General features: G+C 44.3%; 2 protein-coding genes and 2 non-coding genes across 5 annotated transcripts; 3 read left to right on the top strand and 1 right to left on the bottom strand.

The window, feature by feature from the left end:
* Positions 1-60,144: 60,144 nt before the first annotated feature.
* Positions 60,145-122,070, bottom strand: USP12 (ubiquitin specific peptidase 12). Of its 2 annotated transcripts, XM_075919239.1 has the most exons (9): positions 121,759-122,069; positions 114,543-114,623; positions 104,592-104,805; positions 102,387-102,616; positions 84,708-84,784; positions 84,336-84,419; positions 75,499-75,696; positions 69,061-69,139; positions 60,145-62,931 (listed from the first exon to the last, which is right to left on the bottom strand). In XM_075919239.1, the coding sequence occupies exons 1-9, from the start codon at positions 121,804-121,806 to the stop codon at positions 62,830-62,832; spliced, it is 1,113 nt and encodes a 370-aa protein (XP_075775354.1). In that variant the 5' UTR covers positions 121,807-122,069; the 3' UTR covers positions 60,145-62,829. The 2 variants fall into 2 exon arrangements, with proteins under 2 accessions (XP_075775354.1, XP_075775355.1); XM_075919240.1 differs by lacking the exon at positions 75,499-75,696 and having other exon boundaries at positions 121,759-122,070.
* A 10,073-nt stretch (positions 122,071-132,143) lies between these two features.
* On the top strand, positions 132,144-137,289 carry RPL21 (ribosomal protein L21). The gene is made up of 6 exons (XM_075919238.1): positions 132,144-132,221; positions 132,978-133,056; positions 134,639-134,700; positions 135,837-135,949; positions 136,472-136,622; positions 137,165-137,289. Exons 2-6 carry the CDS (start codon positions 132,990-132,992, stop codon positions 137,252-137,254), a joined length of 483 nt encoding a protein of 160 aa, XP_075775353.1. The 5' UTR covers positions 132,144-132,221; positions 132,978-132,989; the 3' UTR covers positions 137,255-137,289.
* On the top strand, positions 135,328-135,404 carry LOC112544013 (small nucleolar RNA SNORD102). The gene has a single exon (XR_003087311.1). It is a non-coding gene; the product is annotated as a small nucleolar RNA SNORD102 (small nucleolar RNA).
* LOC112544014 (small nucleolar RNA SNORA27) lies at positions 136,002-136,132 on the top strand. Its single transcript, XR_003087312.1, has one exon. It is a non-coding gene; the product is annotated as a small nucleolar RNA SNORA27 (small nucleolar RNA).
* Positions 137,290-144,179: the final 6,890 nt, after the last annotated feature.

Genomic DNA, 144,179 nt, shown 5'->3' with positions numbered 1-144,179 from the left:
AGACTGTCCCCAGAGAGTGACTTACCTCCATCAAGACAGCCCCAACAGTGGCCCTCCCCATGCCAAACTGGTGTCCAACCGAGCAGTAGCTGTCGGGGGTGGCCAGCTTCCACAGGGCAATAGTGACCCGCTTCTCCAGAGGGATGGCGGGCCACAAGTGGGTGCCCTGGCATTGTAGGGCAGGGGCAAGCCAGGCACACAGCTCCTGGAACGTGAACTTCTGCATACGGAAGTTTTGGAGCCAAGCCTCGTCATCCCATTGCTCCATAACAAGACGGTCCCACCAGTCTGAACTCATGTCCAGCCTCCAAACTCTCCTCTCCAGGAGTAAGTTAGGTGGCAAAGGCAGTAGGGCTGCAGTCCGAGTGAGGGGCTCAAAGCTGGGTTCTGAATCCAGATCTGCCACGAACATCATGAAGGTTTCATGGTGTTGCAGCAGAACTTGAAGCACTACAGAGTGGGGCCATCGCCTTCCCAGGGGCAGCTCCAGCTCCATGGCCAAAAAACAATTCGAAGCACAAAAAACAACCAGGAAAAAAAATACTGTGGTGTCCCAGAAAGCAGGGCACTCAAAGCAAGCACTTTGGTTAATTAACTAATTGGTTAATTTAAAATAATGTCTTTGTTTCAGTGAGAGTAAATATATAGCAATCTGGAATGATTATTTTATGAAGGTTTAAGAATATATTTAAAATATAAACTCAGCTTAGAAATACTAAAAACAGAGAAAGGTGGCATCATGTATTCCATAATATTTAATCTTGTAAACAGAACAGCTAATTTGCCCTTACTTGCAAATAAATCTGACAAACTTCAAGATATATCAAAAAACCTGTGACTGTCATTTTTCATTCCCCAATTTAGTGCTTTAATTAGGTACCGTCTGCCGGTCCAGCCTTCACAATCTGGCATGCAGTGGAACACATAAATCAATTTTAGAAGAGAGCGGTTTTTGAAAGATCATTTGCTACATTTGGGTTCAGGGATTTGGCTGGAATGGGTGAGTGGAGAGGAGATGGGGTGGGGCCTGAGCAGAGTGTGGGGAGTGGGGTAAGGGCAGGGCCACCCTCTGGGAGTTTGCTCCCTCAAGCAACAGCTTCACCACCACCCCCTGCCTCCTCCCATGGCTATAATACAGCATCCAGATACTAAATGAATAGGCTTGTTAGATATTTCTTTGACAGATTAGGAGATCACATGATCAGTAATTGGTTCTCATGTCTCTTCAGTAGTATTTGGTAATGTGTGAGAGAAAGCTGTTCTGAGTCCATTAAATCAGTTGGAGCACTTCAGCTTTAGTATATTATTTGTGGGCTTTTCTAGTTTTCTTAGTATCTAGTGGTCCTTTCTGGCTGTAGCAAACAATCAACAAGCCCATTATTACTTTATCGTCACAAGAGTTCATAAATATCACACCTATCAAATCAATGTGCTTCCATTCCAACTTGGCCACTTCTGCTAGTTTCAGATTTTATTATGTAATAAAAATTATAATAATTACGTTACCAAAGCTGCCCCTTCCCTAGGCACTCAGGTTACTGCCCAACAATCACAGTAACACTGTGCAATCGTATATAATAAAAACACATAAAACAATAAAAACAAAGCATAATTACCTCCATTAAGGAAAGTTGTTTGACAGCAATGAGTGTGGGCTGAGGAGAAGGCATTCAATAACAGACAAAGAAGCTTATATTTTAGAAGATCTTGGAAAGGAAAAAAAATGTTGTTTAATGGAAGGGAGATAGGGATGAAACAGATGGTAACAGGGCATAAATTCCACCAGCCAATAACTGCTTGCCAGCTGGCCTGGGACATAAATGGGATCTCTAGAAATTGGGAGGTGTCATTGCAGAAACAGTCATCAGCATGAGGTTCAAGTCAGAGGCCTCACCTATAGCCACACCTGATATAGTAACTGTGTTTAAAAGGGGCTTAAACAAGATTTTTAAATTCTTTGTTACATTAGTTAGACAGGGCATTGCTGAGATGAACAGAAACCATATTTCTCTCTTTTTAATAAGGCATAAAATGTATTCTGATATTTGTAAACAATAAATCAATAGTGGCCATTCATGTTACCATAAAGCCTGTGAGTAAGCGACCAGGGAACTTTGTGAACAGTGGCAGCTAACAGGAAGTTTCATGAGAGAGTTCTCCAGGTGAAGAAGGAACGATTACAGGACCCTTGAGGTAAGTGGCTGTGTGTTTGTGTTTGGGGGTTACTTGCTGGTTGCCTGAAAGAAACTGTGTGCTGAGCTTGTGTTTGTCTGTCTGTTTGTCTGTGTTTTGTTTGTTTGAAGGACTGTGTGCTGTGGCTGGCAGTTGGAAGCTGTAAGCTTCTTAATGAGATTTGATTGGTCAAAGCCTCTGTTGATTGGTCAAGCCTTACCCAGCGGTGGGGCTATTAGGAAGGCCAGGGCTTTATAAAGCCCATGAGTAACCAGGCAGCTTCGTGAACAGGGAGTTTCATGAGGGAGTTTAGAAGGGGAGTCAGAAGGAAGCAAGGTGCACTTGCCATTCCTTAAAATGTTTAAACTACATTGAACCCAAAGCTTCCTGATTTACATAAAAAACCTTAGCAAACACCTAATTAGCTGTAGGAGAGAAAGCAGGCAGAAGGCTGGCAGCAGAATGGGGCTATCCTGTTTATTGCACCCAATGTAGCATGTATGATTACTTGCCCTATGGACAGGTGGCGTATGTGTGCATTTGGTGCAAGGAGCTCCTGGCCCTCAGAGACCGTGTACGGCTGAATTGGAGGAGCTAAAGGAGGCCAAGTGATATGTAGATGAGGCTTTCTGCGACACTGTAGAACTGTCCCACCTCCTGGTCAGACAGACCCTGTACTCTTAAGGAGGATGCAAGGCTCAGGGAAGGAGAACATTCAACTGGAGCAGAGGGACTTGATCCCATAGTTGGGATCCTCCTTCCAGAGGATGTTATGGTAACCTCTCGCACTGAGGATACATCTCGAGGGGAGGGAATTCCAGTCGTTAGGAAAAGGCAGGTGTTAGTAATTGGGGATTTGATCATTAGAAACATAGATAGCTGGGTTTGTGATGACCAGGAGAACTGTATGGTGACTTGCCTGCCTGGTGCAAAGGTTGCGGATCTTTCAAGACATCTAGATAGACTTATGTGTAGTGCTGGGGAGGAGCCAGTGGTTGTGATACATATAGGTACCACTAACATAGGGAAGAGTAGGAGAGAGGTTCTGGAGGCCAAATTTTGGCTATTAGGAAAGAGATTGAAATCCAGGACCTTTATGGTAGCGTTCTCTGAAATGCTTCAGTTCCATGTGGAGGACCAGGTAGGCAGGCAACGCTTCAGAATCTCAATGTGTGGATGAGATGATGGTGTAGACAGGAGGGGTTTAGATTTATTAGGAACTGGGGAAACTTTTGGGCTAGGGGGAGCCTATACAGGAAGGATGGGCTCAACCTAAACCAAAATGGAACCAGACTGCTGGCAATTAACATTAAAAAGGTTGTAGAGCAGTTTTTAAACTTAGGGCTGGGGGAAAGCCAACAGGTGCAGAGGAGCACATGGATCAGACAGAGACATTTATTAGGGGAGGTTCCATAAATAGAGATGCTCCATGTTCTAGTCAGGAGGAGAGGATGGAAGTATGGGTTGGGTTGGCTCAGATGAGAGACAATCAAATGAAAAAGAGTCTAACAGATCAGGAAATGGCAGGCAGATGAATAGTGACAAATTATTAAAGTGCTTATACACAAATGCTAGAAGTCTAAATAGTAAAATGGAGTGCTTAGGTTTAAAGGAGGATGTTGATATAATAGACATCATGGAAACTTGGTGGAATGAGGACAATCAATGGGACACAGTCATACCAGGGTACAAAATATATTGTAAGGACAGAACAGGTCATGCTGGTGGGAGAGTAGTACTATATGTGAAAGAAAATGTAGAAACAAATTAAGTAAAAATCTTAAATGAGCCAAAATATTCCATAAAATCTCTATGGATAGTAATTCCATGTGCAAATAATAAGAATATAGCGGTAGGGATATATTATCAACCACCTGATCAGGATAGTAATAGTGACTATAAAATGCTAAGGGAGATTAGAGAGCCTATCAAATTAAAAAACTCGATAATAGTGGAGGATTTCAACTATTCTCATATTGACTGGGTACACATCACCTCAGGACAGGATGCAGAGATAAAATTTCTTAATACCTTAAATGACTACTTCTTGGAGCAGCTGGTTCTGGAAACCACAAGAGGAGAGGCTATTCTTGATTTAGTCCTAAGTGGAGCACAGGATCTGGTTCAAGAGGTAAATATAACTGGACCACTTGGAAATAGTGACCATAATGTAATAAAATTTAACATTCCTGTGGTGGAAAAAACACCTCAGCAGCCCAACACTATGGCATTTAATTTCAGAAGGGGGAACTACACAAAAATTATGAAGTTAGTTAAACAGAAATGAAAAGGTACAGTGACAAAAGTAAAATCTCTGCAAGCTGCATGGAAACGTTCCCAAGACACCATAATAGAGGCCCAACTTAAATGTATACCCCAAATTAAAAAACACAGTAAGAGAACCAAAAAAGTGTCACTGTGGCTTAACAATCAGGTAAAAGAAGCAGTGACAGATAAAAAGATATCTAAAAATAGAAGGCAAATCCTAGTGAGGAAAATAGAAAGGAGCATAAACTTTGTCAAATTAAGTGTAAACATATAATAAGAAAAGCCAAAAAGGAGTTTGAAGAACAGCTAGCCAAAAACTCAAAAAGTAATAGTAAAATGTTTTTTAAGTATATCAGAAGCAGGAAGCCTGTTAAACAACCAGTGGCCCCTAGAAGATCGAGATGCTAAAGGAGCACTCAAAGACAATAAGGTCATTGCAGAGAAACTAAATGAATTCTTTGCTTTGGTCTTCATGGCTGAGGATGTTAGCGAGATTCCCAAACTGGAGCCATTTTTTTAGGTGACAAATATGAGATATTGTTCCAGATTGAGGTGTCATTAGAGGACATTTTGGAACAAATTGATAAACTTAACAGTAACAAGTCACCGGGGCCAGATGACATTCACCCAAGAGTTCTGAAAGAACTCAAATGGGAAATTGTGGAACTATTAACTATGGTTTGTAATCTATCCTTTAAATAAGCATCCGTACCTAATGATTAGAAGATAGCTAATGTGACGCCAATATTTAAAAAGGGCTCTAGAGGTGATCCTGGCAATTATAGACCAGTAAGTCTAACATCAGTGCCGGGCAAATTAGCTGAAACTATAGTAAAGAATAAAATTGTCATACACATGGATGAATATAATTTGTTGGGGGAAAGTCAACATGGTTTCTGTAAGGGGAAATCAAGCTTTGCTAATCTGCTAGAATTCTTTGAGGGGTTCAACAAACATGTGGACTAGGGGGATCCAGTAGATACAGTGTACTTAGATTTCCAGGAAGCCTTTGAAAAAGGTCTTTAAGTGAAGTAAGTTGTCATGAGATAAGAGGGAAGGTTCTTTCATGGATCGAGAACTGGTTAAAAGACAGGAAACAAAGGGTAGGAATAAATGGTAAATTTTCCAAATGGAGAGAGGTAACTAGAAGGGTCTGTCCTGGGACCCATCCTACTCAACTTATTTATAAATGATCTAGAGAAAGGGGTAAAATTTGCAGATGATACCAAACTGTTCAATACAGTTAAGACCAAATCAGACTGTGAAGAGCTTCAAAAAGAACTCACCAAACTAAGTGACTGGGTAACAAAATGGCAAATGAAATTTAATGTGGATAAATGTAAAATAATGCACATTGGAAGAAATAATCCCAACTATATGCACAATATGATGGGGACTAATTTGGCTACAACTACTCAAGAGAAAGAACTTGGAGTCATTGTGGATAGTTCTCTGAAAACATCTACTCAGCGTATTGAACACTGCATAGATATATGTTTGCCTCATCTCAAAAAAGGTGTAGTGGCATTGGAAAAGGTTCAGAACAGGGCAATAAAAATGATTAGGAGTTTCGAACGAGTCCTATATGAAGAGAGATTTAAAAAACATGGACTTTTCAGCTTAGAAAAGAGGAGACTAAGGGGGGAATTGATAGAATTCTATAACTGGTATGGAAAAATGAATAAGGAAAAGTTATTTACTTATTCCCACAATATAAGAAGTAGGGGTCACCAAAAGAAATTAATAGGCAGCAGGTTTAAAACAAACAAAAGGAAGTTTTTCTTCACTAAGTGCACAATCAACCTGTGGAACTCCTTGCCAGAAGATGTGGTGAAGGCTAGAACTTTAACAGGGTTCAAAAAAGAGTTAGATTGATTCATGGAGGTTAGGTCCATCAATGGCTATTAGCCAGGATGGGTAGAAATAGTATCCTGAGCCTCTTTTTCTCTGGAGGTGGGTGACAGAGGAGGGATCATATGAGGATTACCTGTTGTAATCCCTCCCTCTGGGGCATCAGGTATTGGCCACTGTCGGCAGACAGGATACTGGGCTAGATGGACCTTTTTTCTGACCTATTATGACCGTTTTTATGTTCTTATGTACCATGCAAATCCATTTAGATTCTGTGGGGAAGGGTCAAATCCAATCCTGGAATAGGTTGGGACAACTGCACTGAAATCTCCATTGAATTTGCTTATAGGAATATACAATACTGCTATGAATGGACTTTGAAAACCATGATTGTCTGGGTGTTGAGTTCCAGCCTATAATATTGTGACAAAAACAGCAGTCCTATCAGGAGTCTATTTGCCACTGATAAGTAGTTGATTTAATGTCACACGTTCATGTAATTTCTTTTGAATGATTTGCTGCATAATATATTTTACCTCTGATTGGCAGAAGGAAACATCACAAAATTGAGGTTTTGTGCAGTCCCTGCCCAGGAATGGAATCTAGTTCCTCTCGCGAGTCATTTTTAAAGCAATCTAAAGTCCATGGGCCTGATTCCATGCTGCCTTGCACTTTGTGTAGTCACCTACACCTCTGCAAAATGAGTGTAAAGATCTAGTTGCTCTATCAGAGTGATACCACTTTGCCCACTTGCAAATGAGTAAACAAGATGCAAGGCATTGCAGAATCAGGTGCTATGTTCCGTAAAGTTTGGTTTTAGCTAGTTGAACCAAGAACTTTCCACCTTTCCTTCCGTCTACCAAAAGAAAAAAATTATCTGTTTTACACAAGGATGGAATTATACCTGAAGCCTTGTAGAGAAAAAGGGTGTCCTGGTGCCTCACTAGATTTATACTGAGACAAAACACTGTCCACACTGTAGTTACTATCATGGTGGACCACGCGTTTATGACAGCTGCCCCCACACAATTAATGCACATCTTTAGAGACCTCTCCCCTCCCCCCACGTTAGACATGATTCAACCATGCTTTAAACATCGTGGTGTATGGGGTGTTCATGGAGGGGTAGCACCTCTGGTCGGAGGACACGCCGTACTCCCTTGGAAGTAGTTCGTCCACCTTTGGTCCCCACTTGACACTCAGCTCTCACCTGTGGCTCCAGGTAGCTGTAGCGTGCACAGCGGCCACACCACGGGCAACGGCTTCGACTGGTCGGCTGAACCAGGTGAGGGTAGCCGATGGGCTCTGAACCATCGGTGAGTCTTGGGCTTGTCACCCAATGCACGTGAAGACTGGTTTCGGTGGACTGCGCGGAGGAATCACCATGTGGTCAACAGGCAGAAAGGCGATTTCCAGCAATGCTTTGTGGACAGCATAGAGCACGGCAAAACACGTAGAACGCCCTGGTCATCCACTGCATCCAGCTTCCATTCCAGATGTCTTGACTATGTCTTGCCACTGGAGCAATAGAGCTTGGACGAGAGAGTGAGGTTGACGATGCTCAACTCTCCCTCACTTTAATCAAATTTACTCACGTCACCCATTCCTTTACCCTAAGTCCTGCGGCGATGGGCTAGCTGCAAAACAGCAGGTGTGGATACACTGGCGGCCGCAGTGGCGAACCTGCACGCAGGCGGCTCAGGCTATAGGGTCATCTTCCACTGATCTGAAGCAGCAGTGGTTTTCGGCAGCCACCTGGGTGACTGAGCAGTCCTTTTTAGGAAAGCGCTGCTTACCTCCGTAGTCTGAGGAAGGGGCTAGAAAAGGTGCCCTAAAAAATGCCTGCTTCACCAATCCTGACCAGCTTACCGTGGCTGGTGGGAATCCCGCTTATGCGGTCGAAATACAAAGAAAACCAGTAACACTCCACTCATTCTTGGAGCATGGAACATACGTACCCTCATGGATCATACGAATGCCAACAGACTCGAAAGGAGAACTGCCCTGATTGCCAAGGAGCTTGCTTGCTACAAGATCAATATAGCTGCTTTGAGTGAGACCCGGCTGGCAGAGGAAGGACAGCTGACTGAAACTGGAGCAGGTTACACCTTCTTCTGGAGTGGGCGAAGAATAGACGAACACCATGAGTTGGTGAAGACCTGGAAGAGCTGATTGCTACAATACCAAAGTCAGACAAGCTGATCATCTTAGGCGACTTCAACGCCAGAGTTGGTACTGATCATGATTCCTGGAAGGGAGTCATCGGTAGATATGGCATTGGTAGCTGTAATAGCAATGGACATCTGCTCTTGAGGACATGTGCAACAAATGATCTCCTGATAACTAATACCGTGTTCCGCCCTTCCAGAGGTAACAGAACAACTTGGATGCACCCCCGCTCAAAGCACTGGCATCTAATTGACTATATAATAGTCCGTAGGAAAGACCGACAGGATGTCCGTGTGACCTAGGCTATATGTGGTGCCGACTGCTGGACGGACCACAGACTGCTCATCTCAAAGATGAACCTTAGGATTCGGCTCCCCAGACATCCACAAGGCATTATGGTCCCAAAGGCCCTAAACGTCTCCAGACTGAAAGACAGCGGCGTCCAACAATCACTTGTTGATGCCCTGGCATTTAAGCTGGAAGCCACTGGAACTGACACTGATATAGAGCCCAGCTGGGCAGCTTTCAAACAGCTGGTGTACTCCATTGCCTCCGAGTTAATTGGCGTCACCACAAGAAAGCACCAGGACTGGTTCGACCAAAACTGTGGAGAAATCAAGGCATTGCTGGATGAAAAACATCATCTCCATCGTGCCTACAGCAGTGACCCTAAGTCTGTAGCAAAAAAAGTTGCCTTCACCAAGATACATCAGACTGTACAGATGAAGCTACATGAGATGCAGGACACATGGCTGAGCCAAAAAGCCGATGAGATCCAGGCCTTTGCTGACAGACACGATATGAAGAACTTCTACAATGCTCTTCAGGCTGTGTATGGCCCAGTCACATCTGGTTCAGCCCCTCTCTTGAGCGCAGATGGTAGTACTTTGCTCACTGATAAGGAGAAGATCCTTAATCGCTGGGCAGAGCACTTTGCTGATGTCCTTAACAGGCCCTCTTCTATCAACGAGGAGGCAATAAACCGCCTGCCTCAGGTGGAGATCAACGAAAGCCTGGCTGATCCTCCAACAGTACTGGAAACTCAAAAGGCCACTGAAGTGCTCTCCAACAGTAAGGGTATGTCTAGACTACAGGCTTACGTCGACATAAGTTTTGTCGACAGAATCTGTTGACAAAACTTATGTCGACATAGAGCGTCTAGACTACATCCAGTTCTGTCAACAAAGCAAGCCGCTTTGTCGACATAACAGTGTGGACACAAAGGACAGTGTAGATGCAATAATGCCTTCTATTGACAGAACTCTGTCGACAAAAGGCGTTATTCCTTGTAGAATGAGGTTTACATACGTCAACAAAACTGCTGAGTTTTGTCGACATTATGTCAACATAACTCAAAGGCAGTGTGGACGCAAGTATAGTTTTGTCGACAAAAGTCCACTTTTGTCAACAAAACCCTGTAGTCTAGACACACCCTAAAGTTTCTGGAGCTGATTCCATTCCAGCTGAAATGTATAAATCTGGTGGACCCAAGTTAATTAAGAGGCTTACTGAAATGTTCTGTGAGATGTGGAAACAGAAACATGTTCCGCAAGACTTCAAAGATGCGTCTATTATTCATCTATACAAGCGCAAGGGATATGGCCACTCTTGTGACAACTACAGAGGAATCACTCTGCTCTGTGTTGCAGGAAAGGTCCTCGCCAGAATACTTTTAAGCAGACTCACACAGCACCTTGACCAAGGTCTCTTGCCGGAAAGTCAGTGTGGCTTCAGGAAAGGACAAGGTACTACTGACATGATATTTGCCGCCAGACAACTACAAGAAAAGTGTCAAGAACAGAATGTCCAGCTCTTTGTGGATCTAACTAAAGCATTTGACTCTGTCAGTCGTGAGGGCCTCTGGAAGATTATGGCCAAATTTGGATGCCCAGATACCTTCATTGAAATGGTGAAGCAGTTCCATGATGGCATGCTTGCCAGAGTCCAAGATCGTGGCAATTATTCAGAGCCATTCGCAGTCACAAACGGTGTGAAACAGGGATGCGTCCTGGCCCCCAGTCTCTTCAGCCTTATGTTCTCTGCCGTGCTGATTGATGCCTTTAGAGAAAATAATGTCGGGATCGACTTGCACTACCGTTTTGATGGAAGGCTATTTAACTTGAGGAGGCTTCAGAACAGAACCAAGGTCCAGGTCGAGACGATTCGTGACTTTCTATTTGCGGATGACTGCGCCCTCAACTCAGGTACGCAAGAAGGCATGCAACATTGCATGAATCTATTTTCCTCAGCGTGCATGAGCTTCAGCCTCACGATCTCCACCAAAAAAACCAAGGATCTGCATCAGCCCACTCCTGGCTGTGACTACACTGAGCCATCCATCACTGTCAATGGCCAGAAGCTCGACAACGTGGACAGGTTTACATATCTTGGCAGCACTCTATCGAAGGCAGCCAACATCGACGAGGAGGTGAATACTAGAATCACCAGAGCCAGTGCAGCTTTTGGAAGGCTTCAACTTAATGTTTGGAATCGAAGAGGCATTAAGACTGAGACCAAGCTAAAAGTCTACTCGGCGGTCATCTTGCTCATCCTCCTCTATGCTTGTGAGACCTGGACTGTATATAGTCGTCATGCGAAAAAGATGAATCACTTCCACCTGAACTGTCTACAGAAACTGCTGAAGATAAGATGGCAGCATAAAGTTCCAGATACTGATGTTCTTCTACAGGCTAATGAGACAAGCATTCACACCATGCTTTGCAAGGCACAACTCAGATGGGCTGGCCATGTTGTGCGCATGTCCAATGATTGATTGCCCAAGAAGATGCTCTATGGTGAATTACAACACGGCAAGCGATCTCTTGGAGGTCAAAAGAAGAGATTTAAAGACACCCTTAAGGCCTCTCTTAAGAACTGTAACATAGATCCTGGAAATTGGGAGAGTATTGCTGATGATCGTTCTGCCTGGTGCAGACGAATATATGATGGTGCAATAGCCCACAAACAAAAGAGACTGCGTTATGCTGCAGAGAAACGTCTTCTTCGCAAGTCCAGGGCTGGTATCTTCTCTTCCTCCGGTCGGCAGTCCGATCTTTCATGTCCTCACTGTAACCGTCAATTTCGGGCTCGGATTGGACAAATCAGCCATCTCCGAACCCACCCGCAACTAAACTGATGACACTGGGTGGTCCTCATCGACCTCGATGGACGAACAGCAGCATGCTTTAAACCGGTTCCAAGGTGTCTGGCAACAGTGCAAAAATCATAAAAGAGTAGAAACATAGCTCATTCCTGACTATACTGCAAGACCAAATTGTGTTGCAAACCAGGTCCCCTGGGAGGTGTGCTAGTGCGGACATACCTAAAGGAAAGTGAGGCTGGTAGCCAAACTTCATTACAATTACTGCAGTGTTGTCTAAATCATGTTGTTATGCTTGAAAAGACTCTTTTTCTTGTTAGTCTCTACTCTCAGGCAAAGAAAAAAACCCTGTGCTGATGTTTTTCATACCTGGGGATTGCTTGAGGAAAGCTTGGTTAAATTCTCATTTTCCATTTTGAGATCTTTGTATTTGTGTATTTTCAAGGTCGACAGGTATAGCCCTATGATATACACAGGCATCTTGTCTATACAAGTCTCAGATACATGTGGAAAAGAAAAGGGACTGTCTCCAGTGAAGATATTTGCCAGATGTCTTTTTTTGCACCAGAGAACCAGCTGTTTTTAATGTTTTAAACTTGCCCTAGACTCAGGAAATCCTGATAATTCAGAGAAGTTATCTATTAACTTATCAGTGCCTCTACAGCAAGATAACAATAGCAAACAGATAGGAGCCTTAGAAATGCCATTTTCAACGAGCTAGCTAGGTATTGATGCATCAAAAGACTTGCAAGATGTATAGAGAAAAGGCTTCTTCTGACAGAGCTGTTCTTTAATTAAGACAATTCAATCTGCATTAACAACCATATAACACCAGATAACAGTGGTGCAAAATAGAAGTGACAAATGTTCTCATTTACCAGAATATTTTTAATTGCATTGTGTGCAAGAAAAAGACCAAGAACAAATATTTATTCAAAGACACCGCCTTCCCCTGTGTTTGCTCAGTGTCTACCATGCTGTGGATACTACTGGAGACAGATACTAAATAATAATGTATCCCAAAGCCTCCAGAAAGTAGCTATGCAACAAACAACTTTAGAATCCTAAATCGCTATATGCTCAACTCCTCTCCTGCATCTAGTTTAAGCTCCTTATTTTTACTTTCAAGATTTTGCACAACTCTGACCCCACCTATATCTCTTCACTTAGTCCCACTTCTCCCTGGCTGCCCAGAGATCCCCCAGTCATCCCCATTCAGCTTCATGCCTCTTTCTGGCTACTCCTACCCAAGGAGGAGCTTCCCTTTTTCTTTCTATTAAGTAGTAATATTTGACCATTATGAGTTCATATTATTATGTACATAATGCGCCCTGAAACAGCTTTCTGGGGAGGCTAGTGAATGACAGGAAGGGCTACAGTCCCCCAACGTTCTCTCATCCAAACTGTTGGAAGTAGGATGCTGCCTTTGGAAGCTTACAATCTATAGTATGTTGGGGTACAACTTGATGAGAAGCAGGAGAGGACATCAGACAAAAGGGAAGGAGGGAATTGTCTGCAACATAAAAGTTAGCTGGAGGCTTGTTTTTACCAGGTGCTAGGTATCATGTTAGTTTCCATTTAGTATTTGAAACATTTAAAAACACATGTCCTATACTCAAATGTTTATGCTTAATATCCTCATCTGAAGGCAGGGCTGGCCTTACCATGAGGCGAACTGAGGTGGCCACCTCAGGTGCCAGACTGCGGGAGGGCACTAGGACCCAGAGTGTAGAAAATGGTGTCTGCTGCTGGTGCATATGGATTCTCTCTGCTCCAGGGGCACAGAGATGGTGGAGTGCCATGAGAGGAGTAGACCAGGAAGAAGGCAGAATTGAGACCTTTCAAAGTTTTGGCCCAAGCAAGGAGGTACGGGGGCATCATTTGAGCTCCCCGCCTCAGGTGCCAAAATGTTGTGGTCCAGCCCTCTCTGAAGGTTTTGTACATCTGTCCAGTGCAATGGTCCAGTGAACACTTTTTCTGTAAAATAAATTGGCAACAGCAAAGCCCATAGTCTCTCCCTCTGCCTTGTTCATATTCTGTCTACTTTGCAATTTGTTAGTGACCAAAATTCATTACTAACAGAGACCTATGTGGCATTAGCTAATGATGTCTGGTTTGGGATGCCAGCACTGAGGAACAGAGTAGCTCTGTGTGCAATGATCAATAATACTTGGCCATCTGAGTGTTGCAGAGCATCCATCAAGAGATGTGTTGGGTGCATAATATTGCATTATTTCTTGTAGAAGGCTAAAATATTCTGACTTTGTGAGATCCTCACATTCTCCCCATAGGAGCAGATTAAGATTGTTTCGATAAATTGTGTGAGAAGCATCTTCTAAATTGTTCATTTCCTGGTTTCCTTAAGTTGTTGTTGTTTTATGTGAACATATTTACAGGCAGTCCCCGGGTTACGTACAAGATAGGGACTGTAGGTTTGTTCTTAAGTTGAATCTGTATGTAAGTCGGAACTGGCGTCCAGATTCAGCCGCTGCTGAAACTGACCGCCAGTTCTGACTTACATACAGATTCAACTTAAGAACCCCAAGTCAGCTGCTGCTGAAACTGATCAGCAGCTGATTCCAGGAAGCCCGGGGCAGAGCAACTGTGCCTCGGGCTTCCTGTAGTCAGCGCTGGTCAGTTTCAGCAGCGGCTGACTTGGGGACGTCTGGGGCAGAGCAGCTGGGGGGCTGCTGGGTTGCTCCAGTAGCACCGCTCCTCAGCGCTACTGGACCAACCCAGCAGCACCCCAGCTGCTCTGCCCCAGGAGTCCTGATTCAGCCGCTGCTGAAACTGACCATCAGCGGCTGAATCAGGACGCCTGGGGCAGAGCAGTTGGGGTGCTGCCGGGTTGGTCCAGTAGTGCCCAGAGTGGCGCTGCGGGACCAACCGGCAGCGCCCCAGCTGCTCTGCCCTAGGGTCCACAACAAAAGCCTGGTCTGCTGGGGGGGTCACACTAGCTGCGCCCCCCCCCCCCAGCAGACCAGGGACACAGGGAGCAAAGCGGCAGCGGGAGGGGGAGGGGGCCTCGCCTCTGAGGCTTTGCTCTGGCGCCGGACCGCTTTGCTCCCGGTGCCCCTGGTTTGCTGGAGGCGGTCCCCAGCAGACCAGGGGCACTGGGAGCAGCTTTTCTCACCCTGGAGCTCGAGGTGGCTGACCGCTGCCTGTGAGCTCCGGGGCAAGAAAGCCCCGTTCGTAAGTGCGGATCCGACGTAAGTCGGGGACTGCCTGTATTTGGGAATTCAATGTTTAAGTTTAGTGTTTGAAAGTCTGACATTCTGGAAGAGTACAGAGAACAGAAGGCCCTGCAATCTTAATAGTCAATTAATAGTATTATTATTGTTTTTATTATTAGTAGTAGTAGTAGTATTAATTGTATTGTTAGTGACATCACTGATCATGTCTCTTCCCAATTCTCTTTGGAATTTGTAAGCCCACTATTGCAATGAGTGTGCTTGCTGGCAATCACAGCAGAGAATTCAAAGTCGGATTGGGCTTGAATACTGAACTAGTATCTCACCTCTAAAAGTGATCCCATCGGATCAAACCAGGAACATACCGAAGGCAGCCTGGGGAACTCCGTGGCTGTTGCGTGCACTGTGCCTGTTCTACAGATGGATAAAGGGTTTCAGTCTCCATGGCCACTCTTTTCACTCTTGAATATTTTAAAAACTTTTATGCAAGCAAAACAGTGCAACTTTTTCAAAATAATTTGTCTTAATGGTTTTGAAAGATCTTTATGTCTGTGTATTTGGATTACAATGCAGTTATAATAAAACAACGTGAATCAAAACAAAAGAGTACTGCACAGGGAACTTTTTTTTCTACTGTTATCAAGAACCGTCCGTTGTGAGGGTGATTGCTGTATCTACACAACTATAAAAAGAAAATAATAATCAAACTAGCAAAATTAGATCGCCTGTTCCTTTTATTTAAATATTTACTCTTCCCTTTCGATTCTCTGCATGAAGTATTTCCAGGTGACCCTGTATGGGTCAATAAATAATATATCATCCTAAAATGAAAAAAAAATGTAACTATGTCACAGGCGCCTTCCAGTCTCAGTCTGGCTATAGTTTATCTCTTACCTTCAACTGGCAGTTTGAAAACATTACAATGATCAGATAAACAGAAATGAATAAGCACTTCGACGGTTCAATATCTCATTCTGCAAGTGCCAATAAAAAGCTCATAATTTTTAAAATGGCATATTTATGCATTGTACATACAGATGAAGGGGAGTTTACATTAGCAAACAGTTTAGCAGCATGTACTTCAGGTGACCTCACGGAGGTGGCATACCACCTACTTTCAGTTTACATGCCTCCAGGTTAGAGAGATTCCTCTAATTGCTGTTCACCTTACTACAGGACTTAGAATAGGTTGGGATTCATTGATGCAGAATGAAAATCCAGACTGGCTGAGCACAATGACAGTGCAGTCAATGGATTTCATAAAAAATTCTTCTGCAGACTTCTAAGTGCTTCTGAAAGGAAGCCTCACAACTCCTGCTTTGCTGAGATATACATGGTCCAATGGCAGAGCCAACATGAGACTCCAAGTCTCCTGACCTCTCTGTATAAGATCTTCATTTGACCCTCAGTCTTCTTTACTTGACTTGCAATCACATTGCAGTTTTATAAGGAAAAGCGCATAGTACATTTAACTGGAGTGTAATCAGTTGCATTCTCTCAGTAATCAGTTCAATGCCTCATTGGTGTAGGCCCAAGGGCACAGCTCTGCTTGGAGTTGTGACTGCTTTTGACAGCAGTCAATTCCATTCATTTCCATTAACAGCTGTACTGGATAAAAGATATAGGACCTGATCCTGTGAAGTGTTGAATACCGAGCTTTCATCCACATGTAGAATTTGAAGGGCACATCACCTGCCGGGAAGTGTTTAGCCTTCTCCAGGATTGGTCTCTAACTGTACTAGGCCAGATTCTCTCCTGCTGTAACTCCATTGACTTCAGCAGAGTTACACCAATGGAGCATCTGAGCTATATTGTCTGCAGTATGCTAATTGCCTCATCAAAATAAATCTAATGCTTATTGAGGGTCTGTAATTGGCATGACAAATTCTTGTGTATTTGATTTTGTAAGGCATTTGTCAGCTTGAAGAGAATGACAAATCTGATAGATGGTAAAAACTGTAACCTGCTACCAGGCCTACAGTAAGACTGGTAAAGGGTTACAGGTTTTTCCATGTCTGAGCCACCAGTTCAGATCTGCTTTGGTACAGTAGTGACAGGAGGTGAATCCAAGGTCTAATGAAGTCAATTGGAAAACTCTCCTTGACTTCAGTGGGATTTAGGGATCAGACTCTAAACATGCTACCATCTCATGGCTATTCAGTGACTATTCCCCCTCCACATACAGTGAGTTCATAAAGTGAGCAGACCATAATGTGCAGGGGGCCACATCACACAAATCCCTGTCACAACAGAGGAGCCAGGACTTCGAAGGGCAGGAAGACTGACTGCTCTCTCACACCATGAGGTGAACTGATGGGATCGCCTGCAGAAACTTGCATTGAAACTGCCCGTGCAGAACCTAACAAGCCTTGTGTCTGAAGGCCTGTATTTTACCCCAGAACAAGCAGGGCCGACTTATCCATTAGGCACAGTAGGCACAGTGCCTAGGGCCCACAATACTTTTAGGGGCCCATGAAAATGTTTTAATTTCTTTTAAAATCAGAAGGAAAAAAATGAACTTTTAGGGTCAAAGAAAATGTTTTAATTTTTTTCTCACATCAGAAAAAAATGAAACTTTTAGGGCCCATGAAAATCTATTACATTTTGCCTAAAACAGAAAAAAAATGTTGAAGTATTTAAAGTTATATCAAAAATAATTTTTTATATTTTTTTATGGAGGAAGGGGCCCACGAAGGCAAAAGTGGCTAGGGCCCACGAAAGTCATAATGTGGCCCTGAGCCCATTGTAGACAGTGGCAGTGTGAATTTCCTCAGACCATGTCTCAGCCTTGATCTGAAGGAGTTAATCTGTAGCAGCAGACAGTTCAGTCTCCATACACATTTGTTCTTAGCTTCTCTTGTGAGGTTGCCAGAACAGGTGCTGATAAGGGTCATCTGTGTTAGTGGTTTGTGTGATGAGTCTGGTCACTGCCTAGCCTGTAGTTTAACATCCTTGGGCGTGTGCTCTTTATTTGTGCCTTATGCACAGGTACGTGGTCAATGCCTAACAAATAGATAATAAAAATAAGATGACCACTTGTTTAGCAGCAACCAGACTGAGCAACCTACACATTTCATATAGGTCCCGCTCCAGCTGTGTCAAATCAAGACTGCCTGAAGTTAAAATGGTAAATGTATGGTTTTTGTTGTGAAAATAGAAAGGAACTCAAGGTTTGGGTTCTGGTTTAAAATGCTGTGTACATTTCTCCTAAGGAGGTGTGCAAAAAATTCTGGAAATAAGGCCTTGTCTAAACACAAAGTTACACCAGTTGAATTAAAGGTATAAAATTAAATTAAGCCGATTTTATTAAAATGGTTCAACCCTTCTCCAGCCATTTTAAAATTGACTTCAAATTTGCTTTACGTTAATTTAAGAAAGAAATCAATTTAAGTTAAATGAATATGGGTCAAGTGGATTTAAGCATATCCATATAGCAGTTTTCCACTGGCAGTAAAATCAGTCTTTAAATAAATTTTTGTCAGATGTGCAATTTTATATGTAAATAACGCCTAAGATTCAGTTTTAAAATTGTATTAGGAACTGACTTCACAATCCGCTAGATGGCAGTATTAGACCATAAGAACACCATTTTCTGCCCTGATATTGGTAAGGAGGAAGCAAAGCTAGTGCATGTTTAGATAAATCAATGCACAAAACCTAAGATTAAATACATGGCTGAGTATTAAAATGGCTGACCCAAAAAGCTGTAATTTACAAAACCTGAGCAATCAAACTGTCCTGTCGGTACTGTAGTGCAGCGATGGGAACCATGAATCTTGAGTGGCCTGCATGAGTGGCCCTTCACCTCAGTGGGCTGTAGCAGCTTGTGGCCCACTGGGGTTCCACCTGTGGTCCTGCAGCCCCCATGTGCCCCCTCTCCCACTTCCCTCATGCACAGGGACACAGAGTCCCACTCTTAGCTGCTCCGCTCCCTCCCTCAGCACTTCTGGAGTGTGTAAACTGCCTGATTTGTGCTTGGTCCCCACTCCTCCCCCTCTTCCCAGAGCTTAAACAGCTGATTTGAGGAGGAGGAGTGGGGTCAAGCATGAATCAGGCAATTAATGGCACACCAAAAGTGCTGTGAGGGAGAAGGAGGAGGAGGAGGAGGAGCACGTAAATGCAGGGCTCCAGTATGTGAGAGGCACGTAGGGGAGGGGGCCAGCCAGGGGGTTCATGGGCACAGGTAGAACCCCAGTGGGTTGCATGTGGTCTGTGGACCGCAGGTTGCCCACTACTGCTATAGTGTAATGAATTAGGGCACAATTCACTATAGGGCAGCGTTTCCCAATCTATGGGTCGGGATCCAAATATGGTTCATCATTACATTTCAAAAGGGTCACCAGGTGTCTCCCCAGGTGGCTCTGCCCCCTCTTCTCCCCCCATTTTTGAATTGCCCTGGGTCACCAAGTCTTCCTGAATTGTCAAAATGGGTCCCCATCTGGAAAAGGTTGGGAACCACTGCTATAGGGCAAAAGATGCAGGCAAGTGTCAATAATTATTTGAGAGCTTAATAAAGGAGCTAAATAGGTTTCAATTGATCCATAGAGACTTGTCTCCATGGGCCTGGTTTTTAAACTGGCTCCCCTTGTGGACCAACTCCTGCCTGGCACCCCACATTGCTGCCTCTGATACAGAGGCAGCAGCACGCAGTGGCAGGGGGCTCCTCAGGAGCGGAGATGGAGCACAAGTCAAGTAACTGATAAGAATTCATAAGGTTAATCAACTATTCAATTAACTGTTATTTAATATCCCTATTACAAATGCACTCGAGTAAATGCAGTTTTGTACTGAGATAAAGGTGCCTGGGGCGCTGCGTCTGGGCGGTCCCGCCGCCCGCATCCTCCGCGGCTTTGCTCCGCATCTACCTGGTCTGCTGGGGTGTCCCGTCCCCCCCAGCAGACCAGGGAGACGCGGAGCAGCTTTTCTTGCCCCGGAGGACGCGGGCGGCGGGACCGCGGCGCGTCTGGACTGTCCTGCCACCCGCGTCCTCCGGGGCGAGAAAAGCCCCGTTCGTAAGTACGGATCCAACATAAGTCGAATCCGCATAACTCGGGGACTGCCTGTACTTGTCTGTGAAAATGAAATCAGAGCCAGTAAGCACATTGAGAAATAGGCTGAAATTGTAAGAGATCTGGATGATACTGTGCATTTGTTTCTAGAGGACTCAGAAGCAGATGAGTGAGCAGGGACAATGGTGGGTCCTCGGAAAAGTCAACATACATTTGGCGGGGCAGATTTACTAACAGATTTGGGATAGGAGCGTGATAGGAGTCAGATGGTGTCACCTCTGTTGACCAGCCAGTAGAGGGAGGTCAGACACACACTTTGCCAGTAGGTTAGATGCTATTGACCACAAAGGAACAGCTCCTGGGTTCTTTTCCAGTTTGGGGTGTGTGCTGTGGTGATCAAGATCATGTTACATTTTTACCCCCAGCCAAGCCTGACCCAGTCTGCCCCAGTCACATATAGCCTGTCCTTCTCAGCTCCCTCCAACTCTGCTGGCTCATTCCTGCCCACTGCCACCCAAACTCATCGGCTACGTCTAGACTGGCATGATTTTCCGCAAATGCTTTTAACGGAAAAGTTTTCCGTTAAAAGCATTTGCGGAAAAGAGCATCTAGATTGGCACGGACGCTTTTCCGCAAAAGCACTTTCGCGATCGGGGCTTTTTTGAGCAAAACAAATCTGAGCTGCCTACACTGGCCCTATGGCGCAAAAGCTTTGCGCAAAAGGACTTTTGCCCGAACGGGAGCAGCATAGTATTTCCGAAAGAAGCACTGATTTCAGACAGTAGGAAGTCAGTGTTCTTGCGGAAATTCAAGCGGCCAGTGTAGACAGCTAGCAAGTTTTTCCACAAAAGCAGCTGCTTTTGCGGAAAAACTTGCCAGTCTAGATGCAGCCATCATGTCTCTGTAATATAGTCCAGCTATTTCCTTCCCCTCCGCACTGCCTCTGTGCCTGCAATGGCAGCCTTGAAAGAACCTTTCTACTCTCCGTTCTAGTAACAGCAACACAGTGGCATCCACCAGCTGGAGGAACAAGCCTGGGAAAGTTTTTTCAACCCTCAACAGGGCATGCTTTATTACTCTGGAGGAAGGGCGCATGCTCTGTCTGGCCAGCAGGCAGGAGCTGTGTGGAGATGGAACATGCTCAGTATAGAGGGAATCTTTGGAGAATTTATCTGCGCCGTTTCAATTAGACTCTTCTGGCAAACTGTGATTTTCAGGGGCCTGTAATTTGGACATATAGGGGGGACACCAAAGCAACCCTCTCTCCCTGCCAACTGTGAAGTCCTTGCTCCAAAGCGTGGAGGCCTTAAAGCACCTCAGTGAAATAACTATGAGAACTTTTCTGACATGGATGTAACAACATATTTCCCCCCAATTTAGTGCTTAGAAATGGCTGAATTGTTTTTGCCAAAAGCTTTTTTAAAAAATCATCTTGAGGCAGACACCCAGCATGGGAAATCTGAGCCCAAATGGTTAAAATTTGGCAAAGTTATAAGCAACTGAACATGGAGTCTTTTAATGGAAAGTGTTTAGCAATCTTAAAAATAGGTATAAAATAGATATTAAGATGGCTTATGCCTAGTGTGAGTCACCTTAGAACAGTTGTCCTTCCTCCCACAGGGCTACAAAAGCCATCCCTCCATTTTTTTAATTTGTTCACTGCCTTATGGTTTCATCGTGTGTCTGTGTAGGTGTGGGAGAAAATACTAAAGGAAAATGAAGGCAAAGAAGTGAGATTCCATTTAGTTTTGAAAGTGATGTTGTTGTCTGTCACCATTCCTATTGCTCATCGGAGTGTGCGCCATGGGCCAACATAATGATTCTGGAGAGTCCTGTGACATAATAACATTGAAGGAAACTCAGGCCAGCAATTAGACTCTATTTCTTGTATGTCTTTCTGACTGAACACTAAATTATCTTTGCAACAGAAGAAAGCAAGAGAGCCATTGCTTCAGGCTGTTTATAGGTTATTTTATGCTAATGAAATAGTATCTATTTAAAGTGAAATTCACCGAACAATGAAATTATTCGAGGCAGGGCTGATTGTACCTCTTGAACCTGAGGTTGTCTCATACTTCCCATTATGAGACCCTATATTTGATTGTTTATCATTTTGCCGAAGATCAGTCATTTGGGCTGAAATGTTCCATGCAGAGGGTGCCTTTGTGCCATCCCCATTAAAATCTGCCCAAGTTTGAATAGTTGAAATTTGCCCGTGCTCTGTAGAGACTTCTTGGAGCTCAGCCGCTAAAATCTCTGAGGATTCCACCTTCATTGAGCATGCTCCAGCCTCTCACAGCTCCTACATGTGACTGGACTGTGTGTGTACCATTCCCACAGTGCTGGGCACTGACACTGAGAATAGGAAAACTCTGTCCTGTGCTTTTAACTGCTGCTGGCACTCAAGCAGTATGGTGGAAGATGCCACCTGACTCCAGTGCAGAGGAGACAAGAGCTAGAGAGGAACAGACTGGAACAAAAGAGTCAAGCGAGAATAGAACTGTAGGAGAGGAAAGAGGAAATTTTAACTGGGAGTTAGTGAGGGAAGGGGACTAGAAGATGGGGGCAGCTGACACTGGAAGAGTGGTTTTGGCTTGGTTTGGTAAAGAGACTGGGACTGAGTGCAAGGAACGTGGAGAGGAGACTGAGACAGCGACCTAGGGTTGGTGGAGGTGAAGTTGTGACTGGTCAAGGAGACTGGGATTGTTTGGGCAAGGGACTGGGAGCCAGTGAGGGAAACCCAGGATGGGAATTGAGATAGAAACTTGAAAGAGGAAACAGTAGGGTGGGAAAGAGGGGCAAGGTGAGATTGATCTGATTAGGATGCAAGGGCAGAACTGGGAATGGCTGGGCAAAGAGACTGAAAGTAGGAGCCAGTGGGGCTACTAGCATAGGCAGCCTTAATTCTGGCATTTTCCTAACTTTTGAGTGCTTGACTTTGAACCTTCATGTTATTTTAACATAGTTTTTGACTGTAATTTCTATATAAACCTGTACAACAAATGTACCATAGTGCTATCCTGCAGCAGTTCCTGTAAGGCATTCCTGAGTGTGTTGATTTGAATGCTCTTTAGTATGACCTAGCTTACTTGGGGATAAGATGTACTCTTTGCTAATGAAATGCATGCAGGAGTGCTTGGAGTCCACATCTTCTCATTATAAATGCTTCAAGCTGTTCTCTATGAGTAGAGAAGACATACTAGTTGGAATTTTCAAAGAAAGGATGCAGAGAATGCTGTAGTGGTTATTATAAAGTGTACAGAAAGTATATTAAAATAGCATTTGAGTGCACAAAAACTCCACTCTCTAGCTGATTTTGTTTGTGTGGGCAGGTATTTTGTCTGCACATTGGTTTGTTGAAGAAAAGAATGCACTGAGCTAATTTTGAATCCAATCCTCAGTGCTAAACCGTACCCTGAATATTATTCAAATTGCTACATAGAAAATGGGATATTTGTAATTAGAAAATATGAGCGTATGTTCTGTTAGCATCTGTGTGTGACTGAGAGAGTCTAGCCATTGGCAACGGTTTTGCCTTTTTCCACACTGTCAAATGTTTTGCTTCTTTCTCCATGAAATGAACAGAATGAGTCAAGGCCACAACTTTGTGAACATGTTGAGTTTCCTACCAGTCAAAACTAGTAAAATACATGGGAGTTAACTGCCTATCTACATCTTTAGATACCAAAATTACCTTAAAAAATCTGGCCAATGGGACTTTTAGCACAAGCACAGTTTTTTCTGTATCAATTATTGCTGTTCAAAAGACCAGCATTTGACCTCTGCTGGCTGTTTTGCCATTGAATAAAAATTGGTTTCAATGCTTACATTATAATACTTTGCAAAGTTATAGCACCTTTATTCCTAAGAGTGCTGAGGACTTCATAAAATAATTAAGCATCTCATCACCGATGAAGACAATGAAGCAAACTAGCAAATGAACTTAAGGTCACAAAGTAAGTCAGTAATACCACCTCCCAACTGACAGGAGCTATATCAACACACTAGTGTGTATTACGCACACATTATTAATATGATATACATCTACTATATATGGGTATGTCTACACTACCACGCTAGTTCGAACTAGCGGGGTAATGTAGGCATACCGCAATTGCAAATGAAGCCCGGGATTTGAATTTCCCGGGCTTCATTTGCATAAGTGGGGCGCCGCCATTTTTAAATCCCCGCTCGTTCGAACCCTGTGCCGCGCGGCTACACGCAGCACGAACTACCATTACTCCTCATTCCATGAGGAGTAACGGTAGTTCGAACTAGGAAGCCTAGTTCGAACTACCTAGTTCGTGCCGCGTGTAGTCGCGCGGCATGGGGTTCGAACGAGCGGGGATTTAAAAATGGCGGCGCCCCACTTATGCAAATGAAGCCCGGGAAATTCAAATCCCGGGCTTCATTTGCAATTGCGGTATGCCTACATTACCCCGCTAGTTCGAACTAGCGGGGTAGTGTAGACATACCCTATTTGAGGGAGTTTGTCTGTGAGTGAACGAGCGAGTCTGTCAGTCTGTTCCTGTGTGTGTTCAAAAACTCATTCTAAATGGCAAGAGATAGGTCCACCAAATTTGGTATGCCATTCCCTCTTATCATAACTTAAAGGAAGGCCAGGATTTGGTCTTGCCTGGATAATGGGATGTGCATGGAATATGATTATTTTCTATAATACAGAAAGCGGGGAGTGCTAGCAGGGACTGTTATACTGTGTTATGACCTCAGGGGGGCAGCAAGAGGGCAGAGATGGGGATCGGGACAAATATTGGGTTAGGAAGAAACAGGAGGGAAGGTAAGCTTCCTGGGAAGTGCAGCCCCTGCCACAGCCAGACCCCAGAATCCCCAACCAGGCAGTGCAACTCCTGCACCCACCACACCATGAGATCCTTGCCCTGAGCCCCTCCTTACCCCAAACCCCTGACTTCTGCACCCCCTACACCTCTGCCCTGAGCCCCCTCACCCTACAACTTCAATTCCTACGCCCTTCCACATGAAACCCCCTGCCCTGAGCCCTTGCCCCCCCATATCCCTAAGCCCCTGCCCTGAGCCCTTGCCCCCCCCATATCCCTAAGCCCCTGCCCTGACTCCTGTTCCCCCCCACACACACATACTGCCAGCCCCCTACCCTGAAGGACCGGAGCAATGCAGGGTACATCTAGTTTTTTCCAAAGTTAACACCTGAATACATTATTCTCTTCTCACAATTCTGTGAACCCACAATAGGTGTTACACAATACTCTGCAAAACTGAAGTCAGCTTTGGCAATAGGAAGTCTGTCAAAAACAAGATATGCGAAAGGAGTATCCTAGCACAGGCTGGGATATATCTAAACCCCAAACTGGTTTGAAATGTGATAGCCTAAAAGAGAGCTGTGGAAATGTACACCATAGCAGCAGAAAAACAAGTTAAATAGCTGATTGTACATTACCCAATACTAAAATTTACCAGACTGATTTCAATTATGATATAATATAATTAGGCTTGAGGGTGTATTTTGATGCACATCGTCTGTCTAATGTGAATATGCTGCAAGATTAATGGCTTCACAAAAGGAGAGAATGGCTCCTTTTCCTATTGTACTGCTGTATCTTTAGCAATACATTTTGCTAAGTTTGGTTATTTGATCTCTTAAATATTTTTAACTAGCAGATTTTCCCGGCATTGCATATGGAAAAATATAACCCCAACTACACATAAAAAAATGATGGGGGCTAAAATAGCTGTTACCACTCAAGATCTTGGAATCATTGTGGATAGTTCCCTGAAAACATCTGCTCAGTGTACAGTGGCAGTCTAAAAAGCTAGCAGAAGATTAGGACTCATTCGGAAAGGAATAGATAATAAATTAAAAATAATTTTGCTTCTATAAAAAGTACAGACAGGGCAACAGAAATTATTAGGGGTAAGAAACAACTTCCATCTGAGGAGAGATTAATAAGGCTGGGACTTTTCAGCTTGGAAAAGAAATTATTAAAGGATGGGAGGATATGTTAGAGGTCTAGAAAATCATGAATGGTATGGAAAAATAAAATAAGGAAGAAATAAATAACATTTCACTAACATAATACAAGAAACTCACCCACTGAAATGTATAGGCAGAAAATTTAAAACAAAGAAAAGAAATTATTTTTCATGGGCAACCTGTGGAATACTTTGTCAGGAGATGGTGGGGAAGGCCCAAACTATAACAGGTTGAGATATAACAGAATTCCAATATGAACAAAATAAGTTCAAGGAGAATAGGTATGTCAATGGCTACTAACCAGAGTTGGGAATTGGTGACAGGGGATGGATCACTTGACGATTGCCTCATGTCTTCTGAAGCACCTGGCATTGGCCGCCGTTGGAAGACAGGATACTGGGCTGGATGGATCATTGGTCTGACCAAGTGTGGCCATTCTGATGTTCTTATACAGAATCCAAATGTATCTGCCCCTGCTTTAATCACTGGACCAGATACTACTACCAGAGTTGAGATAGAGGCCAAAAGTCCTGACAGCCTCTCTCTTTCTCTCTCTCTCTCTCCCTCCCTCCACAGAGTTAGAAACAAAGGAAGATTATATATTAAAAATGTAAGACTAACCAGTATCCCTTAAGTGACTTGCCACAAGATGTCAGAATAAGTTAGTACTAGAGCTGAGTGGATATATTATTTATTTAATGTTATTTCTTTTATATACAGTGCTCCTGTCAACTAATTGCTAAGTTATTTTTTTTAAAAACCCAGTTTTCCAGTGCCTTAGTAGCCCTTAGAAAGAGATGATCTGTGTGTATGAGGGGGAAAGTTGATGGGATTTGTCCCTCTTCCTCACCCCACCCCACCCCACCACGTTTGCTACTTGACTTGCTGAGTAACACTGCTAAAGCCACTGTCTTCAGTCTTCCCCCATATTCTCAGTCTCCCCTCTCCTGACATGACATGCACAGATCGCATCCCCTACCAAAAGCTGAAATGACACTACTAGTTCTAGATTTATCCTATTTTTCTGGCTCATCTTGATTCTGCCTCTTTCAACATTCACTCAATTATGCCACTTTTGAGGATTATTCTTGATTTGTGATTGTCTGTTTTCCATTTAGGTATATGAGATGCAAACCAATTCTAGGCACATCCCATTTTCCTGGCACAACCAAACCCTTAGATTGCATTAAGCTGTGGTAAGAGGAAGCTGTATACTGAATGTGATGGTCCTACCTCTTACCATTTAGGAGAAGTTCTTGATCAAAGAGACAAACAAACTCTCAGTCTTTTCTTTTCCAAACTAAACAAACCCAATTTTTTCAGTCTTCCCTCACAGGTCAGGTTTTCTAGAACTTTAATCATTTTTATTGCTCTTCTCTGGACCTTCTCTAGTTTCTCCACATCTCTCCTGAAATGTGATACCCAGAACTGGACACAACACTCCAGCTGAGTCCTAATCAGTGCAGAGTACAGGGGAAGAATGACTTCTCATCTAATGTGTCCAATAAGTTCTTGGAATGTACTGGGCACAGCTTTTTGCACCAGAAGGTGGAGAAAATTAACCAGGGGGGAGAGCTATTTTAGACTTGATTCTGACCTAAATGGAAGGAAATGTGTGGCATGAAGGCAATTTGGATGAAACTGACCATGAAATGATAAATTTCATTATTCTAAGTAAACGGCAAGAGTGAGAATGGCAGAATAGGGATAAAGAACTTCAAAAAAGTGGACTTTAAACAAACTCAGAGAACTAGTAAGGCTGATCCTTAAAATTTAAAAATGTAATTTAATTTAAAAATTTAAAAATTAAATTTAATTAAATTTTATCCTATAAGAATAAAAATCTAAGGGAAAAGAGAGCTCAGGAGAACAGGGAGTTTCTCACAGAAACAATGTTAAAGACATAACAGCAAACAATACCAATAAGAAGGAAAGACAGGAGGAACAGTAAGAGGCCAATATAGTTCAGTCATGTACTTTTTAATGATCTGAAGACCAAAAAGAAAACCTAAAAAAGTGAAAACATGGAGAAATTGCTAAGGAGGAAAAGAATAGCACAAGCATGTAGGGAGAGAATTAGAAAGGCTAGAGACATGACAGTAAGGAGAGATTCTTTAAATACATTAGGAGCAAGAGACAGCTGAAGGAAAAATGTAGGTCCCCTACTTAGCAGGGAAAAACAGATAATAATGGCTGTCAGTAAAAAGACTGAAGTGTTTAATGCATACTTCAGTCTTCACTAAAAAAGTTAATTGTGAACAGATACATAATACAATTAACATTAACTCGGGGGAAAGAATAAAAGTCTAGGTTATATGCTGAAGAGTATTTACATAAGATGTATTCAAGATGGCAGTGTTGAGTGAAATTCAACCTACATAAAGCATTAACTGAAGCAATCTCAGAACCACCAGTAATTATTTTCAAAAGCTCAGAGAGGATGGGTGAGGTCCTAGAGGACTGAAGAAGTGAAAACATAGTATATATCTCTAAAAAAGGGAACAAAGAAAACCAGAGGAATTACAGCCCAGTCAGACTGACACTGATACTTTGATGCCTAGATAGATCCTGCAATATGTTATTAAATTATCATTTTGCAAGCCCCCAGTGGACAGATGGAGAGGTAATAAGTAATAAACAGCACTGATATGTCAAGAACAAATTGTGCCAAACTAACTTAATTTCCTGCTTTGATAGTTTGCCACTCTGATGTGCAAGCAAAAGACATGAGATATCTTGATTAAAGATTTTTGACACAGTCCCACAGACATTTTCATATGCAAACTAGGGAAATATGGTTTAGATACAATTAAAGGTAGATGTACAACTGCTTGAAAGACCTTTGTTAGCTCATTTGCTGTCAGACTGGGAGGATATATCTAATAGGAGTCCTGAGTCCAGTACTACTCAATAATTTCATTAATGCCTCAGATAATGGAGTGGACCATATGTTTACAAAATTTGCAATGGCATCCAGCTGAAGGGTGGGGAGGACAAGCACTTTGGAGGCCACAATTAGAATTCAAAACAATGTTGGCAAATTGGAGAATGGGTTTGAATACAACAAGATGAAACTCAGTAAAGATCAGTGCAAAATACTACACCTAGAAAGAAACAATGAAATGTACTAGCACAAAATGTGGAATAACTAGTTAGGAATTAGAAATGCTAAAAAAGATCTTGAGATTACAGTGAAGTTCAATATGTGTCAGCAACGTGATGGTTGCAAAAAAATGACGAATATCATTCTGGGGTGTATTAACAAGAGTGTCGTCACAGGTAAGACAAGGGAGATAATTGACCTGCTCAGCTTGACACTTTTGAGACCCTGCCTGAAGTTCAGTGTCCAGGTTTGGGCACCACACTCTTTGGCAAAGAAATGGCCAAGTGGAGAAGTTGTAATCTAAAACAGCAGTAGAAAATCTGATCTATGAGAAAAGGTTAAAAAAACCCTTCAGTATGTTTTGTCTTGATAAAAGAAGAATGAGGGGGAACCTGATAATAGTCTTCAAATATGTTCAAGGCTGTTTGTTAGGAAAAAGACAGTGATTGATTGTTCTTCATGTTCACTGAAGGTAAGACAAGAAATTATGGGCATAATCTGCAATAAAGGAGATTAAGTCTAACTATTATGAAAAACTTTTGAAATATAAGACTAGTTAAGCACTAGAGCGGAGCTACTCAACATGTGGCACGCGGCCCATTTTTTTGTGGCCCGCAGTGCTGTTTGGATTTACATGGGGCTCAACATGCGATCCGCGGGTGGGAGCCAAAACAAAAAAATAATCAATATAATGGTTTTCAGTTGATATGCGTTTTAATAGTTAAATTCCTGGACTGTCATTGCTCATTAAAAGTGCTGTCATATGGGTGGAAATCGGGTAAATATTGAATGTTATTAATATCAGCAGAACTGACTTAAACAGGGCCTGTGTGTTGTGTAGTGTTGCCTTAATCTTTGTATTCTTGTCTGTTAGTGTGAAAGAATCTATTTGCATATATTTGCATATATATTTGCATGTATATGCTATCACATTTAAGTTGCAGCCCTTGGCATGTGCTATAAGTATCATTGTGGCCCCCGGGGCTTCCAAAGTTGAGTAGCTCTGCTCTAGAGTATGTTTCCAAGGGAGGGTGCAGACTACCCTGTTGCTGGAGGTTTTTAACACCAACTTTGACAAGCACCTGTGGGATGTTTCAGAGGGGTAACCGTGTTAGTCTGTAAATGGAAAAACTTAAAACACAATGAATAGTCTTGCAGCACCTTAGATACTAACTCAAAATGTAGATGGTATCAGGAGCCATAGTGGGCACAAGTATTTACATGATCCTGCCTCAGAAAGTGGACTGGACTCGGTAACCTCTTGTGTTCCCTTCCAACCCTACAGTTCTATCATTCCTGCCAGCACCCATCCTTTTCTCCTTTTTCCTCAGGCTTCAAAACAGAAAAACATTGTGCCTAGATATTGGCCTTCCAATTCTATTTACCTGCAAGTTGGTGTACTTGTATTATTTGTTATATTCAAAGAAGACAGAGAAAATAACTTCACTTATAACTTCACTGACACACAATCATCAGATGCTTTGATAACGAAGGATCATTAATTGTGTCTAACGTTTACAGTTTAGATTTAACTATTAGCCTGCCCCCTGCCCAGCCAATGGCAGTGAACCTGTGAATTGTTTGCCTTTTAAGCTGAATTAGTCAGACGCTGGCATGAGGGCTGACATAAACGACAGGGTTACCAAACCTGCTGCTGTAGATCATCTCAAGAGGCAGCCTCAAAACATGACAAGAAGGAATTTACAACAGGAAATCCCGGCAATTGCCTACCTCAGTGAAGCAGGCAGTTTGCGAAAGCGTAGCTGATAAATGCACACCACCACATGGGAAGGCAGCCATGGATGCAGTCACAGCATCTTTTCCATTTGTTCATCCTTAGCTCTTAAAATTAAGTGGGAGCATATTGAACTTGTATGCTTCACTATAGAGGTAATATTCCATGAGCCTTATAGATATACACTTATCCTTGAAACAGGAAATATGACTGTGTACACCACATGTCTAAAGAAACCCCCATCTAAAAATATAGCTTGATCCTCAACTGCAGCAGAGCTGTGCTCAGGACAATCGACAAGTCACCTGGGGGTGCGTCTACACTTCAGGGCTTAACTCGAAATAAGCTACGCAAACTGAGCTACGTCAATTGCGTAGCTTATTTCTAAATAGGGAGCATCTACACAGCGCTTATTTCGAAATGGAGCTCTCTTCCTCCAACTTCCCTTATTCCTCGTACAATGAGGGTTACAGGAGTCAGAGTAAGAAGTCCACCAGCTTGACGGTATTTTGACACTATATTGAAATAACTGCCGGCTGTGTAGACACAGCCTAAGTTATTTTGGAACAGCTCTAGTTATTTCAAAATAGTTTTGCAGGGTAGACATACCCCTGCACTCCTTTGCTTCCTCTGGCTATGGGAGGTCAGTTAAGCCCCCAAGTAATAATCTGAAGAAGCCTAAAACACCTCCTACAGAGCTAATGCAGCAGATGGGGATAATTCAGCCTGGCATGTGCTCCCGCCATGCCTTCTGCGCCAGAACGCCAAGAAGGGTTTTTGTAGTGCCACCTACAGCAGCTTTAGCTACCTGAGGACCCACTGTGCTGCGGGATCCCCAGCAGCTTGCTGAGGGCAGTTTTAAGACCGTTTTAAGACCATTTTAAAAGCAGCCGTACCAGCCTGAGGGGCTTGCCCATGGTTACTACTTTCACATACACAAAACATCTCATGACTATTATTGGTGCCTCCTTCTTTTATAACAGGGTCCCCAAGCTTTGTACTTTGTGCACCCATTTGCCCCTGTATGTGCAACCCCCACTCCAGATCCAGGGACAGAAGTGGGGCCATGATTCTTGGAGGGGGGAACACAGATGAGGTAATGGCATTGAGGCTGGGAAGGGAACAGACCTTTGGCCAGGGCGTGAAGCCAGAAGAGGAGCTGGGTGGTGCGCCTTCCTTGCCCCCACTGGGGGCTGGCCTGGGTCCCAGGTGCACCCAACAGTGTTCCTCTGAGCTCCCTTCAAATTGGGGACCTCTGCTTTATAACCATTTGAACAGGACTGAGTGAGGAGGACCACTGGCGTAAGACTTTTGGTGCCTTTTACAAATTGTATTAAGGCCTCAAAAACTGGCTGAAGGAGGAATAATATATAAAGGGTAAAGATAAATGGCAGTGTATGGAGTTGGCTTTTTGAATTCACTAGAAGGTTAAAATAGCTGTTCTTCACGGTGAGTTTGGTCCTTTTTAATATCTTCATAAACTGATTGGCAGATGGGGAAAGAGCATGAAAATGCCCCCCACTGATTAAATGCATTCGCAAGGCACTAGGCACCCAACTGGAGAAAAGAAAAAAAATACAAAGGAGTTTCCGTTTGGGAGAGAATAAAAGAAGATTCAACACTGGAAAAAATGAGCCCTTGTGAATAGGGGAAATAGATATTTAATAGAAGGTTCTGCTTTCGAGAGCAGTAACATTAATGAGAGATAAGGGTGCAAATGGGTCGCAAAATTGAAATATTTTGTGATATGAAGCAAAAGCAGATGATGTGTTTTGGGGCAGCTGACAGCCGGCATCATTGGGCTGGGCAGGGAGATAGTAATTCATCTGTAAGACCCTGCTGAGATTAAGTGAAAATTATTGTTTTCATTTGTGTTCATATACCAGAAAGATGTAAACTAATGAGCAAAACCTGAGACTAGCAATATAAATAATCAAGAGGGTGGAAAGGCTCACTATATCTTGGTTTATAATTGACCAAAGAGCAGCCATAATTGTCCACAAGGCTGTGTGAGGTGTAAACACCCTGGGGGAAATTCAGAAGTAGAAAACTAGAAGAAACGGGCTATGATTAAGAAAAAGAGTGTTTTCAAAGCTTTTTCAAGGCAAGAGCTAATAGATTGCAGGGAGCATATGCCATTTGAACCTTTTAAAAATCACACTGGTAAAAGCACTACAAAATACATTATAGGGAACAGCCTGTTGCTGCCTGGGACAAGGACAAATCAGTATTTATCAACTAAGGGGAGGAGGGTCACAAAAAACAACTGGAGAACTGCAAAGTATCAAAAAATGAATTACAGTCTAAAGCAAAGGAAATGTTGCTTGCACACACTTATCCCTTGAAGTCATGTGTCTTGCTGTTAGCCATGATATATTTTTATTCTTACTTTTATAGTAAACCTAAAGAGATGGTAAGGATATTGGGTCCCCAACCTGAAAGTTTGACACACCCTGGACTAGCTGCATCTGATGAAGTGGGTCTTTGCCCATGAAAGCTTATGCTCCAATACATCTGTTAGCCTATAAGATGTCACGGGGCTCCTTGTCACTTTTGCAGATCCAGACTAACACAGCTGCCCCTCTAACCCTGGACTAGATGACTTTACAGGCCTTTTCCATTTCAGCTGCATAGTGCCAACATTTATGCCAATCATCCGTGTGTCCACCATTTATGGGAGTTCCAGTCTCTTATTTCAGTGAAGTTATATCACTTTGCCATAGATCAGGATTTGATCGAAAATCTCTTTGGTCCATTCAATGCAGTAGTCTGTCTGTGTATCTGTTTGTTAAATTAATAGCTTGCAAAGAATATTAGGAAAACTTGCATGGAAGATATTATGTAAATAGAATTTATATTGCTTTATTTCTTTAAATTGATCCTTACTGTAAGTCTGCTCAACATGTAGCAAAGCCTCATCTGACTTAAATTAAATGTGAGATAACTAGAGCCTGGAATATTACACACATGGAAGTGCAAAGAAGCTTTTTTCTTTCTAGATTCAAAACCCCAATAACATCTTCATACTTCCTATGAGTCAAAGCGTGCAGGGCTTGTCTCTGCTTGAATTAATACTGCGTAATTAGAGCATCCCTACAGTAGTGCTGTACAGGCACCAGCTGGAGTGATAAATTACAGCTCATGAGTTGATTTCCCAAACATCCCAGGGCATGCAGACAGTACAGGCCAAGACTGGAAGACAGCAAATAAGGAAATGATGCGACTGTGGGGAAATAATGAGTGTAATTTTTCAGTGTTTGCAAAAACAAAACAAAAAAACCAACCACAAAAAAATTGGTATCAAGGTGAAAGTCTGTCCTGCTTTTACCAGAGATTGTGATTAGCTTTACCACAGATTAAAACAAATGAAGCTGGCTTTAATTTTTGATTGCAAACAACTGTCACTTTATTTATTTACCATGGGAAGCATATCACATTTTGAATTATTCCTTAATAGGAAGGTGCCAGCAAATGCACTAAGATTTTTAGTGACTAATTAGCAGTGTGCTGTAATTGCTTCTCGTCTCATTAACTATTATTACTGGCTCATCTCATTTTGTAGAAAATTATAACCATGTTTATAAAAACCCTTGTGGTCTTTCTTGAGAGTTTGATACTCAGGGTGCGATGTGCTGGTTTCCTTCTCTTCATCATCCACTCATTCACTTTCCCTGCTGTGGGCTGAGAACTGACATTTTGTTCCCGTAAGGGGTTGGGATGGAGGACAAGAGACCTTTGCAGGTCTCCACAATTAGTGTTCTCTAAGAGTATTAGTTGCAGTGAGCTCGAGAGGCAGCTGGCCTGCTAGCGGTCTCTTACTTAAGATTCAGCTTGTCCTTTCCATGGTGTAAGCAATCTCCTCTCAGACACTGACTGGGAAGAATTCCATCTCTCTTCAGCGACAAAACCAACGTGTAGAACTGGATCGCTGCTTGGACCTTAACACTTCACGATCCACAACACAAGGGTTGGCTTTCAGGGCTCCAGCCTTGCACAGTTTTATTATTTGCAGTCAGACAAAAATAAATTCCTTGGATATGTCTTAGCGTTTCTGTTACTCATAAGCACTCTGTATTATCAGGAAAGGGGAGAGAAGAACAGACAGGTTAGCTCACTGTTAAAGCCAGGAACAACAATATGACATCATTGAAGGTCAAGGGTATTGTAACTAACAAAGTTTGTTGTTTCTTTCCTTTTTCACATTGCCTTGCCTTGCAACTGGCTTATCTTACCAATGACATGATGGAGCAGCAGACGAGAATGTTTCTGCAAGTTGCTCTCATGAACCCGCCTGAATAAAGTAACAGGCCCCTGCTATGTAGAACACTTGGAACTTGTGTTTTAAAGCCTGGAATGATAAACATAGGAACCAGTTCAGCAAGTGGGGGGGAGAGGGAAGTTGTTTATGAATGATTTGGGAGTCCCCAGGCCTCTCTTAGTATTGTGTAATTGTACCCACAAGAGAAACTAGCTTTTATGTAATAAAGACAAACAATAAAATGTCTTTTATTTATATAAAATCAGGCCCAGGGAACTCCAGAGAAAGATAAGAAAACCCAATGGCAGATGGAGAGGAATAAGAAAATATAAAATGAACCAAAACAGAAAAGGATAAATTAATGTACCCATTGCTCTCAAAAGCATTCATCTAGGGATGTGTCAACAATTATGAGGCCCTGCATGTTGTGCAGGGCTGCTCCTATTGGCCCCATAAGGAGTTTGTTCACCCCATCACATTGTCATAGGGACTAATTGATCAGGACCCCTGATAGGGTCAATCAATCAGTCCATAGCTCCTGGCCAGGGCAGGACACAACATGAAGTCTGTGGCTCCTGACTAGAGCACAGCATAATATAATGGGGAGGGGGCTCTGATAGCCAATCCTCAGCACTAGGGATGTTAATGACTAATCGACTATCCGATAAGGAAAAGCTTATTGGATAGTCAGTCGACTAGTCAATTTCTCCTCTCCTCCCCCCTGCCCCGACCCCTTTGCTGCCTCTATCAGAGAGAGGCAGCAAAGGGGGGGAAGAAGAGGTACTTCAAAGGGGCAGTGCTGCCACACGTGGAGCCTGGGATCAGCTGGGGACTCTCCAGATGATCTTGGGCTCCAGCACAGCATTTCTGCGGAACCTGGGATCAGCTGGGGAGTCCCCAGCTGACCCCGGATTCTGGGGAAATGCCATGCGGAACAGCAGTCAGCTGTTAATGCACCTATTGCTGCAGCGCAGTATGGAACCTGGGGTCTGAGTCCCCCACTGAGTACGGATTCCATGCTGCATTGCCACTTGGAAATGCACAAGAGCCCTCGCTGGGGACTCTTGTACATTTCAAACCTGGCACATCTGCATGCAGCCCGGAGTCAGCGGGACTTCCTGCTGGCCCCAGGCTGCATATGGAGTTCCGCATTCCTCCTTTGAAATGTACAGCAGTCTCAGCACACCTGCTTCCTAGACACAGTCAACTGTTTTGTGGGCATCACAGCAGAGGAGAGTTTGAAGGTGGGATTTGAAAGAGGACAATGGAATGGTTTTCAGACTATTTATTCAACACAGGAAACTCCTTCTATCCATAAGGGGAGGCGTGGAAGAAAGATGAATTTTTTTTTGGTGGAAAAAAACTGAAGCAAGCATTGTTGTGGGGGCAAGGGCAGGGGCTGAAGACCTATCAGAGATTAAAGGTAGAGTGCAGTGAGGCTAGGAAGGGGCTTAAAAATAAAGTCAAGTAGTGTGGATCTGATGCACTGGCAAGACTATATAGGAGACTACGGGATCCAGCATGACAATGGAGACCAAACTTTAAAATAAGAAATTAGGACCAGATCCAAGGCCTGATGGAAAGACTGTTGTGCCTTCATTGGCCTTTAGATCAGGCCATTAGTTCAGGACCACTTCCCAGTGAGTGCTAAACTGCATTGCACAAGTAAGAGGAAAAATAGAGAATGAGCCTATGAAACTACCACACTACAGCACTGGGTGCTAGGAATGGAAGCATTGGAAAATTTAACATCAGATTAGGTACAGTAGTTTTACTCTTCCAAAAACTCTCTTGGTAAATCCAACCACCCTACTGTAATCCTCCCACCACGAGACTGCTAGATTCTGTTATAGGCAGTTCTGACAACACTGCCTATTATTATTGGCCAATGTAGTCATCATGAAAAGAACAGATTATGAACAGGAGGCTGCCAGACAAGTCACCAACACCAGATTCTACAGGCTTCTCTCCTCTGATCCCACTAAAGAATACCAAAAAGAACTAAACCACCTGCTCATGAAACTTCTTGCTACAACTCAGGATCAAATCTACACAAACACACCCCCAGATCCCTGACCAGGAGTTTTCAATCTGCTACCCAAGATCCACAAACCTGGAAATCCCAGACAACTGACCATCTCAGACATTGGCACACTTACAGCAGGATTATTTGGTTATATCAACTCTCCCCTCAGACCCTATGCTACCAGCACCCCTAGCTATCTTCAAGACACCACCGACTTCCTGAGGGGACTACAGAACATCAGTGATCTTCCTGAAAACACCACCCTTACCGCCATTCCACACGATGATGGATTACTGGCTGTCAGGAACACTATCCCTGATGACTCCACCACACTCCTGGTTACAGAGCTCTGCGACTTTGTCCTCACCCACAACTATTTCCAATTTGGGGACAATTTGTATCTTCAAGTCAGCAGCATTGCTATGGGCACCCATATAGCCCTACAATATGCCAACATCTTTATGGTGGTCATCTTTATGACCTTGAGCAATATTTCCGCAGCTCTCACCCCTTAGAATCCTTACTCTACTTATGCTACATTGATGACATTTTCATCATATGGACCCATGAGAAGGAGAGCCTAGAAGAATTCCACAGGGATTTCAACGACTTCTACCCCCACCATCAATCTTAGCCTGGACCAGTCCACACAACAGATCCACTTCCTTGACAATAATAGAAATGTAGCCGTGTTAGTCTGGTCTAGCTGAAACAAAAAACATTACTATGTAGCACTTTAAAGACCTTATTAGTCTTCAAAATGCTACATGGTCCTGTTTTTTGTTTCAACTTCCTTTACAGTACAATTACACAACAGTCACATTTCCACCACCTTAAACCGGAAACCTACCAACTGTTACACTTACCTACATGCTTCTAGCTTCCATCCATGACACATTTCACAGTCAATTGTTTACAGCCGGGCCCTAAGACACAACTGAATTTTCTCCAATCCCACAGACAGAGACAAACACCTACAGGATCTATATCAAGCATTCTTAAAACTTAAATACCCACCCAGAGAAGTGAAAAAAAAAACCAGATTGACAGAGCCAGACAAGTACCCAGGCATCATCTTTTTCAAGATAGGCCCAACAAACAAAACAACAGAACACCACTGGTCATCACCTACAGCTCCCAACTTAAACCCCACCATCTGCAACCTATCCTGGAAAATGATCCCTCACTCTCACAGGCTTGGGGGACAGGCCATTCCTTGCCTACAGACACCCCCTTAACCTGAAACAAATTCTTTCCAATAACTATGCCGCACACCTCTATCATACTCACCCAGGAACCCACCCCTGCAATCAACTATGGCACCAACTCTGTCCACACAGCTATACTAGTGACAGCATCACAGGACCTAACCACACAAAGTACTATATCAGAGGCTCATATAACTGCACATCCACCAGTGTGATCTATGCAATCAAGTGCCAGCGATGCCCCTCTCCCATATATATTGGTCAGATTGGACAGTCTCTACGATAAAGAATTAATGGACACAAATCAGATATTCAAAATGGTAACACAGAGAAACCTGCTGGGGAACATTTCAACTTGCCTGGGCACTCACTAATGGATCTAAAAGTGTCCGTATTATTTCAAAGCAATTTCAAAAGTCCCTTGAAGAGAGTAACTACAGAGCTGGGTTTCATTTACAAGTGTGACACCTTGATTAGAGGTTTAAACAAAGACCTGACCTGGATGGGTCGCTACTTTCCACATCATAATGACATAAAATGCTAAACACTGGGGACTTAGAATACTTATAACCCACTCTATTAGCCTCATTTAGCATGGACACATTAATTAACAACATTTTTTTCTCCATTTTTTCCTTTCTCTTTCCCTCCCCATCCCCTCTCTTTCTCTGCTATTTATTTGCAACCTGGTACCCTTAACTCCAATCAGCTGAAGAAGTGGGTTGTACCCATGAAAGTTCAAGATACCATCTACATGTTTTGTTAGTCCCATAGGTGCTGCAGGACTATTTGTTGTTTTTTAAGGGTTTTTGTCAGTTACAGACTAACACGGCCGCCCCTGTGAAACATTATAAGATCATTTTAACTTGCTTTTCGCTTTTTCAAACGTTAGGGAGGGCCATGGCTCCTGTGGTTGGCATATGCCTTTTGCCATCCCTGTAAAAATCTGTCCAAATTATGAGCCTTTGGAAAAAATATTTCCCTGGGCCACAACAGTCCAGGCACTGGCTGAGAACTGGGAGACCATCTTCCCTCAATGATCCCCCTGATGGGCCCATGCACTATGAAAGAGAAAGCTGCCTTGTAAGAAACCAAAGGAGATGAGAACAGGACAAGTGTCAGGGAGCCTGGGACTAGGGCTTGGGCAGGGAGAGATGGAGAGGGCAGAAACTGGGACTGGAAACTAAGGGTATGTCTACACTGCAAAGTTAATTTGAAATAACAGCCATTATTTAGAATTAACTTCAATAGCGTCTATACATGCAAACCGCTATTTCGAACTTAATTCGAAATAGCGAAGTACTTAATTCGAATTTGGTAAACCTCATTCTACGAGGAGTAACGCCAAATTCAAAATAGCTAATTCGAAATAAGTGCTGTGTAGACACTTAATTCGAATTAGCTGGCCTCCAGCCCTTCCCAGTTTCCCCTGGTGGCCAATCTGGGCCAAACCAGGAAAACTCCTCTTCTTTCCCCCAGCCCTGGAGCCCTTAAAGGGGTAGACTCTGGCCAGATGGCACGTGCCAGAGCCAGGCCTACCAGCAGTCTCTGCCCCTGACCCAGTGGCCCATAATGAGCCAGGCAGCCAGTGCCAGCCAGCCGTCCCCCTGCCCAGTCCCCCAGCACCCAGGGGACAGCCAGGAGCCATAGACGGCGCACGCCCGCCTAGACTGGTGCAGAGATCATGGACCTCAGAAAGGTTTGGGGGGAGACCCCCAATGTCCATGATCTCTGCACCAGGAGGAGGAATACGGCCATCTATGGCCACATAGCGGCCACCATGGCCCAGAAAGGCCACAGGCGCACCCAGGAGCAGGAGCACCTGAAAATTAAAGAGCTGAGGCAGAGGTTCAGCAGGGCCACCAAGGGCAGCGCTGCAGCAGGGGCTAACACCTGCCCCTACTTTCCTACCCTCGACCACATCCTGGGGGGTGGGACGGTCTGCGTTACCTGGGGGGGCAGTGAGCCGGGACCAGAGGGGAGAGGGGAGAGAGAGAGAGAGAGACCTCACCACTCCATGAAGCTTGAATTGATTGGGGTTCCCAGCTGGCAATGGTAGTTGGGGGTGTTCCAGAGTGTTGGAGACAGGCAGAGCAGAGCCCCTAGCACAACCAGTCAGGAGTCGATGAAGTTCCAATGGAACTGCTGCAGACTTTAGATCCAGGCTTGAGAACAGTTTTCTTGAGGAAAGGTAGGAGTTCTTGTAGGGATATAACACTGGTTCAAGGGGAACACTGGATTTGTTTATAGGTAAACAGATGGTTCCAGGGAGTATTCTAAAGTTTTGTTTAAGTTAGACACTAGAAACTGATCATTCGTGGCTACGGGTGGTGTTCCTTGACAGAGTTCATAAGGCTACGAGGTAGTTTCAGTATTTTGGATATCAATAGAGGATTTATTCCTAAAATAGATCTGATAACTACAGATTTTGGGTGTGAGCAGACATAGGTTCATTAACATCCGGAGCAGAGATTTCCCACCAGGCAGTGCTTTTCTGCTTTTAGCATCCCGTAGTTGAGTGCAGTTCTTGCTTTGGAAGTGCTGTTCTCTATTCTGTATGCTAATATAAATGTCTGTCTGCTATCTTCGCTGCAGAGGAGGCTAGGGGTGTTTCCTTAATTCTATCATTCTTGTCCAGATGGCTTTAGGTGTGTCTTCCCCTGCCTTTTCATTGCTTTGTTGCTGGTTCAAGCAAAGGCCTGGGAGGTGGGGTGTTCTCCATGAGTATCATGCCCTGGCTTCCCAAGAACACAGGGCTGACAGGTGGCCATGCCTTGGTTCCCCAAGAACACAGAGCTGGTAGGTAACAATATACATCACCAAGCAACTGGATCCCTGATCCCAGTTGGGGACTAGAGGTACTCATGCCATACAAATATGAGGTATGTATGGGCCCTCTTAGCCAGGCACAAAGGGACACACTGAGTGCATTCTGTTATGAGCTTTGAAGTTCAAGATCAGTACCTTGGACTTGATCCAGTATTCTACGGGAATTCAGGATAGTGAGCAGGAGGGTAATATATTTGCAATGACCAATGTTGTTCAGCATGTGGTGGGCCACCACGTAAGCCAGCTGGAACTTCTTCAAAGCTTCTTCTTGCAATGCTAATGTTTGGCCATGCAAATTGATGGATTTAATTTTTGACACAAAGATGTTTCAAGCAGAATTAGATTTCCTCCTTCCCCTGAGTTGCTTGCATACTCCTCTTTTCAAAGCTTAGATCTCTTGCGTGAACTTAATTACTTTTTCCTTTTATTGCTCTTGCTTCCTCAAACAAAAACAAAATGTCCCTGAAGTAGGAATAGCCATTAGTGAGATTCTGGCTACTGATCAAATACCTAGTAGGAGATTATCTGCAACTCTAAATCACCTCATCTTTCACATCTTTGGAGGACTGGTTTAAATCCTTTCAGAATATTAGGTAATGTAACGTATCCAGCAATATATACTTATGCAAAGGTCACAGAGAAATCCCAAAAATTGAATTTTAGACTGTTTAATCTTCCTTACTTGAAAGTTTTATAACTAGCTCACAGTTCACCTCCTACGGTAAATTGTGCAGTGCCTTTTCTTGTAATCATTGTTTTAGACTCATGTGTTTTGTCTCATAAGGTCTTGATTTGCCTTACTGTTGTGTAATATGGAATGACAACATTCATCATTGTTTCACAGTTTACATAACAGTGAATACATATGTTACGACCAGTGGCAAGCATTTGTCTCCACTTACCAGTTCTAATCCTGTAACAAATCGCTAGGGCTGGTTTTTATTCTTGCAGCTGCCTCCTCAAATAAGCTTAAAATCTACAGACTGGAAAAGAAAAATATTTACATACTATACCTAAAGCATGCTTTATTGTAGAAGTTACTTATTTTAGGGTTCAAAACTGTTCTTCACCGGTCAGACTGATTGGATACTTTCTCGCATAAAAGGCCACCCGGAACCAGGTCAAGCTGGGCTTTAGGTCACCAGTTGCTTCTGAGTGCTGTTGCCAAAGCTCTGCAGAGACACGCACTTGAAGGAACCCCCCTGGATAGCCGTTTCTCTGTTTCTGCTGTGTGCTTACCTACCTCTTCAAGGGACAGCAAAGCTTCAGCAATGCCTGCTGTGGTTGCCCTGTTCTTTTTTTTTTAGACGCCACAGCTTTTTCCTGTGCGCGCCATGGAGCCGTAGCTGCCTCACACGGCTATGCAGCACTTTCTGCCAGCTGCCTTCTTGTTCCTGGAGGACCTGGACCCCAAGCTCCTTCTAGAGCCCCTCTCCGTGGCTGTGGCTGCTCCACTCTGGCTGCCGCACCCCACTGTCAAGAGAAGGTTCTGGAGGCTGGAGACCAGTTCAGACCGGTGGGACTGGCTGATCTTGGAGTGGTGGGATGACCAGCAGTGGCTGCAAAACTTTTGAATGTGCAAGGCCACCTTTCTAGAGCTCTGGTCCTGGCTCACCCTCACCCTCTGGAGACTTGATACCCACCTGCAGCCCGCCATCCCCTGGAAAAGTAGGTCGTAATCGCCCTCTGGAAGCTGGCCACCCCAGACAGCTACCGGTCAGTGGGCAACCAGTTTGGCATGGGGAAGTCCACCATTGAGGCCCTCCTTGTGGAGATAAGGAGCTCTCGGGCTGTAGTCCCTGCGTGGGGGGAGGGGAGAGTGTTGGATAAGGGAAACCCTTGGAAAAGGAGGGCAAACTCTGTCCCCAGAAGCTTGTGCTGTCCCGCCCTCACACAGCCCTGCTGCTGGGGGGAGCAGCCTCATAGGAAGTGGGTTCTAGGGTGTTTGGGGGGCAGAGACAGAGGAGGGGAGGGGAATGGGCACCTCCCAAGGGCTCAAGCACCCCGCCTCTCATTCTCTGTTTTGTGTGTTTGTCTCCTTCTGCAGGTGGTGAGGGCCATCAACTCCCTGCTGCTGCAGACAGTTGTCCATTTAGGAGACCTGGATGTGGCCATGGCCGGATTTGCTGCTCTGGGGTTCCCCAAATGTGAGGGAGCCATCAACAGGTCACACATCCCCATACAAGCACCGGATCATCGAGCAGCCCAGTACATTAATCAGAAGGGCTACTTTTCAATTGTCTTGCAGGCCCAGGTGGACCACTGGGGACAATTTACGGCCATTTTTGTGGGGTGGTCGGGCAGGGCACATGATGCCCGAGTGTTTAGAAACTCAAGCCTCTATGGAAAGTTGGAGGCGGGCACCTTTTCTCCCCCACACTGGGACTTTGTGTTCGGCAACATACACATGCCACTGTGCATAGTGGGGGACGCGGCCTACCCACTAATGCCCTGGCTAATGAAACCCTACACCAGCCACCTGAAGCCCAGCAGAGACTGTTTAATGCCCACCTGAACAGAGCCAGGGTCCAGGTGGAGTGTGCCTTTGACAGCCTCAAGGCACCTTTCTGGTGCCTCCTCACCCACCTGGACATAGGGTAACACAATATCGCCAAGGTGGTGGCGGTGTGCTATGTGCTCCATAATATTGTGGAGCGGAATGGGGAGGCCTTCTCACGAGGTGGGGGGAAGACGCCGGCCGCGAGGGCCATTCGTTTGAGCAGCCCTGGACAGCTGCCACCCACCAGGCCCATCAAGCCACAGTGCACATCCAGGAGGCCCTGAGGGAGAGGTTCTCTTAAAGACCCCAGTAACTCTCCCCAAGGCCTCTCCAACAGGAGCCTCTGCCTTGCTGCTCTATTCCCCTCAACCCCTCCTTTTGCCCCTTCCCTGACCTCCCAATAAACATACTTGTTTGGTTTTAAACAAAAGCAGTCCCTTTTTTATTAAACATTCAGAAAAGGTGGGCAAGGGGAGGGGGAATCAGGACTAGGAGGGGAAGTGGGGCGGCTTGATGTGCCACCTCAGGTGTGGGGACTTTGTCAGGGTTGCGTCGTTCTGGGGACCACAGAGTGGTGGGTGGGAGAGACTGGAGCAGGACCAGGGTTGGCAGGGGGAGGAGGAGGGGCCATAGGCATCACTTGGGGAGGGGACATGGGCATTCCCAGGGAAGGGAACAGAGGCATAGCAGGGGAGGGTAGAAGTCAGGAGCAGTGGCATCAGGTAGGTGTTCTGCCATGCGCAGGGGCAGATATAGGGCAGGGCGAACGGGGCGGTCACCCCGGGCCCCGTGCTTAAAAAAGCCCCGCGCATGCGCCGTGGCAAAGGGGAGGCCCTGTGAAGTTATGCTGCCCGGGGCCCTGCAAAACAGTCATCTGCCCCTGGCCATGCGGGACATGTGCCGCCATGAACGTGCTGGTGCATCAGGTCCTTGTGCACCCTGGGACATCTGCAGGTGTCCTGGGCTCTAGCAGGTTGCTGTGGTGGTGTGACTCGGCCCTCAGTCCCGGCTGAAAAACACACAAGAGGGAGAGGCAGTCAGTGTTCCGCCATGCGGGACATGATGGCACACATGGTGTCACACCGCTGTAACGTTTGGTCCCAGGCACACTCCAAGTCCACATGGACCCTGTGCACCAGGGTCTGGTGGATGTCGCAGAGGATGCTGATGTGCTGGCGCATCAGGTCCTCGTGCACCCTGGCACATCTGCAGGTCCCCCAGGCTCTAGCAAGTGGCAGCGGTGGTGTGGCTCAGCCCTCAGTCCCAGCTGGTCTGGTTGTGGAGAACACATAAAAGGGAGGGGTGGTCAGTCATCCCTGCAGACACATTCCCTGAGGACATGCCCTCCTCTGTAAGCAGCAACCAACAGTACACGGCCCAGAGGAAGGGGATGTCCCAGGTGCAAGGCCATGTCCCTTTCTCACAGGGGCCTGATGGGCCCAGAGGACTGTGCTGCTGCTTCCTCCCCTCCCCCGCACCCACACACACACCATGCACAGACAGGCAAGGGAAGTGTCCGGCCATAGTGGGATCCCCTCATGGGCAACAATGGAGCCGGGAGCAGCCTGGACCTCCCTGGGGTCCACACACACAGCTGTGGTCCCTGGGATTCCTGCACACAGCTGCTGTGTTTGGGAGCAGCTGCTTTCTCACACGTGCAGGCATGCCTGTGCACGGCACTCCTCGGTCTGTGTGGGATCGTGCCTGTTCCCTTGTGGCTAGCCTGCTTCCAGCCAGGAACACCCCCTGCTCTCCCAGGGGCAGGATGTGTGTGGCCTCCCCTGAGCCTGGCAGCAGGATCCTGGGCATGTTCAGGGGCTGTCTGCTGCATTCACGTGCTGTGCAGTAACATAGCGCATGGTTGCATGTGCACGGACCACAGCACGATGTGCAGCCCGTGCAGTCCGAACAATGCTTGCCCCCACCCCACTTCCTGTACTCCCCCCTCCCCTGCCCTGTCACAACTAACCTGAGGATCCCTCCCAGGCATCCAAGGAGGCCTGGGAGACGTCTTGGCTGATGGTCACCAGTTCCAATGAGATGGGGTCTATCTCCTGCTCCTGGCCTTTCTGCTCCTCCTCCGGGGCAACCTCCAGCCAGTTGGTCTCAACCCTGGAGTCCACCTGGATGGGTGGGGAAGACATTTACCCTCCTGTCAGGATGTGGGGAAGCTCCTGGTAGTAGGGGCAGATGTGGGGTCCTGCCCCGAGTGTGAGCTGCACTCTGTTGTGCAGACATATCCCTGCCAGAGCTCCTTGACTTTGCTCCGGACCTGTTGCTTGGTCTAGGCTGGGTGTCCCTGCTCCGCCACGGAGGCTGCCATCCAGGCATAAATGTCCACATTCTGCTGTTTGGCCTGGGAATCTTGCAGAGTCTCTTCCTCGCACCACAATTCGAGGAGGGACTCTATCTCCGGGCCAGACCACGTTGGGGCATGCCTCTTCATCCCTCTGTGGGGGGTGTCCTGGGATCCCAGGCAAGGGGTATCGTGGGGGGCTTAAGGCTCAATCATGAGCACCCTGGCTTGTGGCAGGGAGAGCCGTGTGGTGCAGTGCTGCTCTCGGCCGGCTTCCTGCCACAAGGCTTGTCCAGGGTGCCTGCAGAGGTGGCAGCAGACAGGAACTATAGAGTTGTGATTAGCTGGTATGGAGTCGCTACCAGGGCACCTGTGCTTTTTCCTGGAGGCCTTTTCTTGCACAAAAACCCCTCTTCCCTGTCTACACACGCCTTTTTGCAAAAGAGCTCTTTTGCAAAAAGGCTTCTTCCTCATAGAAAGAGGAATACCAATTGCGCAAAAAAAAACCCCTCTGTTCTTTCGATTTACTGTTGAAAGAATGTGCTTGCAGTGTGGACGTAACTCAGGTTTTGTTGGAAAATGGTCATTTTCCCGACAAAACTCTATAATCTAGACATAGCCTGGGTGTTGGCTCCACAGCAGCCATTGGTTGGGAACCATGGCCAATGGGAGCAGAGGGGGTGGTGCCTGCAGCCAGGCGCAGCACACACAGCTGCCTGGCTGTCCTTAAGCATAGGAGGACATGCCAGTCACTTCTGAGAGCTGCCAGAGGTAAAAACTACCTGGCCAGAGCCCTGTGCCCCAATCGCCTACACCAGCCCTGAGCCCCTTCCCATACCTAAACTCCAAAAGCCTGCACCCCAACCACCTAGTCCCCTCCCACACTCCAAATACCCTGGCCCTAGCCCAGAGCCCATTACCCCTCTTGCACCCCAAGTCCCTTCCCCAACCTAGTGAAATTGAGCGAGCATGGGGGAGAGCAAGCAAGGGAGTGTGTAGGGATAGGGAAGAGGGGTGGAGCAGGGCAAAGGCTCTTGGGATTGGTCACTACTCCGAAGTTAAGATTAATTTGGCAAAAACAGATTAAGATTAATTTGGCAAAGTTGAAACTAGTTCTCTTGAATTTATAAGGAAAATTAAGTATTTCCCTCAAAGTCTCCTGAACATTCCAATCCAATGCAAGTTTCCAAGGAAGTTATAGGTAATTCCATGTACTGTTAACAGTTCTTAGCATTTTAACCAACTCACTAAGAGAGACATTGAACTTCTCTCCCACCTTTGGTATGGTGTTGCTCTTGGTGTTCATGTGTTAGGCTTTTGGATTAGTGGAATTAATCACTTTTAACGCCACATTCGCACAGGTTTGTGTTGGAATATGTGTTGTGCTCTTATGTCAGCTTTTGAACTTTTCTGAATTGTGGACACTGCTGGGCTTAGACTGGAAATTATCTTGGTTCTGGAGAAACCCTAAACAGTTAGAAGAGCTCAGAAATTAATCTTCCAAAGCAGCTATTCCCAAGAATGTAGAAATGTTTACTCTGCTTTCTGAGCCACATATGGACTGGACTGGAAATCAGGAGTGCCACATCCAACTAAATCCTTCCGTTCACATTTTTGCAGATGATACCAAACTGGGTGGGGTTGCGACTTCTTTGGAGGATAGGGACATAATTCAAAATGACCTTAGCAAGTTAGAGAAATGGTCAGAGGTAAACAGGATGAAGTTTAATAAAGAGAAATGCAAAGTGCTCCACTTAGGAAGGAACAATCAGTTCCATACATACAAGATGGGAAGCGACTGTCTAGGAAGGAGCATGGCGGAAAGGGATCTAGGGGTCATAGTGGACCACAAGTTGAATATGAGTCAACAGTGTGATGCTGTTGCAAAAAAAGCAAATATGATTCTAGGTTGTATCAACAGGTGTGTTGTAAGCAAAACTCGTGAAGTCATTCTGCCGCTCTACTCTGCACTAGTTAGGCCTCAACTGGAGTACTGTGTCCAGTTCTGGGCGCCACATTTCAAGAAAGATGTGGAGAAATTGGAAAGGGTACAGAGAAGAGCGACAAGAATGATTAAAGGTTTAGAGAACATGACCTATGAAGCCAGGCTTCATGAACTGGGCTTGTTTAGTTTGGAAAAAAGAAGATTAAGGGGGGACATGATAGCGGTTTTCAAATATCTAAAAGGGTGTCACAAGGAGGAAGGAGAAAATTTGTTCCTCTTGGTTTCTGAGGACAGGACAAGGAGTAATGGGCTTAAAGTGCAGCAAGGGAGGTTTAGATTGGACATTAGGAAAAAATTCCTAACGGTCAGGGTGGTCAAATATTGGAATAAATTGCCAAGGGAGGTGGTGGAATCTCCCTCTCTGGAGATATTTAAGAACAGGTTAGATAGACATCTGTCAGGGATGGTGTAGATGGAGCTTGATCCTGCCTTGAGGGCGGGGGGCTGGACTCGATGACCTCTCGAGGTCCCTTCCAGTCCTATGATTCTATGATTCACCATTTCATTATAGCTACACTGCACCTGGGAGTGAGCCTCTGATCCCAGATGCACTAGAAGGGTTTGAGCTAGTTTGTTAAATATATCAGTATGGACATTGTATCGTGGACATTCAAACCCAAGGGCTCAGGGGGCTTAAGAGCCCAAGTCACAACCTTCATACTGCTATTTATTTAATGTGCTAGCTCAAACCAAGCTAGTGTGAATCTATCTGGTCTAGGAGCTGCACCCTCAGCTATAACATAAAGATACCCTCAGAATGTATAGCTAACTTGCCCATACTTGTGTTACATCACTTAGTGATTCAATCTTGGGGCCATACTGGATATGCAAAGTGGCACACCTGGCCGCCAGCAGCTTTTTTGGGCTCCATGGGGCTCAATAGTACCCTACCTCAGTTTCCCTTCTTGAACGCCTTCAAAACTCCACCCAGGCTCTTCTCCTTCAATAATACCTCTTTCCCAGCCCTTCCTGGCTAGAATCTTTTCTTCCCTGGATTCTGCTCTCTGTTCCAGCCCTTAGCTCTCCACCTTGAAGCTGGAGTTGTAATTTAGGCCAGTTCAAGAGTCACAGACAGCTAGCTTCTTCAGCTGACTATTCCCTAATCAGCCTGAGGCTGAAATAGCTAGGAGGGTCAGCAGACATACCTGCTGCTGCTGCCCCCTTTGTTTTCAGGGAAGACAATGCACACTCTCTTCTTACCAAAGTTTGCCCCAATTTTGCTGAGAGGAATGTCCCCACAAGACTCTTGGTTCTAGGCCTTTAAAGAAACAGGATCCTGGGTTTTCTCCAAGCCTAGATAGTCCCCTTGGAACCATAGTCTCTCTCCCAACACTTACCCCTTCCTTTCATAGGTTTGCCTCTACTCTAAAAAGTCCCAGGACTCAAAAAGGACATACCTCAGATCAGGGGTTGACTGACCTCTGGCCAGAGCAAATAAGCGATGGTCATATAAACACCATCCTTATATGAACACTTCCATTTTGAGAGCTAAGAATTTGCAGACTGCACATCTCCATTCAACATCTCTTGCTAAAAAAATGTGGAAATGGTTTTGTTTTTCTTACCAACATCTTAGAAACATCCACGGCATTTTAGAACATGGCCTCAAGGTAATTATTAGCAGACCCAGTGATTTAACCTATAATCTTCTAATCATCTACAATGGACCAATTTGCCAAATAAAACTATGCTGTTGTCACAGCTGACTTCTAATCTCCAGATCTTCCTTACTATAAATACAATTTTAAAATAACAGCAACATGTGGGATCAACAGTCTTAGAACTTTAATTCACTGAGTTTTATATGCTTCTCTAATCATATTTTAGTAACCCATTAATTAGACTAAAAACCCCAAATTTTGACCTTTCTGAAAAGTAAACATACATACAAATACTTTATACACACAGACACACACGTCCCTCGAACTGTGTCACTACCAGGTCATGCCCTCTGTTTATCTTTGATGATACCAATATGAACCCTTGTGAACAACAGTTATTGAACCTATCATCTGTTTATTCCCACTTCCATTTTTTACCTATACATCCTAAAGAATTCTCAGGTATATAACAATCGCATTTTTCAAAAACTTTTTGGTTCTTCTGCTAGAATGAAGGACAGTTACTGCCTCAGCAATTTCATTAACTTTTTTCACGAAACGGAAGAATATTTTTCGTGAAAAAAGTTTATTTGCCACATTACTTTTTATTTTATTTGAAGGCTGAAGAGCATATATATTGTACAAATAGCTGGTCATGTGCCCTGAACCACCAACACCAGTATGATATTCAAGAGTAGCTGTTTCTTAAGGATAAAGTGGAAGCACTTTAAAATATTGTTCGTACATTCACAAATCAGTACTTGTTGAAATCACAGATTTTCAGTGTTCCTTAGGCCTAAATGACCGAATACCATGTTATGTGAACTGTAGATGGCTCAAAGTGTTCATGCCAGTCAGTCCCTGAAAATTATCATTTGTCCTATGCAGGTCAACTGAAATTCATTCAGGTTACTAAAAGCAACACCTTGTACAGGGACAAGCTACATTATTGTGTACTGAGACTAGAAACTTCTTCATAGCTTTGGGGTTTTTCTATCAGTGGAGGTGTGATGGGGCATTCCCTCCCCACACTGAGCAGGAGTGAGTTAAATCAACCCAGAGGGCTGAGAAGGCCCCACCCACTGCTATAAAAGCGAGCAAACGTTTCAGAGGGGCAGCCGTGTTAGTCTGTAACTGGAAAAACTTTAAACCCCACAAAAGTCACTCATGATACCATCTACATTTTTTGTTAGTCTCTAAGGTGCTGCAAGACTATTTGTGGTTTTTTAAGTTTATAAGAGAAAGTAGCCCAGGTCAGTTGGAGCTGGCAGCTGGCGGGAAAGAATGTGCCTTGCCAGCTCTGGGCAAACCACAGAGACTACCCAAAAGCTGAGGCAATATTTCGTAGGCTGAAAGCCAGACCCATCTAGAGACCTCACAAGTTCCAGACACCAGCAGAAGGAGTCAGATTCCAGATAAAGGAGGGGAGCTGGATATTCATCAGTGAGCAGAGACACATGAATCAGGAAGCAGACCAGGGATGGCAACAGCTATAGGGCGAGCGAGCTGACGTCAGAGTCTCAACATGTTGCAGCGAGAATTTTCCTCACTGACTCAGTGGCTAGAGGAAGTCATTAACAGGGCCCTGGGCAGGGGTCCAGTGGAATGGGAGGGCCTGGAATTCCCCCCCCCCCCCCCCCCCCGTTGGGGGATGTAAACCTTTCCCTTAGCTACCATCTCTTGAGAGACTCTGACCATTGGGTCGCATTCCCTCACAAGGCAAGGCAAGTTATAGGCTGGGACTATTGAACTGTGCTGCCTGGCCCTTAGGGACAAGTGAGACTCTGACCACTTGCCAGGGAGGAGTAGCGGGAGTAAGAGACACTGACTGGGGAACAAAAGTAGAGAATACAAAGGTGACCGGTGCGAAACGGACACTCTCACCCTGTCCAGAATGGGGCCTTCTCCCCAGCCATGTGACAGGAGGAAACAATGCAGCAATAAATTATTATATCCCTGTGGGGGGGGGGGGGAGCAATTTCTGACTTGTAAGACCCATTTGTTTTTTTTTTAAATTAGTCCAATACTGGTTTTATTGAACAGGCTGTGGAAAGTGAAGTTACTCACTTTGGTGCAGTAACTGTTGTTCTTCGAGATGTGTCCCCCCAGGGGTGCTCCACTGTAGCTGCTCGGCTTGCCCCAGCGCCGCAGAACAGAGATGTTCAAAGCTGTACTTGGTCAGACCGTGCCTCGGACCCGCCTCAGAATCTGCAACAGATTCTGAAGCGGGGAGGCAGATGGGTAGTGGAGCACCCACGGGGACACACATCTCGAAGAACGACAGTTACTGCACCAAGGTGAGTAACTTCGCTTTCTTCTTCAAGTGATGCTCCCGCCCTGGAGCAGTAACAGTGACATTTCTTGTTGTTGGCAGTGGTGAATAGGTCTATTTGAGGAGTGCCCCACTGTCAAAAAATGGAATGGAGGACTCCCTGGTGAACCTCCCATTTGTGATCTGTTGCGAAATTCCTGCTCAGGGAATCTGCTATTGTGTTGGTGATGCCAGGTAAATAAGATGCCATAAGGGTTATACCATTGGCAATGCACCAGTTCCATAATCTGGAAAGCAAAACTATCTGGGCCAGTTGGCTGCAATGAGAATTATTTGTGCTCATTCATGATATATCTCTTGTAGAATCTGTGTAGTGGAATAGGGGAGGGAAAAAAGACAGTTATCCGTTCCATAATTGGTATTCTTTGAGATGTGTTGCTCATGTTCATTCCACAATAGGTATGTGTACACGCCACATGAACCGGTGCTGGAAGCTTTATACCGGCACCTCTCTGGCATGGTATAAAGGGTGCTGCATGCGTCCTCCATCCACAGCTCCTTCTTTCTGGAAATCTCCAACAGTGGGAAGAAGGGTGGGATGTGAAATGGACATGAGAAACACATCTCAAAGAACACCAGTAATGGGACTTGGAGTGCTTGCTCATGTTCATTCCACAATAGGTGACTACCAGTAGCATTCACTCAGAGGTGAGTAGGAGTCAAGAATGGGAAAGCTAACAACAGGGAGAAGCAACAGCTGAAGCTGGAGTAGATCTGTTCCAATGCACCGTCGCTGATTACACATGCACACCTATGATGAAATGGCCATAAGCAAGCACTTGAAGAAGCAGCATACCTCAAGTGGTCTGTCCAGAACAGCTGAAGCATATTGCCTTGGCAATCCTGACCTACAGCTGCTCCACAGCAGTGTAAATTGAACTTCTTGTTCATCTGAAACACAAGCAGGTCTCAAGAATGCTGAACGAAGACTTTGTTTGGGACAGATTTGTGTATCTCCCACATAATCTGTAGAGAAGTACCTGCTGAGACTGTCCACTAGAGTTGTTTTGTGCATCTAAAAAGTATGCTGTCAGGAGTGCTGTTCTGTGGGTGCTCCACTGTACGTGCTGGGCTTGTCCCAGTGCCACAGGACGGAGATGTTCAAAACCATACTTGGTCGGACTGCTCATATGCGGGGGAGCATCTTGCAGCATTCGTGTGCAATCTGGTCTTATCCAGTTCCTCTCCACTGCCTCAGGCTGCAGACAGAGCAGATCTCTGCCTGGGCCTTTACCTTTGACCACAAGGACTAGACCTGTGATCCAAACTCCTTCACCTGTACTCCCAGAGCCCTGTAGTCACACTTGATCTGCTCAAGGTCACACCTTGCAGCATCACTTGTGCCCACATGGATGGAGTAACATAGGGTAGTAGTCAGAGGGCTGGATAATCCTTGACAATGACTCCATAATGTCTCGGATACGGGCCCCTGGCAGGAAGTATACCTCCCGAGATGTCATATCAAGGTGACAGATGGATAGTTTGGTTCAGATTCAGACTGAAGTTCTATTCCCACTTCTCTTATTCTCCACTTTTAAAAATGATTGTGTTTATTCAAATTTTTAAAATAGTGATAGAGTCTCACAGATCTCGCATATTTAAAGTGGCAGCATATATTTACATATGTGTATTGTGTGGGCCTATTTATTTCCCTTATAACTCAGCTGCTACTAAAGCAGCAGTGAGATGAATAACCCATGAACATGGATCATGAAGAATACCAATTTAAGATATAAGATACCTGTAAAGAGAGACTAAATTGTGTAAGTGCCTTACATATTATGAATCCCTACTCTTTGAGAACATGGGCATTCAGATGCCTTTAAAAAACTGAACAAAAACCCCACAAGAGAACTATGGACACCGAATGTACCAAAAAAGGGAAAACATCCAAAACAGAATTTTCAAATATAGATAAGCATTAAGTACTCAAATCAGACAAGCACAGGGGGAAGAGCTGAACATCCAAGTCTGAAAGGCCAATTCTGTAGACAAATTTTATATGGATTATTTTATATAGGCATTTTTAACGTGCTTGCCATATTAGTATCTGCCATGTGGTATCTTAACAAATCTTTTAGTAAAAGTAATTTCCTTACTATTCCATATCTCTCTTATAGAACCAGTGAAGTAGGAAAGACACAGGTATACTACTGGATATCTGTTGCACCTCTCTACTTGAATGTGTAACAACAGCTGCAAAGCATGACTAAAGACGACATTTCAGATTTTCTGACTCAGACTGGGTTAAAATACTAACAGAAAATACAAAATTGCTGAAAACTACAGGGATGACTAAGCATCTTAAGTGAACCCCAAAGTAGACCTAGTTTACATCTTGAACTCCATTTTAACAGGCTAAGTTATACCCCAGACATTCTTTAGCTCAGTGTTTCTCAACCTTTTTTTTTATAAAGTACCCTGTTTAAAAAATATAAGTACCCCCTTAAAAAAAATAAAATTAGAAGTCCCTCTAGTACCTCCAGTTTTCAGACACACACAATTTTTTTCCTATCATTGCAACACATTTGTTTAAACAACTTAATTGTAGCTGGGCAGGCGATGAAATTTTTGGGTATAAAAAGTAAAAAAAATAATAAAGCGCCATAAAACTTACAACAAAAATTCAATTTTCTCCAAATGTTAGTTATGTTGAAGTATCTCCCAGACTTCTCTTGAGTACCCCCAAGGGTACTTGTACCACTGGTTGAGAAACACTGCTTTAGCTCATTAATTTTAGAGGTTAATTATTATCATAATAGCTAACACTTTGGCCCAGTTTAATTTGTACTACATACCTGTCAGATTTATTCAAATAACCACAACAAAATGCTAGGAATTAAACAGGTATCATTTGTATTTCAAGGCTATATGCTCTTTAACTTGGATCTCTGACCACATGATCTGTTTTTAGATACAAAACTAATCCATCTCTATAGCTTCCATAAGCAATGCTATGGGAAAGACTCCCCACTAACATTTAATATTGGTGAGAGTCTGTTGGGATTTATTGGCACCACTACCAACAACAGTCAAATCCAGATTTTCCTTTAGGGGCAAATTAGTAGCCAACGGAAGCACTAACAGAAGCACTGCATTGGCAGAATTAAAGTATAAGGGTAGATTCTGTTGAATGCTGAGATTTATATTTTCATTTTAAATCTGAAATGTTTCCTTCTAATTGCAAAGATAAATTTGATAACATTATTAATCTTGAATCTGCTCCAAGAGCATTGGTGTCCAACTTGCTAGCCACTAACTACATGTAGCTATTTGGCCTGTTGAGTGTGGCTAGTTGGCTTGAACAATAAAAACTCAAAAACTGTTGCATTCAAAAAAAGTTTTAAAATCAAAAAACAAATTTTCACGGAATAAAAAAAAAAAGTTCAGAAGATCTTTCTGAGTTCTAAAGCCACTTTAACACTACTGCTGGATAAAGACTTCTGCCAGTTAGCGGAATAACTTAAATATGCTGCTTAGGCTGGAAATCATCATGCATCATCGTAAGCTGCAGCCGGTATTTCCAGGTACAAGTTTTCCATGGGAATTTATAGTCAAAGCCTTTCTGAAAGTACATCTGAGTTCTCTTTTTGAAATGATTTGTTCTTGTATGAAGCAGCTCAGTTTTTAAGCTGGCCAGTCTTCTGGCATTCATTTCAATCTTCTATTTAAATGCAGGTTAAATGAAAGTTCATCATGGACTCACAACTAGGTTTAAAAGTTTGGCCAAAAATTTCATTCATTAAATATAGTGGTGTATATGAAAATTACTTCTCAAAAAAAAATTTTCCAGAGGGAGGGAGGGAGTGCACGCTGGTTATGGCCATTCTAAACAACACAATCCAACATACAAGCTCACATTTGAAGAAAACAGTTTGAGTGTTATTCCTGTTTTTGAAAATTTTTAAAAAAACTTGAGCAAGTTTAACCACTTCCAGGTATATTAAATTTTAAAATGAGGGCACATTTTTGGTCTCCCTAGAAATATTTCTTATTTCTGCATTGTGTTGAAACTGAAAATATTAATTCTTTTTTTTAGAATTTCATCCGTAGATCAGTACATTATTAGAAAACAGTAGTTCTTTTACCTGCTTCAGAATTATGTCAAGTCAAACAATGCTGAAAACAAACAAATTATTGGCAGAAACTACACCCAAGAAAAAGAGATAGGAAGGACATCAAATGTAAATTTCAAGAGAAATAGGAATTTGAATATGCCATCAAGGTGAATGAAAAGTCAATGTGTTTGCTGTGTCGTACAACAATTCTGGCAAATAATACTGACATTGTAAGAAGGCATTTCCAAGGGCAGCACAATGATTTTGATCCAATGTATCCTTGGAAGCAAAAAGTGAGCTAATAAAATTGATCAGCTGAAATTGGATTTCATCTTCATCTGAACTGATAACTTTGGCCAGCTATAAAGCAGCGTGGATACTGGCTCGCAGCAAGGAGACATTGTCTGACGGAGAAATGGTGAAGGAAATTATTCTTAGTCATGGAAACCTGTTTGAAAATCATAACGAACAGATGAGAAATAACATCTTATGGAGCGTTCAAAATCTGCAGCTGAGTCACCAAACAGTCACACATCAGTTAAAAGATTTGTCTAGTGATCTCAAAACCCAGTTGCATGCTGAACTTGGTCAGTGTTCGGCCTACTCATTGGCACTGGATGAGTTATGTGACAGTAGTGATGCTGCTCAGCTCATCTTCTGGATTCATTTTGTAACAGATTTCTGGATTCATGAACTGCTATCAGCATGTGGGTTAAGAGTATACCATGCATCTTATATATTCAGTGCTTTCAAAAGTGTCTCAATTGATTTCGACTTGGATTTAGCAAAACTGGCTTCTGTTACAACTGATGGTGTGCCAGCAATGATGGGAAAAAATTCTGGATTTGTCTCTTCTCTGAAAGAGCATCTCCAATCTAATAAAATGAACAGCAACTTGCTTTCCTGCCACTGTATTTTGCATCAAAATAATCTGTGCGCTCAGATGTCCACAACAGATACTCTGAAAGGCTTCAGGGACACTGTGATCAAAATCATGAATTTCATGCACAGCTGTGCTCTGAACCATCACCAATTTGAGGAATTTTTTAAAGAAATCAAATCTGAGCATTCTGAAGTCATCAATTTTGCTAATGTGCGATGGCTGAGTTGTGGAAAGGTGCTTTAGTGGTTCCCTGCACTGCTTGCTCCAATCAGAGGCTTTCTTGATGAGAAAGGAAAACTGGACAGTTTTTCTGATACTGAAGATAAGCAATGACAATTTGATTAGTGGTTCCTGACTGATATCTTCTGCCATCTGAGTAACTCAATCTGAAACATCCATAAAGGGGACGCCAGGTCCATATCACAATCAGGAGTTTACTTCTAAGCTACAGCTATTTATCATTCATATGAAGGCAGGAAAACTCACCCACTTCCCAGATTTGCAGAAAATTGTTGGAGATAGTGAATCTGAGTGTGATGACCTTGATTGCCAGCATTATGTGAGATGGCTTGAAAACCTGGCAATGGAACTAAGCTAGTGTTTTGCAGATTTTGGAAGCTTCATGTTGGCATTTTGATTCATGAAAAACCTATTTCAGTTTGATATTGCTAATTCTCAAGACCTTGTTAATTTGCTTGACCTGGACAAACATTTGTTTGAAGAAGATATGCTCACACTTCAAAGCCAGCTCGATCAGTCAAAAAATGAATCTGTTCTGGCAATATGGGATGCACTTTTGTGACAATTAGTTTGCTATTTTGAAAACTGCAGTTGCCAAACTTTTTTCCATGTTTGGTTCAACATTGCTTAGAAAACGATGCTTTACAGTCATGATGTACATTAAGTCAAAGTATGGGCCACAGTTACTGGATGAAAATATGAGGCCCAGCTGAGGTTTGCTGTCCGTGAAAAGTTTTTACCTGATTTCAGAGGTTTAGCAGCGAAACCAAATTGTCAAGTGTCCCACTGATTGAATTTCTACAAAGTGTGATGATTTCTGTTGATTAAAACCAATATTGAAGCATTCTGTTGACATTAAAAGACCAGAATTGGTATGTTCAGAGAGTCTCACAATTAGTTTCAATTTTCAGAATAATGTGGCTAGTTCGCTATAGCAGTAGCCACTATAGTTGCTACTGTTTCAGAAGTGGATGGACACCACTGTCCTAGAGAAGCTGAAACACCACAAGAGGTATTAACCCTCATTAATCTTGATGGAATATTGATGTAGAATTTATGTTAGCACTTTAGGGTGACAATCAAGGTATGGACTTGTTTAAAATACCACTATTGCCACACAAAATGTAACTCAACAGACTATGAATTTTGCATCAGCATACATGAAGAATGTCTACTCAGAGCCTGAAAGACCAGGAACAAGTAGATACCTGACCATATTCACAACAGTTTTCTATAGAGTTTAGTCATTTAATATACAGTATCAAAAATGCTTGTCCTTGTTCTGTGGAAGATTATCTTTTCTGGACTAGGCTAGAACCTTCACTGCTACCGTTATGAGATAACATGAAGTGTTAAAATGTGATGTTCAGTTCAATACTCTTAAAGACTCCTCTATATAATTCACCAGAGAGGGGATGATTTATTGCAGTATCAGTGAAATCCTTTGGTGAATTTCTTCAGATGATGGACTCCAATTCTTCAGTTAATCAATATCCCACGCAAGTATTATACTTGTGTAATATATAACACTTTTTTTTTGCTCTACATCACAGTGGTCTCCAACCTTTTTAAGCATAAGATCACTTTTTCAATTTAAGTGCAATGTAAGATCTACCTCAAACCCAGATACCCCTGCCCCACTTCCTTCCTGACCCCTCCTTTGAGGCTCTACCCATGCTCCCCTGCAGCTTCACCCTGCTCACTCCCTCTTCTTCCTCCATCCTCACTTACTTTCACCAGGCTAGGGTAGGAAATGGGGATGTAGGCTCTGGTCTTGGGCCAATCAGTTTGGAGTGTGGGAGGGCTCTGGGTTAGGCCCAGGGCAGGGGACTGGGGTCCAGGAGGGGTTTCCAGGCGCAAGCTGTAGGAAGGAGTTTGGGTGCAGGAGGACTCACATCTGGGGCAGGAGGTTCGATGTAAGAGGAGGTTCAGGGCTGGGACAGCATAAGAGAGAAATGAAAATTAAGAAATGGACAGACCAGTCCAAACCCCAAAATAACCCACTTTGCAAGCAGTAAAAGTAGTAACAACCACCCCCTACATACATATGTGGTGGGTTGGGAGATGAGTGTGAAGGACAGTGTATGTTTGTGAGAATGACAGACAGACGTAGTGTGTGAAAGTGACCAAAATTTGCATTCTCAAGCTCCCTCCATCCCCTTCTCTCTGTTTAGAGATGGTGTACAGAAGTGGACACCCTGACATCAGCACCCCCCTCTTCTCCCTCCCACAGCAACCAGGAGGCTCCCAGGGGGGCAGCTCGAAGGCAGAGGGCAGGAGCAGCATGACAGTGAGTGGAGGGCCAACTGAAGTGCCAGCACTTGATAGCTTCCTGGCCAAACCAGTCAGGATCACCCTGTCAGATGCTCCAAGATCTACTAGTAGATCCTGACCTACTAGTTGATGACCATTGCCCTACAAGCTACTTAAGCCTCTTGTATAACTCAAATCTGTATCCTACATCAAACTGGTTCATCAGTTAGATTCTCAGTGGACAATGAGATACCACATTTCTGCAGATTTTCTCGAGTATTCTGATGAACTCAGCAACATAAGTATAATGATTCAGGAGGTAGTTTTGTTCTGCACTGGCCATTCACAGGCTTATTTTAGTTTTACACTGCAGTAGGAACATGCTAACGTAACATTCCATGTAGACACAGACATTTTAATAATGTCAGCTACACAAAGTTAATCTTAGGGTTCTCTAGAATGACAGTCAGTACTGAGTAAAACATGTTAAACACATGCTCTAACAAGTTAATTTTTCAGCATAAACAAACCCTATTAACAAGGTTACACTTACTATCCCAGTGTCAAAAGCTCGACAACTTCCTATAACAGATCTTTTCCAAGATATTATGATTACCTTCCAGGCAGACTAATCAACTGTGGAACATCAATTTACAAAAATTCTGTTAACAGATTTGAGGCGACTTCTGAGGGTACTGATTAATTCAAACAAGTTTTCTCTACCTCAGAAAAATACCTGAATCAGTTCTGCTGTAATATCAATAAAACAATAAAACAAATTTTCTACAACTGAATTACACAAACAAAAATATGCTAACATTAGCAGATATAATATTAAAATATTGTCATGGTTGTTAAAGGACCTAACAGTAAGATCTTTAATATTGCCTTGAAGAAAAAAAGCTAACTAATGGTGAGTGGGCATGTGATGTAGTGTAAATACCTTACTCCCTACTCTATGGCTTATGGCTGCTGCCTTTATGCAGGAAACTGTTACAAGCAGGACATATTTACAAGTTTTGAGAACATTTAAAAAAAAAACACCAGATGCTATGTGACAACAACAGGAATATACAAAGAATACTGTACTTACCTTCAGAGAACATATTTTATTATTTAATAGACTTTGTGCTCCAATATACAAAATAGGGGACATGTCATCCCAATTAACATTTACAGAGTTACACAGAAATCATTTCTACCATTTACAAGAGAAGATTTTTCCCCACATTCTCCATTGCAATTACAATCAAGAGATAATCTTATAATGCTTTTTATATTGGTCAGTTACACTTTGTACCTTCCTCTGTCTTTTTTTTTTAAGTTAGCTGTAATTTCTGGTATCAGTTTTATCAAGAATTTAGTACATTTTCAGCTGCACTAGAAGTGAAATTAAATGCATCATTTGGAACCACTATCTTAAAAATCCTATCCAAAATAAATCACCCTTTTATAAAAATATGTTGCAGAAATAAAACAAAATATCCTGTGGCTACCAGTGAAACAAAAATGCTTTAAGTTGTGTTACTGTATAAAATGTATTTAGCAACTAAGCTTGGCTTTTAACTACATATTTTTAAACCTGTAAAATGACTGAACAAACATTTATCAGTTAACAAAAGATAATGTGACAGTGGTTTTACAATGCTGTCCTTTTAATGTAAGAGACTTCATCTTTCTGGCATGTACAGTGGTCCAACTGATTCACCCCTCAGTCTTTTCCCACTGAAAGCTGGAAAAACAGCTTTAGGTTCTAAATTAATTTGGTATAAGCCCTTAAAAATAACCAATCCATTATTTTTATGTCTCTTCCACAATATTTTATATGCTTTATTTTGCAATGCTGGTAGTTTAGCCAAGCTATAGAATTTATATAAAAGAACTGGAGTCAAGACAAGGCTTCAGAAACTTTGTATTTATAAAAGCAATCTGTTGTAATATTAAAAGAATTTTCTTCATATTTGTTAAATAGCCCAATTTACTTAGTGACCCTGTTCAAGATTTGTTCAACTGAATGTATAGGTGAAGTCATTTCCTGAGCTCAAAAATACAGGTAAGTAAATATATTAATTATAGCAGCAGACAGGAGACATTCTTTTAAAAGGTTTCAATGGCACCAATAAAATAACCTTAGAAAATTACCGTAAAGTACAAATCACTATCCGATATGGGATGACAAGGATTTCCAAGATCTGATAGCCATAATCTGAAATATGTATTCCATCATTTTCAGAAATTACATTCGGTCATTAACTGACAACAAACTGATGCATGGAGAAGTGTCATATCACAACATTATACATTTTTCTTATTACATCTATTATGGGTGGTGCTATGTTTTAAATCTTAATGCTGTTTCATAACCTCAAATCAAGGTAAACCATTTAATTTCAGAAAATTTCACCTCATAGTACTTGCAACATTTCAAAACACTGAACTCCTTTTATATTCCTAGATTACTTCATTTATTATCAGTAACATTTTGTATGTAGAGGGATTTTTGAAAGTCTCCCAACCTGTTGGGAGTCTAAATGGATCAATTTCTTGAAGAGGGACTGATGTCCTTAAAAAGGCTTACACTGATCCAGGTTTTTCTAACAAATTATTTTGAATATGCACCCTTAACGAGTAAAGAATAGTAAAGATTGGGGTCACCACCACTGCGCTAGCATTTCATTATAATAAGCATTCTTACAATCATTATTCAGACACCTATAAAAAACATTTCACAACTTGATTTTTTCAGAGTCTAAAAAAATTAATGTTTTAATTTAATAATTAAACAATGTAAAACATTTAGCCAGATACCAGTTCCTCCTTAAAAAGAGAAATTATCCCTTCTAGATTACCAATATTTTAAAAGGCATTTTATGCATTTTATTTAGAATTTGTCTTTCCTTAAAAAAAATTAAATAAAGTAAATCTAACTTGAAGTAATATAGAAAATTATGTTCAATATTTGTTACACTCAAAGACAATACATAGGTCCCGAGCAGTTTCACTGATTTATAAATAAAAATAAACTATTATTAAAAATCCAATCTTTCTCCATAGGAAGATTAAAAGCCATGATTTTTTACTGATTGTTCCCAACAGTATATGTATATATTACTATACTATAACATAAGCTTCTTCAGAGAAGCAAAATGCACTTGGCCTCCCTGACAGTTTATATTTTCAGTTAATCTGATATGGTCAAGAAGGCAACTGTTTTGGCCCCAAGTATATTTCTTGTTTATACATGAAAGAACCCAGGGGGAAAAAAAACAAACAAAAAACCTGCCTAGATTTTAGATAGTCTTTCAGAATTGAACACAAACAAATTAATAATGCACAAAGAATCCTCTGTATTTTCAAATAAGAAATCAGAATAAAATACCAGATTTGTATTGCTTCTATTGCACTTCCAGATTGTTGCAATTAGGCTGTGATCCAAAGCCCAATGAAGTCAATGATTCTTTCCACTGATTTTCAGGGGCTTCGACTCAGGACTTTAAAGAGAGAAAATGTGTTTAGCTGTTGGAAGGCTGCTCCTGCAAGAGTGGCTGGTATCTCTCTTTTCACCTAGTAGTTGTGGTTGAGGTGTGCGATCAGAAGGATACCTGAGCAAACAAAATGAGCTTGATGTGAAGGGGTTTAAAAATATCCAAAACTTTGCTTTGTAATGTGCAAACTGCGCGACTGTCCTTGGAACTCCCTGCATTCCTTTTTTAATATCAGTGCTTGCTCCAGTCCAACACAGCCAGAGAAGAAACGAGGCATCACAGTTCCCATTCAATCCCGAGACTGATAGAAGAGGATATAACCAGACTCAGAGTTTTTTGAGATGTCCGATGTCAACCCATAGAATTCTTCAATAGCTTGTGCATCTATTTTCTACAGAAAACAAAATACAAACACTAATTTTTAAAGGAGAAAAGTCTACTATGACAAAAGTATATTCTGTTAAGTTCCACTTTGTGAAACAGGAAAAAAAATTGGTCTCATCTATTAAATACCTTTTTCCAGATAGCCTAGGTTATACAAAGGTTAAAAGGGCGGTTAATTTTTCTCCCCAAATATTCTTTCCTCCACAGCTGCTCAAGTTCTGTCTAGTTAAAGTATCTTGAACATCTAATACTAATAAATGGACTAACCATGAATAGAATTTTATAAACATTATTTGATAGGTCCTCCCACACAGAAAGGTGATTTATAACGGTAATACCAAGATCTTTTTTGAAGAGAGGCCAAAACTCAGCATGAACTACATGAGTGTTTCCCAATTTTATGGCCATGGAACCCATTTCAGAATTTCAAGGAACCCTCTAGGTTTGTCAAGCAAAAAGAGGGGAACCCACCAATGCATGAAAATCACATTCCTTCCCCAACACCCCACCCCTTTAAGGTCCCATCCTCTCTGTTCCCCTTCTCTCCACCACTTGCTATCCCCAGCCCTTATACACTGGGTTGAGACAGTAGGTGTGGGCTCTCGGATGGAAATGAGAGATTTGGGTGTGGGAAGGAGTGAGAAGTGCAAGTTCTGGGAGAGAATTTGGATGCAGGAGAAAGGGTGTTGGGCTCAGGTGGAAGGTTGGGGTGCCGAGCAAGTCACAGGCTTGTGGATGTGGGAGTGCAGGAGTTTGGGTTGGATATGTGAGGGGCTATGGGCAAGGAGGCGGTGAGTATGATGGGCTCAGGACACACATTTGCCATGTGTGGATGGTGCAGGAGTGTTGTGGCAGAAGACTGAGGATGTGGGGGTACAGGAGTTTGGGAATGTAAAAGGCTCAGGATAGGGGGTTCCAGCGTACGATAGGCTCAGATTTGGGTTCAGGTGGTGCAGGCGTGTTGTGATGCTGCAGTGAGATGGGGATTTGGCCCCAATTGGGGGCCTTTTGGCCAGGCTTCGTTTTTAAATAAAATATTATGTCAAACTCAAAAGGTTTTAGCATTGTCTTTATTTATGAGAGAGGCGGGAAACCTGTTTTGAGTCCAGGGTCACTGACCAACAGAAAAGTCAGTTGGGGCCACACAAGTGAGATGCAAAAAAATAACTTCTCCTAACCCCCTAAGCCTCACTAATGTAGCCCCAACTGTGCTGGTGGGAGCAGGGGACAGGGTACTGGGGAAAGGTGCCAGTGGGGGCAAGGGACAGGGTGCCAGGGTGGGGGCAGGGTGCCAGTGAGGGACAGGGTTCTGCAGCAGAGGACAGGGTGACAGTAGGAACAAGGTGTTGCTGAGGGCTGGGAGTCCCTCACACCCGCCTCCTCCCAGGACTCCTCCCCTCTCCCCCCCTGCAGAGGAGGGAAGCCCCGGCGTACACCTCTTCTGGGGACTTCCCTCCGCAAGTTCCCGGCATGCCAGAGACCTGGGGAAGGGGAGCAGCCAGCGCACTTCCGGAACCCCCAGAAGTGGCATGCAGCTGCAAGACTTCCGTCTACCCACAGAAAGCCAGCACTACCTCCATTGTCAGTGGAGATAGGCAGCGGGGCTTCTTGGGGGTAGGGCCCCGAACACCTTGCGATCGACTGGTCGAGCCCTTGCAATTGACCAGTCGATCACAATTGATGGGTTGGTGACCACGGGCATAGAGAGCACTCTTCTTAAGTTTACAGATGATACCAAGCTGGGAGGGGATGCAAGTGCCTTGGAGGATAGCTCATAATTCAAAATGATCTGGACAAACTAAAGAAATGATCTAAGGTAAGCAGAATAAAGTTTAATAAGGACAAATGCAAAATACTCCACTTAGGAAGGAATAATCAATTTCACGCTTACAGGATGGGAAGTGACGGTCTAGGAAGGAGTACTGCAGAAAGGGATCTAGGGGTCATAGTGGACCACAAGTTATATATAAGTTAGTGTGACACTGTTGCAAAAAAAGCAAACATGATTCTGGGATGCATTAAGAGGAGTGTTGTAAGCAAGACAAGTGATTTTTCCACTCTACTCTGTGCTGATTAGGCTTCAGTTGGAGTATTGGATCAGAGGGGTAGCCGTGTTAGTCTGAATCTGCAAAAGCGGCGAGGAGTCCTGTGGCACCTTATAGACTAACTGAAGCAGTTGGAGTACTGTGTCCAGTTCTGGGCACCACATATCAAGAAAGATATGGAGAAATTGGAGAAGGTCCACAGAAGAGAAACAAAAATTAATAAAGGTCTAGAAAACAGGAGCCGTAAGAGGAGAAAAGATCAACTTCCTCCTTAAAAAATTATGAGCTACCAATATGAACTATGAGGGAAGACTAAAATAATTGGGTTAGTTTGGTTTAGAAAAGAGAAGACTGAGGGTATGTCTAGACCACGGAGCTTTTCCGGGATACTTTGGCATCGATTTTTTCGGGAAAAAAATGTCAGAAAAGCAGATGCATTTTGTTGGCATCCCTGTAAACCTCGTTTCCTGAGGAAGAAAGTATTTTCTGAAACGGGGTTTTTTCAACATTTGGCCCCATGTAGACGGGCCAAATATCAGAAAAGTCTCTTTCAGAAGAAAAGCGGAAAAAGATATGCAAATTGTGGCCTGCAATTTGCGTATCTTTTTCCGAATTTTGTCATGTAGACATAGCCTCAAAAGGGACATATAGCAGTTTTCAAGTATCTAAAAGGGTGTTACAAGGAGGAGGGAGAAAAGTTGTTCTCTTTGGCTTCTGAGGATAAGAAAAGAAGCAATAGGCTTAAATTTTTTCTGCCCTGCATATGGGCACATTATGCAAGAAGACCATTGATGTGGTCATAGCTCTCGTGGAATGTGCCCATATAAGTGTTGGTAATGCGACTTTGCTGATGGCATAGCATTCGCGAATGCAGTTCATGATCCACTTGGAAAGCATTTGTTTGGATACCGTTTGTCATTTAGAGCTGTCTGCTATTGACATAAACAACTTGTGTGATTGTCTAAATTGTCTTGCTCTAAGTAAAATGCAATGGCCCACCTGACATCCAATGAGCAGAGCCTTGCCGTGGTGGCATCCGAATGAGGCTTCTGATGGAAGACTGGTAAGTATATAGACTCAGTGAGATGAAACCATGAGACTGTCTTTGGAAGAAATTTTGGATGTGGTCTGAGTATGAGCTTGTCTTTGTCAAATATCATAAACAGTGGATTGGCCATGAGGGCGGGTAGCTCGCTGACCCTTTTGGATGTCGTAACTGCTATTAAAAATGCTATCTTCACGGAAAGGTGGACTTATGTGCAAGTTGCCATGGATCCAAGTGGAAGATGAGTTAATGTATTCAAGACTAAGTTGAGATCCCAAATCAGAACTACTGGCTTTATTGGAGGGAAGGTATTCTCAAGACCTTTCATAAATTTCTTAGTGGCTGGATGAGAGAACAGAGTTTGTCCATCCATCTTATCATGCTCATTTGATATGGCCATGAGGTGAACCTTAATGGACGCATTAGACAAGCCTTGAGATTTTAGTGTGAGGTATTTGAAAAACCTCTTAGAATTCCTTTTTTTAGGAAGAGTGTTTTTTTGGGAAAAAAGGGGGGGTCCTGAAACACCCCCCCCCCACGTCCAGATTACTTTCACTTTTGAAAGACACGCTTTCGAAAAAACAATCAGAAGAAGATATGCAAATTCCATAGGAATTTGCATATTCTCTTTCAAAATTCAAACGTAGTCTAGATGTGCCCTACGGATACCTCACAGAAACTAGAGTTTTAATATATTTTATTCCACACTCATGCACTGCTTAAAATATATGTATATATGGTGTGTGTGTGTGTGGTTTTGTTTGTATTGGTGGTGCACATAAGAAAATTCGACCCACCCAAGGATAGAAAATGTTAGAAGGAACACTGGTGATAAGTAACAACATGGATTTGTATAGAATAAATCATGTCAAACCAACTTGAGAACTTCCTTTGCTAGGATAACAAACTTCATGGATAAGAAGGAAGCAGCTGACATGGTATACCTAGACTGTAGTAAAACTTTTCACTGTTCACAGTCATGCTGGAAGGGCATAACAAGTGGGGTTCCATAGAAAACATGACCTATGAAGGAAAACTGAAAGAATGTGGTTTGTTTAGCTTGGAAAAGAGAAGACTGAGAAGGGGCATAACAGCTTTCAGGTACCTAAAAGGGTGTTATGAGGAGGGAGAAAAATTATTCTCCTTAACCTCTGATGATAGGACAAAAAACAATGGGCTTCGATTTAAGAAAGGGAAGTTTAGAGATGGCATTAGGGAAAACTTCCCTGTCAGGGTGGTTAAGCACTGGAATAAGTTGCTTAGGGAGGATGCTGAATCTCCATTACTGGAGATATTCAAGAGCAGGTTAGATAAATATCAGGGATGAGATGGTGATTGGTCTTGCTGTGAGTGCAGGGGACTGGACTTGACCTGTCGAGGTCCCTTCTAGTTCTAGTATTCTACGATTCTATGAATGTGCTGTCTAGCAGAATTAGTGTATTGTACTGGACATAGCATCGCTTTTGAGAGTGCAGTTTCAGAATCTGGCTTCTTCCATGATTCAATTTCCCTCACTTTCCTCGCTCAAGAGGAAACAGAAGGATTCACTTATGTCGTAACATCTCCTTCTGTGAGCACTTTGATTCCAAGAATCATTCCACAGTAAACTGAAGATTCTACTTACAATAGAGTATTAAAGACTTGTGGGGAAAAAAAATTATGATCTGGTACAAGACTGTTTCTTTTTATGAACTAGAGAGTGTCCTTTTGTGACATGATCGTATAAACAAAAGATAAACCAAAAAGTTTCACAAGCTGTTTCTACACAGGGTTAGGAAAGGGAACACCGGCATCTTTCAAAAGTACCCTCTCCCAAAAGCTTCCAATGAAGAAAAATCCATGATCTCTATCATATATCAAGATAGGGATTAGAGAAGATAGTGGGATATTTTAGTCTCCTTAAAGAAAACTAGGAAAAGCAGACCCTAATAATTCCAAGTTTAGATCAAATGGTGATGGGAGCGAAGGAAAAGAAATAATAGAAGGATTAGCTGTCCCATCTGGCCTCTTCGCACAATTAGTGAAGCAGATTCACTGTGGAGGATTTATGACCCCACTTTTCAATGTTATGTGACCTCTACTTGGACCCTTGCATTTCCCATACAGGAAGAGTGGTTTTTTTAATAGTTTTTTATCCCTGCCAGGGCACAGTGAATGTCATAGGTGACAAAAGCAGCAAAAGAGATCTGTCATTAATCATGCTTGATTCAAAATTGCAGATTCTCAGGTACTTCTCTGAAAGTCTAATTACCTAAAAAGACAATGAGGAGTCCTGTGGAGGGTACCTCTACACAGATACGTTATTCTAGAATAACATAGTGTGCGTATACAATACAAGCCTTTATTTCAAAATAATGTTGAGCTGAAGGACTTCTTACTCCTCATAAAATGAGGGTTACCAGAAGTCAGAGTAAGAGAAGTCAAAGAAAGTGTTCTTCCTTTGACTTCCTGTAGCACAGACAGCGCAAAAGCCGATTAAGTTATTTCGACCTAAGCTACGCAATAGATGGGTCTAAAGTTGCGCTGCTTAATTCGACTTTAACTCTGCTGTGTAGACATATCCCATAAGATTTATTTAGGTATAAGCTTTCATGGGCAAAAACTACTTTGCCAGATGAGTCTAATCTACCTGTGAGGTTGAGAGATATTGCAGAGGAGGCTGCCACGGAGGATAGGAACAAAAACTTAGCAACTCTTTCAGATAGTTACCTCTATCTAGTCTAGGACTATTAGCAGTTTCCCTAGATCAGATTTTTATTTTGGAAAAAAGCAATTACTCTGAAAAGTGAACCAAAAATATATACATTTTCAACAAACAGCACTACTTTTTCCTCCTCCACTAAATATCTAAACATGACTGTACTCAAAGAACAAGGAGTGAGCCTGTCTAGTTTAGGAGAGAAAGAAAGTTTATCTGAAGATATTTCTTATTTTCAAAAGATCAGAATACAATTCCTTTTAATATTTAAATGATCATCAATGGGATGTTAGCGTGGGGGAAGACATTTATTTAGAAAGAGTAAAATGCTAAGGTTACAATACTTACCTCTACAATATCATCATCAAAGAGCAACCAAAAATCATGACTCTTCACTATTGCAATATAATGTCCTCGATTAGGGCCACTGTATTTTAAAAAAAGAAACATTAACATTATGCATGTCCATTTCTTTAAAGAGCTGTTTTTTCACAAGAATAAACACTTAGTAAAACTTAAGCAGATTGTTTATATTTCTATTTGTATATTAATTCCCCTTTTTCTTACCAAGGTCATTTACATGAAATGAAGACATTAGTCATCATAACACCAAATATTGTACTAAACAGAGCATGAGGAATAAGTAGGACAAACAGTGAAAAGACAAATGAGAGAGACTTTTTCATGCTAAGGATTTATTGACAGAATTAGGGATAAAAATATACAACATTTATTATTTTACAAAATAGTTGAATAGGAAAAAAAAAAATCAAACTTTCCAAACCAAATTGGACTCTGGGTAAGAGCAATACCAAACAATTTCATATAAAAATGAAACTTTGAATATTCTCAAAACTCATGACAACAGTGGGACTTAAAAGAGAAGTTCCACCAGTATTGTTGACCTGTCATGTATAATGATGTCCCAAATTTTGTGAGGCAACAGAAGGTACTTAAATAATCATGGCCTTGACCAGCCAGATGGATGGAGGTTAACTTTGTAATCTGAAGCACCCTCGCACAACCAGGACCGCAAATAGGCACATGGAAATTCAAGCAAAGATGATTGTGTGTGCCTATTCTTTCAAGAAATTGCTGTGAATACAGACAGTTTAGCTAACTCGGAGTAATTTTCTCTACAAAGCAATATGAAAACTCCTTAGATCAACAACTAGACTATATAGTAAAATGCAGGGCACCGACAACAGATTCACTGTGTAATACTTTGTTGATTATGGCAGAAACAAAACAAAAAAATCTTTACTTCCTGAGCAGAAACAGCTGAAGACTTAAAAAATGTCTTGCATCTGAATCAGTCAGGCTTGGAATTGAATTTGTACTATGAATTCTCTGTCTCCTCTCTCATTTGTCTATTGCAAATCATCTGTAAATTATATTGACCCACAAGATGAAAGCTCTGGGGAAGAGGACATCTAGAGGTCACTGAGTTAATGTTTGTAGATAAAAAGTCCACTCAGGATTTTGTTATATTATTCTCTCAGAAAAAAACAACAGCATATTCCCTCAGAGCCAGTTGGAAACTGGGAGGTCCCTTTAACCCAACGACGGGCAACAGAGGCTAGTGAGCGCGCCACATGAGTAGCCCTCCATCTTAGTGGGCCACAAGATTGACATTAACAAAGATGGTCTCTTGGGATAAGATAGTTTTCCCAACTGCACTTGTATACCTAGAATTTGTGGAGTGTGCCAACTGAACCACAGCAGCACGCTGATTAAATGCAGAGGGAGCACAAGGCTCTCACAGTAAGCACTGCGTGCAATTAGCACGCACATCATTTTACATGTCTTTGCTTTATGGGCAACTGGCATAAGAGATAAGGGGAGGCAATGCCTTCCCTGAGTTTTAGTGCTCAACCACTCCCCTCTTCCTACCCTATTTTGACTGTTTCTGAAGGCTCCCACAGCAGGCTGTTATTGCCTGCAGACTAGTGACTCTACCCCTGAAGTGGATCTGTTACCTTAAAAGTGAAAACTCTTCTAGTTTGCCAGACCTATTACTGTAACATTGAAGCTGTGAAACAGCCATTAAGTGTAATGAAACCATTTAACAGGCATGTGCTAATCCAGAATTTACTGAAAAAACTGTTGTGCATCAGTCTATCAGGGCCTTAGTTTAATGACATATTTAAAGCAAATTGTAGTTTGTTTCTGAAGATTATGAAATCACATCTCTAAAAAAAAAAAAATCTTTGCATACATATTTGATGCACCGAGTATTCAACTTTAGTTTTAAATGTTTAGATATTTGGACAGATTGTTTTCGTAATAAATTCTTCAAAAGACAACCTTAAACTTAAAATGCATATTTTAGATAATTACTAAACTTTCTTTCAAAATATTTCTGTCCTTTCTATCCATCCCTACTTTCCTTTCATCCCCGCCCCCCACCCCTGTTGAACAAATCCCTTAAAGGGACATTACTTTTCTTCCAAACAGCAGGACAAATAAGTTTCCCTTTTATTTTTGATTATTTGATGAGCTAGAGAAACCCCCTCCACCAAAATCAGTACCTTACTAAGATATAAAATCCTCTGTTATGCCTAAAATTTTTGGCAACATATATTTTAACAAACATATATTGAAATGTCATAAACATGTCTCATTATGAAAAAAAAAAATCACACTAAATAAATTAGTGTTTGCTTTTTCTAAAAGCCATGAACTTAGTTATGTACCACTCTGACTGAATTTAAAATAATGTATTTGCTTCAGTGAGTTTAAATATGTAGTAATCTGGAATGATTACTTTATGAAAGCTTAAGAGTATATTTAAAATAGAAAATCCGCTTAGGAAAACTGATGAAGGAAATGTAAAACAGAGAAGGGCTGCATCATGTACTCCATAATATTGAATGTATTCAGCAGGACAACTGACTTGCTGTTACTACAAAGTTCAGGGTTTATTCAAAAAATTGCAACCGACATTTTTTATTCCCAAGTTTAGTGCTTTTAAGTACCTTCTTCATGCCCAGTCTTCACAATTTGGCATATAGTTCATAGAATCATACAATACTAGAACTGGAAGAGACCTCAAGACGTCATTGAGTCCAGTCCCCTGCTCTCATGGCAGGACCAAGCACTGTCTAGATCATCCCTGATAGATGTCTATACAATCTGCTCTTAAATATCTTCAGAGATGGAGATTCCACAACTTCCCTAGGCAACTTATTCCAGTGTTTAACCACCCAGACAGTTAAGAAGCTTTTCCTAAAACTCCCTTGCTATAATTTAAGCCCACTGCTGCTTGTCCTATCCTCAGAGGCCAAGGAAAATTTTTCACCCTCTTCGTTGTAATACCTTTCTAGATACTTGAAAACATGCTCCATTTTCTTTAGAAATAAATTTTAGAAGAGTGGTTTTTTTCAAATATCATTTGCTATACAGGCAGTCCCCGACTTACGCGGATCCAACTTACGTCGGATCCGCACTTACGAACGGAGCTTTCTCGCCCCGGAAGTCGGGGCGAGAAAGCCCCGTTCGTAAGCTGCTCCGGTGCCCCTGGTCTGCTGGAGACCGTCTCCAGCAGACCAGGGGCACCGGGCGGGTTCCCGCGCTTCTGAGGCTTTGCCAGAGCAAAGCCTCGGAAGCGCGGGAACCGCTGCTGCTGCCACTTGGGTGCCGGTGCCTGTGGTCTGCTGGGGACCGCATGAGACCCGGTGCCTGTGGTCTGCTGGGGACGGTCCCCAGCAGATCACAGGCACCCGGACTGAAGCCGCAGCCGCGGGGGGGTCCCGCGCCTCTGAGGCTTTGCTTTGGCAAAGCCTCAGAGGCGCGGGACCCCCCCGCGGCTGCGGCTTCAGTCCGGGTGCCTGTGGTCTGCTGGGGACCGTCCCCAGCAGACCACAGGCACCCAGACTGGAGCGGCAGCAGCGGCGGTTCCCCGTGCCTCTGAGGCTTTGCTCTGGCAAAGCCTCAGAGGTGCGGGACCCTCCCGCGGCTGCGGCTTCAGTCCGGGTGCCTGTGGTCTGCTGGGGACGGTCCCCAGCAGACCACAGGCACCCTGACTGAAGCCGCAGCCGCGGGGGGTCCCGCGCCTCAGAGGCTTTGCCAGAGCAAAGCCTCAGAGGCGCGGCACCCCGCTGCCGCTGCGGCTCTGCTCCCCGTGTCCCTGGTCTGCTGGGGGGGGGGGGGGGGGGGCCGCAGCTAGTGTGCTCCCCCCCCCCCAGCAGACCAGGCTTTTGTTTTGGACTCTGGGGCAGAGCAGCTGGGGCGCTGCCGATTGGTCCTGCAGCGCCCGTGGGCACTACTGGACCAACCCGGCAGCACCCCAGCTGCTCTGCCCCAGGTCCTGATTCAGCCGCTGCTGGTCAGTTTCAGCAGCGGCTGAATCAGGACGTCTGGGGCAGAGCAGATGGGGTGCTGCTGGGTTGGTCCAGTAGCACCCCAGCTGCTCTGCCCCAGGCGTCCCCAAGTCAGCTTCTGCTGAAACTGACCAGCGCTGACTACAGGAAGCCCCAGGCAGAGTTGCTCTGCCCCGGGCTTCCTGGAATCAGCTGCTGATCAGTTTCAGCAGCAGCTGACTTGGGGACGCCTGGGGTTCTTAAGTTGATTCTGTATGTAAGTCAGAACTGGCGGTCAGTTTCAGCAGTGTCTGAATCTGGACGCCAGTTCCGACTTACATACAGATTCAACTTAAGAACAAACCTACAGTCCCTATCTTGTACGTAACCCGGGGACTGCCTGTATTTGGGTTCAGGGATTTGGCTGGAAGGGGTGAGCAAAGACTGGGAGGGAAGGGTATGTCTACACAGCAAAGTTATTTCAAAATAACTGCAGTTATTTCAAAATAACTTTCCTAGCTTCTACACAGCCATTCCGTTATTTCTAAATTAATTCGAAATAGCAGAGGTCTTATTTCAAAATTGGTAAACCTCATTCCACAAGGAATAGTGCCAGTTTTGAAATTGCTATTTTGAAATAAGCGCTGGGTAGACGCTTATTTCAAAATAGGGAACCTCCAGCCCTTCCCAGGGTGCCCTGCTGGCCGCCCTGGCCACAAGGCAAATTCTGACCTGATGCCCTGCCGGAACTGGTTCCATCCAGCCTTAAATGCAATTCAATGTACACTCAGTGTGGACGTGCTATTTCGAAATAGAAAAACGCTACTTCAAAATGCATTTTGTGCGTAGACACGTTATTTCAAAATAACGCTGTAGTGCAGACATACCTGAAGAGAAAAAGGAGACAGTGGGGAGAGGACAACGCCTGGGCAGTGTGGGGACAGGGCCTGGGCCGAGCAGGGTTGAGGTATGACTGGAGCTACAGGCAAGGGAGCTTGCACCCCAAGCAGCAGCTTCACTCTCCACCCATATATGAGAATCACTTTAGTAATACCAGTAGAAAAAAAACTACATGGAAGGAAACCAGTGGAATATGGCAACCCTGTGTATGGACAATAGTATACAAGGTGCAGGTCACATATAGAACCTGCATGAAGCGACACATATGTAAAGCCGACAGGAATAACTGGACCTGGGACCTCTGGAGCTTAGTGTGTGATCCTCTACAGCTTGAGCTATAAAACCAGCTGGCTCTCAGCTAAGGCTGTAGAGATCACTCGTTTTTTATCTTTCTAAGTGGTCTAAATGACAGTATATGAGACAGTGAACCACACCCAGTAGGTGTGTGGGTTACACATAGAACCCTGCAGATTACCCACCACATGAGCAGATTAAACCACTGCCTTTACTGAAAAATGGCACCCCAATCTTCAACCAGAGGAGGCGAGCTTACAGTAGATGTATGATCAGTGTTCCATTTGGGCAGGAGGGGGCAATAATTTTTATTGGGGGGGAGTCACTCCAAGAAATTGGTAAGTAGTCAAGAGCTATGCTCTTCCATGATAGCGTAGGAGGTATGGGTGCAGGAACAGGGATGAAGAGAGTTGGGTTGTGATCTGGGAGAAGGAGTTGGGATGCAGGAAGGGATGGGGTACTAGGTACAGTCTCTGGATGGGAGATGTTGACAACTTAGGCTGCTTCCAATTGGCAGCTCAGCAGAACTCTTGGGCAGGCTCACTGCCTGCCACACCCCCAAACGCCACTCAAAATGGCCAGCTGTAGGGGCCATGTGCATCTCTGCATGCTGCACACCCCTCAAGGGGGGGGAAAATCTCCATGAGCTGCCTGTGCCACAAACATGGCCCAGACAGCTCCCATTGGTTGGTTTTCAGCCAGTTGGAGCTGCAAGATCATGCTGAAGGCAGGGATAGCATGCAAAGACCCCTCCCAAGGGCCTGCAGCGCAGAGATGCACATGGCTCCCACAACAGGCTGCTTTGAGTGACATGTGGAGTGTAGCAGGTAGGGACTCAGCCAGAGGCTCACAATGGGCCGTAAGATGGTGGTGGGACAAATCTGGTCATTTGGCAGATCAGATTGCCTGCCTGCCCATGCATTTGGGATTCATATGCCTGAAAAGTAAAATTAGAACACAAGTGCACAAACTTTAAGAATAGAATATACTGCTGAAAATTCCATCAACTCCCCTAACACTATGATCCTGACAGCTTTAGAAGCAGGGAGAAAAGACCACATAAAGACCATTTTTAAAAAGATAAAAAACGGATAGAGGGAAAATTCTGTTAAAATCGAACATTATCTTTTAAGTAAGTTCTTAGTTAGCAAAACAAATCCATTTTGCAATGTTCCCTTCTGTCCTACATAATTTCTTAAAACACTTTAGAGTTCACTTAATTTATACTAAATTTCTATCATACTGTTAATAATTTCATTTAACAACCTCAATGTGACAAATTTCTTATTACCTCCCACAATGAATTACCACAGCAACAAGGTCGTACATTCTGTCAGGATTGGTTGCGTCTCCTGAGGTGTTAAAAAGTCTAAGCTCTAATGGAAACACTACTCTATAAGACAGTTTTGTATATCGATGTAGCTGGTCCATGTATTTAAATCTTTTCAGATGAAGAGCTAGAATCATAGGCAGTTTTTTTACTTTCATCCTGAAACAAAATAAAATATATCAAACCATTGCAATATTTCAAAATTTGTTTGATACTGACAAATGAAAAAGTCTTTTGAATACTATTAAAATACATTCAAATATTAAAGATGTTCTGCTTGTCAGTTTCCTGAATGTTCTCTATTAAAACCACACGATCAGTAGTCTTTTATTCGGCATGTCATAATGCTGCAATACCTAAATAATAAAACAAAGTTATGGATAGCTGCAGTAAGTTGAACATGGAGGTTAACCTAAAAGAGAACTGCAAATGTTTTTGAAAGATAATCTAAATAAAAGGTTATGTGCCCTGTGCCTTATGCCCCAAATAATGTAAGTAAAAGGGTCATGCAGCTGAGAAGTTAATCTAAATACACCTCCCCTCATCCTTCCTGTTTAACTCCCCCCCCCCTTTTTTTTTTTAAATATTTCTACACAATTGCCAATTTGTTTTAGAACTACTGGGAAATCCAATTAGAAAACAATTATCCTTAAAAAAGGGCTGAGCCAAATGTTTTATTTTAAACTAAGTGGCTTTTATTTTTTTTAAGGGCTGTTGAAGTCAATTTCGGATACTCCTGTTTTTATGAGGAACACCACAAATTTTGACCTTGTATGGTTGATTTCATAACAGTCTTGACCCATCACTGAGAAAGTTGAGTTTCTTGGCCTCCAGGAGGCATCCCGCAGTGCCTCACTCTGACCACTCTGGCAAGAACTTGCACCTCTACTGCTCTCCAGGTGATCATGAAAATCTCCGGGAAAGTTTGGATTTCACTTCCTGTTTGCCTGCATTGTGAGCACACCTCAGAGCAGGCAGCACACTTGAGCAGCACGCATGGCCATGACTTCAAGTTCTATGGGCCCCAGTTCGCAGAGGCACAAAAGAGCACCAGCATGGAGTGTGCAGGAGATCTTGGAACTCACTGAGGCGTGCAAAGAGGGATCCATTCTCTCTGAGCTCCAAAACAGCAAAAGAAACACCGATATCTACACTAAGATAGCACCATGCCTGGTTCAGAGAGGATATTCCAGGGACTCTCAGCAGTGCAGTTAAAAATAAAGGAGCTGAGGTAGTCCTATTGCAAAACAAAGGAGGCAAACAGATGGTCTGGTGCATTGCCACATAAAAGGCCCTTCTATAACCAGCTTTACGCAATCATGGGGGGAAGGAGGCTTGACTTCTCAAGACAGACTGTGGTCTTATCCCAAGACATTCAAGTCAGCAGTGTGCAGGAGTGGGAAAAGGAGGAGGACAAGGAGAATGGCCAGCCAACGAGCATTAAGAGCCAAGAACTCTTCATCCTCCTGGAGCCAATCCACTCTTTCCAGGACATCTGAGTTAGGCACAGACCCCAGGGAGGGCACTTCTGGTGAGTTCACAATTTTTTCCTTACTACAAGTGGGAGAAGGCAATTGGTTGTGATGTGTGGCATACTCTGTACCTGCACAATGCAGGCGGGCTGGAACAGCTTTCTAACGTGTCTGGAAATGGAGTGAGAATCCTTCCTGCACATCTCCATGAAACTCTCAGATAAGAACTCTCTGATCCTTCTCACAAGGTTTCTGGGGAGACCAGCTTTATTCTGTCCTCTGTGGTAAAACACCATCCCATATCAAGCTAGCAGTAAGTGGTGTGGTGTCATTGCCGCACTAAGCATTGCAGCATAAGACCCGGGTTTCTGGCCACATTCACTCAGCATCAGCTCCCTACACTCTGTGAGATTTGGAGAAGACTGATATCACATGACGACCTGGATGAAGGAGGAAGGGAAGCTCTTAGCTGCTGCCTCTGCTGCTGCAGCTAGCATGGCTTCAGCCTCTGGCACTCGCCTGGAAAGCTGTGTCTGCCACACCCTGAAGAGAAAAGCCACGTAAGCTTCCGCCCCCACCTTGCTGGCCTGACAAGACCTCGTCATCCCCTCCTGCCTGCAGGTTTCCACAGGATGGGAAAGGATCATTCTTCCGGGAAGTGGGGTGTGGCAAACACGAAGGAGGGAAGCCACAAAAGCCATGCCTTGCCCCCGCCGTCCCCTATCTTACCCTCAGGATCATGACCTCGCCGGCCCTTTACCATGCCTGCCTCCAAACTGTGAGTCCAGATGTTCCCTTGAGAACTCTGTTGAGTACCTGCTGTACAGTGGTTGCTTTAAAGCATAATTTAGGCCTTACTCAGAATACATCTCCATTGTCTATACAGAGACCTTAGCTAATGATTAGAATTTAGGCTCCACAACGTATCTCCTATAATGTGCCCCTTGTGAATTTTTGTTAGAGCAAGAACAGCAGGCAGCTTTGTTGTGTATTCCTCCGGCTCCAGCAGTTGACCAGCTTGAACAAATCCAGAGGCAAAAACAGACAAGAGAAGACATGTTTAAGGAGCAAATGGAGTGGAGGAATATGTTCTGGAGGAGATGTGGGTGGAACAGCAGGAGGGGATAGTGGAGCAGAGGACAGGAAAGCATGAAGGGAACTGCGAGCGAGGCAAAAGGAGAATTTCTTTTCATCCCTCACAGCTGTGATGGAGCAACTGGCAGCAAGCCTGAAAAGGAACCCTACCCCTATCTCATCCTGTGCAGAACAACTTTCCCTCCTCACCCAATTCCATAGCTTCCATCCCCAGGAGCCCCAGGATGGGAGGGGGCAAGAGGAGAAGAGAAACTCAAGGGTAGCCTCACACTCAACCTCTAGGGCCTTAGGAGGCCTTGCATTTTTTGATCCCCCACCCTCTTCAGGTTCCACTATGGACTTCTTTTCTGTCCCTGCTGACTTCCCAAAATAAAAATGTATGATCTCTGAACAGCAGTCTCTTTATTGACTGTATTACAGGGGTGGGATGGGAAATCACAGGCAAACACATTGAATGCAAAAGCATTTCATTGAGAGCAACGTGCATGATTCTCAAATCTGGACATTCATAAATCTTTCTTTCAAAGCCTCTCTGATTTGCACTGTTCCGTGTTTGTTCCCCTTATTGTTCTGGTGTCAAGCTGCACAAAATCTCTGGCTAGGTTCTTTGCCTCGGCCCCCAACCCTGACAGATAACTTTCCCTCTTGCTCTCACAAAGATTATGGCGCACACAACAGGCTGCCACCACAAAAGGAATGTTGTGTTAACTGAGGTCTAACCTAGACAGTGGATTCCTAAACCTTCTTTTTAAATGCCCAAAAGCACGTTCAACCGCCATTCTCTACTTGCTCAACCTGTAGTTGAACTGCTCCTTATTGCAGTCCAAGCTGCCCACTAGCCACGCAAGCAAGGAATAGGTTGGGTTGCCAAGGATCACTATTGGCATTTCCACCTCTCTGATTCTAATTTTCTGGTCTGGGGAAAAAAATTCCAGTCTGCGTCTTTCTGAAGAGGCAGGAGTTCCTAAAGATGTGTGCGTCATGCACTTTTCATGACCATCCCCTGTTGATTGAGAAGTACCACTTAGCAAAGTGGTTGGGGGCCAAGATGGGGATGTGAATTCCATCTATCACCCCACCACAATTAGGGAACCTCCTCGCTCCAAGGCCCTCCACTATGTTATCCACATTTCCTAGAGTCACTACCCTCCATAGCAGAATCATACTGATTGCTTTGGCTACTTGTATAACAGCTACCCCTCCCCCCACACACACCCTATAGATTTCCCCACTCAGAATCAATTCCTAACTGACTGGAACTATCTGGCATTGCAAGCTCCACAGGGAAATTTCCACCTGTTTCACCATGGTCAGCGCGTGTCTCATTCAGATGTCCTTGCACTTCAGATGGGGATAAAACCATTCAAAAAGTTCCACGCAAGTGGCCTGTGAATTTGGAAGTTTTGCAGCCACTGCTGATCATCCCATACCTGCAACCCTATGTAATCCCACCAATCTCTACTTGTCTCATGGCACAAGAACTGGCGTTCTACTGTGTCAAGAGGATCAACTGGTGGCTGCGTTTCCAATTTGCTCAATGCAAGGGCTTGCCTGTATAGCATGCCCTTGGTACTCCAAGATCGAGCAGATTCATCCTCATCCTCTTCATAGCGGGCCATGCTTATGCTCTTGAAATACTGCACCATTAGGTGCACCAAAGTACACATCAACATCACAACGGTTTGATGCAAAATGGGATCCCCAAGGGGGAGGCCATGTTTGCACTGCTATGGCATCTGCATGGGTAATGAGAGCCAAAAAAGGCACAAAAAGGCTGTTTCCTACTGATCTCAAGCAAGGAGAGGAGAGGAGTAGATGAGTGCCTTATGGGATGCTGGTGACATGAACCCAGAACCACCCACGGCACAGTTTTGATGCCAGCATGCACTGGGAGCGTAATACAGAATGCAAAGGGTGCACACTGTGGAATAGCTATCTACAGTGCATTGATAATAGAGATGAACTACTTCAAACTACTTTGAATTCTTGTGCTCAGTGGGGTATATGGGCCTTAGGCTTTGCAACATCTGGAGACAAGAAATTTACCTTAATAGATTCAACTTTAATTTATAGTGTAGATAAGGCCATTGTCTTTGGTTCTGGCCGTTGGCTCTAACCACTTGGCCTGAGTCTGGGTCTGATCACTAGATGTGACTGCCCATGCACTCTTTACTGCACTATACAGCTCATGGAGGCATTGCAAGATCACTGTAATAACGAGCCACAGTAATGCATTTTGTTCAGTTCTAACTGGCCCTGCTGTTTTGTGGCCTATTAGGAATTGAGTGATATTGGATGTACATGTATGAATAGAACACAGTCAAGGCAACTATTAATTTTGTTTGAGACTGACCCTGTGAATTGTGTCATAGTGTGCAGTAACAAATAATTGGTTGCTTTCAGAAGTACTAGGCATTCCATAGCACACATGAACCAATATAGATGAGTTAACTTGCCTGGGCACTCATTAATGAATCTCAAAGTCACTGTAATATTTCAAACCAATTTAAAAAACCAGCTAGACAGAGAAGCTACAGAACTTAATTTCATTTACAAGTTTGATTCCTACAACAGAAGTATAAACAATGATCTTGGCTGGATAGCCCGCTACATTCCACATCCTAAATGACATAAAAAATACAAAGGGTACTTAGAGGAAGTATTAAGTATTCTTATCAGCTTCATTTAGCATGGACACTCTAAGTGACAATTTCTTTCCCCTTTCTTTTTCCTCTTCTTCCCTCCCCCAAGCCCCTCTCTGTGCTATTTGAAAACTGACCCCCTTAAACTCCATTCATCTGAAGAAGTGGATTGTGCCCACAAAAGCTCATACTACTATCTACAGTCTTTGTTAGTCTCTAAGATGCTGCAAAACTATTTGTTGTTTTTTAAGTTTTTCCAGTTGCAGACTAACACGGCTACCCCTCTAAGACTTTTGAAATCGCTGAGTTATGTTTCACATACTGGAATTTTATTTTTTAACAAAATTCATTGCAAAGTAATACCTGTGCAAGAAAAACTAATAGCATTCTGAACATCTTTCCCAAGCCCGCTGAAGAGCTGTATTGCTCCAAAGCTTGCCTCTTTCACCAACGTACGTTGGTCCAATAAAAGACAATAAAAGACATTATCTTGTCTCCCTAATAAAAATCAAATCATTTTCATGAAAAACCGTATTTAAAAGTGAAAGAAAAATACTGTAACGTTAGACAAAGGGCAAGACATTTTCCTAAACAGAATGAATTTCTGTTTTCCATAGCACTTTGTGCTGCTTTTTAGAAGGACTACGTCAGGAAGCACTTTAATATACAAACTTTTAATATATAAGAAAAGAGGGAAGAGAGTAAAAATTGTGATATTTTACATGATTAATTCTGACACGATCAAAGAAAGATAGGTTTGCCAACTATTGCTATTAATCCTTAAATTATGACAGATATTAAGAGCAATGCAGTTAATCTGAATTATTCTCTGAATGGGATACCTCTACTAAGCAATGACATTTATGTTTTTGATATCTTTTATAAACCTGCATGCATTTTTCAGATATAATATTAAGTTTAAAAAAGTCATGCAAAAATATGATGTTCACTGTTTTACACACACAGCTTGATTTTGTCAATTTTTCACACATTTTTCGATTTGTTTGTTCCTCAAAAACAAGATGCATTCTTTCCTTGAAATAAATCAAAATAATCAAGAGTCAATACCAAAACACTCTCACATATAAATAACATTACTCATGTGAATATTTTCATTGAACTCAAAGTAAGTGAGCATACCTAAGTAAAAGCTTCAGAGAGATAGCCGAGTTAGTCTTTAACAGGAAAATCTTAACCAACAAATAGTCTAACAGCACCTTCTAACAGGTAGAAGGGAGACCAGCACAATTGAGGTAATGGATTTCAGGAAGGCAGATTTTGATAAGCTCAGAGAACTTGTAGGTAAGGTCCCATGGGAAGCAAGACTGAAGGGAAAAACAACTGAGGAGAGTTGGAAGTATTTCAAAGGGACGTTGTTAAGGGCCCAAAAGCAAACAATTCCGCTGTGTAGGAAAGATAGAAAATATGGCAAAAGACCAGCTTGGCTTAACAAGGAGATCTTGCATGATCTCAAAATAAAAAAGGAGTCATATAAAAAATGGAAACTAGGACAAATAACAAAGGATGAATATAGGCAAGCAACACGGGAATGCAGGGGCAAGATTAGAAAGGCAAAGGCACAAAATGAGATCAAACTAGCTACAGGCATAAAGGGAAACAAGAAGACCTTTCATAAATACATTAGAAGCAAGAGGAAGACCAAGGACAGGGTAGGCCCACTGCTCAGTGAGGAGGGAGAAGCAGTAACAGGAAACTTGGAAATGGCGGAGATGCTCAATGACTTCTTTGTTTCGGTCTTCACCGAGAAGTCTGGAGGTGTGCCTAACGTAGTGAATACAAGCAGAGAGAGGGTAAGTTTAGAAGATAGGATACACAAAGAACAAGTTAAAAATCACTTAGGAAAGTTAGATGTCAGAAAGTCACGAGGTCATGATGAAATGCATCCCAGGATACTCAAGGAGCTGATAGAGGAGGTATCTGAGCCTTTAGCTATGATTTTTGAAAAATCATGGCAGACAGGGGAGATTCCAGAAGACTGGAAAAGGACAAATATTGTGCCCATCTATAAAAAGGGTAATAAGAACAACCCAGGAAACTACAGACCGGTCAGTTTAACGTCTGTCCCAGGGAAGATAATGGAGCAGGTAATTAAGGAAATCATATGCAAACACTTGGAAGGTAATAAAGTGATAGGGAATAGCCAGCATGGGTTTGTGAAGAACAAGTCATGCCAAACTAATCTGATAGCTTTTTTGATAGGATAACGAGCCTTGTGGATAAGGGAGAAGCGGTGGATGTCATATACCTAGACTTTAGTAAGGCATTTGATACGGTCTCGCATAATATTCTTATTGATAAACTAGGCAAATATAACTTAGATAGGGCCACGATAAGGTGGGTGCATAATTGGCTGGATAACCTTAGTCAGAGAGTTGTTGTTAACGGTGCTAAATCCTGCTGGAAAGGGATAACAAGTGGAGTTCCTCAAGGGTCTGTTTTGGGACCCGTACTGTTCAATATCTTCATCAATGATGTAGATATTGGGATAGAGAGTACACTTATTAAGTTTGCAGATGATACCAAACTGGGTGGGGTTGCAACTTCTTTGGAGGATAGGGACATAATTCAAAATGACCTTAGCAAGTTAAAGAAATGGTCAGAGGTAAACAGGATGAGGTTTAATAAAAAGAAATGCAAAGTGCTCCACTTAGGAAGGAACAATCAGTTCCATACACACAAGATGGGAAGCGACTGTCTAGGAAGGAGCATGGCGGAAAGGGATCTAGGGGTCATAGTGGACCACAAGTTGAATATGAGTCAACAGTGTGATGCTGTTGCAAAAAAAGCAAATATGATTCTAGGTTGTATCAACAGGTGTGTTGTAAGCAAAACTCGTGAAGTCATTCTGCTGCTCTACTCTGCACTAGTCAGGCCTCAGCTGGAGTACTGTGTCCAGTTCTGGGCGCCACATTTCAAGAAAGATGTGGAGAAATTGGAAAGGGTACAGAGAAGAGCAACAAGAATGATTCAAGGTCTAGAGAACTTGACCTATGAAGCCAGGCTTCATGAACTGGGCTTGTTTAGTTTGGAAAAAAGAAGATTAAGGGGAGACATGATAGCGGTTTTCAAATATCTAAAAGGGTGTCACAAGGAGGAAGGAAAAAATTTGTTCCTCTTGGTTTCTGAGGACAGGACAAGGAGTAATGGGCTTAAAGTGCAGTAGGGGAGGTTTAGATTGGACATTAGGAAAAAATTCCTAACTGTCAGGGTGGTCAAATATTGGAATAAATTGCCAAGGGAGGTGGTGGAATCTCCCTCTCTGGAGATATTTAAGAACAGGTTCGATAGACATCTGTCAGGGATGGTGTAGACGGAGCTTGGTCCTGCCTTGAGGGTGGGGGGGCTGGACTCAATGACCTCTTGAGATCCCTTCCAGTCCTATTATTCTATGATTCTAGCACCTAACGACTAACAAAACATGTAGATGATATCATGAGCTTTCATAAATACAACCCACTTCTCCAGAGTTATTCATGATAAATATCCACAGAACCTGACAGGAAAAAATAACTTTTGTAAAAACTAATACATTCCAAAAATGGAAATAAATATTTTAAGTACTCCATACCTTTTATGTGCTTCCTGCTTACTGCGACATTCTTCACAGTAATATTTGTATTCACTACAAAGAGTTTCTGTATTGCTGAAACCCCTGTATAGAACAGAAATAAAAATGCAAGATTAAAAAATACTCCCTGAAATTGAAATTTATACTAATTTTTAAACAGAATAAAAAATCATACAACTTTACAACATAAATATACAAGGGTCATTTTAAGTAAACAGGGACAATAAGCATGTAAAATACACAATTGGACTATCAAATTAACCTGAGATATTTGCTTTACTTCCTGCAGTTTCATCTTGATCAATTTTTTATTAGTTAACATGATGACAGGTGTTAAGACTCAAATGTAGAAGCATTTGTTTGTGCATGTACCTTAAGCAGTGAGTAATTGATGTATTTTGCTCTACATCTACAGAAAGGTCTAAAAAATCTTCATCTTTGCTGCTTATCTGCAGGAAAAAGAAACTGATTATTAAAATAAATCTACAATAAACTATAACCAAAATTGTAGCGATCAAACTCACCATTACTGACAATTTCCACTCTTGGGGTGCATCACAAATTCAAAAAAGATATGCAATTTGCGCTATGCAAATTGCGTATCTTATCTCGAATCAATTTTGAAATAGCTTCTTTTGAAATCTGGAATGTCTACACAGCACCAAATTTCAAAATAACGCACTATTTTGAGCCATCACTTAACCTTCCTGCAACAAGATTTACCAGGATGGCTAAATAGCGTGCCCGTTATTTCAAAAAATATTTCAAAATAACAGGTGGCTTGTATAGATGCGGGGTAACTTCAGTATCCCGAAATAGCCATGCAGTGTAGGTATACCTTTAGATACTAGATCTTATCCTTCGATGAGAAGAAGAGAGGATGCATTGACCTCAATCTTTCTAATTTAAGTACATACTTAAGTCCTTTTGAAATCTAAGGTGTGGGAGACCTTTTCCTTCCCAGTTTAGGATCAGGCCAGGAACTTGGAAAAGGGTAACTAGTTAGATCAAAGGGCGACAGAGATTTTGTCAAAATCTAAGATGAATGTTAAAGATCATCTTGTCACTAGAGAATAACAAATATGGAGGACTAAGATGAAGTACAATCTGATTATCATCTAGAACTGATGTCAGAAGGCAGAAACACAAACCTACTGAATAGAAAATCTTGAAGGGAGATTTCAATAATCTTAAAGGGACTAAATATAGTTGCTCTATAACCAATGAGGGGCTATCTGAAAGGCAGAGGGAAAGAGCCCACTGTACAACACTTCTGCAAAACTGCTGAAGATTCTGAAGTGCAGAGCCTTAAGGTAAAGGACTCTTCAAAAGAAAATACTCTGCAAAAAAAAAAAAAAAAAAAAAATCTAAGAAAGCAGGGATTCTGATTCTTCTATTTCTAAATTTAAAAAAACAATCTTGTCCCGTAACCATATAAAAAGTGACACTTTCCTTCACCTCATTGTATCTCTTTCATTTTTTCTTTTTTATGGGTGCAACATCGTCAGGGCACCTGGAGAGGCCAAACTCCATCAGGAATGCCCTGCTGTGGACCAATTCATGAGATTTTATACACCTGGGCTGTAGGCATTAAGGGCCTCTGATGGTTTTATTTCAGAGTAATGGAAGAGGAATTTTTACCCCTTGGAAAAAGAAAGCATACCTTCCCTTAGCCAGTCTGGGGAAATTAGGATTAAAGGAGTGATAAAATGATAGTGCTCTTAAGGACACCAATACAGTCCCACTGTTTTCTTGTACACCTAGATAGGTCTATCTGTATTCATCTATTGTTTCTTGTCTTAAGATTGTAAGCCCTTTGGGACAGAGAGTTTTTTGTTCTGTGGTTGTACAGCACCATGACTAGGATTTGTAAGTGTTACATTAATACAGAATAATACTATTAATATAACCATAAAGAGAAGAAATGTATAAGCCAAGGAAAATTCCTTGGAAAAATAAAAAAGCATGCCTTTACCCAGTGTTTCTATTTCCAGATATATTTTTTAAAATAGAATTTGGAATGGGAGAACATTGCCAACAGGTCCACAATAGAAATTCACCATATCTTAAGGATCTCTTGCAGTATCTCTGCTTTGGATGACCACTCCCCTGGAAGAAACTTTAGTCTTGGGGGAATTATGCAATTGTTGCTTTTGGAGCCATATTAAAATCGCAGAATTCCCCAGGACTAACACTTGTATCCGCTCAGCAAGTTCAAAGTGCCCTTAGTAATCCAGATTAAATAAGGCCCTACTGAAAGCAGAACTTCAAAAGAGACAGACTCCCTAAACAGAGTGTGTTTTTCATGTCACACTGCTGTTTAAAGTATATAACAGTTACTGTGCTTCACTTTAGGAGGTGTGTGTTTGTTTGCTTTTTGCTTGAATTCATCTTCTGAACACCAGGAAATGTTAACCCAATTGCATTAGGTGTTTTAGTATTGTGCTGAGAAGGTATCCATATGAGCTCCCTATCCCAAAAAGTTCATATAAAATGCCATCTGTTTTCCAGCTGGGAGAGGAGGTGAAGGAGGAGACAAGACCATATCAGGCTGTCTCATTTCCTGCAGAATCAAAAAACCTTGAAATATGTGGAGATGTAAATGAATACCCTAAACCAGGGGTGGGCAAGATACCTCTTACAGATCGCTAAGCCACCAGATCCAGCCTGCAGACTCCCCTGCCGGGATCCTCAGGTGTGCAGCAGCCACTGTTTTAAACACAGGGCTGCTCTGTGTGACTCTGGAGGGAGGGGAAGCTTTGAGTGATCTCCCAAACCCCAGCCCAATCCTCAGCTCCTACTGGCTTCAAACAACAAGCCAATAGGAGCTGAGAGACTAGCCTGGGGGATGGGAGCAGCACAAGCCTTTCCCCCCACTCCCAGACCTGAGAGTCACATGGAGATAGCAGCCTGCGTTTTCAAGAAGTCTGGGGCTGCAGCAGGCTGGGAGCCCAGCCTGCTTTGGGGGTGATGCAGGGCTGCTGGCCCGGAGTAAGTACTGGCTGCTGGCTTAGGTAAGTACCTCCCAGCCAAAGCCTGCGTCTGGTACCCCTGCCCCTCATGTACCCCAACTCCCTCCCCCAGGTCACAGTCCAAACCCTATGCACCCCCTGCCTCAGGTCACAACTCCCTCCCAAACCCTCTCCTACATCCCTCCCCCTGGCCAGAATCCTCTCCTGCACCCACAGTCCCTCTCCCTACACTCCAATCCCCTAACCCAGGTCACAATTCCCTCCTTCACCCAAACTCCCTTTTACACCTCACACTGTCTCCTGCACCCCAGTCCCTGTGCACCCTTCTGCACCTAATCTCCATCCTAGATCCCACACCTCCTCCACACAAGTGTGCAGCCCTTGATCACTTTCCAAAATCTTGGAGTGGCCCCCACCAAAAATTATTGCCCACTCCTGCTCTAAACCACACTGAAGCACATGTGAATAATAGAGAAGTGACAATGGAGTGTGAAGGGAATTGTCTAACAGATATATTTCTCCTTCAAATCCAGAGGGTCAACCAATGCCCACTGGCCCACATATTCATGACTTCGAGATGGTACACCTTCCATACAAACGGGTCACTTACCATGTAGTAACTACAGTTCAAGATGTGTTGCCCTTTGGCTAGTGCATTTCTGGGTGCATGGAGCACAAGTGCAACCCAGGACTGAGAATTTTCCCTAGCTGTGTCAGCCTTAGCTATATGCACATGCCACCCATTCTCCTTGCATTCTGAATTTAAGGGATAAAGGAGGCTGCCAGATCACCATAAACTTAGTTTCTTCTCTACTACTAGTCCTCAGTAGGGGGAAACGAGGCTGTAGGGACTAAGTGCAGATAGTGCACTAAACACTGGGGAAACATCCTGAAGAACTGAAGTTATTACAATTTAAGTAACCCTTTCTTTTTCAAGTAATTTGTCTTATGTGTTGTACATTTTGGGTTCATTCAAAAGCAGGGTCTTTAAAGGATTTGATTGCTGGTGTCCTATGACAACAGATTGCAGAATTGCTCTGCCTAAAAGTGCCATCAGAAGCAGTTGATTGCACCAGTGGATAGTATCTAACAAAGGTCTGTATGGAACTACAATTTGCTGCTGTACAGATGTCAGTAAAAGGGACATCTCTAATGGACACTTTTGATGCTGCCTGAGCTCTAATCAAGTCTGTGCTCAGAATGCCCTCAAGGGAGATTTTCATCTTGTAGCAAAGTAGGATGCACACTGAGATCTATTTCAACAGTTTCTGGTAGCAAATGGTCTCTCCTTTCACTTGCCCCACAAATGACACAAAGAGTTTATGACTTCGGAAGCAATTTCATCCTTTGATGTAGAAGGTTAATAGCCCTACCCACATCCAGTAAATGTCACACTATTTGTCCTCTACTAAAAAGAGATTTGCGGTTAAAAACTGGTACCTGAACATGTAGTTAATGCGAAAGTCTGACACCACCTTACGAATTAATTTCAGATGTAATCTCATGGATATCTTGGCCTGGAGGAGAACTGAATCAATGACAGGAGGGATGGGAAATGGTCCTGGGCACTCTGAGTTCTTAGATTCTTCCAAGTGATATGATAGTGACCAAAAATGCTACTTTGCTAGAATCAAAGGACTGGAAGGAACCTCAAGAGGTCATCATATCCAGCCCCTTGCACTCATGGAAGGATCAAGAACCACCCCTAACAAGTGTCTGTCTAATCTGCTCTTAAAAGTTTCCAGTGATAGAGATTCCACAGCCTCCCTACGCAATTTATTCTAGTGTATAACCAACCTGACACTGAAGAAGTTTTTAGTCCAGCCCAGGACCTAGTTCAGGGCAGGGCAGGCACAGTGTCACTAAGTTTGGCCTGGATACAGGTAGAGCAACAAACTGCTGGTGAGTAGGTCACCTCTAGCTGGGTGGAAAGGGAGGCTTCCACTCACAAAGGGAAGGTGGCAGAGGGGCACAGAAAGACCCACTCCACTGAGCCCCAGTCCAGGGCCCTAAAGCAGCAGCGTAGTCTGCCGCTCACTCAGTGGGGAGTCGACATTGTAACACACTGACTGACTCCAACCATCCCTGAGACACGCTATACTACTCCTCCAGATGTACCTGTAGCCTCAGGGTTGCCACAAGTTGCTTTTTGGTGCCATGTCTGTCAAGTGTCCTGGTAACCCTGGCCAATCATTGACTTCCCTTGGGTCAGTGTTGGGCAGTAGCTTGGATGATCCAGGCCAATTGTCCTCTTCCTGTGGGCTCACCTCAGATCCTCAGCACATCTACTACTTCCCTCTTATCCACAAGGCTTGTTATCCTATCAAAGAAAGCTATCAGATTGGTTTAACAAGATTTGTTTTTTACAAATCCATGCTGACTTATTTATCACTATATTATCTTATAGCTGTTTGCAATCTGATTTAAATATTTGCTCCATTATCTTCCCGGACAGAATTTAAGCTGACTGGTCTGTAGTTACCTGGATTGTCCTTATTTCCCTTTTTATAGATGAGCAGTACATTCGCCCTTTTCCAATCTTCTGGAATCTCTCCCATATTTCATTACTTTTCAAAGACAATAGTTAATGGCTCAGATATCTCTTCAATCAGCCCCTTGAGTATTCTAGGAGGCATTTCATCAGACCCCAGTGGCTTGCAGATATTTAACTTGTCTACTTGTTCTTTTCCTACTTTAGCTTCTGTTCCTACCTCATTTTCTCTGGTATTCACTATGTTAGGGTCCAATCACCACAACCATCTTGGTGACAACTGAAACTAAGGAGTTATTAAGCATCTCTGACATTTCATATTTTCTGCTATTGTTTTTCCCATATAATGGAGTAACAGGCCGACCCTGTGCTTTGCCTGCTACTTGCTTCTAATGTATTTGTGGACTGTTTTGTTACCCTTTATGTTTCTAGCCAGTTTGAGCTCGTTTTGTGCCTTGGACTTTCTAATTTGCCTCTACGTAATTGTGTTACTTATATTCATCCTTTGTACCTGGATTTAATTTCCATTTTTTGTAAGACTCTTGATTTTTAGATCACTGAAGATCTCCTGGTTAAGTCAGGGTTGTCTCGCCATATTTCCTATCTTTCCTATGCAGTAGAATAATTTGCTCTTGCACCCTTTATAATGTCCCTTTGAAAAACTGCCAATTTTCATGGAGAGTGCAGGATGCCAAGGGCTAACTAGACTTAGCAAGGGTTGATAAAACAAAGTTCAAGTCCTGTTTTACTACTGGAGGGAAATCTAGAATTACACCTTTCAGTAGGTGGATAGTGACAGTGTGGGAAAGTACAGAGTAAGTGTATATTTATCCTGCACACACTTCCTGTGGCATGTAGAATGCATACACTATACCTTAAATAGCATATGTATAAATTAGGGATGTTAACTTTTGTGTGTGTAAACGTGTAACTGCTTGTAACCTGTAAAATTTCAGCTTCACACGCAGGGGAGGGGGAGCAGGCAGGCAAGAGCCGATGCTCACAGGGAACAGGCTTAAAAGCCAACTCCCTCTGAGCACTGGCTCCTGAATATCCCCCAACCCCCAGCTGTTTCTGGAGGGAGGCAGGCAGCTCCTCAGAGATGGCATGCATTGAGATCCAGCTTAAAAGCTAGCTTCCTGGGTGTATTAGCTCCTGCCTGCTCCCCACCACCTCCCACTCCTGCCTCTGTGGGAAGCAGCAGGAGTGGGAGGCTCCATGGGCACCAGTTCCCACCTGCTCCCCATGGGGGGGGGGGGGGAGTTGCATGTAGTCGTTAGCCTAAAGTATCAGTTAATTCTTACTGGTTAATTGAGTAAATGACTACACACTAACATGCCTAGTATAAACAGAAGCATCACTGGTGCTGCCTTGCTTTGATATTCCCCAGGAGTATCCTCTGCTGATAAAAGTGAGCTGCCACTTACAGTACCCTGATCAACATTTTCAGCACTCTCAAGAGTCCAAAGACAAGAAGCGGGTATCCTATAGCACTTTTGGCCACAAATCTGCATGCCCAATGAATACCCATTTGAAAGTAGGCATCTTTGAACATGAGGGCTATAAAGAGATGGGATAATTGATAGCAGAGTCCCTACTCTGAACTTTTGGTGGATTAGGGATGAAAATGGATTTGGCTGAAAATGGATTTCCATCTTCCTGCCTTTTGGGGATGAGGTAATACGTCAAGACCCCTTTTCCTCTTGCTGTCTACGGCACTAGTTCCATTGCTCTCAGTACAAAGAGCAACTCTATCTCCTGCAGACTCCACCTCTGGTAAAAAGTGTTTCAGAAAATGAATGAAGGTTGAGGAAGGAAGCAAGCTGATGGTGTGTTCTGAGGAGATAGATGCTAACAGAGCTTATTGCTTATTTTTCCATTTTGATTTCCGTCCAGATAGATAGGGAGTGGGAAAGTTGGCCTTCAAAGGGAAGTGTAAAAAAAGAGAGGGGATGTGTAAATATGAAGGGATAGTTTGTGAATGCTTTTGAAGGGCCTGTCAAAATAATTTCCAGTGGCAGTAATTGGTAAGGAAATGATGAGTGTCCCTGGAGTAGATGGTAAAATATCACACACAACTGCTAGGAAGCCAAGAATATGCCTCTCTTCGCATCAGTCATGATTTTATAACTTTCTTAATACTTTCTTCATTTTATAATGACCTTGTTATATCATCAGCAGCCAGCAAATAACTAACTTCATAGTCCTGGAGACAACCGCAGCTAAAAATCTCCTTGAAGCATTCTCCAGAAGCTTTGGTCCCTCTTGGAGAACTTTCCCCAAACTTTTAAGAAAGCCGATTGAATGGTTTTATCTGTTACAACTAGGGATATCTAAGTGTAACTGTTTACACAGTTAATCATTGTGTTTGGGCTCAATGGTTACCACGCACGGTTACACACAGGCCCCCTCCACAGCGTTGCTGCCTCTGTATCAGAGGCGGCAGCGTGTGAGTGGAGAGGGTCAGGTGGGAGCCAGTACACACAGGGAGCTGACTTAAAAGGTGGCTCCCCATGCACATCAGCTCCCAGGAGAGCCTATGCTCACCTCCCCTGGCATGTAAATGTGTAACCGCTGAATTTTTTACAGCAGTTACCCATTTACTTGAATAAATATATTTTAACATCCCTAGTTACAACCGCAGAAATCACATCAGCCAGTGCTTTGCTCCCCTGAGTAGGCAACACTTTTCTGAGTGGAAGTAGAAAAAAACCCTTCAAAGGTCCTGCAGGAATGCACCCCTATAAGAGACTGTTGATTTTTTTTTCCTTTTCAAATGCTTCTCTCAAAGATAAATAGCTGACAGACATGACCATAAAACTCAGTTTCCTGTATGTTGTTTTTAAAACTGGAATTCTAGAGAGGAAGGGGGGCAACCACAGAGTCAGAATATCCTGGATGTAACTGGTTTTTATCCTACTTGTCAGACCAAGTGAGGAGGAGGAACCCAATGTGCATAGCATCACAAACTGAGTCACAGAATAAGAAAATTTAGCATTTCTATTATTTCACAGATCAGGATAAAACTTGGCATACAAATTATCAGCCAAGCTGAAAACATGTTTCCCATCAGACAGAGTAAATTGGCTGTTTCTTTGGTGTTGCAGGAGAAAAAAAGCCTCCACACATTCAGATCTTATGTGCCAAATTAAATTGTCTAGAACAGGATAAATCACTGTTTCGGCTAACTACTACATATTATTAGATCATAGAATCATAGAGCTGGAAGAGACCTCAAGAGGTCACCAAGTCCAGCCCCCTGCCCAAGACAGGACCAATCCTAACTAACTCAACCCAGCCAGGGCTTTGTCAAGCTGAAACTTAAAAACATCTAGATGGAACAACCTGCATAATTGAGTTAATAGACTTCTGCCTTAATTTTGAATTTCTTAGAAGTTTCCAGTGACAAATATTTAAGCATTTTTGTTACAACTGTGGTAGGCCCCGTACACACACAAGAGACTGCCCATCCCTAAAGAACTAACAATTCAAATAAAACAGTGCTGGATGTTACACTGGACAACAGAAGCACTTTGCAGACAGGGAAGTGAGGCACAGAGAAATCAAGTGACTAGCCCAACGTTTCCCAAACTATGGACCGTGGCCTGGTACCGGGCCGCGGGGAAAAAATACCAGGCCTCAGCATGCCTGGTGGCTGCCAGCAGGGCCGGCCTTAGGCCCATTCAGGCCCCACACCCCTGAACCCGGAAGTGCTGGCGAGTTACAGAGCCAGGGGCCCTGCTCCACCGATACGTGGAGCTGGGTCTCTCCCCTGGCTTTGCCTGGCGCGGGCGTGGGTCCGCCGCGCCAGCCCCCCCACGCATCCTCCCACCCCGCCCCCAGAGCATCCCCGCCATGCGCGGCTCCTCCTCACCGCCTACTGCTGCCCATGTGCAGCATTGCACGTGGGCGGGGAGGATGTCCGGGCGTGACTTGACGGCACGGCCTGGCTCGGGATTTTAAAACTCTTTGGAGGCACGTGGTGGGGCCACGCTAGGTCTGGCGGCCTCCGGCCCCGCAATGTGGAAGGCAGAAGGTAGGGAACGGGCTTGGGTGGAGGCGAGGAGGTGGCAGTGGTGGGCTTGCGAGGAGGGGGAGGAGTGGAAGGAGAAGGGGCCTGGGAGGGGAAGGCACCAAGGAACAGGGGTGCAGGAGAGAGAGAGAGAAATGCCAGGGGGCCAAGTGCAGACAATGAGGGAAAGGGTAGGAGGGGAGGTGTCAGTGGGAGGGCGGACAAGGTGATGCTGGGAGAGGAGAGGAGAGGAGAGGAGAGGAAGGGCATTGGGGGCTGGAGGAGGTGCTGGGAGAAGGCTTGAAAGAAGGGGTGGGCATGAGAGAGGTGGGGATGGAGCAAGTCATGTGTGAGAGCACAGAGGGGCAGGAGGGGATGGGGCAAAGAGTGCTGAGGGGGTGGGTATCAGGGAAAGAGGGGGCAAAGGAGGCAGGGGCAGTAAGGGAAGGGGGAGGCACCAGGAGGGTGCAGGACTAAGGGAAGGTGCAGGTGCCAGGGGATTCTGGCGTGAGGAGGAGGGGAGAGCTGACCACCGGAAGCAGTACTGGACGGGGGAATTGGGGCAGGTTGGGGAGATTGGGGAGCCGGAAGAAGCAGGGCTGCCGGGAGGTGCGAGGTTGGGGGCAGGGAGGTGGCTGGGGAAGATGGGAGGGGGGAGAAGAAGTGGCCGCCGGAAGGAGGGCTGGATGTGGGCAGCGGAGCTGGCCAAGGGAGATTGAGAGGAGAAGTGGGGGGGGACCTGGCTGCCCGGGACAGGGTTGGGGGAAGTAGAGCTGGCCAGAGGCGCAGCGGGGGGAGCAGGGGGGAGGAATGAATCGCCCTGCGGGGAGTGGGACTCACCCGGCCATATGCAGATCTTGAGACGCTGCCCCTGTTCCCACCTACCCCCCGCAAAACACAAAGCATGAGTTAGTCTGGCCCGGGGATTCTATTGTCCCCCCCTCCACCCACCCACCCACCCACCCACCCCTCGAGTAGTTGCCAACTGTCTGGCTGGTAGACACACACATGCAGCCTGAACACATTTACCAGCCAGACAGTTCGAAACTACAAACTGATACATCTAGTAATAATACAACTTACCTAATGAGAAAATACCAGACATGTTATATGTCTGGTATTTTCTCAGTTTGTTTTTCATGCGTTTACATTTTTGGGCTGCAAAAAGCAGTTATTGAAAAAAAAGGGTTTCAACTAAAGTAAAAAGTTTGGGAAACCCTGGTCTAACCAGATTTCTGTCTGTCTTACAGTCCATTTATCCAATCCATATTCCTTAACTTGCTGGCAAGAATATTCTGGGTGACCATATGAAAAGCTTTGCTAAAGCTGGCACTGGGGGTTTTGGGAGGACCAGAAACAACTTATTTGAATATTCATCATTAGATTAATGAATATGCAAATGACCATTACCAGCCCTCCAAAAGTTCGTGAATGGATTTACTGGTCCCCATGTCAAAAAGTTTGGGAACCCCTGGACTAGCCCAAAGTCACACTGCAATTCAGTGGCAGTGCCAAGAACTGAAGACAAGTATCAAAATAATTATTCCATTACCTTAATCAGAAGGCCATCCTCTCTCTCAAAATAACCTTTTATTGTTTGAAAAATCTACTTTTAGAAAAACGTTATTTATAGCAGTCTTGAACTCAGACTAGAGCAAACTGGCAAAAAAAATGTAAAATCTATCTCAAACAAAAAAGGAAGACAAAAGCTTTATTGTAAAATATTAAGTGCTCTGTGTAGCGCAAAGGCTTTCACCAGTAGAAGATATCACCTCTTTCCTTGTCTCGCTCAAAGTTCTATCATACCAATTAGAAATTAAAAGCTGAGCAAGTCTAAAAATATTGTTTTCAGTTTTGTTTCCCTTATGCTGCCCACATTTAAAATAGATCTTCCTATCTGAATAACCAAAAGACAAGCTCTTGAATACTACATTAAAATGAACATATTTTCCTTTTGGCAAATCTACTTTTCTACCAGAAGGAAGTCATGGAGGAAGAATTCGTTCCAATACCCAGAAATAAATTCAGCATCTCTTCTTAACCACCTTGCATAGTATAGTAGACTTCCAATAATCTGGAATCTTTGGAACCTAGTTGATGCCGGATTATTGGATATGCCGGACTATCAGGAGGTACTATAAGATGGTGTGTTTTTTATTTTTATATATATATATATATTACACACACACACATACACTGTATACAATATATATTGTATATAAAGTGTTTTAACCCTATTTATTGTACATACTGTATACCGTATACTGTAATGTTTTAGTTTTTGTAACCCTTTTTTACCCATTTCGCTCGGTTCAGCTGCAGCTGCTGCTGCCTTGTGATTCGTTTTTTGCCAAAGCTCACTCACTAGGCTCTTGCCATTTTGCTGTTGGACTATCGGGAGTGCCATACAGTTAGATGCCAGATTATTGGAGTTTTATTGTATATAACTTCTGAAAATCATGTAATACATCCAAACTAATTGACCTGGAAGATATACTTGTGGCTCAATGACTTGGCTGAAAAGAAATAAGGCAAAACATCTAAAAAGGCAGGAATATGACTAGGATTACTACCACAACCAAGGAATCCCACACTGCTGCCCAAAAAGACATTCTAGATTAACATTACTGTACAGCTATAATAAAGTTTTATCCACAGCCCTAAAAAGGTTAATACTCTCCCACCACACATTTTCTACCTCTGTGCTCTCCTTTTCACTTACATAGCCCCCTATAGATCTATGCATGGTACTTATTTGAGTGCCTAATGTTAGAATATAGATATTCTGGCCTGCCTGTAAAGGCCTATACTTAAAGAAATTAGATGTATTCTTAACAGTTTGCAGACAGTGTGACGTTGTGAAAGATGCTCCAATTCCATAGTCTCATCACATCTGCACAGAGGGAAGGCAACCTGGTTCCCCTTTGTTGATATACATAGTACATAAAGGCTATGTAGTCTTCTAGTAGATGCATATCCTGGTCAAGGACAGTTGAAGGAATGTAGGTTTTAGCCCACATGCTGGCTAGCCTCATAGTGGGGCAAGAGGACAGTTCTTAAGAGGGCCTAATGAACACTGCTACAGAAGTCCTCCAGCAGGGATGCAAGATATTTACAATGAAGCACCGAAGGGGACACTATTTAAAGAATATCTTTATTTTCATAACACCCTTGTGATGTAGGAAAGTACTTTTACCCTTATTTTAGAAATGGAAAATTTAACAATGGAAACACTGGGGCTACGTCTAGACTACATCCTTCTGTCGGTAGAGGGATGTAAATGAAGCATTTCAAAAGTGCAAATGAAGCCGGGATTTAAATATCCTGCGCTTCATTTGCATAATCATGTAATGGTACTCTTTCGAAAAAATGCTATTTCGAAATTGAAACCGCAGTCTAGATACGGTTCTTTCGAAAACAGAGGCCCTTTTTCGAAGGATCCTATAAACCTCCTGTAAAGATCCTGTTTAAAAAAAAAAAAAAAAGAGGTTTACAGGATCTTTCAATCCTAACCAGTTCCAAAGGACTGAGTTTGCCACACCAGGGGAGGTCAGCCCCTCTGCTGACAGACTCTAGATTCCCACAGGGTCTGACAGCTTATCTCCAAGCCTCGCTGCCCCAAGATGGTGTATACAGAGTGTGTGCGCATGTGCGCAATGGAAATATGTTCCTAAAATATGTTTTGATGGTAGCACTGAAAAACAAGTTTGTCCCAAACAAAGGAATGTTGATTTACCAGTTTACATGTGTGTCTAATGTAAATTGACCATAGCGATACCTTGGCATCTAAGGTTGTGTAAATTGACCATGGCAATTCCTTTACATCTGAGGTTACTATCAGTTATAAGGAGGATAAGGTGTCAACACACCAGAAGACCATGCAGTCTGAACCCCAGGGAGGCTAAGTCTACACTTAAAACATTGAAGTGCTGCCTGAAGCAGCACTTCAAAGTGAAAGTATGGCCATGGCACCAGCACTGGGGAAGAGCTCTCCCAGCACTCTATGTAAAGCCACCTAAATGAGATGCATAGCTACCAGCGCTGGAAGCCCGTTTACACTGTATAGCTTTACAATGCCATAAATTTGCTGCACATGGAAGAATAGGGAGGGGGTTACACCCCTGAATGAGAAAGGACTACACATCCAGGAAGTATCTCGAGAATGTTGGGGATAACTTCTTGGTACAAGTGCTGAAGGATCCGACCAGGAGCCGTGCGCAGCTTGACCTTCTACTCACAAACAGGGAGGAACTAATAGGGGAAGCAGAGGTGGGTGACAATCTGGGAAGCAGTGATCATGAGATGGTAGATTTCAGGATCCTGACCAAAGGAAGAAAAGAGAGTAGTAAAATACACACCTTGGACTTCAGAAAAGCAGATTTTGACTCCCTCGGACACCTGATGGGCAGAATCCCATGGGATGCTAACATGAAGGGGAAAGGAGTCCAGGATAGCTGGCAGTATTTTAAAGAAACCTTATTGAAGGCACAGAAAGAAACCATCCTGACGCGTAGCAAGAGAGGCAAATATGGTAGGAGACCGGATTGGCTTACAGGGGAAATCCTTGGCGAACTTAAGCACAAAAAGGAAGTTTACAAAAAGTGGAAACTTGGACAAATGACAAGGGAGGGGTTTAAATGTATAGCTCGAGAATGCCGGGGGGCTATGAAGAAACCAAAAGCGCATTTGGAATTGCGACTGGCAGAGGATGTGAAGGATAACAAGAAAGGTTTCTACAGGCATGTTAATAAGAAGAAGGTGATCAGAGAGGGTGTGGGGCCCCTACTGGATGAAGGAGGTAACCTAGTGACAGATGATGTGGAGAAAGCTGAAGTACTCAATGCTTTCTTTGCCTCTGTATTCATGGACAAGGTCGGCTCCTAGACTAACACGCTAAATGACACAAGATGGGATGAAGATGGACAGCCCTTGGTGGGTAAAGAACAGGTTAGGAACTATTTAGGAAAGCTAAACATACACAAATCCATGGGTCCGGACTTAATGCATCTGAGGGTACTGAGGGATTTGGCAAATGTCATCGAGGACCCTTTGGCCATTATCTTTGAAAAATCGTGGCGACGGAGAGATTCTGGATGATTGGAAAAAGGCAAATGTAGTGCCCATCTTTAAAAAAGGAAAGGACGATCTAGGGAACTATAGGCTGGTCAGTCTTACCTCGGTCCCTGGAAAAATCATGGAAGGGATCCTTAAGGAATCCATTTTGGGGCACTTGGAAGAGAGGAAAGTGATTAGGAATAGTCAGCATGGATTCACAAAGGGTAAGTCGTGCCTGAGCAATCTGATTATCTTCTATGATGAGATAACTGGCTCTGTGGACATGGGTAATTCAGTGGATGTGATATACCTTGACTTTAGCAAGGCTTTTGATACAGTCTTCCACAATATTCTGGCCAGCAAGTTAAGGGAATGTGGATTGGATAAATGGACGGTAATATGAATTGAAAGCTGGCTAGAAGGCCGGGCCCAGCAGGTAGCGATCAATGGCTCGATGTCAGGATGGCAGTCAGTTTCTAGCGGAGTGCCCCAAGGTTCGGTTCTAGGACCGGTTTTGTTCAATATCTTTATTAATGACCTGGATGAGGGGATGGATTGCACCCTCAGCAAGTTTGCAGATGACACTAAGTTAGGGGGAGAAGTAAATACGCTTGAGGGAAGAGACAGGGTCCAGAGTGACTTAGACAAATTGGAGGATTGGGCCACAAGAAATCTGATAAAGTTCAACAAGGACAAGTGTAGAGTCCTGTACTTGGGACGGAAGAATCCCAAGCATTATTAGACGCTGGGGACCAACCAGCTAAGTAGTAGTTCTGCAGAAAAGGACCTGGGCGTTACAGGGGATGAGAAGCTGGATATGAGTCAACAGTGTGCCCTTGTAGCCAAGAAGGCTAATGGCATATTAGGTTGCATTAAGAGGAACACTGCCAGCAGATCCAGAGATGTCATTATTCCCCTTTATTCAGCTCTTGTGAGGCCACATCTGGAGTAGTGTGTCCAGTTCTGGACCCCCCCATTACAAAAAGTATGTGGACGCATTGGAGAGGATCCAGCAGAGGGCAACCAAAATGATTAGGGGGCTGGAGCATACGACCTATGAGGAGAGGCTGAGGGAGTTGGGTCTGTTTAGTCTGCAGAAGCGAAGAGTGAGGGGGGATTTGATAACAGCCTTCAACTTCTGAAGGGAGGTTCAAGGAGGATGGAGAAAGGCTGTTCTTAGTAGTGACAGATGGCAGAACAAGGAGCAATGGTCTCAAGTTGGGGTGGGAGAGGTCCAGGTTGGATATTAGGAAAAACTATTTCACTAGGAGAGTGGTGAAGTACTGGAATAAGTTACCTAGGGAAGTAGTGGAGTCTCCATCCCTAGCGGTGTTTAAGTCTTGGCTTGACAAAGCTCTGGCTGGGTTGATTTAGTTGGGATCGGTCCTGCCTAGAGCAGGGGGCTGGACTTGATGACCTTCTGAGGTCTTTTCCAGCTCCATGGTTCTATGATTCTATGATGATGTTTAAAAGTATCTGTAGGTGAGAAAGTTATCTTGAACATGGACTGTAATCTGTTAAGTTTTAATCACTAGAAAAAGTGTAATTATATTTGTTGTAATTGTAACCATTTTGTTTCTATTATCTCTGCTTTGAATCACAACATTCTTGTTTTATTATAAATTCATCTCAGAGCCATTAAGTGAGGTATGGATTCTCAGCTAAACCAACAGGCTGCTGTATATTCCCTCTCTGGAGGCAGAGGGCATCCAGTGGCTTGAAGCTACACAGAGGCTGGATACCACACAGTGAGCTGCAATGGCTGCCTGGTTCTCTCATGGACTGGTATAATGCCTTCCCATCAGCTATTAAATGGTTAAGAAATGTAAACTACTACACCCGACTTGATCATCTAAGAAGATGCAATTTTTAAGTTAAATATTTTGCAGTCCTCAGCCTAAAATATTTATTTTATGTAGGGGACTTAGTTTAGATTTGAGCTTATCCTCTAAACAGTAAGCACCTGACAGTATCTTGGAGAAGCGACGAGGAGTCCTGTGGCACCTTATAGACTAACTGAAGTGTAGGAGCATAAGCTTTCGTGGGCAAAGACCCACTTCGTCAGATGCATGTAGTGGAAATTTCCAGAGGCAGGTATAAATATGCAGGCCAGGATCAGGCTGGAGATGACGAGGTGGATCCAATCAAGGAGGATGAGGCCCACTTCTAGCAGCTGATCTGGAGGTGTGAATTCCAAGAGAGCAGAAGCTGCTTTTGTAGTTAGCAAGCCATTCACAGTCTTTGTTTAATCCAGAGTTGATTGTGTCAAATTTAAAGATGAACTGTAGCCCAGCAATTTCTCTTTGAAGTCTGGTCCTGAAGTTTTTTTTGCTGCAGGATGGCTACTTTTAGATCTGCAATTGTGTGTCCAGGAAGATTGAAGTGTTCCCGTACAGGTTTTTGTATGTTGCCATTCCTAATATCAGATTTGTGTCCATTGATTCTTTTATGTAGGGACTGTCCAGTTTGGCCGATATATATAGCAGTGGGGCATTGTTGGCACATGATGGCATATCTTGGAGAGAATCATCTCTCTATATCAGAGGTGGGGAACTTAAGGCCCAGGGGCTGGCTTGCTGGATGTGGCTCCCGGGGCTCAGGGCTGCAATATCGCTGGCACTCCAGTCCCCCACTGTCTCCCCACAGGGCTGGAGCATACAATCTACTAGCCTAGACCACACTAGTCTATGGTGTGCGAGGGGAATGTAGGGAGTGTCTTTCTCCTTCTCAGTTGGGGGCCATGTCAGTGAAGATTTGTTTTTTGGATTTTTGCTTCTCACTTGTGTACAGCCCTCAACGGATTTTTCTGTGGGTCAGAAGCCGCCTTCCCAGAAAAGATTCCCCACCCCTGCTCTATATGCAAGACTTAACTATCTTTGTAAATGAGGGAAAATGGGCTAATGGACACAATTTTGAATTGTGACACAATGGAATTCTGTCATACTTATTTTCATACTGTTAAGCAAAATTTAGCAAATGAAAAAATGATCAAGTTCAGCTGGGAAATATACTTAATTATAGAACATAAGGGTGCATACTGAATGATAGCAATGTTTTAAATCTAAATCTGAAGTCAGATTTAATAATTTACTATTACAGGGGAAATTATTAATAATGTAAACAAAAAGGTGGATCATATATAATCATCCAAAAGTTTAAACCTTGGTTTTAAAACATTAACTAAGTTCTGAAGTAGATCATGAAAGTACAGTTCAAATGCAGATTTTTCATTAAACATTATGCTCAGTACTCTTTTATTGACCAGTAAGGGTCCTTTTCCACAATTCATTCAGTGATCACTTATTTTAAAAAATTAAATCACCCTCTAATATTAAATGGAACATATAGTCAGTCACATTTAAAGATTACCAAAAAACCCCCAACAAATTAGCCTAGTACAACTACCTGCATGAATTCTGAAACTAAACAAGTAACAATTGTAATTTCAATTATTTTAAATAAAAATGGATTCCTGGAGGTATGAAATAAGAATTTCTTCTATAAAACAGATATGCACTTACAGTTTCACAAGTAAGACATCTGGTTTCATTAGTTAATGTTCCCTGAAAGATCTCGTGAACCCAGGTTGGGTCTGGTGTGCTGTTATTGTTTTCATTGTCAATACTGCCATTAGGTAGACGGCCATTTTGTTTTTCCTGTTTTCTCTCTTCTTGTAAAATATCAGCAATTGTGTTTAAAAGATAGTTTAGGAACTCATGAGCATCCTGCTGCATGTAGTTATCAAAGAGCTCTAAAACATGAAGATAAAATAAAATATTAAGCAATTCAATAATATTTAGGATAAGAAGTCTGAGGAGAAAACTTCAAAATGTGACCCCAGTGCACTCTAATGGCTCAAAAAGCAGAAGGCAAATAAAAACACCAAATTTATTATTTTTACATAATCTCTCAAGTTTAAAGCCACTCATGAATTTTGGCGAACCTGATTAATGATTTTTGAACATTATAGGCAAAAATTTGAAAGTGACCTGAAAGTGTCACTTTCACTCCTGTTTAAAGTCAGTTTCTATTCTATTATTTGTAGGTGCAATATAAATTCATGGGGTTTTAACCTAGTAGGACGTTTCCAAAGTTAAATGATCTATTCAAGCTTGGTGAACTGCAAAAGAGTGATAGAAGTTAATCTAGGTTTTTCTACAAGTATTTAAATTGTATTCAAGAGTTAGAAACAAAGTGAGAATATATTAAAATTTTTAACTCTAACCAGTAGCCCTTATCTGACATGACACACAATGTGAGAACTTTAGTTTTAGAGATGAGTGGGGCTAACATTTAATTAATTCTCTTTTTTAGTAAAGGAATTAGATACAGTACTCCTATCAGCTAATTTCTAAACTATTATCTACAAAAAAATCCTAGAATTTTCAGGTGCCTAAGTGTTCCCTGAAATCATGATTAATGTTCTCCCTACCACCATCACCCTTTAGCAAAATCTAAAATGGTCTCCTGTGGATAAAAAGATCTTCATCTTTCAAGTTTGAAAATCTAGCATCTTCTGTGAGCAGTAAGTTCACGTAAGGCTAGAAATGAATTGTTATGCTATCCTTGAGTAGTCTGTCTTTACTGTGCAGTCGGTCTTTACTTTCATATTGAAATACGTGAAAAAAAGTTTAGAAATATGGCTCAGGACAGATTATACAAGTATGAAAATATCTATGATATGAGAATGTTGCCATATTTAACTTGTATTAAAACTTGTAGGGAAGTTTTTATTTAAAGATTACCTGTAATTAGTTTAAATAAAATGTACAGTTTACAAGAATTATTTTATATTTCCTCCAAATCAAGTAGGGGATCTATTGCAATCTTTAATTATATTTTATGATATAGAATTATGTCAGATACCATCCTAATCAACAAGTATTAAATACTAAATAAGAAGTACTAAATACATGAAATGAGTTTTTACAACACTAGAATAGTAACAGTTTCAGTAACTGACTTTTAAAGAAGAGTATATTCATCCTAAATTGAAATGGTAGCTCCTAAGTGCTAAATTTAGTTCAGTTCATGTTTATATAAGTTGCAATCTTGCAGTCCAAGTCTTATAATGGAAAGACAGATCTTCAGAGCTCATTTCACACTAATTGTTTTATTTAATTTGTAATATTCTTACAAATAATTTCCAACATTCTGGAACAACAGGAGGTTTCAAATTATTTGATTTTAATACATGACCTAAGACATAGGAACACAAGAATGGCCTAATTGGGTCAGATCAAAGGTCCAATGGGCCAAAGACAACAAACATAACAGGTAATCATCCTATCCTTGTCACCCATTCCCAGATTCTGGCAAAAAGAAACTGTGCTTCTGCCAGGTTTCGAACCTTTACTATAGTAATGTAAATACAGACGTAAGATAAAAAAACATAGCAAATATTGGAGGCTTTTAACATGGTGATTTTTTACAAAAATGTACAAATTCTACATAACAAATATTGGAGGCAGTTTTGTCAAAGCACTGACTGAGCTCAGGTCTCTATTAAAAAGAATATGGGGGGAAATAAAGGGATGAATCCTACCTCAAAACAACTAAACTCTTAGGCTCTAATCCTGTGTCATCTTTTCTGTCTTGTACAGAACCTAGCTTCTTATATATAGTAAATCTATTTTATAAATTAAAAATGTATTTATACAGTATTAATTTCAGTATTTATCACAATTGCATATTAGTAAACACATGATAAAATAAAAATTAAGTACCGTTTTCTTTTCGTAATCTTGTTATAAACTTCTTTGGAGGTATTACTCCAACTTTTTTCTTCTGTGTAGCTATGCTGTGGAAGAGATCGGCTAAACATGTAAGAAGGTTCTCTTTTTTTCTAGGTTGACTCTTGTATGCTAGGACTTTTTCTCGAAATGGACGACAAAAATAAAGTGCTTGAAGAACTGAATTGCAGTAGCATGTGTTCCCAAACTATAAAATAAGAAAAAACATCATTAGCTTGTATTATATTTCTACTTTGAGGCAAATTTTTAAAAAACCTAAATAAGAACATAAGAACAGCCATACTGGGTCAGACCAAAGGTCCATTTATCCCAGTATCTTGTCTTCAAGCAGTAGCCAATGCCAGATGCTCCAGAGGGAATGAACAGAAACAGATAATCATCAAGTGGTCCCTCTCCTGTCATACATTTCCAGCCCCTGGCAAACAGAGGCTAAGGACACCATTCCTACCCCATCCTGGCTAATAAGTATTGATGGACCTAATCTCCATGGAGTTATCTAGTTCTTTTTTGAACCCTGTGAAAGACCTGGTCTTCACAACATCCTCTGGTAAGGAATTCCACAAGTTGACTGTGTGCTACATGAAGAAAAACTAAATGTAAAAGCAAGGGCAAATTTTCTGGAAGGCATTCCTTGTTAATTCTCAGAGAGCAAAGGCAGCAATATAACTAATGTGGAGCACTGCAGATAATTCTGACTGATACTAGATTGTATTCTCCTGTTTGTAATATTATCAATGTTTTACAATGCTGTGGAACTGTAAAATATGTAATAAGTGCACAGTATTTACTTAGTGTCAAATACACAGCATAAAGAATAAACTGAGACAAAAAATGATATCTGCCACATTAGTCAAAATACCAATCTGTCCAATAAGGAACAGTGTGTAATGTAGTGTTTATAGCAAAAAATTCTTTGATACAAGTGGGTGGGTTTTCAAAAAATGGAATTTTCTAATAATCATTTTTATTTGTTACCAAAGTTATACAATTGGCTCACTTATTGAGAAGCAGGTTATGCACACTCTCTTTGGGGTTGGAATGGCTCAGATTCATGAGTTAACAGAAAAACCAAAGATGTCAAGCTAGTTATGATTGAAAAAGTATGGTGATGATGCTCTCATTCTTAGTGCAGAGTTGTTGCAGAAGGAAGAAAGCAGACTCTTAAATGAATTACATTTTGAAGGAGATAGACCAGTGGATTGAAGTTGACAGTGTCGGAAAAAAATGTATGCATGGTTCGGAACAAGTCTCCCCATCTGTAAAACAACAACACCGAATACCTACACACATAGATTCTGTGAAATGTAGTTAATATTTGTACAGTATTTTAAAAATATAAAATGCTATTTTCATTATATAAATAGTATAGTTACAAATATAGGCCCTCAAGGGGACCTCAGAAGGTCACTGAGTTCATCCTCCTGAGCTGAAGCAGGACTATGAATACCTAAGACTATCCCTGATAGGTGCTGTCTAACACAGTGTTTCTCAATCAGTTGCCCGAGTACCCTAAGGGGTACTTGAGAGAAGTCTGGGAGGAGGGGGGTACATCAACACAACTGAAATGTGAAGAAAACTTATTTTTTTGTTTTAAGTTTTACAGCACTATTATTTTTGTACTTTTTACACCCAAAAATGTCATTGCCCACCCTGCTACGATTAAGTTGTTTAAACTAATGTGTTGCAACGGTAGAAAAAAAATGTTGTGTCTGAAAACTGTAGGTACTGGGGGTACTTATTTTTTTTTCAAAGGGGGTACTTACCATTTTTTTTTGAGAGAGAGAGAGAGAGGTATTTTATTTAAAAAAAGGTTGAGAAACACTGGTCTAACATGCTCTTAAGAACCTCCAGTGACAGGGATTCCACAAATTGTCTCAGCAACTTATTCCAGTACTTAACTCTCCCAAAACTAAATACGCTATTCCAGCTGAAGTCCTACTACTGCCAAGTACAATAGAACTATTGCCTCCCAATACTCCTGCTAATACACCACAGAATGTTAGCCTTTTTTTTTTTTGCAACTGCACCATACTAATGGCTAATATTCAATTTGTGATCCAGTATAATCCCTAGACCCTTTTTTTAAATCATTAGTCCTTAGCCAGCTATTCCCCATTTTATATTTGTGCATTTGTATTAGTGCATGTTGGTAGTAGATTTCAAACTACAGGTATTTACTATGATAAAACCACTAATAACAACAATTATCCAGGGACAAATTGAGAGCATATACTTGTGATCCAACCCAGAATTATCTAAAAATTCCTTAGTCATTGCTCTGGGAGTATGGGGGAAATGACGGTCTTTGATAGCTCTCATTTGGGACAGTATGACCAACAAAACCACCATATATAATGCAGTCAGAAAATTGGACACCAAAGGAAAACATCTGGTTTCCAGATTTTCAGTTGATTTCAAGCACAATTAATAGAATACATATCTATCGCCAAATTATTTAAAAAGTCAAGGCTCTTAAAATTCAGGATACAGGGAATCAGAATGAACACAGCACATTTAAAACAAAAAATAAAGCTAGCCCCTATTCCCTCCCACAAAAAAGTCCCTCCCCTCAGATTACCATCCAGGAAAGGGTGCTTGTAGTAGCTCAATGTATTTAATATCACATGAAAGGTACTGATCACTTTATAATCAAGGATATCTAAGGCAATGAAATTTGTTTAAAAATACTTATTTTATATTTAATTAATCAGTGAATTTCAAATGTGCCTTTTAAAATTTTCCACATAAAATATGGCAACAAAGTTATAGATAAAAGGCTTCACAATTTCCAGACTGAAAAAGCATACATAGTGGTGACACATTAACTGGAAAAGTAAAAGACAGAGAACCAAAATGCAGAATGACCAGGAGAAATTACAGCACTGGGCCAAACTCAAAGAGATGAAAATCCATATAATTCAGTGTAAAATTACACTTACAGAGAGGAAATAAAAGCAGATTGGAAAGACACTCTGAAAAGCTGTCAATCAGTTTTAAGACGCAAAGGGGGATCTTAGCACGTTAAATGTCAATTATTCTTTTTTGTTTTTGTTTTTACAGGTTGGACCTCCCTGATCCAGCACCCTTGCAACCAGACCAGCCCCAAACGAGGAAGTTTGCCAAATCAGGGAAGGTCACTGCCGGCTTCCCTGTCACCAGCCCAGCTAGGCTCCTTCCCTTCGGCATAGGTGGCACCCACACTGAAGCACTAAAGCAGGGAAACTTGGCAGCTGTGCTGCTATACAGTTCCAAATGTATACAATATCAACAATATGAAACTAAAAAAAATGTATCCTAGATATTATGAATAACTTCACTGGACAAAGACTATCAAGATTTCCTCAAGCAGAACATGAAAATTATTTAGTTTCATTCAGAACCCTGTGTTGACCAATACAGCTGGTCCCAAAGTTAGAATGGTCGATTTACAATCGTTCATACTTACAACCAAACCTCCCACTAGACAGTTGTAAAGATGGTCCCCGAGTTACGAACATGATCCGCACTTACAAACAGCACGGTTGCATGTAAATGAATGGGGTCTGACTTAAGAACACTTCGAGTTATGACCACGTGTTTGGTCCGTAACTCATTTGTAAGTCGGGGACTGGCTGTATCAGCAACTAAACTAAATTGGTCTTAGGCCAGGCCTATGTTTAAAAATGTGATCATCTGAGCTACATTGTTCAGGGCTGTGAGAAGTTCTGAGCTTTGTGCAATGCTGGGGGGAAAGGCAAAGAATATAATTGACGAGATATCTCTTTCCAATTATTCCATCCAGCGTTGAACAACATCTATATTGGCAAGACTGCTTCAAAGCCAATACTTTTCTTTACAACTTGATGAGTCCATCAGCATAGTGGGGGATGCTAACCTCCTTTCATATGTCCAGTGTGCTGGGGGAATACACAACGATTTTTTTTTTGTTGGCAGACAGAGAACAACAAAACAGGAGAAGCTCTCTTTGGCATACTCAGGAATTGTGTTGTATGTAACAATTTGGATTGGACATGGTATGTTGGCATTTGCACAGACTGGGCCACAACAATGACTGGCAAGTTGAAGATCTTAATTGCAGTGTCCAAGAAGTCACACCATTAGCAACATCAACACTCTGTAGCATTCACCAGGAACATCTTGCAGTGAGGAAGATGCCTTCAGGCCTGAAAGCCATTCTGGATGAGGCTGTATGAATTGTAAATTTTATTAGAGTCCTTTAAACACTTGTATTTTTAAAGTCCTGTGTGAGGAGATGGGGAGTGGACACACTACTTTTTAACACTGAAGTACGTTGGTTGTCAAGGGGGGAAATCCTCACTCACCTCTTCAAACTACAAGAAGAGGTAAAAGTCCACTAACATGACAGCAGATGTCAAGACTTTGAGGTATCACACCAAATCCAGGACTTCTCATGACTTACTCAATTGGAATCCCTGGCTGATATTTTCAGCATTTTGAATGCACCAAACCTTGTTTTGCAGGGAGCAGCTGTCATCATCTTTAATGTGCAGGACAAAGTAAAAGCTTTACACATGAAGATGGAGCCATGGTGTGCTCACCTTGATTGCAGGGAATTAGACTCTTTTACAACTCTTGCTGATTTTATTCTAATGACTGGAAAAGAAATTGATAGGAAAATTGTGGAAGACTTCAAAGTGGTCTTCATGAGCAATTTGAAAAATATATTTCCCAGAACCAAATGCAGGCTTTGATTGTATACAAAATCCTTTTGGAAACAAGGGTTACATTGAAGAGCTCAGTTAAGTTTGAACCTAAAAAGGTAGATAATTTTGTGGATATTGCATCAGATGGAATGTTGAAACAGATTTTCACAAAGTTTGATGGACTTTTGGCTTCACGTATAGCGAGAATACCTCCGAGCTTGCTGACAAACCTCTGAAGCACCTGTTACCTTTTCCAACAATATACAACTGTGAAATAGGATTTTTAAGACTCATAGGATTGAAAATAAAAAAGAGAAACTGACTGAACATGGAGGCCGATATGAGACTTAAGCTCTGCAGCTTGGAGCCAGACATTCCCTCACTGATGTCTCAACAAAAGCAGCACCATTCATCCAATTAGGATTGTAGATGGGAATGAATAAAGTAACCTGTGGGGTTTTATGTAATTGAGGGATTTTAGTGTTATTATTATTCAACTTTATTATATACAAGAAGATCTAAAAATATATCCCCACGTATGTTATGGCTGCATTTTTACATTTTTATGTTCCAGAAGTAGCCTAATATGAATAATTTAGTATTTAGGGTTCTGACTGAGCATCTACCCTGCACTAGCCCTGCAATGAATAAAACCAGTCTAGGGAGGCTGAGTGGTAGGCACCCAGAGATCAGACTGTAGCTAATACACTGAGTAGTAGGCAGTCAAAAGTGGCATTGCAAATAATTAGGACCCAGATGGGGCTGTATAACTAGGGGCTCCGAGGGTGGAGGAGCAAACAAAACACACTCTTTCTCCCAGGCCCAGCCAAAGGGTTTGCGGGGCTCAAGGCAGGATGCTGGGCCCAGCTGGTGGATGGTGAGTACTCAGCTGCATGGGGCCCTGGCGCCAGCAGCATTTTCTTTGTCAATGAGATGAAGTTTGCAGGTGGGGCAAGCCTGGAGACCAGCAAGCAGGGAAAGTAGCCCCAGAAAGGAAACTACAGGGCAGGAGCTTGTTCTTCAGTCTTGCGAAGGGAGCAGCAGCATGGGAAGCTCCCCGCAAGTGAAAGGGCCATATCAGAGCTGTAGATGAGGCCATACCCTCCCTGCCGCAGGCTGTGCTGCTTCCCAACAGCTGGTAGGACTTGAACTATTTCCCCTGCTGGATGGGCGTGGTCCTACAGGCTGCTCTGCTCCCCCAAACTTCTCTGGCAGCTGGTCAGGCCCGGCTAACGCGGCTTGTGTGCGCAGCCTGCTCTGGGCTGGGGAATTCACCATGACATCCTGCAAAGGGCATGGCCCTTGTTAGCAGCCCAGCCCTGTGTGCAGTGCAGGGCCCTGAAGACATGGCCCTAAGGTCAGGCCTGCTTGCTCCAGCTGTGGAGCAGGAAGAACCTGGCTGCCAGGGAAGCTACAGAGGCTTCCAGAGTAGTGCTGAGGAAGGGCAGGCAGAGCTGGGGAGCAAAGCAAAGTTCCAGGCTGAGGCCTTGTTCTCAAGGCCTGAAGGTTCCTAGGGCTGCAGGGAGACACACCGGGTGAAGACGGAAACAGGTCCACACCCCTTGCCAATGATGTATGGTCATTGAAGACTGCAATTTGCCCCAAGTCAGGGGTTAGATGACGAATGGCAGTGGGTCTCTAAGGAAAGGTAGGTATGGGAATTTGGGGTTCCCTAGAAGGGAAGGACTCCAGAGTTGAAGGAAAGAGCACTCTAGGCAGGAAGGTACTCAAACAGTGCTGGAGACAGGCAACTGAGGGTGACACACCAGCCAGCAGGAGACATGACCTGTTACAAGGGTATTTAGAGATAAGCAAATACATTTTGTCATTACAAGTGATAGGCTGATGGTCTGTGGAAAGGTCTGCATTGAGAGGGGTGGGCCACAGGCCAAAACATTTGAGAACCACTGGTCTAGCTTAATAAGGGGGCTAAAAGGAAAAACAAGCAGGGAGGAAAAAGAATGGTTCAACATAAAACCACTTTGCCACAAACACTCAGGGGCTGTTCATACCTGTCAGGAGAGGAAAAGGTCCATGTATACCACACAGCAAAAAAACCTGTGTCTGGTTTAATAAGGAACACTTGTGAGAGAGAAAGAGAGCAAAAGTGAGAGGGGACATAGTTGTTTGGGAAAACCAAACTGAGACAGGATCCACTGTTACCATCAGTAACAGTACTTTCCTGTGACAGAGTACACCAATGTGAAAAAGTAGAAGTTTAAGTAAAACACAATAATATGAAAAATCTTTTTCTTACTACTTATTTTAGAAATGTATGTCTGTCCATCTGAGAGTCTGTTCAAGAATCCCTCCTAAACGGTAAGAGCCAGGGCCATCAAATTTGGCATGCAACTTCCTCTTATCATAACTTAAAGCAAGGCCATGGTTTTGTTGTACCAGGATAACAGGATGTGCATGGAATTTGACTTTTTCTCATAAAATGGAAAAGGACAGGGTTTGGGAGGAGGGAGTAATGCTGCAGAATGATCACAGGGAGACAGCAATGGGCCAGAGATGGGGACCGGAAAAGCTATAACCCCACTGGGCCAGCAGGGGGCACAGTGGAGAAAAGGATAGCTATCTACAATATATTTCAGAAAAGTGATAGAAATGTAGCCGTGTTAGTCTGGTGTAGCTGAAACAAAAAGCAGGACTATGTAGCACTTTAAAGACTAACAAGATGGTTTATTAGGTGATGAGCTTTCGTGGGCCAGACCCACTTCCTCAGATCAAATAGTGCAGCGTTTACCAAAATATGGTCCGCGGCCCGGTACCGGGCCACGGAAAAAAAATGCTGGTCCCCAGCGTGCCTGGTGGCTGCCAGCCCTTAGGCCGATTTGGGCCCCACGCCCCTGCACCCGGAAGTGCCGGCGAGTTAAGAGCCAGGCTCTGCTCCAGCGCTATGTGGAGCTGGGTCTCTCCCCGGCTCTGCCTGGAGCGGGCTCCTCGCGCGTCCTCCCGCCTCGCCTCACCTCACCCCACCCCCACAGCGTTCCCCTCGGCCCCGGACTCCCTGCCACGTTCGGCTCCTCCTTGCCGCCTGCCGCCCACATGTGGCGTTGCACGTGGGCGGGGAGAACACCCAGGTGTGACGTGACGTCATGGCCCGGGGTTTTGAAACCCGCAGGAGGCACGTGGCGGGGCTTGGCTGGCTCCGGGTTCGGCCTCCGGGGCCTGAGTACGGACCCCGACCCTGCAACATGGAAGGAGAAGGTGGGGAACCGGCTCATAAGGCAGCGGCGAGGAGAGGGAGAGGAGAAGAGAGGCGGGGGGGGGGGAGGCACCAAGGGACAGGGTGCAGGAGAGACAAATGCCAGGGGGCCAAGTGCAGACCATGAGGAAAAGGACAGGAGGGGAGGTGTCAGTGGGAGGGGGGACAGGGTGATGCTGGGAGGGGAGGGGAGAGGAGAGGAGAGGAGAGGAGACGAGAGGAGAGGAGCACTGGGGGCTGGAGGGGGAGGTGCTGGGAGAAGGCTTGAAAGAAGGGGTGGGCATGAGGAAGGTCAGGATGGAGCAAATCGTGTGTGAGGAGCAGGAGGGGAATGGGGAAGAGACTGGTGAGGGGGTGGATTTTAGGGAAAAAGAGGGCAAAGGGAGGCACCAGGAGGGCGCAGGGCTAAGGAAAGGTGCAGGTGCCAGGGGATTCTGGGGTGAGGAGGAGGGGAGAGCTGGCCACCGGACGCAGAACTGGATGGGGGAAATCAGGGCAGGCTGGGGAGATTGGGGGGCTGGTGGAAGCAGGGCTTCTGGGGGGGGTGAGGTTGGGGGCAGGGAGCTAGCTTGGGAAGATGTGGGTGGGATGGGAGAAGCGGCTGCTGGAAGGAGGGCTGGACGCAGGCAGTGGGCTGGCCAAGGGAGATTGGGAGGAGAAGCGGGGGAGAACTGGCTGCCCGGAAGGGGACTGAGGGAAGTGGGGCTGACCAGAAATGCAGCGGGGGGAGCAGGGGGGAGGAATGAATCGGCCTGCAGGGAGTGGGACTGACCCGACCCCGTTCCCCCCTCCCCCCATCCACAAAGCACGAGTTAGTCCGGCACAGGGATCCTACTGTTCTCTCGCCTCCCCCCTCCCCCCCCCACACCCCTCGAGTAGTTGCCAACTGTCTGGCTGGTAGACACACTCATGCAGCCTGAGCACATTTACCAGCCAGACAGTTCGAAACTACAAACTGATACATCTAGTAATAATACAACTTATCTACTGAGAAAATACCGGAAATGTTATATGTCTGGTATTTTCTCAGTTTGTTTTTCATGTGCTTATATTTTTGGGCTGCAAAAAGCACAACTGAAAAAAAAGGATTCCAATTCAAGTAAAAAGTTTGGGAAACCCTGGTTTAACCAGCTTTCTGTCCGTCTTACAGCCCATTTATCCAATCCATATTCCTTAACTTGCTGGCAAGAATATTCTGGGTGACCATATCAAAAGCTTTGCTAAAGCTGGCACTGGGAGATTTGGGAGGACCAGAAACAACTTATTTGAATATTCATCATTTGATTAATGAATATGCAAATATGCAAATGAACATTACTGGTCCTCAAAGTTCGTGAATGGATTTACTGGTCCCCGTGTCAAAAAGTTTGGGAACCCCTGAAATAGTGGAAGAAAAATGTCACAACCATATATACCAAAGTTCATTTTTTTTAATTGTATCCTTTGGTATATATGGTTGTGACAATTTTCTTCCACTATTCGATCTGAGGAAGTGGGTCTGGCCCATGAAAGCTCATTACCTAATAAACCATCTTGTTAGTCTTTAAAGTGCTACATAGTCCTGTTTTATATTTCAGAAAGTTTATCTGTTTGTATGACTGTCACTCCATCCACCAGCAGGAGGACATACACTCCTCCCCAGGCTGTGCTTACTGCAGTGGCCATGGAGAGGCACTTCCCACCTGGCCCCAAGCTGCTGCAGTGAGAGAGGGCTGGAGCTGTCCTCTCTTCTCAGGGCAGCCTGAATACCGAACCCCTCATCCACAGCTCCACCACAGAACAATGATTTAAATGAAGAAAAACAAAAGTTATTTGAGTTAGGTACCCGAGAAACGCTGGGTAAATCTTCTAGTAGATCTATATTTCTAACATATAGACATATACTGTACTTTTATAGGCCATGCTTAACTTTTAGCATTAAACTTACTGCAGGCCAGATTTCAGTCATTTCTTTCTATTGACATTATATTGGTGCCATTCATTATCTGTTTCTACTTCAGGTTTACTACTTAGTATTTCAAAGCAATCAAATTATCAGTTGATACTTACATTAACTAAACCAAAATAGTGCTCATTGACTGGGAACTGTTCTGGACCAATCTCTTTCTCTAAAGCTGAGGCATTGGCGCCCTGGAAAATAAAACAATGTACTTTTAATATTCACAGACACTGCGATAGTTCTTTCCATATTCACAGTCTAGGCATGTAATGTACTTAAAAAAATGAAAAATTGACAAAGAGAGAAAAATTAAACAAACAGTTTCTACCAGGATACAAGGCCAGCTCTGAAATGGCCAGTTTGAATAAATGAACACACAAATGGCCAGTTGCATATCTAGCTAGTAGAATACACACAAATTAGGCATGCTAATACATACCCATGAGTTCTGTAAATAGGTCCCATATGTCTACTACGAATAATAACTATTTAAAAATGAAAACTAGGGGTTCAATTGCTTTTGAAGTGGCATATATTTATAGGTGGACATTGCTCCCCATTTTCTTGGAATTAACTGCCTGTATTCCACAGAGCACGTCTCTTAATATAAAAATCATTTCCTATATCACATCACTTTGTGTCCCTCAGTCCCTCTCTCCACCCTGAGCCACCCTGCCTCCTCTCTCCCGCTCCAGTACTCCTATTAAAGAGACAGGAAGTATCAGATACTGCCTGTTGCTCTAAGGCATAATGCTGTGTAAAGATACGGGTTGATGCCTAGGTAGCAGCTCTACAGATGTTCATGATAGGGATATTGTGAAGAAAAGCCAAGGAGGCTAACATAGTTCTAGTGCAGAGGTCAGCAACCTTTTCAAATCAAAGAGCCAAGCTACATCAAAATTCAGAACAAGTGGTCAACAAAGAGCCATATAAGCAGGGCTCGCCGAACTGCGGCAAGCCCCGCTCGCCAGCTGCGCTGTCAGAGCCCGAACCCAGCTCTTCCGGGTTACAATCTACTCGCCCGTGGTGAGTAGATTGTATTATTTGTCGAGCCCTGCATATAAAAATGCCAGTTTGCATGACTGAAATATACAACTTAATATTATTGATAACTGACATAATGATTAATAATAGCATCAATGAAACATTGTACTCATAGACTTTATTTAATCGGACTTCTGATGCAGCATCTTTTCGCACATTTCTTTGAAGTTTACATCCTAACTGGTCAAATTCAGCTGCATGCATTCAGGCTGTTGTCTGTCAATCTTATGGCAGGGGGTTGGGGATGTGGGGGTGCAGGAATCTAGATTTGGGTGTATGATAGGCTCAGGGTTGGTGGCGGGGGGTGTGCATGAGTGTTATGATGCTGCAATCAGATGAGGGATGAGCTGGGCTCATTGGCTAGGCTTCATTTTTAAATAAAGTAAAATATTACATCCAGCACAAAAGGTTTCAATGTCGTCTTTATTTATGGCAGGGGTGGGGAACCGTTTTTGGGTTGGGGGTCACTGAGTTTGGGTGAAGGAGGCAGTTGTGAGTTTGGATTGTGACCTAAGGCATGGAATTGGGATGCAGGGTCTGAGAGCAAGTATAGACTCTGGAGGGGTACAGACGGTTTGGGTTAAGTGGGGCAGAGGGAGGGAGCGACTGGGTGCCAGAAGCAGGCTCTGGCCAGGAGACTTACCTGAGAGACTCCAGGCCAGCAATCCAGCACATTTCTCAGGAGCTTGCCCTGACAACCCCCAGGCTGCAGAACCAGGTGCTCTGTGAATAAAAGCCTGAACGGAGGAGGGATTGGTGGTTTGCATGTTGCCTGTTCTCAAAAACAGGTAGTTTCCATTGGCCAGAAACCAGCCATTGGGATTGTTCTGGGTGCAGGAGCAGCTGTGAAGCATCACTTCCCCCTCTCCTCCTGGCTCACAGTTTGTGAAAAACAAACAGCCCTTTTCTCAGGGTAGGGGTGGGGCAAGCAGGAGAGTCTTCCTGGAGGCTCTCTGCTGTGTCTGTGGGCTGGACTGCTTTGCCCAGGCCTGCTGTAGCACCAACACAGGCTCCCGGCTGCAGGAAGAGCAAGATGGGGGCTGGGCTCCAGCTTCAAAAGAGCCCTGTCTGGCTCCCCAGTGAGCTATATTTGGCTCATGAGCCATAGATTACTGACCCCTATTGGAATGAACACAAATCCCTGTAGGGCAGTGGTCTCCAACCTTTTTACACCCAGGATCACTTTTTAAATCTCAGAACAGGTGAAGATCTACCGCCCTGCCCCTCCCTTGAACCCCCACCCTCTCTATTCTCCTCCTGTCCATCACTTGCTATCTCCAGCCCTTACTTACACACTCTGATAAACAGTTTGTTTTTAAATTAAGTGATATATAAAATTAAAATCACGTGTTTATAGTTATGAAATAAATGGTCTGTTTTTTATTCATGCTATTTAAATCTAAAATGAAGCATTTATAATTATACATTTTGTGGGGACAGAGTTTGAGGAGTGGGGATGGGAATGGGGACAGAGTTCTGTAGCTGGGGACGGGAATGGGGACAGAGTTCTGTAGCTGGGGACAGAGGAGTGGAGAGCCAGTGGCAGCAGATTCCCCCCCCCACCCCCCACAGAGGGAAGCCAGCACATTCCTCCTTCAGGCCTGACTTCCCCCCGCCCCCCTCCCCGGTGGCGCAGGGAAACCCCGTGCATGCCTGCCCCAGGGCCAAACCCCCTCTTCCGCAGCGCGGCCAACCCCCTCCCGCTGCACAGCCAACCCCCCCGCGGGCGCCTGCCCCGGAGCCAAACCCTGCTCCCACAGCGTGGCTCGGCCGGCCAACCCCTCTCCCCCTCCGCTCCCCTCCCCTCCCACAGTGGGGCCAACCCAGTCTGATCTTATGGACCACCCAGTTCAAAAGGAGAATGGGAGGGAATGCAAAAAAAAGGGGGGGGTTCCACTAAAGGAGGAATGCATCGCCTAATCACTGGCTGCCAAAGCCTGCTCTGGAGCAGAACTGTGGGCATTTGGCATTCTGGGCAGTTGCAAAAGAGTCTATTTAGGGGAACCCCCACAGTTGGAAAATGTATGAGAGGACAGTCTTGTTGAGATCCCATTTGTAGGCCCGAGAAAGTTTTCAACTGAAGGCGTCCACTCCGGCATTCTGATATCTAGGTAGGTAAGCTGCGGTGATGTGGATCTTGTGTCTGATGCACCATCGCCAGAGTTTTATGGCTTCCGCACAAAGGGAGAATGAACATCAGAATGATCATACTGGGTCAGACCAATGATCCATCTAGCCCAGTATCATGTCTGCTGACAGTGGCCAATACCAGATGCCTCAGAGAGAGGTAACACAACAGGTAATCCTCACGTGATCCCTCCCCTGTCACCGACTTGCAGAGAAACTGAGGCTAGGGACACCATTCCTACCCATACTGGCTAATAGCCATTGATGGCCCTACACTCCATGAATTATCTAGCTCTTTTCTGAACTCTGTTAAAGACCTAGCCTTCACCACATCCTCTAACAAGGAGTTCCAGAGGCTGAGTGAAGAAAAACTTCACTGAGCACTGAGTGAAGAAAAACTTCCTTTTGAAGTTTTTGAACATGCTCTTCCTTGTCCATTTACATAATCCATACAAGCTATATTGTCCATATTACATAAAAGCTATATTGTCCATATTTGAATAGTCTTGTCCTTGATGAGTGGTAGAGAGCGTGAGCAAGAGTTGTAGGACAGCACAGAGTTCCAATATGCTTATGAAGGAGACCAGCAGCCCTGTAAAGAATGTGAGTGCGGGTATGCTCCCTATCCCAGGAGTGAGGAATCTATGGTGGAAGAGTGGGGCCGAAGCGCACAGGCTCCCAGACCCGGCTCTGGGGACTATCAAATAGTCGTGTAACCACTAACATTTTATGCTGTTACATGATTATTCAATTAATCAACATCAAGGGTGGAATTTCTGCAGGGTAAGGGGGCTTTTCATCCCACTCCCTAGATGCTAAGAGAGCGAGGGGAAAGTACTCGTATTCCATGCATGCCTCTCACATCTGGCTGAAGAAAGGAGATCACTGGCCAGGTGAGTGCTTCGAGCCCAGGGTTGGAGGGGAGAAGATTCTTTGCACTTGCCCCCATCCCCAGCACAATTACACAGTTCCCATTGGCTGGTTTCCTGCCAATGGAAGCTTCCTATTTGTAGGACAGGTGGTGCGCAAAGTACTTCTCACCCTCCTCATGGGCTCTCAGTGTTCAGAGCAGCACACATGGCCCCACCTCACTGAGGAATCTGGTGGGCAGGGCTCCTGGCCAGCCCAAGTAAGTGTCTCCTGGCCAGAGCCTGCCTCTAGCATTCCAGCTCCGCCCCCCGCCCCCACCCCTTGCATCTCTACCCCATGTAACTCAGACCCTCTGCTCCTCCACCCACATTCTCTCCCAGACACTGTATCTCCTCCAGGTCAGAATCCTCTCCTGCACCTGTACTAGGGATGTTAAATTTAGATTAACTATTTAATTAGTCGATAAGGACACCTCTGCCTTTGAAATGTAGCAACAGCACTAGGTCTTCATGGAGTCAGGGGGGACTCAAGCAGTCTCTCACTAATCCCATGCTCCCCATGGCGTTTCAAAGTGGCAGTACCACATAGAGCCCGAGGTCAGCGGGGGGACTCCCCAGCTGGCCCCGGGCTGCATGAGGCATTTCAAAATGGCAGCACCATGTAGAGCCCAGGGTTGGGCCCTGGGCTCCATGCAGCACTGCCGCTTTGAAGCACTTCCTCCTCTTCTATCCCCTACCCTCTCCCCACACACACACACACATCTTGCTGCCTCTTTCTGATAGAGGCAGCAAGGGATGGTCAACTAGCCTGTTGACTATCCGATAAACAGTCTATCGGATAATCCACTAGTGGTTCACATCCCTAACCTGTAACCCCTCCTAGAGCCTGCACCTCAGTCTTCTGCTCCAGGTCACAATCCCCTCCATCATCCAGACTCCTTCCCAGATCCCACACCCCTTCCTACACCTCAATCTCTAACTCCAAGCTCCTTTCTGCACCCAACCTAAACCCCAGACCCCACAACTCCTCCATTAATATCATGGAAGAGTGTGGCCCTTGACTACTTACCAAATTCTTGGAGTTCTCCCCCTCATCAAAAATTATTGCCTGCTCCTAAGTTAAAGGATAACTTATTTACCAAATTCAACACTTTAAAAAACAATCATGACTTTATAGTTTGTTGAAAGTTAGTCATAAAAAAAAGTTATATTACGCCAACTAATGTGCTCATAACTCTTCCTTCACAAATATTTAAGAATGAAGTGCAATTTTTAAAAAAAATCACTGAAAGGAGTGTTCCCATCAGGCCTAGAACAGATGTAAGCCATTCAGACTACATACCAATGTATGTGCCATACTGCACAAGACTAATTACACTGTATGAAAAGAAGCCTTTAAGGGTAACCTAGGGTAGTGGTTTTCAAACTTTTTTTTCCTCATGACCCAGTTTAAGAAAATTGTTGATGCCCACAACCCAACATAATATGACTAAAGCGTGTGCTCCAGGTTGGGGCTGAGGACCAGAGCTTTGGGCTGGAGTTGTGTGGGTGTCAGGACTGAGGCAGGAAATGCTTACCTTGAGTGGCTCCCAGTCAGCAGTGCAGCAGGGGTGCTAAGGCAGGCCTCCTGCCTGCTCTGGCACCACAGATTGTGCTGTGCCCCAGAAGCAGCCAGCAGCAGGTTTCCAGACAATGAGAATGCAGAGCTTGTGCTCAGAGTAGGAACAGTGTGCAATGCCCTATGCCCCCGTCCACCCACAGAAGCCAGGCCTGCTGCTGGCTGCTTCTGGGCTGCAGCACAATCTGCGGTGCGAGGACGGGCAGGAAGCCTGCCTTAGCACCCCCACTGGTCACCTGATCACTCTATAGCAATGAGATCCACTGCCTCACATTCCACCACCAAGTACAGGTTGCACATCCCTAAATCGGGACGCTGGTGCAGCAACATCCATGGTCTGGCATGATCACATATGTTCCTGGATGAGAGAGACCCCGAGCAGGAGGGACAGCAGCTGGGAGCCCAGCACAGAGCAGCAAGGCCACAACAGCAGCCTGGGCAATGGTGGGGCCAAGGCTGCCCAAGTGGTGCCAGAGCATGATCAGGGCTGCCTACTGCCTGGCACCGGAACTGGGGCCTCGATAGCCCGGGAAGGGAAGCCTGGCTGGGATCATGGCAGTCCGGGCAACAGTGACAGCGCCATCAGGGCTGCCTACCGCTTGGCAGCATAGCCAGGGCCTTAACAGCCTGGGAAGGGAAGCCTGGCTGGGACTACGGCAGTCTGGGTGGCAGCAGCGATGCAGTCGGGACTGCCTGCCACCCAGCAGCACAACTGGGGCCGCAGCAGCCCAATCGGGATGGCATGCTTCTCGGCAGCAGGGCTGGGGCCATGTGCCACCCAAAGGGAAAGAGGGCCGGGGCTAGGGCTGGCCAGCAGGCAGCCCAGCTGGGCTGAAGGATGGCAGCAGAGAGGGGCAGCAGGCTAAGGGGCTGATGTCAGGGGGACCTTCTCTGGTCTGGCAAATTCCCACATTCGGAACGCTCAGGTCCCAAGGGTGCTGGATCAGAGAAGTCCAGCCTGTACTGGGTCATGACCCTTAGACTGAAAACTACTTAAGTAGGCTGCACCAGATTGTCACTGTGATGACAACCAAACCCACGCAGCATTACTGAAGCATTATGTACTAACCACTGGTGATTTTTTTAAAAAAAATATTTAAAAAAAAGTCAAGCTCTCTAGAGATATACAGTGAAAGCCTGTACTCAGTAAAAGCGATCTGCAATATTTCCTTTTCACTGTTGATAAAGACATCGCACTACTGGCTAAGTGATCTTACGTGTGGTTATTTAAATCAAGTTTCACCCTATGTCCATAGTATGCTCTCCCCTCCCCCCGCCATTCGTGCTTGCCTCAATGCTGCATTCTCTAAAGCCGATTAACTACACCCAGTGTGTGATTCCCTCCCACGGCGAGCTGGTCTAGATGAAAACACGAAACCGGCGCCGAGGGGAAGCACCGAACCCAAGAGAAGCGGTGTCACCCGTTTGCAAGGGAAGGAAGCGCGCCCCTCTCCACGCCCCCCACGCGCGATGCTGCAGCCCCCGGCGGAGCGCAAGCGCTGCCTTCCGCCCCGGACCCACCCCCCACTCAGCGCCTGGCTCACACCGCCTCCCCCGCAAGCACATGCAGCGCCCTCCCCCACAGCGTGCACAGCCGCCCCAGAGCCCGCCCCCGCACACCCGGCTCCCCCGGGGCCCCCCACGCGCACACCCAGGCCCCCCGCTCACCATGGTACAGGTAGAGGCGATTTTGGAGACCGTCATTAGGATTTCCATCCGCCCAGCGCCATCTTCCGCCCAATCACAGCGCCGAGCTGGGGAGGGGGCAGCCCCCACCAGCTGCTGCAGCGGGACGCGTGCCCCGCGCGCCAGACCCACCGCCCCAACCGCCGGGCGCGCGGCTCCGAGAGAGGGAGAGCGCGAGACCCTCACCCCCTCGCGGCCCGCCCCACTCCGCGCGCTGGCCCAGAGCGCGAGCCCACCCCGCCTGACGCCGGCTCCCTCCAGGCCCTAGCGTCGCCCCACCAGTCTTCAGCCCGCCCCCCCGGCCCTAGCGCCGCCCATGTTCTCTGCTTCCTCACGCTAGCGCCGCCCACTACGCCTGCTCTCTACGGCCTCGCTGCCTTAGCGCCGCCCCGCGCGGGCTGGCCGCTTCTGATTCTACCGCCCCTGCCACATGGCGCTGCCCGTCCGGACCCCCGGTGCCTGTGCGCCCCGCCCCCATCCCCGCTCGGCTGCAGCCCTACCGGCGTGGGGCCCGGGCAGCAGTCAGACCTGCACCTGGCCCAAGTCCGGCACCAGGAGCCTGCCCAGCGGCGGGCCGCTGCCTGTGTCGCCTCTTTGATACTGGAGGGGCAAAAACTCCGCTCTCCTCGCAGGGGAGAGTCGTAGGAGTCCAGCAGCTCAGCCGCAAGAGCAGCGCCCAAGCGGTGTTGTGGTCAGGCGTGCTGGGAAGCCAGGGCCACCCCCTGCTCTGCCACAAGCAAACACTGGCAAACGGGCGCCAGGCTTGTATCATGTTTGGTGCTTCCCCCGTTAGCCACGCCCCGACCCCCGCACACCCCCTGACCCCCATTAACCAAGCTCCAGCCCCCAATTAGCCACACCCCCTGACCCCCGTGAACCAGGCCTCTGGAGGTAGCATGCTCGGGGCAAGATGGACACATGACCAGAAGTAAAAGGTGTCAGTCACCCCTCTCCAAGGACTTTTCTCACCATCCTCCTACTAACAGGGATTAGTATGGGCCCCCACCAACAGCCCCCCCCCCCCATGCAACTATCCTGCAATTGCATTAAACCAATGGCTACGTCTAGACTGGCCCCTAATTCCAGTAGGAATAAGAGATCCTCCGGAAAAGGGCTTTATTCCGGAGGATCACGCCAGTCTAGATGCTTTTTTCCGGCTTTTCCCCAAGCCGGAAAAAAAGCGGCGGACATGTTTATTTAAATCCCGCAGGGATATCCCCCGCGTATTTCCCTATTCTGACTTACCTGCTTTGCATGGCTTTTCCAGAATTAGGGGCCAGTCTAGACGTAGCCAATGTGTGTGACATTAAATCCGGGGCAGAGAGACTGGGGGAAGTATTCTCTCTAACGCTGTGTCTACACTCACAGCTTCTTGTGCAAGTACAGCCGTTCTTGTGCAAGAACCCACAGAGTATCCACACTGCTCGCCCGCTCTTGTGAAAGGAAATTTACAGTATGGCGTGGGAAGAGAGAGCGTCTTGCGCAAGAACTACGCTCTTTTCTAACAGGTGTAAGCTCTTCTGCGCAAGAGGGCAGTGTGGAAGCTCGGCAGGGATTTCTTGTGCAAGAAAGCCCTATGGCTAAAATGGCCATCAGAGCTTTCTTGCGCAAGAGAGCGTCCACACTGCCATGGGAGTTTGGACGTGTTCTTGTGCAAGATGTTCTTGCGCAAGAAGCCGCCAATGTAGACATAGCCTAAGAGTTTCCTCCCATGAGCAGAATGAGTTTTGTGTTGTGCACCAGTACTGAGTTCACATGGCTTGTTTGGATATGCCACTGTGGCACCCAAGTTATTAATAAATATTTTATAAACCTTTACCTTTTCTCTCTGCTGCCATGTCTCCTCCCCTTGCTCCATCAGTGCCCCTGGTGCCTGCTGCCCCCCAACTCCTGCCCGTCTCACTGCCCTCAGCCCTCCAGATACCTGCCCCCCTCCACCAGCCTTTCTCTCTCCCCTGTGCTCACTCCTCCAGTAGCCCCACTCTGATCATGTGAGCTTCCCCTCCTCATCCCCTCTCCTAACACCTCCCTCTACACACTTGCCCTGCCTCTCTCCTCTGGTGCTGGTCCCTCCCCTGCAGGTGACTGCCCTTCTGCTTCACCCCCAGAATCCCCTGGCACCTGCACCTTCCCTTAGCCCTGCACCCTCCTGGTCTCCCCCTTCCCTAACTGCCCCTGCCTTCTTTTTCTCTGATGCCCACCCCCTCACCACCCTCTGCCCCCATTCCCCTCATGCCCCTGTGCCCTCACACATGACTTGCACCGCCCCCTCCCTGCTCTAGCCCCCAATGCTCTTACTCTCTCTTCTCCCAGCATCACCCTTTCCCCGCTCCCACTGACACATGGTCCCACAATACGCCAACATTTTTATGGCTGACCTGGAACAACGCTTCCTCAGCTCCCGTCCACTTACACCCCTTCTCTACCTACACTACATCGATGACATCTTCATCATCTGGACCCATGGGAAGGAGACTCTGGAAGAATTTCACCATGATTTCAACAGCTTCCACCCCACCATCAACCTCAGCATGGATCAATCTACATGGGAGGTCCATTTCCTGGACACCATGGTACAAATAAGTGATGGTCACATCAATACCATCCTATACCGAAAACCTACCGACCGCTACACTTACCTGCATGCCTCCAGCTTCCATCCTGTTGGCGTATTGTGGGACCATGCAGGTGCCCATAGCAGTGCCACTGGTCTGAAGGTATATGTTGTCACCAAATCTGAAATAGTTGTGTGTGAGGATAAATTCACAGAGTTCAGCCACCGGTTGTGCTGTGGCATCATCAGGGATACTGTTCCTGACAGCTTGTACTCCATCTGCATGTGGGATGTTTGTGTAGAGAGCCTCTATATCCATGGTGGCTAGGATGGTGTTTTCTGGAAGATCACCTATGCATTGTAGTTTTCTCAGGAAATCCGTAGTGTCACGGAGGTAACTGGGAGTGCTGGTGGCGTAGGGTCTGATCAATCTACACGGGAGGTCCATTTCCTGGACACCATGGTACAAATAAGTGACGGTCACATCAATACCATCCTATACCGAAAACCTACCGACCGCTACACTTACCTGCGTGCCTCCAGCTTCCATCCTGGACACACCACACGATCCATTGTTTACAGCCAAGCACTGAGGTACAACCGCATATGCTCCAAACCCTCAGACTGAGACCTACACCTACAAGATCTTCAACAAGCATTCTGTAAACTGCGATACCCACACGAGGAAGTGAGGAGACAGATTGACAGAGCCAGACGTGTACCCAGAAGCCTCCTGCTACGGGACAAGCCCAAGAAAGAAACCAACAGAACACCACTGGCCATCACCTACAGTCCCCAGCTAAAACCTCTCCAACGCATCATTAGTGATTTACAACCCATCCTGGACAATGATCCCTCGCTTTCACAGGCCTTGGGAGGTTGGCCGGTCCTTGCCCACAGACAACCCGCCAACGTGAAGCATATTCTCACCAGCAACTACACACCGCACCATAATAACTCGAACTCAGGAACCAATCCTTGCAACAAACCTCGGTGCCAATTCTGCCCACATATATACACCAGCAACACCATCACAGGACCTAACCAGATCAGTCATACTGTCACTGGTACGTTCTCCTGCACATCTACCAATGTAATATATGCCATCATGTGCCAACAATGCCCCACTGCTATATACATCGGCCAAACTGGATAGTCCCTACGTAAAAGAATCAATGGACACAAATCTGATATTAGGAATGGCAACATACAAAAACCTGTAGGGGAACACTTCAATCTTCCTGGACACACAATTGCAGATCTAAAGGTAGCCATCCTGCAGCAAAAAAACTTCAGGACCAGACTTCAAAGAGAAACTGCTGAGCTACAGTTCATCTTTAAATTTGACACAATCAGCTCTGGATTAAACAAAGACTGTGAATGGCTTGCTAACTACAAAAGCAGCTTCTGCTCTCTTGGAATTCACACCTCCAGATCAGCTGCTAGAAGTGGGCCTCATCCTCCTTGATTGGATCCACCTCATCATCTCCAGCCTGATCCTGGCCTGCATATTTATACCTGCCTCTGGAAATTTCCACTATATGCATCTGACGAAGTGGGTCTTTGCCCACGAAAGCTTATGCTCCTACATTTCAGTTAGTCTATAAGGTGCCACAGGACTCCTCGCCGCTTTTGCAGATTCAGACTAACACAGCTACCCCTCTGATGGTGTAAAGCTATTGTTCATGTACAGGCAGCAATCAGTTCTTAAACAATGCTGTCCTTGTTGTCAACAAAAAGTACAATCATTTTGATTCACTCTGTTGGAAAACTTATACCCTAGAAAATTAGTAGCCTCTGCTATGTACTTGCAGATGGCCAATTAGTTTAATACCCCCATCTGGTTATACTTAAAAAAAAAAAAAAAAGCCCCATACAAGTCTGATGTTAACTATGAGCTCATTACCAAGGAGTAAGTTCTTTGAGAACAGCAATGTTGCATGAAAATAAAGGACCTGAGGCAGTTGTACCAGAAGACAAAGGAGGCAAACAGACGATCTGGGTCATTGCTACAAACATGTCACTTCTATGAGTAGCTGCATGGGATTCTGTGGGGCGGGGCGGTATGGACTCGAACAGTGTTCCACAGGAGTTCATGGATATCTGTAAAGAAAGATGCTTCAGGCAAGAGCGGTAAGGACATTGTGGGGACAAGAGAGAGGAGGAGAATGGTCAGCAGGTAGGTACAGCATCCGATCTCCCCAATAGCCAGGACCTTTTTTAATTTTGGAGCCCCTCCCAGGATGTCTCGCTGCTGGGCCCTGATGGTGGAGGAGACACTTCTGGTGAGTTCACTTTTTAAAATCATGCTATAGGTAAATTAAGGCAACTGGATGGGATCTCTGCCTATACAGCAGGGGCTCCCCAGAACAGTTAGAATCATAGAACTGGAAGGGACCTCGAGAGGTCATCGAGTCCAGCCCCCCGCCCTCAAGGCAGGACCAAGCTCCGTCTACACCATCCCTGACAGATGTCTATCTAACCTGTTCTTAAATATCTCCAGAGAGGGAGATTCCACCACCTCCCTTGGCAATTTATTCCAATATTTGATCACCCTGACAGTTAGGAATTTTTTCCTAATGTCCAATCTAAATGTCCCCTGCTGCACTTTAAGCCCATTACTCCTTGTCCTGTCCTCAGTAACCAAGAGGAACAAATTTTCTCCTTCCTCCTTTCCCCCTTTTAGATATTTGAAAACCACTATCATGTCCCCCCTTAATCTTCTTTTTTCCAAACTAAACAAGCCCAGTTCATGAAGCCTGGCTTCATAGGTCATGTTCTCTAAACCTTTAATCATTCTTGTCGCTCTTCTCTGTACCCTTTCCAATTTCTCCACATCTTTCTTGAAATGTGGCGCCCAGAACTGGACACAGTACTCCAGCTGAGGCCTAACTAGTGCAGAGTAGAGCGGCAGAATGATTTCACGAGTTTTGCTTACAACACACCTGTTGATACAACCTAGAATCATATTTGCTTTTTTTGCAACAGCATCACACTGTTGACTCATATTCAACTTGTGGTCCACTATGACCCCTAGATCCCTTTCCACCATGCTCCTTCTTAGACAGTCGCTTCCCATCTTGTATGTATGGAACTGATTGTTCCTTCCTAAGTGGAGCACTTTGCATTTCTCTTTATTAAACCTCATCCCGTTTACCTCTGACCATTTCTCTAACTTGCTAAGGTCATTTTGAATTATGTCCCTATCCTCCAACTTTCTTAACGTGTCTGGAGACCGTGGGAATCCTCTCTGCACATCTCCATAAAACTCTCATATAGGAACTCTTTCAGCCTTCACACAAAGTTTCTGGGGACACCTGCCTTATTCCCTCCTCCACGTTAGGACAACTTTCCAATTGGGTTGCCAGGTGTCCGGTATTGGACCGGACAGCCCAGTATTTGCGGCATGTGTCCGGTTAAAAAAAAAAAACAGACATGTAAAATGTCTGGTATTTTCTGTTTTTCTCAAATGGAAGGCCGCTTGGGACATTCTTCCCTCACCAGATGCGGTGGGGGGGAGTGTGTGGAGATTTAAAGTGGCTATGACTTTTTTTTTCTTAACTTTTGGTGGGGTTTTTTTGTTTTTGTTTTGCTCAATCAATTTTTTCCCCTGCTGTGTTCGGTATTTTTTGTGAAGCTATTTTGCAACCTTACTTTCCACACCAAGCCAACAGCAAGTGATCTGGCATCACTGCAGCATAAGGTCTAGGTTTCTAGCCACTTTTAGTCACTATCTGCTCCTTATCATTCTGTGTGATTCGAAAAAGACTGATATTGTGCATGGCAACCTAGGTGGATAAAGCAAGGGAGGCTATGTAACCGATAGCACTGAGGCAGTACTCCTCCATTTGCTTATCTCTGTGGTTTGCTGACTGTGCAAGTTCCTGCCCTGCCACACCATAGTTTCCTGTAAGGTGTGCGCCTGCAAGGCCATACACAAAAAATTCTCCATCTGCCCGCCTCCTTTGTAGAGCCATGCAGCACAACCCACTTTCCTACTGGAAAGTGAGTGGCGCAGCAGGCAGCTGCTCCAGGCCGGGGCAGGCTGAGGCCGTGTGGTGGGTTGACCAAGGGTGAGGGGGCCAACTGAAGCCTCATGGTGGTGGTGGGGCCACTCCAGTGGCAGAGGCCTGCTCTGGTGGGGTTCCAGGGCCTGCTACGTAGAGTGGGGACCAGGGCCTGCTTTGGTGGCCAGGGCCTGCTCCACTGGCTGGGGCCATGTGGCAGAAGGGCTGGGGCCTGCTCCAGCTGCATGGTGGGGGGATTGGGGCCACATGGCAGGAGGGCTGCTTCAGTGCCTGGGGCTACTCCTGGGGCCAGCTCCAGCCCTGGGAAAGGGGGCTGGAGGTGTGGCCAGGTCACAGAGTGGTTTACCAACTGCTCCCTGGGCGGGCCACATAGCGGCTGCCCAAAAGTGGAGTCAGGCTGGGGCTGGAGCCCCTACATCTCTCTTCCCCCACACATCTCTTTTGCCCCTCAGAGTCTGCTGCCCCCCCAATCTTGTGTCCGCCCTCCCACTTCCACGTCGCTGCCCAACCCCCAGCACTTTACTCCCTGCAAACTCTGGGTGCTGGCAGCAGCTTCCCTCTGTCCCAGACGGGGACTATCAGCAGCCACACAAGGGGCAGCCTGGGGCAATCTCTGCCCTGTGCACAGGCTGCCCAGGGAGCAGCGCTCCCTGGGTGGGGGCATGTCTCCCCTTCTCCACATGAGGTGGGGGGACCCTACCTCGGAGAATCTCTTGGGGAGCATTGCCACTGTGGCACACATTCGAACAAGCGCACATGAACTCATTGGCGCACAAGACAAAACTCACTCAGCTCATGGACAGAAAATCTTAGCAGGACCACTGTAGCACACCCAGGCCATTTCTCTCCTGCACCCTCCTCCCTGGCCACTGGGGGCCATTTCTCCCCCTGTCCAGCCACCAAGGGCCTTTTCTCTCCCCCCCAGCCTCCCTGAACCTTTTTTCTGCCCCCAGCTCACAGCCTCCACAGGCCTTTTCTCTACCTCTCCTCCCTGGTGCTGCAAGGGGGGGTGGGAAAGGGTTTGGAGAAGGGGTGCTACTTACCAAGTGTGTTGGCAGGCAAGATGGCAGAGCCTCAGCCCTGCTGGCCATTCTTGGAGGTACGGCTGCAAATATTTACCAGCAGCCACACACCACAGATATACTCACTCAGAAACTTACCCGTGCAATAAACCCTGTTGCCAACTCTGTCCTCATATCTATACAAGCGACATCATCACAGGACCTAACCACGTTATCAAGGGCTCATACTGCATCCTCTAATGAGATACGATATCTAGTACCAGTACTGCCCATCTGTGGCATAGTGGGGGTGCTGTCTGCTCTGTAACCTGGGATCCCCCTGCGCTGTGATGTGTTTTTCCCACTAACTCATCCAAATGTGTATTAAGTCAGACACCTGGGCTCAGCCTGAGGCGAGATAACAGGGGATTCCCAGGAGGAGGGATAAAGGGAGAGAGGCAGAGACCAACAGGTGGCTTCGGGGAAAAGGGAATGTCAGTTGCTGGCTGGGAAACAGGAGGGAATGAGCCTAAACTGGGGGCTGAAGGTCTAGGGGGGTGATGGACCATCCTAACCCAAGGGATCTGAGGCATCCTGGCCCAGGCTCCTGTAGCAGTATCACGACTATGCTGTGCTGTATCCTGGAGAAGCAATAAACCCTGCATTCTACTGGCTGGTGGAGTCTGGTCTTGCTGCAGATGGGGGTGCAGGATTTGGGGGGAATCCCAACTGCGCTGTCACTCCTTCTGCAATGTATTTTGCCCAAACTGGACAGTCTCTGCAACAAAGGACTAATGAACACAAATCAGACATAGGGAATGGTAAGATACACAAACCTGTAGGGGAACATTTTAATCTCCCTGGTCATTCAATAATGGATTTAAAAGTAGCCATTTCCTACAAAGAAATTATATCACCCAATTACAAATGAAGACTGCTGAACTGTAATGATTTACAAATTCAACACTATCCACTTGGGCTTGAATAAAGATATTAACTAGTTAATGCATTGCAAAGGTAATTTCCCCTGCCTTTGATATTACCTGCACATCAAAAGCTATGAATGGGACACATTCAGCCTGTCTCAATTAACATTATTGAGTTACAATTCATATAACAGCAAAAGCAGTTACCTGTATTCTGGATTCTGTAATTTCCACTCCAACTCATCTGATGAAGTGGGCTTTACTCACGAAAGCTCATGATATATTTGTTAGTCTCTAAAATGCCACTGGACTGCTCGTTGCTTTTATAATTCACAAAGTAAGTCAACCCAGATATGTTGCTTGGGAGTTGAAAAATCCGCATCCCTGAGTGACATAGTTCAGTGGATTTCACTTCTTGTACTGATAGCACTACGTTGATAGAATTTTTCTGTTCTTTGTACTGCCTCTTACAGAGGTAGATTAACTAGTTATGGGAGAATGCCTCCCCTTGCTGTAGTGAATATCTACACAGAGGCTGGCCCCTATAGTGGAACAAACAAGCTAAGCAACAAGCTCAACCTTAAACTCCAGTCATTTTCACTTTGGCATATTTGAAAATTTTCCCAGGATGACCTAAAATAATCTATTTTTTAAAATCTGATTACTACAGTTAATCCCTCTATTTAATAAACCATTTAATTGTAAATGTGAAACATGTCTTGATAAGAGAAGATTATGCATCCAAAACATTTACAGTTGTTTAATATAAGTTTTACATGCTGTTTTGTGTATTTAATTACATTCAAGTCACCATCCTACCACAGCTTGCCACAAAACTTATGAGCAAAGGGCCATTTATCCAGTAAATAAGCAATAGTGTTTATTTTTGACTTATTAAAATAGTTAGCAAGACTCTACGGGTGTGTCTAGACTGGCCACTTGAATTTGCACAAGAGCACTGACATTCTAATGTAATTCAGTGCTTCTTGCGCAAATACTTTGACGCTCCCGCTCAGGAATAAGCCCTCTTGCGCAAGAATACTTGCACAAGAGGGCCAGTGTAGACAGGCACCTTAATTTTTTGCACAAGAAAGCCCGATGGCTAAAATGGCCATCAGAGCTTTCTTGCACAAAAGCGCATCTATACTGGGCACAGATGCTTTTGCACAAAAGCACTTTTTGCGCAAAAGCATCCATGCCAATCCAGACGTTCTTTTGCGGAAATACTTTTAACAGAAAAACTTTTCTATTAAAATTATTTCCACAAAATGATGCCAGTCTAGATGCAGCCTACAAGCGTATGCAGTTGCTTAGAGGAGTGTACACAGCATACCCTCCTAGCTAGCAAACACAAGTACCAAATCTCAGGTAAAGTCTCTAGTTAGCTGTAAAGCAACACTTTTCAATGCTTGTAGCCGCTAGTGAGAATACTTTTTCAAAAACGTGAACTACAAATGGAGAAGCTGATCAAAACTGAGCCTATAACACGAGGCTCGCCTGCCCTGCCGACAAGCTTTATGCAGAGTCGCCCCTGCCCGTATTTGTACCGCACAGTGCGACACTGGCGCAATGTTTTCTACCCCCTCCCCCGAGGGCGCTAAAACGCCCAGCGCTCTACGGCAAGAGTACGGGCTCGCCGCCAGCACGCCTTTCAACACGTAAACCCCGCCCGCGGCTTCAAAGCCCACTCCTTGGGCTGTCCGCGCCGTTGCCTGTTTTGAATCGATGCCGAGGTCTGTAATAGGGCGCTGCCCAGCGAATGGGACGCAGGAGGACTGACTCAATGACACCCCCCATCCTCCTTAGCCGCTGTTGTGTTCCTACCCCCGCTGCTCTCTAAACAGGCAACTTATGGGCAGCCCCGGAGGTCCCCCCCAGTTAAGAGAAGCCGGGAGGCCCCGCCTCCTTCCTTTCGGCCTGAGCCGCCATTTTGCAGGTATGTGAGCGAGGTGCTGCTCGACCCCGGAGCAGAGGCCTGCGCGGCTGCGTTGCCACTGATCGGCGGGAAGGGCAGCGGGTGGGGGCCTGGCAGGCGGCGGCAGTGAGGGGACGCGAGGCGGCGGCATGGGCCTGCGCGAGCCGGGCGGAGAGAGGCGGCTGCACGGGCCGCGGGGGAGGCCGCTGCCCAGGCTGGAGAGGAAGGCCCGGAGGCGGCTGCAGGGGGAAGGGTCTGTGCGGGTGCACGAGGGGCCCCGGTTGAGGGGCGGGGAAGCTGCCGGGGCGGTGGCGGGAGGGCAGGCCGGGGCCAGCTGTTCTCTCCCGCACCCCCCCCCACCTACTTGCCTTGCAGTGGGGCCACGTGGGTGGCGGCCGCCGGCCCGCGCGGTGTGTGCAGCTCTGCGAACCCCTTTGGTCCATCTCTTCACACCGTGCCCGGCAAGCTGCCTGTGGGCCTCTCTCTGTGAAGAGCCTCGCAGAGGCCTGGTAACGGGCATACGTCTTCCCATGTCCTCCTGCTCAGTGTAGTTTAAGATATTTCTGACAGTACGTCTAGGTCCAGATGTGACTCTTTTTTCTCTAGGGATTTTTTATGATCCTCTTATTGGAGTAACAAGCTAAATTTTGTTAAGGAGTTTCTACAGTAATTTGGTGTATAGGCTGAAACTACCACTACATCCAAGCATATGTTGCAAGACCTGAATAGCACGGGGTTAATACACATGTATAATCTGAGTTGTCTTTTATTAAACAGTAGTTTGCCAAAATGACTAACACAAAGGGGAAGAGGAGAGGGACACGTTATATGTTCTCGAGGCCATTTCGTAAACATGGTAAGTAGCTTCTGCTGGGGATACTAGCATTCTTAACTGGGGATGTCGAAGTATAATTGTTTAAATGGTTATACATAGGCTCCTGCCCAGCTTCTGGGGACCTGGCTGCTGCCCCACATTGCAGGTGTATTTAACTGTAACTGATGAATATTTCAGTGCTGACACAATTACCAGTTTTTTAACAATTCTCTTCTTACAGTAATGAGTTTAGTCAGTGGCTTTTCCTAATAAGACATTCATGCGTTATCCATTTCTCAACATTGTACAATAAACGTCCTAATTGAAGAGACCACTGAAAATGCAGAACAAACTGCTGCACTATTCGCTGCTTTTATACAATAAACAAAGTTGTTTTCATGGCTAGCTGCCTTTATCTTGCATGTTCTCAGATTTTGATTGCACAGTCTTTTGAGTGTTTGAAAATAAGTTACAGTATAAATAAAACACTTATAATTTTTAGTGAAGATAAGATGAGAATTGCTTACAAAGGGGGAGGAAGGAAATAGTTATGTTTTGGGAGTACAGACTTAAAACATCACTATCAACAAGTTCAAATCACTATTAAAAGGCAATGGCGATAGTAATTACACAGTTGACAATGGGGAGAAAACTTACTGTGCAGTATAATTTCTACTGTGTAGTATCGTCTTATAATTTTTACACTGATCAAGTTACAACTGACCTTAAATTAGCCATAATATCTTAAAATGCACTAGTATTTAATGTGGAAAGATAAGAACAGTCGTAGTTGGCTGACAATAGGTAGAATCTAAAAATGAGCTGCAGATACCTACATACGCATGTGAATGTGGGGCTCTGTGGACTTGCAAAGCTCTAATAATAGGATACTGGGCTAGACAGACCTTTCTCCTATCAGTGGCCAGTGCCAGTTTCCCCAGAAGAAATGAACAGAACAGGAATGACTGGGTGATCCATCCTCTGAGTCCCATTCCTATCTTCCGGCAAACAAGCTAGGGGGGCCCTGCCCATCCTAACTAATAGCCATTGATGGACCTAGCCTCAATTTATCTGGTGTTTTTTATGGTTAGTATCGATGGCTACGTCTAGACTGGCATGATTTTCCGGAAATGCTTTTAACTGAAAAGTTTTCCGTTAAAAGCATTTTCGGAAAAGAGCGTCTAGATTGGCATGGACGCTTTTCCGCACAAGCACTTTTTGCGGAAAAGCGTCCATGGCCAATCTAGATGCGCTTTTGCACAAAAAAGCCCTGATTGCCATTTTCGCGATAGGGGCTTTTTTGCGCAAAACAAATCTCAGCTGTCTACATTGGCCCTTTTGCACAAAAGGGACTTTTGCCCGAACAGGAGCATAGTATTTCCGCAAAAAGCACTGATTTCTTACAGTAGGAAGTCAGTACTTTTGCGGGAATTCAAGCGGCCAGTGTAGACAGCTGGCAAGCTTTTACGGAAAAGCGGCTGATTTTCTGGAAAAACTGGCCAGTCTAGACACAGCCTCAGTTTCTAGTCACTTAAACTTTTTCAGATGAATTGGTTATATGAGAAATACAGTTTTGAGTAAAGATGATGATTCTCTTGTGAAACTCAGTTTTTCCTTCCCATAGGCGTTGTCCCTCTGGCCACCTATATGCGAATCTACAAGAAGGGCGATATTGTGGACATCAAGGTATTTTCTACAATCTATAATTAGATGAAATAATGTTTTCAAAAGCATTCAGTGGGAAACATCAATGTTGTACGTATTTTTAAAACAGTTCATAATGCAAACACTATTTAAGGGACCGTTTGGTTGCTGTAATAGCTCTCACATTCTGCATGTTCACTGGAGATTGATGTCTGGAGGCTAAACATCTTCAACAAATAATTTTACCTTTTTTTAATACAGTGCTTGGCATGAACCCAGCTTCATGATTGGGTCTCCCTTGGATGCTACTGCTATTCATGTATCAATAACTTTTTTTCACTCTTAGCCAGAATTTTACCTCTTTAGGGGATGGTGCTTAACTTGTACTCAAAATCCTAAATACAGGTAAATTACTTGGGGAATCTATATATTAAAAGAGTGAATGCATGGAGATGATATCAGTAGACACAAAATCAACAATACTGTTGCTTTTGCACTGGATATAGAATTTCTTGATAGAATTATTTTCATTTTCCAGTATGTAAACATTTGACAAGATTTGCCTTTTTAGAGAAAGCTAATTGATGCAAACACCTAAGCTTTATGTGTAGTTTCATGATCTTTTGGAAAACTGCTCTACTTCAGTGTTGCTGCATCATGACATTCTGGAGCTTGATGATGACTGTCTCATGTGATTGCTTTGGTAATAGCAAAATGAGCAAATCATTTCACCGGCACTGAAAGCAAACCAGGATTGTCAAAAAGTTGCTTAATGGATTTTCAGATATCATTTAAGTATCTTAATGCAAACCTGTAAACATCTTCCAAGAGAGCCATAAAATTAAGAATGATCTCAAATGTATACCCTATTCTCCACATTAAAGCTGTGTAGAATGGCTTTCACTTTATTTTAATGGAGGTTAGGTCCATAAAAGGCTATTAGCCAGGGGATAAAATGGTGTCCTTGGCCTCTGTTTGTCAGAGGCTGGAGAGGGATGGCAGGAGACAAATCGCTTGATCGTTGTCTTTGGTCCACCTTCTCTGGGGCACCTGGTGCTGGCCACTGTCGGCAGACAGGCTACTGGGCTAGATGGACCTTTGGTCTGACCCAGTATGGCTGTTCTTATGTAATGGTCTTACTCTATTGTGGTGTGTGGTTTTTTTTTTTTTTTAAACAGGGCATGGGTACTGTTCAACAAGGTATGCCTCACAAGTGTTACCATGGCAAGACTGGAAGGGTATTTAACGTTACTCAACATGCTGTTGGCATTATCGTAAACAAACAGGTTAAGTAAGTGTCTTAACTTTCCCCTTTCTGTGAAACTAGATCTTGAAAATAAGACATCCCCTCTTTCACTTTGCCAAGTAGACATTTCTTGTCTTCCTTGGTCATTCAGCTGGGGGTAAAATAAGTCCTTTTAAAACTCAAGCAAATGATGATTGTTTGACTTGGATCCTGTCAGAGGAAACACTAGATTCTAAAGAAGAATGTGAAAAGTTCTGCTGGCTAGCTAGCATATTTATATTAATTTAAAAGTGTTTTAAATGTCATTTTTGAGTTTAATAAATTGGCATAATGCCATGTAGTCACTACAGTAAAGTACATAGACTACTTATCCCTGGTCTTATTGATTGTGGGTTGAACTACTGTAATGATAGATGATACAACTATTTACCTATGTATTACAGAGAAGACAGTCATGTCTTGAAGAGTATTAGTTCTGAGATAATATGAACCATGTGGTAACATACTTTGTTCTCGAAACTGATAAAAATTAAGAACAATAGATTCTAAACAAGCTTTTTCCATCAGGGGCAAGATTCTCGCCAAGAGAATTAATGTGCGCGTTGAGCATATTAAGCATTCCAAGAGCAGAGACAGCTTCTTGAAGCGTGTGAAAGAGAATGAAAGGAAGAAAAAGGAAGCAAAAGAAAAAGGCACTTGGTTTGAACTGAAACGCCAGGTATTTGTTTAACTTGAATTAATGATGTACTCCTGACACCTAAAACACAGAAACTGCTTGACTGTAAATGAGTGAGGACCTCAGACACTAGTGAAGGGATAGGGCCAATAAATTAATGCTTTCTGTCTAGATTAGACTAAGCTTAAGTGGGAGAAACATCAAGTAAACAAATACTCAGTGTTTAAGGACAGGTCTGTAGAGGGGAGGGGTGTGCTCATTGTAGATGCCTGTAGGCTGACACAAGAATTCTGTTGACCTGGCTTACCCCTTTTCGGCATGGGAGTTTGACTAAACTGCAGCGGCTCCCAACCTTTTCCAGATGGGGATCCATTTTGACAAACCAGGAAGACTTGGTGACCAAGGCAATTCAAAAGGGGGGGGGGGGAGAAGGGCAGAGCCTCCTGGGGAGAGACATTTCAAAAGGGTTGCCAAGTAAAACTTCACATTTCACATGATATATTAACATATATAAGCCAATTCTAACTGCAAACTAAATTGAACATTGGTGTCACATTAATGGTTACTACTATTTTTGCTTACAGCCTGCTCCACCCAGAGAAGCACACTTCGTGAGAACCAATGGCAAGGAGCCAGAGCTGCTGGAGCCAATTCCCTATGAATTCATGGCGTAGTGTAATTTAAAGAAATAAAGATCTCTAGGACAAAATATGACTGGTTGGTTGCTTCCAAGGATGCTTTCTGAACAGATGCTTTAGAAAATCAATCTTCATTAAATTACACTTTCTGGATTATGAATCAGTTTTGGGAAACTTATTCTGTACATCACTTAAACAGGTGTATGTTAACCACTAAGCTTTGCGTATGCCACTGATTCAGGTTTAAGATTTTGCCAGGGTTATTTTTAGTAAGTCAGGTTGCAAGCAATAAACAGAAATTCAAGAAGTGCATGACCTGTCCCTGAAATTTACTAAAAATACAGAGGAGTAGAATAAAAATTGGGGGCTCTGGTTAGGGGCTGAAGTAAAAGGTCAGAGCCTGATAAAGTCCAAATCTGTGACCTTTGTATCCTTATCAGGGCTTGACAAGCTATAGAATCTACTTGCCCATGGCAAGTAGATTTCAGCTGCACGCCCCATTTACTGGTGGCGCGCGCATGCGCAATGCGGCTCTTGCGCATGTGCAATGCGGGGCTGGCAAGCCGCTTTCGCTGCCGTTTGTCAAGCCCTGCTTATCACGATTGTCCTTTGATTGCCTAGCCTAAGGCAAGATGAGAATGCACTGTCAAACATACAACGAGCAGTATTTAATGTGATATACAATCTTTAATTAAGAAAACAGTTTAAGGTCTTATTTACTTGATGGGTAGCTTAAAATGACTCACAGCTATATGAGGCTTACTAGATGGAAATCTGTTTAGTATTTAGCTGATAGTTATGGACAGGGCTTGACAAACAGCGGGGAAACCTACTCACCAGTCTCTCATTGTGCATATGCAAGACCCATGTTGCCCATGTGTGCACTGCAGGTGAACAGGGCGACCGGCTGAAATCTACTCGCCATGGGCGAGTGGATTCAGTGATTTGTCAAGCCCTGGTTATGGACATCTAAGTATTAATTAGGTTGTGCATAAAATCTAGTTTCAACATAATTCTCAAAACAAGGTTAATAAAACTATATACAAACATGAAGGTAGAATTTTCTTCGAGAGCAAATCCCTCTTCTAAACCTTGTGTAACCTAAAACCCTTTTGTGCTCTTAATATCAACATACCTTATCATAGCTGTTACTTGCACCCTTATTCACCAATTGCTAAAGCTTCCCTTGAGTCATTCAACACTTGCACTCTCAAAATCTGGTGTGCATTTAAAAATTAGATCAGCCTAGCTATGTCATTAGGTAGTGAAAGATGGCATGTGATGTAATGGGGTCAGCTATTCTCACTAATCACTTGAATAGATACAGCTCAGTTGATGGAAGAATTCTTCTGGAGAAGTGGATTAACTACTTTTGATAGTGTAGATGCTTTCTACATTAGGTGTAGCACCCTAGCATTAAAGAGCCATAGTTGTGCTGCTGTAGTGCTGACATCCTCAGCACTACTGAAAATAGCATCTTAAAGATGTGCTTCCTAAGCCATCAGCACTGACATGAAATCTATACTGCTTCAAGGAAAGTGCTGAAGGAATTCTGTGCTAAGGACTCATCCAGGGCATCCTAAAGTTCTCTGGTTCTGAAGGCGCCCCTTGAGCTGCATTTTTTTGGTAGGGTACATGATTAGGGATGTTACATATTGGTTAACTCAGTGTTTCCCAACCAATGGGCCGTGGCTATAAGGAAAAAATACCGGGTCTCAGCGTGGCTGCCGGGAGGGGAGCAGAGCAGGGTAGGCTCAGAGGAGATGTGCGCCGGGGGGGGGGGAGGAGAGAGAACCAGTTGCCAAGAAGCAGGGTTGGGGGCAGCAGGGCTATTCTGCGGAGATCTGGGCTGGCATGCCATGGAAGCAGAGTTGGAGACAGCAGGGCTGTCGGTGGAGATCGGGGAGGGCAGGCAGTGGAACCAGGGCTGGCCTGGGAAGATCAGGAGGAACCAGCTGCCCCTTCTCTGAGGCTCTGCCCCTGCTCACTCCATCCTCCATGTTCACTCTTAATAGGTTGGGTGCAGGGGGGGTTCAGGACTGGGGCTGGGGTTCCAACTTGGCACTGCGGGCTCCAACTGGGCACTGCTTACCACAGGTGGCTTCTGGGTGGTGGTGCAGTGGAGATAAGACAAGCTCACCCCTACCCTGGCCCTGAACCACCCTCAAAAGCAACCAGCAAACTCTCTCCATCCCTGCCCCTCCTCCCGCACTCTGTGGAGATGGGCTACAGGGTGGAGGGAGGGGCATCCTGACGACAGCACACCTCTCCTCTTCTTCCTGTGCCCTGCACAGCAAGCAGGAGGCTCCCAGGGGCGACTGGCAGTTCCAAGGCAGGTCAGGAGCAGCATGGCAGTGCTGAGGGGCAGATAAAGAGCCAGCACTTTATAGCCTCCCAGCCAAACCAGTCAGGATCACCTGTCAGAGGCTCCAAGATCTACCAGTAGATCACGATCTATTGGTTGGTGACCACTGGTCTATAGCAGTGTTTCTCAACCTTTATAAAAAAAATGTACCCCTTTTCCCCCAAAAAATAAGTACCCCCAGTACCGACAGTTTTCAGACGCACACAATTTTTTTCTACCATTCCAACACATTTGTTTAAACAACTTAATCGTAGCTGGGTGGCCGATGACATTTTTGGGTGTAAAAAGTACAAAAAGAGAAATGCAAAGTGCTCCACTTAGGAAGGAACAATCAGTTCCATACATACAAGATGGGAAGCGACTGTCTAGGAAGGAGCATGGCAGAAAGGGATCTAGGGGTCATAGTGGACCACAAGTTGAATATGAGTCAACAGTGTGATGCTGTTGCAAAAAAAGCAAATATGATTCTAGGTTGTATCAACAGGTGTGTTGTAAGCAAAACTCGTGAAGTCATTCTGCCGCTCTACTCTGCACTAGTTAGGCCTCAGCTGGAGTACTGTGTCCAGTTCTGGGCGCCACATTTCAAGAAAGATGTGGAGAAATTGGAAAGGGTACAGAGAAGAGCGACAAGAATGATTAAAGGTCTAGAGAACATGACCTATGAAGCCAGGCTTCATGAACTGGGCTTGTTTAGTTTGGAAAAAAGAAGATTAAGGGGGGACATGATAGCGGTTTTCAAATATCTAAAAGGGTGTCACAAGGAGGAAGGAGAAAATTTGTTCCTCTTGGTTTCTGAGGACAGGACAAGGAGTAATGGGCTTAAAGTGCAGCAGGGGAGGTTTAGATTGGACATTAGGAAAAAATTCCTAGCTGTCAGGGTGGTCAAATATTGGAATAAATTGCCAAGGGAGGTGGTGGAATCTCCCTCTCTGGAGATATTTAAGAACAGGTTAGATAGACATCTGTCAGGGATGGTGTAGGTAGAGCTTGGTCCTGCCTTGAGGGCGGAGGGCTGGACTCGATGACCTCTCGAGGTCCCTTCCAGTCCTATTATTCTATGATTCTATGAAACATAAAGTGCTGTAAAACTTAAAACAAATTAAGTTTTTGCCAAATTTCAGTTGTGTTGATGTACCTCCCAGACTTCTCTCTTGGGGTACCCTTAGAGCTACTTGTACCACTGAGAAACACTGGTCTATAGCATTAACACAGGCTTTTGCTTATCGGTTAATTGACTATACTATTACATCCCTAATGATTAGGGCTTGCCAAGCGGCGGCAAGCCCTGCTCGCCAGCCGTGCGGTTTTGCACCATTCTGCATTCTGCGCATGTGCAGAACGATCTGCACATGCGCAGATCGCTCTGGGTCATAATCTACTTGCCACGGGCGAATAGATTACATTATTTGTTGAGCCCTGCTAATGATGACGACCCTGGTTTTCTCCACACCATCTTAATGCACGCTACAGGGCTATGTGTACACTGGCGGGTTCTTGCTCAAGAACTCTTGCACAAGAACATGTCCACACGGCCACGTGCTTTTGCGCAAGAGATGAGCTTTTGCACAAGAGCATCCATGGCAGTGTGGATGCTCTCTTGCGCAAGAAAGCTCTGATGGTCATTTTAGCCATAGGGCTTTCTTGCGCAAGAAACCCCTGCCATGAGTCCACACTGCCCTCTTGCACAAGAGGGCTTACACTTGTTAGAAAAGAGCATAGCTCTTGCGCAAGCGCAAGCCCTTTCTTCCCATGCTTTACTGTAAATCTTCTTGCACAAGAGTGGGCGGGCCATGTGGACGCTCTGCGGGTTCTCAATCAAGAACAGTTGTTCTTGTGCAAGAACCCACCAGTGTAGACATAATCCAGGAGTTGCATAAAGAAATCACAATTGTATAATTAGCTCAATACCATCCTTGCTCTGAAGCAGTGCCTAGGCCCTAGCAGATAAAATATTGCCAAAGTGAAACAGGAAGTGAATTATGTAATCTGGAACAACTTGCCTTAAATATTTGTCTCCCATACTCAATCATCTGCTTGCGTCCTATATCTGGATGATGCCTTCACCCACACCATTCGCTCTCTTTCCCCATGTTCATACAATGCTCTCCTCTGGCCAGCATTGTCCCTACTATCTCAGCTTCTGCCTTTTTATTTAATTTTGTTAGACTTCCTATTTCTTTCATGTCCCCTTTTTACCCTTCTTCTCTCATCCTTACTCCATTTCTACCTCTCATCTATTTAGTCACACTTCTAAACCAGGGGAGGATACCTTCATTATATTCTCCACATCTAATATCTGTAACAAGCTAGAACTTATTCACAAATGGACCTAATTTCTCCTATAAACTTTTTCTAATAGGTTATGTACTTTAGTGCCATGCCTATGCAGTTTTCTTTGTGATAGAGCTGACTCCTTACTATTGAGACTAACCTAATTTACAAATCCCCAACATATAGAAAGTTTGGATCTAATCACTGCAGCTTGGGTAATAAGAGTGTATTTTCTCCTTGTGCCAAACTTCTATTTATGACCAAGATTATCATCCTTTTCTGCCATATACCTTACAGTCCTATGAGATTGTATGGTATTGTGAGAGAATCTGTTTAGTGTACCAGTGGTACTGGTAGTAGTCAGAGCTTTGCAGACCAATTCCAACCCCAGTTTGCCTCTGAGAGGTTCTAATAGCATCTTATCCTTTGGCAAATGAAAGGGTCACTCAAAAAGATCAGCAAGATGGGGTAACGCCCTTTTGCTCTCAGTATTTTTTTTTCTTAATAGTGCCTTCCCTCCATTCACAAAGTCCATCTCTTTGGGGACCAAACAGTCCCAAGGCCACTGCAGTGATTGGGAAAGTAATTCACATATTATTTAGCTGTCTTTTAATGCAATTTAATAGAGGGAGACAAGGAAGGGAAACCACCTGGAATAGCGGTATCACTGGGAACCACTGCACTCTGAAAATGTATTAGGGATATCAGGTTACTGTTTTTATTTTAACATGGAAAACTATTCTTATGCAGCATATTGCAGCTGTTCATTTGGTTTCATTTGGTACAAAATAGTACAGGTTCACTAAATGTAAAAAATACAACTTGCTTAAATAATTTTGAATCCTCTATAAACACAAATTTTGTTTAAAAGTATTAAGCACCTTCATAACAGCAGCAAATACAAGATGTCTGTCTGAAAGCATCTTGAATGCTAATTTTGAATGTGGCAGTGGGTTAAACAAGTCGGGGGGGGGGGGAGAAGAAAAGGGCTAACAGCAGTAAAAAATGGTTCTTCAGCAAAGATTATTGTGCACCCAAGATGAAGCGGACCTATGATTAGGGAGAAGGCCAATTGGCAGAATTTTTTAGGCACCACAGCGAGATGGAACACCAGGAAGAATACAATTTAAAAGAAGAAAATAAGAAATATTGACATAATTATCTTAGATTACAATCATAACAAAAACAGGCTGTTCTCCTTCGAGTGGTCCCCGTGGGTGCTCCACTCTGGGTGCTGGTGCGTCCTCGCGCCGGCGACCGGAGACTTTTCTAGCTGTTTCTGCCGCGGCGCGCAGGCGCCGTGGCGCCCTCTAGTGTTGTTCGAACTGAAGGGCGCCTGCGCGCGCGCGGCTCCTCAGTTCCTTCTCTACCGTCCTCGGCAGCAGACGGAGCTCTCTCTCTGCCAAATCTGTCAGAGAAAAACAGTTAAAATTATCGTTTTTAACCCCCTCTTTCCTCATTATCCAAGTTCTTAGACCCCCCCTAACCAGTTAAACCCAAAAAAAAAAAAAAAAAAAAAAAAAAGTTTTTCCCCGGTTGCGGTTCGCCGCTTGTTCCCCAGCCCTTCATGCCCGGCTCGCCGGGCTTTAAGCGCTGCGAATCATGTCGGGACGCCATGCCGGCGTCCGACGGACACTCTGCGTGCATTAAGTGTCTCGGGGAGGCACACCAGACGCAGAAGTGCCAGCACTGCTCTAAGTTAACAGCTAGAGCGCGACGTGACAGAGCCAACAGACTCACGACTCTCCTATACGAGAAGTCGCTCCGTCCCTCCTCAGACGACTCGCCTCAGCAAGCTAAGGGTATGGAGAAAGATCAGCCTCCTACCCCTTCTTCCTCCGCAACACCAAAATCTGCTCTCCCTCCGGCCTCAGCTATGTCCTCAGGATCGCCGGTGAGCACTGTGGACATGCCGGGAACCTCCGGTGCGCCGCGGTCTAAGACGCAGGCACCGCATAAGAGAGCTCATTCTGAGCCGAATCAAAAGGCAACGGCACCGGCCGCTTCGGCACCTAAGCCGTCATCGGCTCCGACGGCACCGTCTATGGAGCGCTCGGTACCGAAACAACACCTAACGGCACCGGGCCCTGCACCGAAGAAAGCCCGCACCGAAAGCCTATCCAGTAAAACCTCGGTGCAGAGAGGTACGTCGGCACCGACATCACCGCCGAAACCGCACCGCTCGGCACCCTCTCAAAGCCGAAGCCGGTACCGATCCCCGGTGCGGAGTCACACCTCGTCGGCACCGCCATCCCCGGCTTCCTCCATCCATTCTACCAGATCACACCATTCTTCAGCTAGTGGCATCGGAACCGAACCTAGAAG

The sequence above is a fragment of the Pelodiscus sinensis genome, chromosome 1 (assembly GCF_049634645.1).
Source record: "Pelodiscus sinensis isolate JC-2024 chromosome 1, ASM4963464v1, whole genome shotgun sequence".
In the NCBI taxonomy this organism is placed as follows: domain Eukaryota; kingdom Metazoa; phylum Chordata; order Testudines; family Trionychidae; genus Pelodiscus; species Pelodiscus sinensis.
This window is presented reverse-complemented; position numbering and strand designations above follow the sequence as displayed.

Coding starts and splice junctions, on each gene's coding strand:
- USP12 (XM_075919239.1), bottom strand. CDS start 121,806: ATGGAAATCCTAATGACGGTCTCCAAAATCGCCTCTACCTGTACCATG. Junction 114,624..121,758: donor TCGCCTCTACCTGTACCATG/GTGAGCGGGGGG, acceptor TTTATTTTCCAG/GGCGCCAATGCCTCAGCTTT. Junction 69,140..75,498: donor GTGGTAATTCATTGTGGGAG/GTAATAAGAAAT, acceptor TTTAAAATACAG/TGGCCCTAATCGAGGACATT.
- RPL21 (XM_075919238.1), top strand. CDS start 132,990: ATGACTAACACAAAGGGGAAGAGGAGAGGGACACGTTATATGTTCTCG. Junction 134,701..135,836: donor GCGATATTGTGGACATCAAG/GTATTTTCTACA, acceptor TTTTTTAAACAG/GGCATGGGTACTGTTCAACA. Junction 135,950..136,471: donor ATCGTAAACAAACAGGTTAA/GTAAGTGTCTTA, acceptor TTTTTCCATCAG/GGGCAAGATTCTCGCCAAGA.